Below are 144,179 nucleotides of genomic sequence, written 5' to 3'. Positions count from 1 at the left end.
AAATTAAAATCCATGGAGAGGAAATAAAAACTTCGAAGTTCGCCGATGACATTGTAATCCTGTCACAGACAGCAAAGGACTTGGAAGAGCAGTTGAACGGAATGGTTAGAGTCTTGAAAGGAGGGTATAAGATGAACATCAATAAAAGGAAAACGAGGATAATGGAATGTAGTCGAATTAAGTCGGATGATGCTGAGGGAATTAGATTAGGAAATGAGACACTGAAAGTAGTAAAGGAGTATTGCTATTTGGAGAGCAAAATAACTGATGATGGCCGAAGTAGAGAGGATACAAAATGTAGACTGACAATGGCAAGGAAAGCGTTTCTGAAGAAGAAAAATTTGTTAACATCCAGTATTGATTTAAATGTCAGGAAGTCGTTTCTGAAAGTATTTGTATGGAGTGCAGCCATGTATGGAAGACAAGAAGAGAATAGAAGCTTTCGAAATGTGCTACTACAGAAGAATGCTGAAGATTAGATGGGTAGATCACATACCTAATGAGGAGGTATTGAATAGAATTGGGGAGAAGAGGAGGTTGTGGCACAACTAGACTAGAAGAAGGGATCGGTTGGTAGAACATGTTGTAAGACATCGAGGGATCACCAATTTAGTTTTGGAGAGCAGCGTGGAGGGTACAAATCGTAGAGGGGGACCAAGAGATGAATACACTAATCAGATTCAGAAGGATGTAGGCTGCAGTAGGTACTGGGAGATGAAGAAGCTTGCGCAGGATAGAGTAGCATGGAGAGCTGCATCAAACCAGTCTCAGGACTGAAGACCACAACCAACCAACTGCTACGTCTACAGTATATTATATTAATATACACATGGATCGAATCGTCGAAGGTTCCTATCACTCGGCAATGTAACGTAGAAATTTATAAATGAAATATTGCAATTAAATAAAATCTACCAGTACTATCTCAACGACTTTAAATGATTAGTATGATAGCAGAAGTACTTTTGAGCATGTGGTATATTTCTGCAAAACAGTTATTTGTGTCGATGGTCCAGCAATTAAATAAAATATAAGTTGAATAACAGGGAAACAATACATTCCTACTTCACGTAATTAGTTATGAGCAACAACGTAGCTCGCGAGATATCACTTACAAACGCGTACTACGTCTTAACTGCAGAAGCCACGGAAATCTCACAAGTACACAAGTCGGCCCTACGAAATGTTTCTATCTCTGGCGATCACGTGCAAACTGCTCCACTCTCTCCAAGTCCATCTCGCGACTGTGGTCCCTCGCGCCGTCGCGTCCAGCATTTCCCACGTTCTGTGCTGCACTGCCCACAACTCCCTCATATCCTCTCCGGAAACGATGCCCCTCCCAAACCTCCATATGTCTCTCTTAGTAACGAGCACTGTGATTGGCTAGAGTGCTCCCTCCATGTCTCCAAGCCAACGCACATTCACAAACATATTGAAACACATATGAAATACTGGATTTACATTTAAATAACTTGAAATTAAATAAATGTACCTATGGCTGGACCATAAACAAGCTCTAACACACATTATTGAATACATAAACAAATTACGTAAACGTATATCAAAGGAATAGCAACTAAAGGTAGGCCAGTAGCCTGATGTCTCTGAGCTTTCTAAAACACAGTAAATATTTAACAAATGCCTTCATGAACAGTATACAGGGTGAGTCACCTAACATTACCGCTGGATATATTTCGTAAACCACATCAAATACTGTCGAATCGATTCCACAGACCGAACGTGAGGAGAGGGGCTAGTGTAATTGGTTACTACAAACCATGAAAAAATGCACGAAAGAATGTTTTTAACACAAACCTACGTTTTTTTTAAATGGAACCCCGTTAGTTTTGTTAGCACATCTGAACATACAAACAAATACGTAATCAGTGCCGTTTGTTGCATTGCAAAATGTTAATTACATCCGGAGATATTATAACCTAAAGTTGACGCTTGAGTACCACTCCTCCGCTGTTCGATCGTGTCTATCGGAGAGCATCGAATTACGTAGGGATCCAAAGGGAACGGTGATGGACCTTAGGTACAGAAGAGACTGGAACAGCACATTACGTCCACTTGCTAACACCTTTTTATTGGTCTTTTTCACTGACGCACATGTACATTACCATGAGGGGTGAGGTACACGTACACACGTGGTTTCCGTTTTCAATTACGGAGTGGAATAGAGTGTGTCCCGACATGTCAGGCCAATAGATGTTCAATGTGGTGGCCATCATTTGTTGCACACAATTGCAATCACTGGCGTAATGAATGTCGCACACGCCGCAGTACATCTGGTGTAATGTCGCCGCAGGCTGCCACAATACGTTGTTTCATATCCTCTGGGGTTGTAGGAACATCACGGTACATATTCTCCTTTAACGTACCCCACAGAAAGAAGTCCAGAGGTGTAAGATCAGGAGAACGGGCTGGCCAATTTATGCGTCCTCCACGTCCTATGGAACGCCCGTCGAACATCCTGTCAAGGGTCAGCCTAGTGTTAATTGCGGAATGTGCAGGTGCACCATCATGCTGATACCACATACGTCGACGCGTTTCCAGTGGGACATTTTCGAGCAACGTTGGCAGATCATTCTGTGGAAGCGCGATGTATGTTGCAGCTGTTTGGGCCCCTGCAATGAAGTGAGGACAATGTTTCAAGCGTCAACTTTAGGTTACAATATCTCCGGATGTAATAAACATTTTGCAATGCAACAAACGGCACTGATTTCGTATGTGTTTATATGTTCAGATGTGCTAACAAAACTAACGTGGTTCCATTAAAAAACATAGGTTTGTGTTAAAAAACATACTTCCGTGCATTTTTTATGGTCTGTATTAAACAATTACACTAGCCCCTCTCCTCACGTTCGGTCTGTGGAATCGGTTCGTTAGTATTTGATGTGGTTTAGGAAATACATCCAGCGGTAACGTTAGGTGACTCACCCTGTATATCGGATATAAACAAAGACATAGTCGAATAAATATATTTATAAGCATGCTGCTACTGTTTTTTGGTGTCACTGTGGAGTACTTATGGCCTGACACGATCGATAGTAATTGGCCACTCTGACCTCCAATAACTCGTTTACTGTTCAAGATACATGCCTGTAATTTATACCAATTTAGGTTTACACTAATAGCTTTCTAAAGACATGTCGATCGACGAAATGGGATGAAGGGTTTAGATTTTGGAAATTCTTTGCTGGGTGTTACTTGTATAATTTATACTAAACTTTAAACTAATAAAGATATTAAAAATCTGATTACACCATCAGAATCGTCGTGCAAATAATGGTAATGTACATGTTTCTTTTTGAGGTATCATGATTCATCTGGTTACTATTAATTTCTGTACGAACTGTGAAATGTCTGCCATTAAGTTTTCACAAAGTCCGCCACCTTTGGCATTCCCGGCGTGTCTCCTTCATCAACACAGCGTCACCATGGAATTCCAGGCCACGCGGCTGGACCAGCCATTGTGCGGCATCACACGGTTGCTGAGCTAACGTTTGGCACCACGTGGTTGCTGCTGGGCCGCGACCCGCCGAGAGGCTGCCACGACTGGCCTGTTACCTCACAAGACGAAGAGAGCAGCATATGTTGCTGTGAAGGAAAGCTCGTTACATCTCGTGATGATATTGTAACAGTTCTGACACTAAATGTAACTGGGTTTTCTCTTTTGATGCTAGTCAATTGTCAGGATGAGCATTACTGAAAAGGGCATCTGATTCTAAAGCATTATGTCAGGGTGAAAATACTAAATAAATTAATTTTTCTCTCTTAACAACATGTGGGCAGGGTGGGTTCTTCCTTGGCTCGGGTATGAGGTAGAATGAAACAGCATTTTTACATAAGATAACTTTTATTGAAAGTTTCGTACAACTGTATCTTACTGGCTGTTCTGGTTCGGAGAACGGCAGCTGTGTCGTTTGCGTAGCCTTCTGCTGCGGCAGCGGCGGCGTCTGATTACGCGTGGCAGTGTGTATCTCGTGTCGCCGTCTCGCCCAGCTGACTGGAGACGCGCAGCGCGAGGTGGCCCGTTTAATTATTGCGAGTGAAGTCGTCCATCGGATGGCGATACCTTGGATGTGGCGTCCCAGTGTTTCTCTTCTCCAAGCGGCCGCGTGTGTTGTGCGTCGGCCAGCGGAGCGGCGCGGCGGGGGAAAGCCAGTGTCCCGGACTCGAACAACGGACTCCCGCTTGCCAGTCTTCGGCTGTCAGATCTTCATCCCAGCTCACAGATGGCTGCTGACGTGAGGCCGTCTCCTTCCCGTCCTCACGAGTCACCCGGATACGTAAAAAATCAGACTTCAAATACCTTTTAACTTCTGTCTTCTGGCGGCGAGGCTGCTGCTTGCTATTCCACTACAGCGGCGGACTTGGTGCGTCTGTGCATGATGTAGTCTCTTCTTGCATGACGGTCTTCAGCACCAAAACTGACTGAAAACTACTGCTACTCTTCTCTTTTCCGTCGTCTGTCAGGCTCACTGCGTCTCGCGTATTATTCACTTCAGTTTACTGGAGGTGAACGACTTCACGGTCATTGCCTCTTGTGTCACGTTGAAAAGCTTCTCGAAGAATCTTCTTAACGTCGGTCATTGGCTCTTGGAATGTAGGCGAGGGCCTTTGATCACATGTGATGACTGAGAAACACGTGAGCCGGTCATTGCCTCTTCTGTCACGTTGAAATGCTTCTCGAAGAATCTTCTTAACGTCGGTCATTGGTTCTTGGAATGTAGGCGAGGGCCTTTGCTCACATGCGACAACTGACAAACACGTGAGCCGATCGGGCGCTGCCCTGACGGCTGAATCGACAGCGCCCGCTTATGTGGAACTTGCTGACTTCACGGTCATTGTCTCTTCTCCTCTGCTGTTCTGCCTGCTGTTTGTCAGTATGTAACTCTCTAAACTAAACCAAGTTTTTCATTTATATTCTAATTTCTACTTCACTTTGATTTCACTAATTTATTTACTTAAGTACCACTCAACAATATCGTAGACTCCAAATGTGAAATAATCTGGGTACAGATAGGCAAAGAATTTGAATCAAACATGTTATTCCTACGATTTTGTAGACCACCTGGCTCAGGAACTCTTGCCGCAGAACGCTTCAGCATTACAGAGAAAAATTCGAAATTTCTAGTAAATATCCTGATCATGCTTCAAGCAGTTAGACAACATAATTTGCGAGGGCAACATCTTACATCATCTGATACCTAACAGACCCAAACTTTATGAACCGGTTAATGGAAAGAGAAACTTCACGGCCATTGTACACTGTCGTGTGATGTATCACTGCCAAGTAACATAGCTCGGTGAAACTCAGACCATACGTAACAATAACTATTAAAGTACAGTATAGTACAGTTTAGAAGAAAACTGAAAGAAATACGCAACGAGACGAGCAAAGAAGACACTTTTATTCAAAGACTATAATTTCACTGAAGTCACCACGATTCATAATGTTTCCCCTGGACATTACGAAAGGTGAGACGTGGTTTTTTATAGAATGTGTGATCAGCACGGACGGGCAATGCATGTCGTGCAACCTGGTCCCCTGCTGGTCACGAGGCTGACATGAAATTCTTTTGGCAGAGCTTTCCATTCCTCCATGAGCGGAGTTGACAGTTGCTGGATGGTCTTTGGTGCGTGTAAACGTGCTGTGATATGTCTCCACAACGCATCCCGCACGTGCCTGGTGGGATTATGTCGAGGGGAAAGGGACGGTCAGCCCCTTCGTCGAATGTCCTCTCGTTCCAAGAGTTCATCCACCTGCGCTGTTCGATGTATCACGCATCGTCAAACATAAAAATGAAGTTATGCCCTAACGCACCCCTGAAAAGATGTACATGGGGAAGGAATAGAGTGCCACAACATTGACGAAATGTGCCATGCTCTGGAGGTCAGCACGCCAGTGCAACATTATGCCTCCCAACACCATAACGCACGGACCACCGTAACGATCATGTTCGACAGAGCTGGCTGTGTCCACATATGGAGAGAGAGCTGGGAACATGTAACGCACCCAGAAACATGTGGAACATGACCGCTTTGATGGTCCAGGTGTTATGGTGTGTGGAGGCATAAAGTTGACTTTCGTTCTTTGAACACGCTATTGTCACCATTCAGCTTTATTGTGACACTGCATTCCTACCCCACGAGCGTCTTCTCTGGGATCCATTCGGTCCTGACTTCATTTTTATGGATGAGAACGCGCAATCACATCGAACAGCACGAGTGGAAGAGGTTTTGGAACGAGAGGATATTTGGCGAATAGATTTGCTTGCTCGTCCCACCGGCTGAAATCCAATCGAGCCCTTGTGTGTTGCGATGGGGAGATGTACTGTGGCACGTCCATATGCAACCGCGCTGGTGAAGGAACTGTACGCCCTACCACAACAGTTAAAATTTCATAGAGTGGCTATGAGTCGTTCATATTTGAAACAAAGTAAATTTGTGTTCGCAATTTTTTTCAATAGTTAAAGGCATCGTCTGCTTCGTCACGCTCCTTCAAATTGCCTGTAACTGACTTCAAATAGTTCTTTAGTTGTTCTAAAAAAAAAAAGAAGAAGAAGAAGAAGAAGCAGTAACAACGGTGATTTCTATGTACACTGGCAGCAACAAGGAAATTCTTTAATCGAAATATGAATAAACTTTCCAACTCAAAACATGTGCATCCACCCACAGTAACTTATTGTTGCTCGTAAAGCGAACGTAAATCAATGCAGTTTTAGCAGGTACCACCTGAAGATTTTCGAATTAACTCCGAAACTTGTTGTGATTAGCTAATATAAACGGAGACTGGTGCAGAACTTCTGTATCTTTGTATTTTAAGCATACAGTCGCGGCCTCAAGAACCAGTCCACGATGGACGAATATATTTTCGAAAATCATGTGTCACAAGTAGTTCATGCAAGTAAATCGTTAGTAGTAGTAGCAGTCGTAATAATAATAATAATAATAATAACTTACAAAATAGCAAATTAATTTACTGACCTTTCATTTTTTTCAATTTTCGTTGACTTCCCAGTTTTTTAATGTTTTCACTATCCTTTAAATAAAATAAACTTGGTACATAGTTGTCTTACAACTTCACCTCTCTCGTCAAAAGATTATGCTTTACATAAATAATACTTGACGAACACTTTTATAAATTTCATATAATATGTTTCTTCCCCAAATTCAGTCGCCGTAAAAAAGGGTCATTGTTTATAAAAAATTGAACTTCTCAACAATTTCAGTGAAGTGCTCTTGGATGAGGTAATTTCACAAACTTATTTAAGTAGCTACATGCGTTAGTATAACAATAGTGTACGGTCAGAGCAAATTTCCTTATTTAATGAGAATCTAGATCTATATCTACGTAGATAATCCGCAAATCACATCTAAGAGCCTGGCAGAAGGTTCATCGAACCACCTTCACAATTCTCTACTATTCCAATCTCGTATAACGTGCGGAAAGAACCAACACCTATATCTTTCCGTACGAGCTCTGACTTCCCTTATTTTATCATGGTGATCGTTTCTGCCTATGTAGGTCGGTGTCAACAAAATATTTTCGCAATCGGAGGGGAAAGTTGGTGATTGGAGTTCCGTGAGATTCCATCGCAACGAAAAGTGTCTTTGTTTAATGATGTTCATACCAAATCCTATATCGATTCGGTGACACTCTCTCCCCTATTTCGCGATAATGCAAAACGTGCTGCCCTTCTTTGAACTTTTCCAATTTACTACGTGAATCCTAGCTGGCAAGGATCCGACACCGCACCGTAGTATTCTAAAAGAGGACGGACAAACGTAGTGTAGGCAGGCTCCTTAGTAGATCTGTTACATTTTCTTGAGTGTGCTGCCAATAAAACGCAGTCTTCGGTTAGCCTTCCCGACAACATTTTCTACGTTTGCCTTCCAATATAAGTTGTTCGTAATTGTAATTCCTAGGTATTTAGTAGAATTTACGGCCTTTATATTTGACTGATTTATCGTGTAACCGAAGATTAACCGATTCCTTTTAGTAATCATGTGAATGACCTCGCACTTTTCGTTATTTAGGGTCAATTGCCAATTTTCGCACCATACAGATATCTCTTCTAAATAGTTTTGCAATTTGTTTTGATCTTCTGATGAATTTACTAGTCGATAAACAACAGCGTCATCTGCAAACAACCTAAACGGCTGCTCAGATTGTCTCCCAAATCGTTTGTATAGGTAAAGAACAGCAAAGAGTCTATATACTACCTTGGGGAACAGCAGAAATCACTTCCGTTTTACTCGATGACTTTCCGTCATTTACTACGAACTGTGACCTCTCTGACAGGATATCACGAATCCAGTCACACAACTGAGACGATATCCAATAAGCACGCAATTTCACTAAGAGCCGCTTGTGTGCTACAGTGTCAAAAGCCTTCCAGAAGTACGGAATCAATTTTAAATCCCCTGTCAGTCGCTGTCAACACATCACGTGAGTAAAGAGCTAGTTGGGTTTCACAGGAACGAAGTTTTCTAAATCCGTGTTGACTGTGTGTCGGTAGACCGTTTTCTTCCAGAACACAATATATGTTCCAAAATCCTGCTGCATATCGACGTTAATGACATGGGCCTGTATTTTAGTGGATTATTCCTACTACCTTTCTCGAATATTGGTGTGACCCGTGCAACTTTCCAGTCATTGGGTACGGAACTTTCGTCGAGCGAACGGTTGTTTATAATTGTTAAGTATCGAGCTACTACATCGGCATACTCTAAAAGGAAACTGATTGGTATACATTCTGGACCAGAACACTTGCTTTTATTAAATGATTTAAGCTGTTTCACTACTCCGAGGATATCTACTTCTACGTTACTCGTGTTGGCAGCTGTTCTTGATTCGAATTCAGGAGTATACACTTCGTCTTCTTTTGTGAAGGCATTTCGGGAGCCTGTGTTTAGTAAGTCTGCTTTGGCAGCACTGTCTCCCATAGTATCTCCATTGCTATCGCGCAGAGAAGACATTGATTGTGTCTTGCCGCTAACATACCTCAAATACTACAAGAATTTCTTTGGATTTTCTGCCAGGTTTCGAGACGAGAGTTTCGCTGTGGGAACTATTAAAAGGATCTCGCATTGAAGTCCGCGCTAAATTTCGAGCTTATGTAGAAGATCGCCAATCTCGGAGAGTTTGCGTCTGTTTAAATTTATCATGTTTTTTTCATTGTTTCTGCAAAAGTGTTCTGACCCGTTTTGTGTACCAAGGTCAGCTGCGTCGTTTGTTAACTTACAATATTTGGTGTAAATCTCTCAGTTGCTGCCGATGCTATTTCTTTGAATTCAAGCCACATCTGGTCTACACTTACATTGTTGATTTGGAAGGAGTGGCGATTGTCTCTCAGGAAGGAGTCAAATGAATTTTTATCTGCTTTTTGAATCGGTATATTTTTATTTTTGTAGGACTTCGGGGTTGCAATATTCAATCTCGCTACGACAACCCTGTGTTCACTAATTCCCGTATCCATTTTGATGCTCCTTATTTGCAGGATTGTGATACCTTACCTCTAGCTTGAAGTTCTAATAGCTCCTGCAGCAGAGCCGTTACATTTTCATTATTTAACATATAAGAAACTGAATTACGTACTCTTTTTTTTCAAATCAGCAATTGTAATTTTTGACTGCACTATTCCTCTTTTGTGTTGCATACCAAGTAGCTTTATATGTTGCTTCAGTAGCACATGGTATGATTGTACTCCGTCATATTGCGTTTTCAGCTTTTTTGGATTTGGAAGACAATAATTGTGGTCTCTATAAATAGATGTACTAGGCACTGAAAGAATGAGATTCCTTCATAAGATTAGAATAATAGTTTTATTGCGTAAAAAATAGAAATTATCCGTATCAGTATCATAAGAACACGGAGTAAAATTAAATTAAAGACTTACTATGTGCTACTGATCCCTCGTCAGTAGCACAAATTGTCGGAATCTCGCTTTCCGGGTTGTCGTTGTAAGATTTTATCTTTTATTTGAAATATATTGGAAAAGTAAAGATACTTGGCATTGCCTTGCACAAAAGGCGCCTCTGGTCATTTGGTGCCTAAATTTCTCTTCAAAATTGAGTTAAGTTGACTCTAATCGGAAACCAGTTGTGCCGTTTCATATTTACAGCCCATCTTTTTGCTAGCCCCTTGTCTTTTAAAGGAAACTTTTAATTATTGAAAATCAAATTAGTTTACTGCATTTAGCTTAAGCATAATTACAGTTGCAACACAGCCATTGACTTTTTAACAATAGTTAAAAATGGATGGCGTATTTTAGTTATACTAATATCTTTTAAAGGAAACTTCTAATAATTGAAAATCAAATTAGTTTAATGCATTTAGCTTAAGCATGATTACAGTTGCAACACAGTCACTGACTTTTTAACATTCGTTAAAAACGGATGGCGTATTTTAGTTATACTTACTTGTATTATGAAATATGTGTTGTTTTATGGTTTCCGTTTGTGCAATTGAATGTTGAAGACACTGCACGCCTGTTTAATTTATATTTTGCTGCATATACCTTCCAGAAAAAGTACATTTTTTACGAATATCAGAACAGCTACCACTTCGAACAGACAGCAGATTGGCTTCTAGTAATGTTCTCATTACGAAAAACATGCTTCTGAGTTAGCGTTGGTTGCCACAAGGAGTGCTGTAACTAGTATCTCAGACATTCTATGAAATTTTAACTCATTGGCCTACCACAAGAACTCCTCACGTATCTTGTGGCCAGAATACGAGGTGAGACAATAAAGTAATGAGACTGATTTTCTTTGCAAGATGTGGCAACCCTGTAGGCTTGCGTAGGCGCAATATCTTTGACCTTGGTCTATAAGCTGCTTCTAGTCCAAGCAACTTCTCAGTCATGAGTTGTGCTGTAACAAGTTAACACGTGTTTGTGTCTCCTGTCACAAAAATGGAACCGCATAATATTGCGAAATGGTATGCCTTTTCTTTTGGCGTTAAATTGGGTGAGAACGCGATGACAACTTACAGTAAGCTTCAGAAGGCTTTTGGAGAGGAGGTTATGTCAAGAGCTCAAGTTTTTCGTTGGCATAAAATGTTTAGTGAAGGCAGAACGAATGCTGAAGATGAAGACCATAGTGGACAACCATCAACATCACAGACGGATGTCAACTTGGCCAGGGTGCGTGAACTCGTACGATCTGATCAAAGATTATCCATGAAAATGATTGCAGAAGAACTGAACATCAATCAAAAAATGGTTCGTCTAATAATAACTGAAGATCTTGGTATGAGAAAGATAAACACGGAAAAATGTGGCAACCGATCTGTTAGAGCAAACGGAAATCAATGCCGAATTGTTGAGCCGTGTTATCACTGGTGATGAAAGTTGGTTTTTTTAATACGATCCAGAGACAAAACACCAAAGTTTCGTAATGGTGCTCAAAAGGATCACCCAGACCAAAAAAAGCTCGCATGTCAAAGTCAAAAGTGAAATGTATGCTACTGTGCTTCTTTGATTACAAGGGAATTGTTCATAAAGAGTGGGTGCCTCCTGGACAAACAGTTAACCAATAATACTACAAAGAAATTTTAGAAAGACTTCATAAAAGAGTTCTTCGTGTCTGTGCCAACATTGCTGATAATTGGATACTGCATCCCAATGATGCGCCATCCCATACTGCTCTGTATTTCAGTACTACCACAGACACCTTATCCACCAGAGATCGCTCCGTGCGACTTTTTTCTATTTCGAAGAGTCAAAAAGGCGGTCAAGGGACTCCATTTTCAAACAACACAAGATGTCCAAAAAACTGTGGCGGGGATCTTGGAGGATATTACAGAAGTTGAGTTCCAGAAATGTTACCGTCAATGGCAGAAGCGCTGGAAAAAGTGTGTGCAATCAGAAGGGAACTACTTTGAAGGAGACGACACTATACTTGACTAAAACGGTAAACAAACTTTTTTTTCACATCATCTCATTACTTTATTGTCGCACCTCGTAAGAGCACATTGCAGAGCATGCATTGCCGTCCGTGGTGTTCTCACGGTGTCCGGACACTTCCGAAAGCGGACACTTGCGACCTCGGACGTTTACTGTTTTACTTGCTCCGAAGGGTTTGGTAACCTTGTCTCCTCCTTCTCCTCCTCCCCCCACCATGCGACCATTGGCATTGCCCTGCACGGTTTCCAGACACTTGCAGTTTTACCTACTCCGAAAGCATAAGGCCACGCTAGTCGAAACACAAGTCCTTATGCTCACTTTGCTTCCCAAGTTTGTTGTATGACCATCAGTATGGGACTTATTACAATGATCAAGTGATTACGCATATCGTAAAATATCGTAAAGTGGAGGAATCTGAAGAAGGTGCTGTCACGTGGGTACGCTCACGCCAAAAATCGGATCATTGCAAGTGAAGGATACATTCGAAGAAAGGGGGAGTGTTTAAAGTAACAGAACACCTCTGTGGACCACCTGGTGATGCAGCTCAGGAAGTGGAGAAGCAAGTGGACAGAGCGAAGAGGAAGGCTCGAGAAGAAACTATGCACTTATCCGAGATGATCTTCGTAATAAAAGTTATGACTTTGTTACAGTGATGTCTAAATCAGAATCTATGAAGAGGACCTGGCGACGTCAGCGGAATAATGTACGGGAACCCAACAAGAGCCCACTCTTATGAAACTGATCTTCATGAAGAGCTCTTAAAATGGGAGATGGCAGTAGTTTTCTTTTCAAAAACTCTAAATTATAGGACAAACATTTTCAGTGGAAACGAAGGAAATGAAAGCTTAAAAAGTTTTTCCATTTTTTGTGGACGGAACAAAAAGACGCAGCAAGCAGTTTGGGCAAACCTGTACCATACATACAGACTTGGGAGTATTTTCACAGCTCCCTAATAAGGAGAAAAACACATATGTTCGCCTGTTTTGTCTGGTTAAACAAGCAGTTCCTCAGTGGTGCCCTAGAGAGATGAAAGTCGCTTTTGGGTAAGCTGCGATGTCGGCCCTTCGTCAAGTTTTCCCCTCAGGTAAAATAAATGGATGTTATTTCGCTAAGAAGAAGAGTTCATAGAGAAGACTTCGAGATCTCAGTCTAACTGAGGATTACCGCCGGAACGAAGATTCAAGACTTGACGTCAGTATTTACGAAACCAGACGACTTAAGTAACGGACGGGTTGAAGTTAATGCACAAGCTTCTGATAACGAAAGGCTCTCTCAGTTTTTTGACTACTGTGTGGATAACTGGCTGCTGAATGAGGATAGTCCTCCAGTAATGTGAAATTGCTACGGAAAAGGGCACCGAACGGCGGATGCTATTGAAGATGGTACAACAAAACAAATATAATGTTACTGGAAACGCTCACCCTAGAATCACATATCTGGTGGAGTGCTTGAAGAAGGGATCAGAGAGCTCATAAACTGCAAGTACGTCAAGTTGGAGATGAATCTTGAAGGGAAAAAGAGGAAGAAGAAATACCTGTAGCTGGACAACAGGACAGGTAGAATCCTAAAAAATTATGAGGACACTAACAACATTAGGTCCTGCTTGAAAGCCATTGCCCATATTCAGAAACTAGGTTGAAATGTGTTAAAAAGTAATCTACTAAAAAGCTACGAAGACCACTTAGCCCTCGAAGATTATTTAGTTAAAATTATTAAGTATACTGAAGCAGCATTATAGGAGCCAATATTAAGTTATAGTTATAAAGTGTACTGTGGTACTTGCATAAAAATGACGGAACCTATTTGTCATTTTGACAGACCAAAGCATAATGGGAATCAGCCTTTATTAGTTGTAAAAATTAAAAACCGTTTCAGGCTTCACAACAGTATCCCTAATTAACTTAATGATGAAACTAGATAGTCGCCGCTCAGTTCACTAGCGTTTGATCCATAAGCAGTGGCATTAGATTTAACGAAGCCAACATTAAACATCACTCTAATTACACACCTGTCATCAGAAATAAGAGTTACATCTAACTCTTTTCAACTGTAATTTCCTATTTAATGACCATCTCTCCTTTGTTTTGAACGTTATCCCGCGACAATCAGTACTAATGAATTTTTGGCCGCAAGGGATAACGGATTTTAGTGGGTAAGTTAGCATGAAGTATGTCGTTCTTCTTTTCAACCGTTCACGAACTCATTTCTTCTTTCCTCATTGTTTTTTGGACTGTCAGTCATAGTTTTTTAAAATAGCCACAAGAGCAACGTTGAAAATGATTAGCGAACATTCGCATTCTTTTTACATCATTTCTTTGGTGTTTCTCCAGTGGCAATGGGTTCTTTCTTTCACAGGCAGTACGTGTGGAATGAAGCTACCGCACAGACGGCGGGAGGATGAGGCTATGTTTACGCTTATAAGAACTAATTATATATTGAAAAAATCGACGGTATTGCTTTGGATTCCCAAAAGTTTAATTACTTCGATTTCCGGATATTGAAAAGAAGCTCTGTATTTCGCTACAATGGAACGGTAGTTTGGAATATGTTGCTATTAGATGCAACTGTTGTTGTTGTTGTTGTTGTCTTCAGTCCTGAGACTGGTTTGATGCAGCTCTCCATGCTACTCTATCCTGTGCAAGCTTCTTCATCTCCCAGTACCTACTGCAACCTACATCCTTCTGAATCTGCTTAGTGTATTCATCTCTTGGTCTCCCTCTACGATTTTTACCCTCCAAGCTGCCCTCCAATGCTATATTTGTGATCCTTTGACGCGTCAGAACATGTACTACCAACCGGTCCCTTCTTTTTGTCAACTTGTGCCACAAACTCCTCTTCTCCCCAATTCTATTCAATACCTCCTCGTTAGTTATGTGATCTACCTATCTAATCTTCAGCATTCTTCTGTAGCACCACATTTCGAATGCTTCTATTCTCTTCTTGTCCAAACTATTTATCGTCCATGTTTCACTTCCATACATGGCTACACTCCATACACATACTTTCAGAAACGACTTCCTTACACATAAATCTATACTCTATGTTAACAAATTTCTCTTCTTCAGAAACGCTTTCCTTGCCATTGCCAGCCTAAATTTTATAAGCTCTCTACTTCGACCATCATCAGTTATTTAGCTCCCCAAATAGCAACACTCCTTTACTACTTTCAGTGTCTCATTTCCTAATCTAATTCCCTCAGCATCACCCGACTTAATTCGACTGCATTCCATTATCCTCGTTTTGCTTTTGTTGATGTTCATCTTATATCCTCGTTTCAAGACACTATCCATTCCGTTCAACTGCTCTTCCAAGTCCTTTGCTGTCCCTGACAGAATTACAATGTCATCGGCGAACCTCAACATTTTTATTTCTTCTCCATGGACTTTAATACCTACTCCGAATTTTTCTTTTGTTTCCTTTACTGCTTGCTCAATATACAGATTGAATAACATCGGGGACAGGCTACAACCCTGTCTCAGTCCCTTCCCAACCGCTGCTTCCCTTTCATGCCCCTCTACTCTTATAACTGCCATCTGGTTTCTGTACAAATTGTAAATAGCCTTTCGCTCCTTGTATTTTACCCCTACCATCTCTAGAATTTGAAAGAGATTATTCCAGTCAACATTGTCGAAAGCTTTCTCTAAGTCTACAAATGCTAGAAACGTAGGTTTGCCTTTCCTTAATCTTTCTTCTAAGATAAATCGTAAGGCCAGTATTGCCTCAAGTGTTCCAATATTTCTGCGGAATCCAAACTCATCTTCCCCAAGGTCGGCTTCTACCAGTTTTTCCATCCGTCTGTAGAGAATTCGTGTTAGTGTTTTGCAGCAGTGACTTATTAAACTGATAGTTCGGTACTTTTTGCACCTGCTTTCTTTGGGATTGGGTATTTCACCTGTCTCATACATCTTGCTCACCAGATGGTAGAGTTTTGTCAGGACTGGCTCTCCCAAGGCTGTCAGTAGTTCCAATGGAATTTGTCTACTCCCTGGACCTTGTTTTGACTTAGGTCTTTCAGTGCTCTGTCAAACTCTTCACGCAGTATCGTGTCTCCCATTTCATCTTCATCTACATCCTCTTCAATTTCCATAATATTGTCCTCAAGTACATCGCCCTTGTATAGACCCTCTATATACTCCTTCCTCCTTTCTGCTTTCACTTCTTTGCTTTGAACTGGGTTTCCATCTGAGCTCTTGATATTCATAGAAGTGGCTCTCTTTTCTCCAAAGGTCTCTTTAATTTTCCTGTAGGCAGTATCTATCTTACCCATAGTGAGACAAGCCTCTACATCCTTACATTTATCCTCTAGCCATCCCTGCTTAGCCATTTTGCACTTCCTGTCAATCTCATTTTTGAGACTCTTGTATTCCTTTTTGCCTGGTTCATTTACTGCGTTTTTATACTTTCTCCTTTCATGAATTAAATTCAATATTTCTTCTGTTACCCAAGGATTTCTACTAGCCTTTGTCTTTTTACGTACTTGATCCTCTGCCACCTTCACTACTTCATCCCTCAGAGCTACCCATTCTTCTTCTACTGTATTTCTTTCCCCAATTCCTGTCAATTGTGCCCTTATGCTCTCCCTGAAACTCTGTACAACCTCTGGTTTAGTTTGTTTATCCAGGTCCCATATCCTTAAATTCTCACCTTTTTGCAGTTTCTTCAGTTTTAATCTACAGTTGATACATAACAGATTGTGGTCAGAGTTCACATCTGCCCCTGGAAATGTCTCACAATTTAAAACCTGGTTCCTAAATCTCTGTCTTATCATTATATAATCTATCTGATACCTTCTAGTATCTCCAGGATTCTTCCATGTATACAACCTTCTTTTATGATCCTTGAACCAAGTGTTAGATGCAACTACTATATCTAAAAATACATCTACGTAATGGGCCACCGTCAGTAATTATATCAGCATTTTCATTTGGCAACGTGATTTCAAGTAGCGAAGACGTCATGGAGGAGGCCCCTTACGTACTGGCTGTGTCGGGTAAGATGCGGAGACGGTGGCTTGAAAGCTCCTTCCTGAGAGATGGCTGCTCAAAACTACCTGCCAGAGGGGGTGACCGCAAATGTCGGCGATCGAAATTGTCCGGCATTCGTTCATACACACCCTATTAAGAACCGTATCCCGCCTTTTGTAATGTCCTGGGGATCGTCATGAATTGTGGCGGCTTCAGCGTGATTATCGTCTTTGAATAAAAGTGCCATTTCTTTTCGTCTCCTTGCGTGTTTCTTTCAGTTACCCTCTGTACTATACTGTAACAATTCATTCTATGTATGGTCCAATTTTATCGGGTTATGTTGCTTGGCAGTGAGAAATCACGTGAAAGTTACTTTCGTCCTTAAGTTTTGCACACCAGAGTAGCACTAATGAATGCAGGTTTCAACAAGAATCTTAAGAAAGATAGGAAAATATCCACGTGTAGCAACCTAAACTCGAAGGTCCACTCACATAATATAGTAGAAAGAGGAGATGCTAGACTGAGATTCATTCGAAGAATACCAAGGAAATGTAATTCATCCGCCAAAGACGTCACTTACAAAACACTCGTTCGATTTATTCTATTCTGCGAAATAGTTGTTGGATACGGTATTCGGAGTTGATCTAGATAAACGGCTGCCAGGTATCTATTCAACGGAGGTCAAAAACCTGCTTAAATGCTCGAAACGATCTGGCAAAATGTACAGCAGAGCAGTCTTAAGGCCAAGGCTAAGCAAGCACAGCAGAGCATGAAGGCGCAGTACTGTCTTACTGACACGGTGAGTGGATTTTGTTAAGGAACTCTGCAGTCAAAAAGGGAAAGACAAAAAAAAATACTGTCTGCTCTATGAGGGACCGTACCGGATTACTCGTCTAACGTCCCCTGTCGTTGCCGAGAGACAACGAGCAGACCGCACTGTACTAAAGCTGTTTGATAGGTTAAAATCCTATCATGAGCAAGTGGCGCTGCCTCCACAGTGTGGTTCCGAGTGAGCCCCCCCAAGCGACAGGCCAAGGATTCAGCAAGTGGTTAAGCCACGTAAGAGTGTTTTCGTCCTGGTACCTCATAGGTATACATGGTGTTTAATAAAGAATGGCCGGATTTTGGACGGTAATAACTGCGAAACATGGGACGTGCCGGGGAAGGAAATGTGCCGTGTTTGAATAGGTGTGGCCTAGAGTTTCAGAAAACCGTCGTTAGATGTCAGTCAATGCGTGTTCTCGGTTTTCAGTCGGTGAGGAGCAAGATGGCGTCCACTTAACAGAAGGCGTTACTTGTGCTGCAGTTTGCAAAGAGTAAGTCAGTGATTTAGATCCTGCGTGCTTTTCGTCGGCGTTTTGCATTGATCCTCGTGCATTCATCGACATTCGCCGTTTGTGTCGCCAGTTTGAAGAGACAGGATGCTTATGCAAAGGTTTATAAACCATACAGATTACAATTAGTGTAAGTTATTCAGCTTGGTAGTAAAAAGGATATGGAAGATGATACTTTTTTACCATGGTTAATTTTCAATGTTGAAGCAAAATTTCAAGTTAACGGTACAGAAAATTGACATAACATACGCATATGGAGACTCCAGAACCCCATGACAGTATCGAGCACGAAAGAGACCCACCAGAAGTGAATTTTGTTGTGCTATTTTTCGTGAAAAAGTGTACAGACCCTTCTGTTTTGAGGAAAACACGTGACTGGATTAAGCTATTTTCAAATGCCGCAGAATTGGCGTTTTCCTCAACTTCTGAAGGACACCAATGACTTATTATCCAACAGGATGGAGCTCTACCACACTGGCACAATATTCGTCAATTTCTCAATGACATGCTGCAGCAAGCCTGGATAGGATGCACATAACCCAAGACACTATCCAGGGTTCGTGGCCTCCGAGATCGCGATACACGACCCACACGACTTTTTCTTGTGGGGATATGAGAAGGAACGTGTGTTCATCTGCACTTTACCTCGTGAGAAAAAAGAAGTGAAGAACAGAATAACAGCCACCATTACTACTGTGAAAGCAGATACGTCATGTAAAGTTTATGACTAATTTAGCTGTCGTCTAGATGTCGTTCATGCTGCTGCTGGTGGTGGTGGTGGACACACAGAGCATTTGTAATAGCATAGTTAAAAAAGATTTTGTGAGTATTTTGCAATTGATCCCATGTTTGTAGTATGTTTTATCAACAAATATGGAGTATTGAAATCAGGTCATTGTTTTTGAAACGCCCTATATCTCATGTTCCCATCATCCCTATGTCGTTTGATCAAGGGATCAAATGAAACCTTGAAACCTCCTCCCCATCTTGTTGGTCTTACTGGAGTACCAGTGCCCTTTTGTCACTAAATACAGAACATTCCTCCAGAACTTTGTAACTTGTTATGGGTGGCAGCAACCACAGAAAGTTCAGCTGATCTCAGCAATCTTCCCATTTCAGCCTCATGCTGCAATCCATACCCTCTTCTATTACCTTTTCTGGCAACGTATACTACAGTCCCACACCTTCTGACCCATGACAGGACGACGAATATTAGCAGTTTATTAGTACAATGTACCTCACCTTACGCAACATTCATGGGTAAATAGACGATATGCCACTACCCTTTGGTAATACAGCCCGAACAGCCTCCTGCCATTTTCCTCTCCAGAATGGAAAGTGTTAACACCGTCAAATGTTTTGCTTTTCCTGCCTGCCATTCAGCATTTCATGTATTTTCATATTCGACTACCTGAGCACCCAGACGTCAAAAGATGACAAAACACACGTCACCACTTGTGCAGTGAACTGAACAAGAGTAATCCCAATGCAACTTTGCCCCTTTCGCTGCTCCAACATCGTATTTTGTAAACATTGGGACCCCAATATCAGTTTTACAGGTCTACCTGGTATCGTGTTCCTGAACCTGAGCAGACTACACAGTTTCTTATTGAGAATTTGCGTTCGACTGAGAATTCGCTAGCTACACAGGCGGCTGGTGCTTTCTACACAAAACCAAAATCGGATGAGCAACACCAAAAAAAGAAGAAATTTGCAACAGAGCGGAGTAAGTCAAAGAAGAAAGAAATTCGTAGGCGTCTTTATTACAAGAAAGCTGGACATATTATCACAAACTGCCGAAAGCGCATGGCCTCAGAAGAAGCAAAAGCGACAGCTAACAACAATAATAATTCGAGTTCCAGTTTAACAAACCAAATACATTTCTTGCCACTAGCTTGTTGTCTCATGTTAATTTTGATAGTGCAGATTCTTGGATCTCGAACTCTGGCACAACTCATCATATTTCACCAAATAAATGGCATTTTGCTATATCTGAAAAGTTTCCGAGTGCACAATGTGTAAAGACAGCTGGCAAAGAAGCTATTTTTGCATATGAGACTGGCACTATTCATACCTGATGTCAGACACCAACTTTTCTCTGTCCGTCAAGCTACACGTGGACATAATGTGACTTATGATAAAAAAAAGGTGTTATCATTCGACGAGGTAGTGAAACAGTCGCAACAGTTGGTTCAGTAAACATTATGAACATGAGAGTTTGTCCTCCGGATTCACAAATAATGATTAACTTAGCAACTTCAGGACAACTACAATGCTGGCATGAGAGACTCGGTCATCAAGATAAACGTCTTGTACGAAATGTGCTCTCTCGTTTCGGTGTATCAGTTAAGTGCCCTGGTACCACACCGTTTTGTGATGGATATGTTCTTGGCAAATCTCACCGTAAACCATTTAGCCATCGCAGAGATCGTCCACAAACTGCCGGTGAGCTGATCAATGCAAACGTTAATGGACCCATGTCTGTTGACTCTGTAAATGGTTTTCGTTACTATGCGATTTTCAAAGATGATTATTCTCGTTTCGTTCGGATGCATTTCATGCGAAATAAAACTGAAGTGGCGAACAATTTGAAAACATTTTTGAAGGAGTGTGATGCTGTTTGTCATAAGGTAAAAGTAATTCGGTCTGACAGTGGAGGAGGGTTTAATTGTAATGTGGTAGCTGCTGTTCTACAAGTTGAGTTTCGTCTTATATGTCCAGACACTCCCGAGCAAAAGGTGTTGCTGAACAAGCAAATCGTCATATAGTTGAATTAGCTCGTTTAATGTAATGTCTGGCAAGTTATCTAAATCATTTTGGGCTCATGCACGTGACACAGCCGTTTTTCTGCTCAATCGTACTGGAAAGTCAAATGCTGAAGGTAAAACACCTTTCGAATTGTGGACTGGCAAAGTTTTTAACAGTTTTAGCTATCTACGAATTTTTGGATTATAATGCTATCTTTATTTCCCAAAGAAATTTCGTTCTCAATTCGATGACAAGGCTATACCTGGCCATTTCATTGGCTACGTGAATGACAAAGGTGGTGAAAAAGTGTGGATTCCATCAAAACATTGTGTGCTGAACTCACGCAATGTTGATTTTCAACCAGAAAAGCTATGTACAACTGGAAATTTTATTGAATAGGAATTTAATTCCGTACCTGAAGAAACATGAGAGAAAAGTGAATCTACTGTTGGTCAGATAAAATCTAGTGACCAAATATTGGGTTACCAAATCGACGCCCAGTTCGTGAAATACGTCCCCCAGTAAAATTTAGTGACTACGAATTAGGATACCAGCCTCACCATTCTCAAGAATCAAATGCACTACATTGCCTGACAAAAGCAATCCATGAAGAATTTGCACCAACAGACTTCAACGAAGCTGTGGAAAGTAGTAATTCCAATGAAAGGTTTAATGCGATGAAAGAAGAAATGGAGGCATTTGAAGGAAATGATACCTGGGACTTGGCGGAACTGCCAAAAAGGAAAACGTGTTATCGATAATCGATGGGTTCGTCGTATTAAATATAAAGCTGAAGGATCGATTGATCGATATCGTGCTCGCTTGGTTGTCCGCGGTATGTTTCAACGTGCCGGATTTGATTTTGATGAAACGTTCAGTCCAGTTGCTCGTTATGACGCTATTCGTGCTGTAATAGCGACTGCAACAGAAGAAAATTTGAAACTCGACGTTAAAATTGAATTTTTATGTGGTAACTTGGATACAGTAATACACAAGGCTCAGCCAGAAGGTTTCGATTGTGATTGTGATTTTTATTGGTCCCGTAAATTACCTTTTGTACAGATATGTACTTGTAACATAGGACAAGTCATTAGGCTTACAATGTATATAAAATAGCTTACCCATCAAGTATACGTAGGAGCTTTCACAGTGTATATAAATAATGACTTATGATGCGGTATATTCATAATATTACACGGTACAAAATGACTTATCATACATGATACATACAAAAAAAATAATAATTTAGTGAGATATAATTAGCTTGTATTACACATCAGTGGTTCCTAACTATAGTTAATTTCTTTCACACTGATTTTGTTTCTAGGTCTCTTTACGGTGCGTGAGATTTATCACTCTCAGGATGAACTTTTTATCATTCTTTGCTAATGTAGTCAGCTACACTACAAAATTCTCCTTGTATCAGAAACTTTTTTAGAGTTGTGGGGAACGTTTTCTCAGTTTTGAGGTCTTGTAATTCCCTTGGCATTGCTTGTATTAACTTGATGCCAGAGTATTTTCAAAACTCTTATCAATCTATGTGAAATGCACCGCAGTTGTTTTCTGTTCCTTGTGTTGCGTGTATGAACAGTCTTATTAGTCTCCAGTTTTGTGTGATCACGTAATGATGGGTCAGGTCGTGTTTGTCGCCTCAAGAAATCATTGTATGGACTTAAGCAATCACCTCGTTGCTGGAATAATGAGTTTCATTCATTCATGACAAAAAATGGCTTTATTAGTGCGACAGCAGATCCTTGCGTTTACATTCGACAAAGCAAATCAGAAAAATTTCTGATTCCTATTTACGTCGATGATGGACTTATCGTAGGAACAACTAAAAGTGCAGTGAATTTATTTTTAGGTATGTTGAAGTCTGAATTCAAAATAACAGTGGCATCCTTAGACTCATTCTTAGATATGCAAATAGAGCAACGCGAGTCTATTTTATTTCACAGTCAGCATACACAGAGAAGATTCTACATCGTTATAACAGGGCTGATTAAAAACCATTAACAACTCTGTCTGATAATGAACAATTAGACAGTGAATATAGCAATACTCTTGACAACAACGTTCCTTATTGTTCGGCTGTGGGATCATTACTGTATCTGGTGGCATGCTCTACTCGTCCATATCTCGCTTATGCTGTCTCAAAAGTTGCTCGATCTGTGGTTAAACCCACTTCTTCTAATTGGAACACTGTAAAATGTATTTTCAGATTTCGTGGTACTTCATCCGGCGGTAAACTTTGTGCCTATGCTGATGCAGACTTTGCTGGCAGCACTAAAACAAGACGATCAACAAATTGTTTTGTATCAATTACTGGTGATACGGCTGTCTCGTGGACATTTCAACTGCAGAAATCAGAAGCACTTTCCACCACTGAAGCGGAGTTCGTTGCTGCAAGTGAAGGAGCCAAGGAGTTAGTATGACTCAACAGACTGCTGTTGGAGATCAGTGGAAAAAGAAACACGCCCATATTGTTAATTGACAATGCAAGTGCCATTAAAGTAGTGAAAAACGCAGAGTTCCACAAACACTCTAAGCACATCGAAGTACGGTATTATTTTGTGCAGGAACTCTATCAAAACGTGGATATCAACCTAGAATATGTAGTGTTCTGAAAATCAACTTGGTGACATGTTTACAAAGTATTTAAAATCAAACAAATTTAAAGCAATCTGTACCAAGATAGGATTCGTAACTAATGTGTTTTTACTTATTATTTTTTTATTTAAAAGTTGTTCAGTGCACCACAGTCTGAATTGGGGGGGGGGGGGGGGGGTAAAAAATCAAAACTGTTTCCTCTCCTACGATGGTTCTTGGTTCTGTGTTGTGAATTTCTTTGCTCCAAAGAGTTTCTTTTATTTTCCATGCTTTTACTCTATGAAGTTTTCGTTGTTGCTATGAGTCATCATTTAGATATTAAAGGAAGGAGATCACTGTTCCTAAAGTGTTGTGTTCTTGCTATAAAATTATATCCTAAGTTCACCCACAACAGGATTTACTTTGGTACGAAAAGATACATTCCAGATATTAGTATGCTTTGAAATAAATCTTTGAATATTTTTCTTGTAATAGTTTAGGGATAAAGGATAAGTCAGATACTGACTTTTTCAGTTTAAATTGTCTGCCGTTAATTCGTCTACAGGTACAAGTCAGTGTTTTAGTTCATGAGTGCTGGTTCTTTATTTAAAATCCCACTAAGCGGAAATGTCAACCACTTCAGCCATTTGACTTCTGCGACCAACTAAAATTTAAAACTCAGATCACAGCACTCGACTGTCTCTTTTAGAGAGAATTAGCGTGTTCTCTAATAAATAGATCTTGATTTGTCGTTTAGAGACAAGGGGAAAATCGATCATATTCTCAATAACCTCCTTGTTCTTCAATAAATAAGTATTGCTTAGGACGACATTCACTGCATCCCGAGATTTTAGGAATTTACTATATTACGACGCTCGCGCAAAAGTAACACAATAAATCCTAACCAAATATCGCTACACCACTACTACTATGTGTACACCTATACAATCACAATAATGCACTGCAACCCTACTACCCCTTTGTGCATGCTTTAGTCCTCAGCTACAAAATAACTCAACGACTTCGCGTGAATTCATCTCTCCACGTATACCATCCAACGGAAAATCTCCCACAAATATCGAAACACTGCTTACCAACAAACGCATGGCAGCACAATGCACCATTAATAACGAATAGGAGAAACTAATCTCACACTTCAATAAATCGGAGCTTTTCCTATATATGGCGAGTCTACACACTACCAAAATCGGCAAAATAATCACTTTCTACACAAGCTGATAATTTTATCAAAATATCTTTCTAAATGACTTAGAACAGCACTGAATACACTGATGTTCTATCCCCGTCGCCAACTAATTCACGTATCATACGTGTGAGCCGATCTCACAGCACTCTTTAAATAATCTCTCTCGAGGCTCACTACTCAAACAATAGTCGGGTACTCAACTGAAATTGTAAAAGGACAAGCCAAGAACCATTCTCTGCGAACAAACATTTCACGGTAATTTTGTCTTTAACAATAAGTGGTTCTTCTTAGCAATTGTCGTCAGCGGTTTCTAGTGGCTAGTGGAACCGTGCGACCGCAACGGTCGCAGGTTCGAATCCTGCCTCGGGCATGGATGTGTGTGATGTCCTTATGTTAGTTAGGTTTAAGTAGTTCTAAGTTCTAGGGGACTGATGACCTCAGGTGTTAAGTCCCATAGTGCTCAGAGTCCTTTTTACTCCATAGTTTGTCAACTTTGTCGCACGTCGCAATTCAGAATTCGGCTGGGCATTGCAAACCCGCTGATTTGACAGGACACAACTTTTCTCGAACATTAGGTGCTACATATTTACAACGTTGTAACAAAAAAATATAAGAATACTTTACAAACCTCTTAAGAAACTCTTCATTCGCTCAAAGTATTAAAGTTTATAATAAGTTGAGGGGATATTAATACCTGATGTGCTTTTTCGAGCTGAAGGCGTGCGGCGCATTTCATGGAATGTGTGGGGACGTTCAAAGGCGAATAGGAGTAGGTGTCTCAGACTGAAAAAATAATGAAAGGCAAGAAATTAGAAGATGGAAAGCCACTGGAGGATATTAACAGAGTCCGCAGCTCGTGGTCGTGCGGTAGCGTTCTCGCTTCCCACGCCCGGGTTCGATTCCCGGCGGGGTCAGGGATTTTCTCTGCCTCGTGATGACTGGGTGTTGTGTGATGTTCTTAGGTTAGTTAGGTTTAAGTAGTTCTAAGTTCTAGGGGACTGATGACCATAGATGTTAAGTCCCATAGTGCTCAGAGCCCTTTGATATTAACAGACTGACAGACAAGGAAATACACACTTTACAAATATATTACGGAAAAACCACCAGGGATAACTTACATAGTATGAAAACAATTCAGAAAGCCACGAGGGCAATATTCTTTCACAAACTTTCCACAGAGGTTGGTCTTATACTTCCCGTTTGTGACATATCGTGGTGCAAATATTTTCAGGCAGAAGCCAGTGGAAAACCATATACTCACAAACATGGTTTGCCTCTTGCTGTTTTGGATGTTATAAAACCAACTGTCAGGTACCCAACCAATCCCGAACTGCTGAAAAAATGTGTACATGGGAAAACACAAAATAAAAATGGGAGCTTCAATCACCTTATGTGGACGTGTTGTCCAAAAACAGTATTTGTGTCCTCAATTGTTGTGAAGATAGCTGCATGTGATGCATGTCTAGTGTTCAATAATGGAAATGTAGGTAAGATTAAGTGCCTGCAGAGACTATTCTTCTCTTCACATTGAAGATACTCAGAAGCATCAATGAAGTGCACCTGGACAAAGCTCAGGCAGCAGAAGACAAAATGCAAAGGAGGCACGAGAAGAGATTACTCCAGGAATAGAATAAAGATTATTGATATGGACAGCATTAGTCACTAGAAGTACAGCAGTAATGCTAAAAATTGAAATAAAAGCTTTAAATGCAAATTATCATAAACTGACGTTTTTGGGCTATAACTCAGGAACTATAAAAGCTAACAGCCTGAAATTTGGCATAGTTCTTAAGAATTACTTACAGAATAATTACGTGCAGCACTTTTCCATTAACTTTTCTATGAGGAAAGTTCTCCTTTAAAATTTGAGAAAAACAGAGCAGTCCCAGGTAACATAAAACTGAAAAATTAATTTCAAAGCAACTATGACCTTAAATACAAATGTGTTCCACACATTTTATTAGCCTCTTATGCACATGTAAACTATGAAATTCCAGTTTTATTACTTAATTAGTTTATCAGAAAAGGTACTTTATAGAAACAATGGTAATCAAAAATTCAAATTCTTATAAAATGTGTGTCAAGGGGCATTTCAGAACAAAAATTGCACAGAATACCAAGCATTATATTGTACATTATAGTCTTAAGTTTTACTGTTTTAGCTGTAATATTTTTGGAGAGATATACTTTTATGTACAAGAATGCATTTTTCTTTACATTTGTCCGTAAGACAAGATAAAAGCCAAGCCATTCCCCAAACAGACTGAAAGCAGAGCAAATGAACCTCTGTGTTTGATACACAGTGATGTAATGAGTGCATCTGGGCCACAATCACTCGGTAGAGCAGAATATGTTGCCACATTCATTGATGATTACTCAATATACGTTGAAGTGTTTCCGCCATTCAAAGAATACAAAGCATATGCAGAAAACTATCAACAGAAAAGAATAGGAAAGCTATGTTCAGAAAATGGAGGTGAATATATAAGGAAATAATTTGAACATTATCAGCAGAAAGAAGGAATTCGGGGGCAGTTGACTATGCCTGGTGTGTCTCAACAAAACAGTGTTGCAGAATAGTTCAACCATATACTTTCAATGAATGCTTTTGCAGAGTGGAATGCCAATATTTCTGGGGTGAAGTAATAGTAATGGCAAATTATTTGTAAATCAGTGTCAGACAGCAGCAAATGATGGAGAAAGGCCCTAAAAATGATGGCATGGATGAGAACCAAATATCTGTGATTATTTGTATGTTGTCCATGGTGAAACATGAAAAACCAATGTGGCAAATTTAAAACACTGGACAACTTCATGTAATGGTTGGATATTCAGAAATCATGAAAGCCTATAGGCTGTTGGATCCTTAAAGAGCAAATATATCAATTACCAGAGACGTTGTATTTGATGAAAATATCATCCCTTCAAAACTGAACAAAGGTGTTACAAAAGCGATTGATCATCACATATGATAAAAGAGCATTACAAAATGTAGATGTTATGGAAACAGGAGAATCATCTGACATCAAAAGAACCAACTGAAGATTTGGAAACATGCGGCTTTTGAAGACATGAGTGCAGAAAAGGAGACTGAAAGGGTGGGCAAGAATGATTGCTCCACAGCAAATGATAATAACTGCAAAATATAAGAGCCTCAAATAAAGAAAAACTCCAGAACACATTCTGGGTGACAAGTCAAACCACTGCAGTGGCTACCAGATTACAAGACAAATGAAAAGAAAAAGGTATATGTAGTTAAAACGAGAATACACCAAGATCAAAAGATCCGAGAAGTGTATAGGAAGACATGTCAGCCGAAAATATAAAGAAATGGCAAGAATCAATACTTGGAGAACTGAACAATCTAAGGGAAAACCAAATCTGGACATTTGTACCTCATATTAACAACACAAAGATGATGTGAACAAAACTGGTGGTAGCTTAGTTAATGATCATTGACCAGGAATTTATTTCGACCATTGTTAAGTCCACTTTCAAAAATGAAAATTAAGTGACTACTTATGGGAATATCAATGAATGAGATTGAGAAATTCTTCACTTAGATGTCCTTGCAGCATGCTTGATGGCTGACATAAACTAGGAAATCTGTACACAACTACCAACTGATTGCACAAAGCCAATCACAAACCATGAAGAAAATTAAATAAGATTAGATTCAGCTTCCGTTCTATAGACACAAAAGTTAGATGATTCTCATGGGTGTGGAACATGTCAGGAAGTATAACATAGAAATATAACATTTGGATAAAATATTCACTTCACTGATCATTCATCATGAGATTGTTAAAATATAGGAACACATTACAGTAAACTGGAACTGCTAATATTTACAGAATTAATACACTGTCAGAATGAAACATAGTTATGCACTTATAATAAATTGATCATACACAAAATACCTAATCTTAGCCATTATGACCAAGTCCTGTCAACATTGAAATCTAACAGATACTTTTACTTCAGTTGGTCTAACAGTCCCTGTTAAGACATTCACCTATAGAGTACAAGGAGTTGTCTATCAAAAAGTCTTTCAAACTCTGTTTAAACTGTGTTTTATCTCAAGCCAAGTTTTAATGGTTGCTGGCACTCCTTGTGAAGAGGCTTAACTTTAGCAAACTTTAGGCAGTCAGGAATCATTCTGCTGATAAACCATTGAACTGTTTACTGAACTTGACAACCCCAAGGTGTCAGTAACAGAAACAAAGTACCAGTACTTGTTTAAGAGGTTTGCAACATTACATGAACTTTGTTAACAATGTCTCATTTATTTTCTGCGCCATCTGTTCCTCTTCCTTTCTGGCCTCACCTGTCTGTCTTCACTATATCCCATTCACTTTTTATTTTGTTGCCTGATGTAATTATCTTTTTCTCATAATAAAGCTGCTTAGATTTCTGGATTACTTGCTTCAATATTTTGCAGTATTCTTTGTACTGCATCACAAACTTAAAATCAGAGCTGTTCCTAGGTAGTAGAGACAATCTTATTTTTGTCCCACATCACATCTTTATTCCTTGTGTAATTGACGGCATATTTTTAGATTTCTGTTTGATATGAGTTACCATTAGTAGGAAACAATTTTCAAACAAGGAAGTAACTTTATTAGTGAATGTTTGAGTCAGAAGTATTGTAAACATCAGTACAGTTCTTGTCTTTGAGTAATCTTCTAAAATTCTCAATTTCTGACTGATTTATTGCCCTCCTCTATTCAGATTTAATAGATTTTATAGCCTATACCCTAACAAGTTTCAACATTTAGCGTAAGATGCTGTGTGTCATAATCAGATAGCCCATTTACTATTGGTTTGTGATATGACTTTTTTGCCTAGATTTGTCAGCAAATATATTATCAATAGCCATCTCAAAGCATTTACATACCCTAGTTACAAATATCATAGTAGGAATTAAATTGAATGACAGTGTTACTGATTGCAATAATTGTTCACTGACAGAGCTTTTCAGTAAATCCACATTAAAATTACCAGCAACCACTATCCACTGGCATATGAGATCAAGAAGAATTGAAAAATGGCAATGGGATCTGAAGACTTAAAAAGTGTGTCTTTGTGCTGTATCAGTTCAGCAGAAGATGGAATGAAACATTCAGCAATTTCCGGGACAAAAAGGGACACTGCTATTAGATGCTGACCCTTGTGTTTACTATGACCTAAAGTGTGAACTTATAGTAAGTGCCTGTGAGGGTGAGTGATATAGTGCTGCATCACGAAAAAAGTGAAATAAAGAAAGTGAAAAATATCTTAAGCACTGAATTTGAAAAATCCAAGCTTTGAATAGCAATACATGTAAGGGAGGGTGTGCCTGCAGTGGACACTATTTATTTTTTGTGTTTTATCCTAAAAGTATTTCAGGCTGATTTTAGAGAGAGATTTTTTCTGAAACATTATTTTCTTGATCTACATAGTTTAATCTAGGTTTTGTGTGAATTTTATCATAATAGCAGCTTTAGAAATGCCTTTAAATTGTTAAACGGATTAACTCTGCACTGGTGGCCACTCCTGCCATTTCCGACATTTGGGAAACTGCTTGCTTCAGTGGGATTTTTGTCAGTATGAAGGCTATTTTCTTTCGATCTCTTTAGCTGACATCTATATCTCTGGCTGACATCTATATCTTTTCCTGAAATCTTTCTTGCATGTGTTTTATTTAGGCTTTGACAATACTAACACATATTAGTAGGTGGAATGTTAAATTTGCAAACCTTTACATGGGAGTCAAGATTTATGCATAATGGGTGGCGGAAAAATTGTGTTTAGGAAATGGAGGTTTCATGGAAATCAGTTTGCCAACAAAAAAGAGGAAGCAGCTTGAAATGAAGAACATGAGCTCTCAGCTTCAGCCACAGAGGGATGTTAGATTGTGGTTTCAGCATTGAAACTTGGGACAGAATAATTTTACAGGTGTGTGAATGATGTTGATAAGGATTCAACTGGATTCAGACTTGTCGATTTAGAGCTTCTCTGCCAGGCTATCAGGTTCCCATGTTCATGTGTTAGCTGTAAAAATACAGTATGCATGATTGTTGTTGAAGAAAGAAGAGTGGGAATAGCTTGTGATTTAAAATTAATATGTAATTTGTGTGGCTATGAATTTTCATTTTCCTCCTTCAAAAAACTGACACTGGTACCTATGAAAGCAATTTTAGGTTAGCATATGGTCTGAGATGCCTTGGACAGGACAGGGAAGGAGATAATTTATTGTGTGGTTTACTGAACATGCCTCCACCTTGTGCAAGGTTTGAAAAAATAAATAAAGAAATGTCTGATGCTGTATGTGATACTGCCAAATTTTCTATGAAGAAATTGGTGAAAATAAACCAGAAAGAAACAGATCCTGAAGTAGATAATCATGACAGTGAATCTCCTACAAATGTTACTGACCTGTGCATGTCTGTAGATGGGACATGGATGAAAAGGGGTCACATATTTCTGTATGGAGTTGCATCTGTTACTGGTATTGACTCAGTTAAAGTTTTAGATGTAGAAATTATGTCCCAATACTGCCACCAGTGTGCAACAAGGAAAATGTCCAACAATTAAGTCAGTGAGGAACTGTGGCAAGAAAAGTATGCAGTAGAATGCTCTAAAAATTATAATGGCACGAGTGGGGGCATGGAGGCTGCTGCAGTAGTGAAGATGTTCTCCACATCTGAGGACCAGTATGGTGTTAGATATACTAAATACCTTGGTGATGGGGACTCCTCTTCGTTCAAAGGTGTAACAGCTAAAAATCCGTACAATACAACAATAGAAAAGTTGGAACGTGTTGGCCACATCCCAGAGGATTGGTGGTAGGCTTCGTTGCTTGCTGAAAGTGAAGAAAGGTGAAGTACTTGAAGATGGAAAATCACTAGGAGGAAAAGGCAGGCTTACTCTGAAAGAAATTGATTCTCTTAAGTTATTTTATGGGAGAGCTATCAGGAAAAACACACACAGTTTAGAGGCAATGAGGCGGACTGCAAGGGCAATTTTTTTCCATAAACTATCCACTGACCAAACACCAGTGCACAATCTGTGTTCGAAAGATGATTGGCGTAAGTTCAACAACAGAAATGAGACTTATTCATGTAAATACTCATTACCAGAACCTGTTATGAATGCAATTAAGCCCACATTCAGATTTCTTACAAACCCTGATTTATTGAGGAAGTGTCTTCACAGAGAGACACAAAATGCAAATGAAAGCCTCTATAACTTAATTCGGATTAGATGCTCAAAAATGACATTCTGTGGACTTGAAGTACTCAAAATAGGTGTCTATGATGCATTTTATGTTACAATAATGGAAATAATGACAGAACTGAAATGCTGAAGAGAGCTGATAAAGATCCTAATGTGTTTACAACAAAAGCATTTTACACCATCGACAAGAGCAGGGACAAGAAAGCTAACAGATCAGTGTCTGACCTGCAAATACAGGCCAGGCAGATTAGAAGAGGAGAGAAGAGAAATCTGGAGGATGAGGAGTATCAGTATGGAGTACTTTAAAATTGAGGTAAGCTTATTACATGTAGAAGTATGAGAAGAAAATCTTTGAATATAATTTTCTCTGTTTTACATTTTTTTATGTTATTAGAAGCCTTTTCTCAAAAAGTATATGTGCTAATGTTATGAAATTTTCAGGAACTGTTCTCGAAGTGTAGCTGTCTCCCTGGAACTAAAAAATACGAGATCCTGCAATTACATTCTGATTTTTAGATGATTGTATGTACAAAAGAAAATTATTTTGGATGTGCAAAATTAAAAACTCTGTTAATGATACAATTTGCACCATTTTAATAACCGTGGTTCAGTGGTCTTATAACCTTCTCAGGACACTACAATAAAATTTTTGGATTAATTGTATGATCAGAATTTTGAGTTATGGCTTCAAACTTCTGGCAAAATATTAAGCCTGCATATTTTATTATATTTTTCCAGTAAAACACGGCTTTTTTGCTTTACACATGCAAAATTTTAGATTTGTACATTAATGAATATGGCTGTAATGATTTTTTAAATAAATGTTTACATTTTCCGTTACATCACCCCTTAAGAAGTTGGCATTTCAGTTAGATCTGTACCTGAAGTGGCAGGTGAAGCATCACACAAGATTCCACAAGAGAAGGTGTATCACGACTTGATGTAGAGGCTCCTAGCTGCTCAGTTATTTCTGGTGGCCTAAAACCTTCCTCAGTGAATGCCAGACTATTAAAGGGCCACCATCCAGGCACCTTGAAGCAAAATGAGATATTTTTGAGTAAAGAAAAGTGGACATGTTATCCCACAAAACACAGCAAACTCTGAAATAGTGACTGAGTGACCTAGCTGCATTCTCATCCAGTCAGTTATTTCTGTTCTTCGATATCCCTTAAATGGTCTAAACACCATGATATCTGGAGGCTGCCTTCTGTGGAAACAATATGCTGGAAATCTCCGAAGAGTGATTCCCAGTTTCCCTAGCCATACTGATAATGCCAGTTGTGATGCAACTTGCATAGGTGCTGAGAAGTATGCGTAGGCGATTATCTATAAAACAACACATCTGCTTAGCTACATGCTTCAGAACCTTAAGGAAAAATTAAGTTGTCATATAACCAGATTTGTCAGCCAAACCAATACTTCCTCTTGGCACATGATCCAGAAATTTGTTCTCCATAAGGTTTTGTGGTCTAGTGGTAGCGTCTTTGATTCACAATCAAAATATCTTTGGTCCCAGGTTCGAATCCCACCACTGCTTAAATTTTGATAAATAATCAGCATTGGCAGCCAAAGACTTCTGGCATAACAAGTCACCTTCATTCAGCCAATGGCCTTGTCAAAGAGGGCGGAGGATCGGACAGAGGTTCAGGGCACTGTGTTGTCCTAGAGGTAGAAAACTGCCCCTAAAGGCGGAAGAATCAGCAATGATCAATGGCATGAGGATGCAGAAGGCAATGAAAACCACTGCATTAAAGACACATAACATATATCCACAGGATATGTGGTCTGTAATTGAAGAAATGTCATTATGAGCTCTCCATTGGCAAAAGATTCCAGAATAGTCCCCCATTCGCATTTCTGGGAGGAGACTGCCATGAGGGAGGTTACCATGAGAAAAAATTTGAATAATCAATGGAAGGATAACATTCTACAAGTTGGGGCATGGAAGTCAGAAGCTTGAACTTGGTAGGGAAACTAGAAAATCTGAAAAGGGAAATGCAAAGGCTCGATCTAGATACAGTAGGGCCCAGTGACGTGAAGTGGAAAGAAGACAAGGATTTCTGGTCAGATGAGTATAGGGTAATATCAACAGCAGCACAAAATGGTATAACAGGAGTAGGATTCATTATGAAGAAGAAGGTAGGGCAGAGAATGTGTTATTGTGAATAGGTCAATGACAGGGTTGTTCTTATCAGAATCGACAGCAAACCAACACCAATAAAGACAGTTCAGGTATACATGCCAACATCGCAAGCTGAAGATAAAGAGGTAGAGGAAGTGTATGAGTATACTGAAAGGGTAATACAGTATGTAAAGGGGGATGAAAATCTAATAATCACGAAAGACTGGAATGCAGTTGTAGGGGAAGGAGTGGAAGAAAAGGTTACAGGAGAAAATGGGCATGGGACAAGGAATGAGAGAGGAGGAAGACTAATTGAGTTCTGTAACAAGTTTCAGCCAGTAATAGCAAATACCCTGTTCAAAAATCACAAGAGGAGGAGGTGTACTTGGAAAAGGCCAGGAGATACGGGAAGATTTCAGTTAGATTACATCATGGTCAGACAGAGATTCCGGAATCAGATACTGGATTGTAAGGCATACCCAGGAGCAGATATAGACTCAGATCACAATATAGTAGTGATCAAGAGAAGGCTGAAGTTTAAGACATTTGTCAGGTATTAAGGAATGACGAGATACAGTTGAAGTTCTCTAAGGCTATAGTTACTGGAATAAGGAATAGCTCAGTAGGCAGTGCAGTTGAAGAGGAATGGACATCTCTAAAAAGGGCCATAACAGAAGTTGGGAAGGAAAAGATAGGTATAAGGAAGGTAACTGCGAAGAAACCATGGGTAACAGAAGAAATACTTCAGTTGACTGATGAAAGGAGGAAGTACAAAAGTGTTCCGGGAAACTCAGGAAAACAGAAATACAAGTTGCTGATGAGTGAAATAAACAGGAAGTGCAGGGAAGCAAAGATGAAATGACTGCATGAAAAATGTGAAGACATTGAAAATAAAATGATTGTCTGAAGGACAGACTCAGCATACAGGAAAGTCAAAACAACCTTCGGTGACATTAAAAGCAAGGGCGGTAACATAAAAAGTGCAACAGGAATTCCACTGTTAAATGCACAGGAGAGAGAGGATGGATGGAAAGAATACACTGAAAGCCTCTATGAGGGGGAAGATTTGTCTGATGTGATAAAAGAAGAAACAGGAGTCGATTTAGAAGAAATAGGGGATCCAGTATTAGAATCATAATTTAAAAGAGCTTTGGAGGACTTAAGGTCAAATAAGGCAGAAGGGATAGATAACATTCCATCAGAACTTCTAAAATCTTTGGGGGAAATGGCAACAAAACGACTATTCACATTGGTGTGTAGAATGTATGAGTCTGGTGACATACCACCTGACTATTGGAAAAACATCATCCACACAACTCCGAAGACGGCAAGAGCTAACACTTGTGAGAATCATCCCACAATCAGCTTAACATCTCATCTTGCTTACAAGAATAATATACAGAAGAATGGAAAAGAAAATTGAGGATGACAAATCAGTTTGGCTTTAGGAAAAGTAAAAGCATGAGAGAGGCAATTCTGACGTTGCTGTTAATAATGGAAGCAAGACTAAAGAAAAATCAAGATGCGTTCATAGGATTTGTTGACCTGGGAAATGCATTCGACAATATAAAATGGTGCAAGATGTTCGAAATTCTGAAAAAAGTAGGGGTAACCTATAGGGAGACATGAGCCATATAAAATATGTACAACAACCAAACGGGAATAACAAGAGTGGATGACCAAGAACGAAGTGCTTGTATTAAAAAGGGTGTAAGACAAGGATGTAGCCTTTCGCCCCTACTGTTCAATATGTACATCGAGGAAGCAATGGTGGAAATAAAAGAAAGGTTCAGGAATGGAATTAACATTCGAGGTGAAAGTATACCAATGATACAATTCACTGATGGCACTGCTATCCTGAGTGAAAGTGAAGAAAATTACATGATGCTGAATGGAATGAACAGTCTAATGAGTACACAGTATCGATTGAGAGTAATTAGAAGAAAGATGAAGGTAATGAGAAGTAGTAGAAATGAGAACAGCAAGAAACTTAACATGAGGATCAATGGCCACGAATTCGATGAAGTTAAGGAATTCTGCTACCTAGGCAGTAAAATAACCAATGATGAATGGAGCAAGGAGGACATCAAAAGCAGACTAGCTATGGCAAAAAAGGCATTCCTGGCCAGGAGAAGTCTGTTAATATCGAATATCTGCCAAAACAATATTGTGGGTGATACTTATCATAGAAACAACCGAAGCACAAATTTTCGCAGCACCACGCGCATTTTATGAAAGCAACTGTCTTGCAGGTGCATGGTTTCTTCATGAACGATACCAGGAAACACAATTCTTTTGCATTAAAAAAGATTTCTCTTTCATCCACTAATTTTGATGCGAACCATGCGTATATAATCACTCTTTCAAAATTAGGTACACTGAATTGATGTAGGATTAGCGAATGTAATTTTATCGAGTCTTCCCTAGAAGCAATCTCTCTATTGTCTTTCATCAAGTCGGGAGCATTCTGAATAATTTTCGTGAAGATTTTCACCTGTCGGTATAAATAAACATCGCAGGGCTGACAATAAAGAGTGCACTTTGGCGGGACCACTTTTAGGGTCCAGGCTTTCACTTTCCCTTCATCAGTGAACAGATGATCGTATAAGGTTGAATCAGTTTGCCCTCCCCACGAATCGATAATGTACAAAAAATTTTTCTGTCCCACGTACGGAAGAATTAAAGAACTCAAAAATTCTTCGTACACCAGTTTCGTGAACTTCCCAGATTTCATGCAGAACACGACTACATTTCTGTATTTTCCAGTTAATTCATCTACTCGTTTTTGACTGTTAGGACCAAATTTTCCAGAAGGTTCTTGCATACATAAAAAAACATATGGGATCACCTTTCCTGAGGCCATTATGGTATACTGGGCCATATAAGAATGAGTAGTCTTGTTTAAATCTTTTTTTAGTTTCTTTTTGCGAAAGTGATCTATTACATGTTGCCTGATACTGTCAGCCAGTTTGCTCAGAGTTGAATACAAAGTCAAGGTTGAAATTCTCTGTAAGTATTCTTGTTTGTATGCAGAATTGTTCGGCAGCTGCTAAAACTTTGTCTATCGTCGCAAATTCTTTAGAGCTGACGAACTTTGTAATTTTTCTTTGCCGAATCTTATGTTTTTTCTTGAAAAGCTCAACCCAAGCATGACCGGCATGAAATTCAAGGTTTCCGATAAGAAGGGAAGAGCAGCGTTCATCGCCCTCTGCTGTAGAGTTCTCATTATCACCTGATCTCGGAATTTTTTAAAATTATTTTCACAAGCCATTCTCTTTTTTGTGATATCTTCTTCTTGGTTGGATCTACAGTCCTTGAAGAACCTTGGCCTCCTGTATCACCTGTCTCCATTCTTCTCTATCCATCGCCTTCCTTCTCCAATTTCTTATTCCCATCATCTTTAGATCTTCTTCCATATCGTCCAGCCACCTTTTCCTGGGTCTATCTCTTCTCCTTCTCCCGTCAGGTTTTCCCATGAAAACTTTCTTGACACTATGAGTTTCTGGCATTCTCTGTACATGTCCTGTCCATCTTATTCTTCCCTGATTAATTTTAACAACAATACCCATCTGTCCAAAAAAGTTTTTGTAGTTCTACATTTGTCCTTAATCTCCAGCCACCTTCCTCTCTCACTGCTCCAAAAACCCTTCTCAGTATCTTTTTTTTCCATCTCAATAACCAGTTCTCCTCCTTTAATGTCAGTACCCAGCCTTCTGATCCATATATTACTATAGGTCTTAATATGGTTGTGTATATTTTGATATTTGTATACCTACTAACATTCATAGAATTAAGTACATTCTGCAAGGCAAAATAACGATGATTTCCACTTGCTATCCTTTCTTGAATTTCTACTGCTACTTTATTGTCCTCCGTTATTACAAAACCTAAATATTTAAATGTTTTCACTCTTTCATATTCTTTCCCATTCATTAATATTGAATTCTTTTATCCGTTTGTATTGGGCTGCCGCATCACCATATACTTTGTTTTGGTTATGTTTACTTCTAAACCTACTTCTCTTGCTGCTTCCTCCAACATATCATAGTTCCCCTTTAGTGCCCTTACATTCCTTGACATTAATGCTAAGTCATCCACATACGCTACCACTTGAACTTGCCGATTCAGTATTGTTCCTCCTGGGTTTATTGGCATTTCCCGTATCACCTTTTCTAAAACTAAATTAATCACATCTTCCTGTCATAGCCGCCTCTGTACTTGTAATTCACCAGACACTTCTTGCTCTATTCTTACTTTACACACTGTTGCTTTCATTGTCATTTCTGTTAAATTGACCAGTTTTAGTGAGATTCTAAATTCTTTCATGATCTATATAATTTTCTTCCTGCGTAGGTTGTCATATGCTTGCTCGAAATCAATGTACAACTGATGTAGTTGCTTGTCATACTCATAAAACTTCTCTAGCACTTGTCTTAACAAAAATATCTGAACCGCCGTGGATCTGTTCATCCTAAATCCATAACACAAGAAACCAAATAGATCACATACTCATAGACAAAAGGCATGCATCAGATATTATGGAAGTTAACAGCTGCAGAGGGGCAAATGGAGACACAGATCAATACTTAGTATGAATTAGATATAGGCATAAGATGGTTTTGGTAAGAAACCAAAGGAATAAGATAAGAATGAAACACAATATACAGAGACTCCAAACAAAGAAAACACAGGAAGAATATAGGAAGAAACTAGAAGAGATATTGGAAGCAGGGAGAAACACAGGGAATGAAGATAACGCGGAAATTAAATGGGAGTCATTGGAAACTGCCATTAGCATAGCTGCAGAAGAGATACTGGGGAGAGAACAAAGCAAAAGGGTGGTTAAGTGGTTAGACGAGGAATGCCTAACAGTAATACACGAGAGAAATGAAGCAAGACGGAGAATGTTGCAAAGGAATACGAGGTTAGCGGCAGAAGAATACAGAGAAAAAGAGTGGATAAGCTTTGTAAGGTAAAGAAAAGGCAGCATGAAAGGAGAAGGATAGAGCACCTGGACGAAATGGAAGACAATAAAGAGATCACACGGTTCTATGAAAGAACAAGAGATTTGAAGAAAGGTTTCCAACCTCGAGCAGTTTTCTATAAGGATAAGGGCAGAAATCTAATTGGAGATAAAAGTCATAGAAAGGTAGCAAAAGTATTTTACCAAACTGCTTGGCAGAAAAGAAGGGGATAAAGAAGAAGGAATCATGATTGAGAATGAAAGGGAACAGGACTCTGAATTGGAATCAGAATTAGATGTAGAGGATCAGGAAGAGGAAGTGGTACCAGAGCTAGAGGAAGTGAAGAATGCTATCAAGAGCCTAAAAAATAATAAAACTGCTGGAGAAGATAGCATAGAGGCCGAATTATTAAAATATGGGAGAAAGGAAACGGAGGAGGCAATCCATGAATTGATAAAGGAAATATGGATAAAGGAGGTAATGCCTAAGGATTGGAACATGGGAATTATCTGCCCATTACATAAAAAAGGCGACAAGTCAGAATGTAGCAATTATCGTGGAATCACTCTCTTGGACGTAACACATAAGATACTTAGTAAAATTTTAGCGTCTAGACTTGAAGGGATGATAGAAGGGATATTGGGGGACTTTTTATTATGTACTCGATATATTTCATGTCAATATGATTTACCTATTCCAAATTCTGCCTCGCTTTGACAAAGTTTTCATAAGTTTTGTTCTAGGGAAGATTCGATAAAATTACATTCGCTAATCCTACATCAATTCAGTGCACCTAATTTTGAAAGAATGATTAGATACGCATGGCTCGCATTGAAATTAGTGGATGAAAGAGAAATCTTTTTGAATGCAAAAGAATTGAGTTTCCCGGTGTCGCTCATGAAGAAACCGTGCACCTGCAACACAGTTGCTTACATAAAACGCGCGTGGTGCTGCAAAAATTTGTGCTTCGGTTGTTTCTATGATAAGTATCACCCACAATATTGTTCTGGCACATCAAGCAATGTGGACGACGAAAAATAAGATTTTGTAATATTGTATGACAGAAAAAATTAATAACTGAATATATGTTTATAACTACGCACATCTTGAAATAAAATTGAAAAATTCGTTTGATTTTTTTTTTTAAAAAAAAGTACACAAGCAGGATTCGAACACAGTACCTCCAGCGCATTAACCATGAACCTTTACCGTTGTACTATGCTGACTTCCTCGGAATATATGTAATGGTACGGATATATAAAGCGAGCAATAAACTTCAAAATCAATTCTCAAAAACCAAGGCCCGTCGCTAAAAAACTCAGGGTAAGTGCCTCTACAACATATTTGAAGTGCATCAAAATCCATGAATTACAGTATGGAGGGTCCCCTTGTAAGACTTCTCACAGTGTTTCTCAATAAGCTAGCGAGTTGCATGGATATCATTGGCAGTTCCACAGCCTTTCACGACGCCTTGTGTGTTCTGCTGTCTATGCTGGGCTATAAGGTCTTCATTGTATGTGATAGGAGGTGTACATGTCGGCAGTAGGAACATTCAGCCAAGCTCCCCTTCTGTTTCTGAATTGTGACTTAACTGCTCAGTGTCCACTTGGTTGATATGCGCCGCTCTTCAGTGATCTTATTGAAGAAACCTGTAAGCCACACAGCTGCCTGTCAGTGCATTGATGTCTCCAGTTCTGCGAGCAGATCATCTGGTCCAGTCATCTTCCTAAGTTTCATTTTCCCTGTGGAAATTGGTGATTGACATATGCATTAACTTATATTTTTCTAATTTAGAGCAAGCCTTCTTCATCACTGATGCCATAGGATTTCTCTTCGTCTACTATATGCCCATGGCGCTTCTTTGCTAGATGACAGATATCACACTCGTCAGCTGGTGTGTCAAGACTTTCTTAGGTCTCTCTATAATAGGCTGATCTGACTGCTGCAACTGCCTCATTTGCATCACATCTAGAATCAAGTAGGAACTCCAGTTTTCAAATGTTTTCGAAGCAAGGATTTACCAACATTACTCTTTTTCCATTTTCACTTTGTTTTTAGCATCTCCAGCCCACAATCACAACTGACTATGTCTTTCGCAGCGTCCAGTTTTGAACATTCCCATTTGTTCACAGGTAACTGCCTGAACAGATTCTTTTAATACACTACACACTGTTTCAACTTCAGTTATATGTGAGAGTGTGACATTTGAGATTATATCTTTCCCTCTTTGTAACACCACTTTTTTATCATGTTAGGCCATTTTGTTCTTCCTTCCTTCAAGTCATTATTTTCATGTTTATTTACACTACAAGTGGGCAGTGTTGAGGAGCCACTGTTTTGATCATGGTTTCACAAAAGAAAGAAACTGGTCTGGCTGATGTTGTTGTCACAATAATGTGTCCAAATGTGGAAGACTCCCTTCTTGAAAAACATTTTTGTGATAACTAGGTCATGAGCTTAAATCAAATCTAGTATTGTCTTACCATCTTCATTAATTACACCTGCAAAGTTTCATCAAGGAATCAACTTACTGTAGTGTAAACCTGCTACACACACACACACACACACACACACACACACACACAGAGAGAGAGAGAGAGAGAGAGATTTATTAGTATTCATATAAGTAAACATAAAAGTAACAATCCAAAAAGTACGTAGTATGCAGTAAACAATAAAAGGAGTAAAGGTTATCACCACTTACCATATAGTTGAGAAGTCAACTAACACACAAATACGATTGGAATCTTCACAAGCTTTTGGAAAATGTTCTTCCATGAAACTAACTTATTAAAACAACTTACAGAAATTAAATTTATCAGCATAGCGTCCATAATTTTATTTACAAAAGTTGTTAAATACATATTCTGTGCTTCTTTAAAATACATAAAGAAATCGTCAGCAATGAAAACTAACATTATTTCTCAGTTTCCACTCCTGTATTTGGTGAATTAAAACACTCTCTCTTATCAAAAAGTGGAGGAAGGAAGACAAATACTAGATATACCAGCTGATCAGGTACAATGTTATCACTTTCTTACACATCCATAACATTAATAATTTTTTGTTTTGAGAACTGCTCTCTTCAGTATGCTGTCAAAAGTATGTTTAACTTCAACACAGAGCTTATCGTTTGCTTGCGTTCTTGCTTTATCTTCTTCACATAACATTGACCACTGTCCAACACAGACGTCCCGTGGGTAGGAGAGAGATGCTTCAGAAGCACATATACGCCCCAACTGCATCAGAAGGGAGACAGTGTCATCCACAAGAGGAGGAAATGCTTCACAAATTCGAACCAATGCTGGTAAGACTGGCAGGAAGAGCTGAGTTCGTAAGACACTTGGCAGAACTATTGGAAAAAGAAAACATTATGATTAGAATATTGTCATGAAAACCTACTACTCATCAATTAGACAGATAACTGTGAACATATGAGTAACATAATAAATCTTACCTCCAAGCAAAGTTGATAATGTATTGATAGCAAGACGTGCAACACTTAAGGACTTTGGTAATGCATACTGAATAACTAGATGGGATACCAAATCAACAGCAAACACTTGCTTCTCCAGAGATGGTTGACTTAGAAACTCAGGAATAAAGTCTAGGCAGATATGCATAGATGGTATGCCGGGTACTGTAACCGGCAGCAAGTCTCGGTTGTAGCCCTGCAAAAGGATGGGAGACATTAAACACTAAATATAAATTTTGCTATCTCAATTTAGAAAGCGCAAGGGGTAAAGGAAAAAGATTTTTACAACAAAACAGTTGAGGAGTAAAATTACAAATGCGGACCAGAGATTATGCTACATTAACCTTTCTGCACATAGTTGTATTTGCAGGGAGAGGTAAGGGAGAGTTTAAAAAGAAAACAATATTGAGAAGATGTTATACAGTTACATGAAAATGCTACAGTGGAACATAACTTAGATTAAAGCTGGCTAATCCAAGAGAGTAATAAGTTAAGCACTTCTTACGAGCTGATTTGTTTTTATATAACTATGGAGGGGAAAAAAACTGAAGTTAGCAAAGCAAATTCAGTTGTTAACATTTTGATCCCAAATACTGAATCATACATAAAATATGGGAAAGGTAACCACTTACCTACAGACAATTCATGTATGGCACCAGAAACATGTAACAGAAAACAGTTAACACTAACTTACAAGCTCTTTTTTAGTGCGAGTACACACACACATTCATTAGCAGTTAGATTGATTATTTAATGTTGATCATCAAAGATAGTTGCCTGGGTAGATGGAGGTGGGCAGGGGGCAGGGAAGGAAGGACACATAGGGCAAGGAGGGGGTAGCAGGGTAGGGAATGTGAGGCAGATATTTTGGCAGATGACTTAGTGGCTGCACAACAGGACAAAAGAGGTTCAGAGGGTAGAGCATAAAAGGGATAGAGAGACACAAGGGGAGGAAGGAGAGGGAGGCAGTGGTCAAGGAGACAGGGAGTGGAGAGAGAAAGGGAGAGGGCAAAAAATAGGGGGAGAGGCACGGGAAAAAAGGTAGTAGGGAGGGAGAGAGAGAGAGAGAGAGAGAGAGAGAGAGAGAGAGAGTCCACATGAGGGGGTGGAGGAAGAGTGGTGGGAGAAGGCACAACACAGTCTGGATGGGAAAGGATGGTGTGGACAGCAGGGAGAAGGGAAAAGGTAAGGTGAAGCAGTGGGAAACAAGTTAAGCAGATGTTTAGACCAGGACTATTGTGAGAGTGCAGGATATCCTGGAGAGAGAATTCCCACCTGCAAAGTCTTTAGAAACTTGTGCTGGAAGGAAGTAGCCAAATGGTCCATGTAGTGAAGCAGCTTTTTTTAAGTCCTTAACATTGTGGTGTGCAGAGTGTTCGGCAACAGGATGTAAAGTTTGCCATTTGCCCCTATTTGGTGGTAGCCATTCTTGCGAGTGGACAGCTTGTTACTTGTCATGACCACACAGAATGAATGTTATACAGTAATTGCAACATAACTGATCTATAACACTGATATTTTCACATGTGGCCCTGCCTTCTATCAGGTAGGAGATGTCTGTGACTGGACTGAGGTAGGGGGTTGTAGGTGGATGTAGGGGACAAGTCTTGCACATGGGTCAACACCAAGGGAATGACCCATAGGGTGCAGTATTGGAGGCAGAATTGGAGTAGGGGTGGACCATGATATTCTGTAGGTTGGGTGGGTGAGTGGCAGAACACTACTTTGGGTGATATGGGTAGGATATTGGGGCTTGCATGCCTCAGCAATACAGATAGCCGTACCGTAGGTACAACCACAATAGAGGAGTATCTGTTGAGAGACCAGACAAACGTGTGGTTCCTGAAGATGGACAGCAGCCTTTTCAGTAGCTGCAGGGCAACAGTCCGGATCATTGACCGATCTGGCCTTGTAACATTAACCAAAAAGGCCTTGCTGGATTGGTACTGCAAATAATTACAAGCAAGGGGAAACTACAGCCATAATTTTTCCCAATGGCATACAGGTCTGCTGTATGGTTAAATGATGATGGTGTCCTGTTGGGTAAAATATTCTGGAGGTAAAATAGTCCTGCATTCAGGTCTCTGGGTGGTGACTACTCAGGAGGATGTCGTCATCAGGAGGAACAAAACTGGCATTCTACTGATTGGAGCATGGAATGTTAGATACCTTAAATTAGCAGGTAGGTTAGAAAATTAAAAAAGGTACGTTGAAGTTAGATATAGGGGGAATTAGTGACGTTCAGTGGCAGCAGGAACAGGACTTATGGTCAATTTAATACAGGGTATAATAAAGTCAGTTACGGGTAATGCATCAGTGGGTTTAATAATGAATAAGAAAATAGGAATGCAGATAATCTGCCAGGAACAGCACAGTGAACGTATTATCATAGGCAAGGTAGATACCAAGCCCACACCTAGCATTGCAGTAATACAAGTTTACATGCCAACTAGCTCCACACGTGTTGAAGAGATTGAAGAACTGTATGATGAGGTGACAGAAAATATTCAGATAGTTAAAGGAGACAAAAATTTAATTGTGATTGGGGACTGGAATTCGATAGCAGGAAAAGGAAGAGAAGGAAAAATAGTAGATGAATATGGACTGGGGAAATGATTGAAAGAGGAAGCCGCCCAGTATAATTTTGCACTGAGCATAATTTGTTTAAGAATCATAAAAGAAGGCTGCCTACATGGAAGATCTGGAGGCATCGGAATATTTAAGATTGATTATATAATAGTTAGACAGAGATTTAGGAACCAGATTTGAAATTATAAGACTTTCCAGGAGCAGATGTGGACTCTGGCCATAATTTATTGTTTACAAACTCTAGGTTAAAATTGAGGAAACTGGGTGGAAGGAGAATACAGAGGGTCTTTACAACTTGAAAGCAATATTATAGGAAGGTGCAAGTGGGCTTAGATGAAGATGAGATGGGAGATAAGATACTGTAAGAAGAAGTTGACAAAGCACTGAAAGACCTGAACTGAAACAAGGCCCCAGGAGTAGATGATATTCTGTCAGAACTTCTGATAGCCTTGGGAGAGTCAGCCCTGACAAAACTCTACCACCTGGTGAGCAAGGTGTATGAGACAGGCGAAAAACCCCCACACTTCACAAAGAACATAGTAATTCCAATTCAAAAGAAAGCACTTGTTGACAGTGCGAAAATTATTGAACTATCAATTTGATAAGTCATGGTTGCAAAATACTAACACAAATTCTTTACAGAAGAATGGAAAAACTGATAGAATTCAACTTTGGAGAAGATCAGTTTGGATTCCAGAGAAATGTAGGAACACGTTACACAATGGTGACCCTACAACTTACCTTAGAAGACAGGTTAAGGAAACGCAAACCTACATCTATAGCATTTGTAGATTTGGAGAAAGCTATTGACAATATTGACTGCAATACTCTCTTTGAAATTCTGATGGTAGCAGGGATAATATAAGTAAGTGAAAGGCTATTTACAACTTGTACAGAAACCAGAGGGCAGTTATAAGAGTAGAGGGGCATGAAAGGGAGGCAGTGATTGAAAAGGGAGTGAGAAACTTATGAGGTTTGCCGATGGCATTGTAATTCTTTCAGAGGCAGCAAAGGACTTGGAAGAACAGTTGAACAGAATGGACAGTGTCTTGAAAGGAGGATATAAGATGAACATCAACAAAAGCAAAACAATGATAATTGAATGTAGTCAAATTAAATCATGTGATGCTAAAAGAGAATCAGTTGAGAAAATGAGACAAAAGTCATAGACAAGTTTTGCTATTTGGGCAGCAAAATAGTTAATGATGGCCAAAGCAGAGAGATTATAAAGTGCAGACACAATGACAAGAAAAGCATTTCTGAAGAAGAGAAATTTGTTCACATTAAATATAGATATACGTGTCTGGAGTGTAGCAATATATGGAAGTGAAACATGAATGATGAACAGTTTAGATAAAAAGAGAATAGAAGCTTTCGAAATGTGGTGATACAGAAGAATTCTGAAGATTAAATGGGTCAATCACAGAACTAATGAGGAAATCCTGAACAGAATTGGGGAGACAAGAAATTTGAGCAAAAGAAGGGATCAGTTGATAGGACATGTTCCGAGACATCAAGGGGTCACCAGTTTAGTACTGGAGGGAAGTGTGTGGGGTCAAAATCGAAGAGAGAGATCAAGAGATGAATGCATTAACCAGATTCAGGAAGATGTAGGTTGCAGTAGTTATTCGGACATTAAGAGGCTTGCACAGTGTAAAGCAGCATGGAGAGCTGCATCAAACCAGTCTTTGGACTGAAGACCATGACAACAACATCCCTCATCTCAGGGTGCAGCGAGATGTAAATAAAGCCCTTGTGAAGGATGTGGATAAGCTTTTGAGGCCAGGGTGATCATGGTTGATTATAGGAGTGCTGATTGGTGGCTGGTAAACACGGCTGGCACAGGAGATCTGTTTCTAGATGAGGATCTGTTTCTGGATGAGTTGGATAGGATGTTGTCTTTTCAAGAAAGGCTCTTGTAAGGTCACATGCTGCCCACCCAACCAACCAACAGAATCCCCCTGTCCATCACCCCTACTCTAATTCTGCTCCCAATCCAGCACCCCATGGGTCATCATTCCCTTGTGGCTGGCCCAGGTGGATGCCTTGTCTCATACACTCGCCCACCACCTCCTACCGCAGTCTAGTCACAGGCGTCACCTACCCAATAAAAGGCACGGCCATCTGTGAAAGCAGCCATGTTACAGCTCCATCATGCTGCAATTATTGTACAACATTCTATGTGGGCATGAATGGCCACTAGCAAACTTGACCATCCACTTGCTGAACATCCTGCACACCATAACACTAAAAACTCCAACAGCTGCTTCACAACATGAGCCATTTGTATACTCCCTTCCAGCACTAGTTTCTCTCAACTAAGCAGACCTGTCACCCATTTTTTGCTCCACTCTCCCTTACTCTCTGCCCTCCCTGATTCCTCCATCACCACCACCTTCCTCTTCTTTCCTCCACTCCCTCCTCCCTAACCCTCTCTCTATCCCTTATATGCTCTACCTTCTGAACTTTTTTTGTCTTGTTGTGCAGCTGCTAAGTCAGCTGGTGAAAGACATGCCTCACACTACCTTGCCACTCTCTCCTTCCCTCGTGTGTCCTTCCCTACCGTCTCCACCTCCATCCACACAGACAACTATCTGCAATGAATAATATTAAGTAATTATTCTCACTGCTACCAAGTGTTTATATTACTCTGTGTGTGTGTGTGTGTGTGTGTGTGTGTGTGTGTGTGTGTGTGTGTGTGTTTGTATTGCTACTAGAAATGGAGCAAGAGCTCGAAAGCCAGTGTTAACTGCTCTGTGTTACATGTTTCTCTGTATGCTATGCATCAATCCTCCACAGATAAGTGGTTGCCTTTACCTATTTCTGTTATTGTTAAATAATAAATCAAACTGTTTTGTACAGGGGACATCTGAAAGAAAAGGGAATTCCTTTGCTGCACGTAGAGGGGCAGCAGTGATGGCTTCTCCTGCTAAGTGTCTCCACTACAGACTTTTCTGAATCAGTTGACCAATCGAATAAAAAGTTCTTGGGTTTCCAACGGTGTCAAGTAACTAAAATTGCCTGAGCCATTGTCAAGTGGTATGACTTAACAATGGCCAAGGAGTACTTAGATGAAAGCTTATGCAATTTTAATTGCTTGACACTGCTGGAAACCTGAGAACTTTTAATTCAGTGTTACTGCAGTGAGACTCTGTATACTTACAATTGACCAATTGGCCTCTACGGGTAAGCATCAGTTATAATAGAATGCTTATTTTTATAATACTGTTTATCTCTTCTCAAGTTTGGCAATTCTGCATTCGGAAAAATGTCATGGCTTTAAGTTCTGCTTCCTGTTAGAAAAATCAGCAGCATAAACTGTCACTTTGCTTCAGCTAGGGGGTAGGATGTTTCAGCCTTCATCATCATGACAAGGGGTACAACCCTTGTAAGAACTGATGTGAACAGAAATATGATATTACTCCAGTGCCTGTTATTCTGACTATGATGGAAAGTTGCCTTGAACAGCAAGTGGATAGGAGGACCATCACTGAGGAGAAACAGGCTGAGATTGGAATGAAGCTCGCCAATCAGAAGACACCTACCAGATGAAGATGAAGTGATGTGCACTGAAATCCCCAAGTAGGAGAAAATGGAAGGGTTGGAGCGGGAGGAGGGGGGGGGGGGGGGTAGTTCTTTGATTAAGGTGGTCATCTTAAGATCTGTAAGTGGCTTGTGCCTGGAGGAGGAGGAGGAGGAGGGGGGGGGGGGGGGGGGGGGGGGAAGGCAGATAAGTAAATGTTACAAATGGAGATCGCTGGGGTTATTAACACTTGCACTACTATTACTTCCAACAAGGTATGGAGGGGAATCCACTCACTGGCGACAACTGCGCAAACCAATGTCCTGACCTCTCCCAGTGTTCTCTCAAGGCCAGTAGGTTTCCAACAGAGAGCAAAGTAAGCTCAAAGAAACGGAGAATGGTCATCGGTGAGGTGTGTTTCCTGCAGAGCAACACAGATTGCACAATACTAGCAAACTAGTTGTGGCTCTGGAAGGTGACATATCCATTGCAGTCTCAGTGGATCATCATGTTGAGAGCGCTCTACATTGGCGGGAAGAGGCCAGTGCAGAACACTGTCCTACATCACTGTCTGTCACCTGTGGGGATAGAACAATCATCATGAACAATGATTCAGTCTGACAACATGGGAGGATCTGGTGCCTTCAGGGTCACGCTAGGTTTCTTCTCCTTATCTACTGTGGGTGTAGGAATAGACGAAGACTGGGTAGCCCTAGGACCAAGTCTCCTTCAGCCACTGGCTGGTGTTGGGCCTCTGATCTGTGACTTTCTGGTGAGAGGGCTACCAAGAGGGACCCCTGTCACTGGTAGAAGCAGGAAGAAGCTGCTTCTTTGGCCAGGTGCAGGAGCCCATTCCCAAAGATGGTGCAGCAGGAACTATCAGAGGGGAGAGCCTATCGCCCACATGGGAGGATTTTTTTCTTTTCACTACTAGCAGATGTCAATGATGAGGGAGTAATGACAGCAGGTACTGATGAGGACCTGGCCACAGTGACAGAAAAGGTCGATCCACTGACACTGGGCACAAAAGACATATTTTCCCTGAGCTTCAAACTATGAGAGACTGCCTAGGTTTTGTGTTTCTTGAGTAGGTTAGCACATTTTGGGGATTGGGGAAGGTGGTCATTTCCACAGTGGTACTACACATGGAGAATTTTTGTGATAGTGTCCACAAATCGGGTTGCATGTACACTGGGAAGATAAATAAACACCACATTGGGGATGGAAAATATGGCTTCACAGTGAGTGGTAACATATGAAATGGACCTTTTCTGAAAGAAAATCCAAAATCAAGGATGAAAGTGTCACTGTCTGCCTTGGCGTCTAGCAGGCCTTGACATACATGACATACAAAGAGTATCACTCGCCTCTCCCAAGTGTTTGCGTAGTTCACCTGCTGGAGCATTAGATCTTTGTGAAAAGTCAATCCCTGACAGTGTTGATGTTCTTTTGGTTTGTGATGGTACCAGGTACATCAACAAATTACTTAAAAGAGAGTATCAACTGGAATTGGGTAGGATTTGACTCCACAAAAAACTTGACACTCCATCCAATTGGGTGCAAAGAAGAAACTGAGGAGAATAACTTTCTACTAGCTGATTGGTTCTGTTTACCTTCCTACGGTCATACCGAATGGCACTAAATTGCAGTCAGTCTGAAGAGACAGTCAGGGCCTTGCAGCCACTGGCTGATAACTTTGATCATTTCATCATGCCAAATATCCCCCCTGATGTTGTCTACCCTGAACAAGTGTTCTTCCATTCGCTTTATGCCACTTTGCACAATGGCCAGTGCCTGGAGTCCCAGTTCCCCCAAATGGACAGGCATCAACAGTGCAATCCCTGCGTGGTCAGGAGGCTATCACCGTAAAAGTACCTGATGAACCCCAAATGAACTGACTACCATGGTACCTATAGGGCGACCTTCCCTGCAAGACACACACTATCTATAAATTTTTTTGAAAAATCTGGAGGTAAGCCCAGATGTCTGGACTGAACATAGATTAACTGAAAGGTGTGGTGTAACACAAGGGAACAAAGTGGGAGAAGCCAGATTTGGTTACCAATGGCAAACTAGGTTGACAGCAGGAAATCTATCCTAGAGAGGACATTGGAGAAAAGATATAGGCAGAGAGTAAAATTGCAGCACAGGAACAGAAGTACTGTAGTGAATTGGGGTCCCATGCTCGTACTCACAAAAGAGCTGTGAGCCCCCTAGGGGTCATTACATTTGAGCCCAAAATATGTTCTAAGATTCTGTAACAAATGGATGTCCAGGATATTGGTTGGTAGTTTTGATGATCACAACCGCTACCATTGTTGTGCTCACAACAAATCAACCTTACAGTTTATGATTTCTTAATTTGCTTATCTCATAATATATTATGGAATATGAAGGGAATGTAGAATGTACTTTGAAGCTTATGAAACAATTTTCTTTGGGGTATTATGCAACTCTGATGGCTGCCAATTCTTAACATAATTCTTTAATGATGTAGGCCACTATGAAGATTTTTTCGGATTCTTTGTCATAAAAACTGAATTAATATTACCTTAATTGCTAGATTATAAACTTTTATAAGTACCTGGTAATGCACAAGTTTTGCGAGAGATGGATCTGCAATGAACATCTGATGCAGAAATGAGCAGATGAGGCTCCTTACTTCCCGCAGTGCCCATAAATGTCCAGGTTTCTCCTGCAGAACATAATACAAAATTACTGATAACTGTGTACAAAAACTACTATTTGCAGACTTGAAATTGAAAATCAAAACACTACATTTTAATTACAACAGAACTATTTATTGGAGGGTTAGATGTTAAATATATTTACAAACTGACATTCACTGTTGTCATTTTTTATTCATTGATCACTGCATGTCAAAAGCAAATATTGTGTTATCTATCATTTTATTAATGTGCATAAGTTTTCTCTCTTATTTTAAACATGTTATTCACCTTTTTGTGCTCAAAACAACATGCACGCAGAGGTGCTATACTTACACAGTGTGGTCCTGAACTAAAGATACAAATGTTGTAAGGTGAGTCTATATCTATACTCCGCAAGACATCTTACAGTGTATGATGGCATGTATTTTGAATCTCAGTATCACTTCCTCCTTTTCCTCTTCCAGTTGCAAATGGTTTGTGGAAAGTATGACTGCTGGTAAGCCTCTGTGTGGGCTCAAATCTCTCTACTTTTATCTTCATGGTCTTACTGTGAGATTTATGTGGGAGGGAGCAATATATTGGTTGGCTCTTAGGAGTACATCATACTATGATGCAGAATACCTTTCTTGTAGTGTCTGCCATGGGAGTTTGCTGAGTATCTCTGTGTTTCACACTTTTTAAACGAGCCTGTAACGGAACCCGCTATCCATCGTCAGATATTCTCTATTTCCTCTGTGAATCCTATCGGACACAAATCTCAAACTGATGAGCAATTTTCAAGTACTGGTCAAATGAGTGTTTTGTAAGCTACCTCTTTTGTTGAGGGACTACATTTCCTGAGATTTCTTCCAGTGAATCTCTCTGGCATCAGCCTTCCCTGGTATTGATTTTATGTGGTTACTCCACTTCAAATTACTCTGTGCGCATCCTCCTAGATATTTCACATAAGTAACTGCTTCCACTGATTGTTCAGCAATCTATCTTTCTCTCTCTCTCTCTCTCTCTCTCTCTCTCTCTCTCTCTCTCTCTCTCTCTCTCTCTTACCCCCCCCCCCCCCCACCCCCACCCCCCACCCCTGTCCCTCCTTTCATTATAATGACAATATTATGCAAAGGACTGCTACTGGCCATATAGTGGAGATGTTGAGTTGCAGATAGGCACAACAAAAAAAACAGCTTAACAAGTGAGCTTTCGGCTAAAAGGCATCCTTCTGAAGTAGACAACACACATACACATTCACGTAAGCACAATTCACACACACAAATGATTACTGTCTCTGGATATCGATGCCAAACTGTGAGCAACTGCAGGTGATGGGAGAAGTACCCTAGGTGATGGTGGCAAGGAGGAGCCTGGGGGTAGGGAGGGTGAGGGATAGCAGGGTTGGGCTGTAGGGAGGGAGGGGGGGAGGGACGGGGGGGGGGGGGGGGGGGGAGTAAAGTGCTGCTTGTGGGAAAATACAGGGAGTTGTGGGGACAGGACAGGGCAACTAGATGCAGCAGGTTGGACAGGGGTGGGTGGATTTTGGCAGGAGGGAGGGGGGGGGGGGGGAGGGAGTGGAATAGGAAAGGAAGAGGGGGGAAAAAGGGTAGGGGGCAGCCTGTCTAGCTTCCTGTCTGCAATTAGCTGCCCTTCTCTGTCCCCACCACCTCCCTGTATGCTCCCACAAGCAGCACTTTACTGTCCCCCACGCCTACCCTGCTATCCTTCCCAATTCCTAGCCTCCTCCTTACCCCTGCCACCCAGACTGCTTCTTCCATCATGCGCCATTGTTCAGTCTGCTCTCAGCAGCCAGAGACATTGTCACTCACAGTCTGCTCTCAGCAGCCAGAGACAGTAGTCTCTGTGTGTGTGTGTGTGTGTGTGTGTGTGCGTGTGTGTGTTGTCTGCTTCAGAAGGTCTTTTGGCCGAAAGCTCACTTGTTTAGCTATCTTTTTATTGTGCCTATCTGCAACTCGACATCTCCACTATATGGCCAGTAACAATCTATCCTTTTCATAATATTGTCAATACAATGAAGACAGAGAGAGAGATATTGTAGAACAATTACTGCAAGCAGTTGCATCCATAAAATATCTAAGAGCATGCGCACAGAGAGATATGAAGTGGAATAAATACATAAAATGAATCCTGCGGATGCCGAGCCTGACAGAGATTCACTTGAAGAATCCTTGGAACATGTAGTCCCTCAACAAAAGAAGTAGCTTCCAAAACACTCATTCGAACAATACTTGAAAACTGCTCATAAGTTTGGGATATGATTGAAAGAGGAAATAGAGGCAATCCAAAGAGGGACAGTGCGTTTCATTACAGGTTCATTTACTAAATGTGAAACAGTCACAGAGATGCTAAGCCAACTCCCACAGCATAGGCTGTGAAAGAAGCTTTCTGGACCACAGTGTGGTCTACTGATCTGACTTCCAAGTAGCAATCTATCCTTTTCATAATATTATCATTATTCCATCGTCAATTTTAAACTTCATTATATTTGGTTATGTTGAGGGTCAATTGCTACTCCCTGCATCAAATGTTGATCCTCTGGAGGTCTTTCCACATTTCGCTACAATTTTCTAGTGTCACAACTTCTTGTATACAATAGCATCATGTGTGAAAAGCCTCCGGTAACTTCCGACATTATCTGGTAAGTCATTTATGTAAATTGTGAATAGCAATAGTTCTATAACACTGCCTTGGACATGCTCAAAATTACTTTTACTTCTGAAGACTTCTCTCTGTCCATAATGACATGCTATGTTCTGTTCACTAGACTCTTCAGCCCAATCACACGGTTGGTCTGATATCTCATACGCTCATATTCTTTTCATTAAACAGTGGTGCAGAACTGTGCCGAATGCCTTCTGGAACTCAACAAACATGGCATCTACCTGGATGCCTGTATCAACTAATTTCTGGGTATCACGGACAAAAAGAGCTAAATGGGATGAGATACATTAAACAAACTGTGTTGTAAAATAACTTATAAGCATAGTAACCGCCCTTTATAATACATGCCTCAAATGGCTTTATCTTTCATTTTTCATGAGATGGCAGAACAATTCTGTGAATATGTTACTCTGTTTTGAGAAATGATCTTCATATAGGCCAGAATGTAGCACATCTGGATAATTAGTAACTGATGCATCTGCAAACTGGTGTAGTGTTTGTTATGACAACAAATAACACAGTACCAAGATATTACCTTAAAACCTGCATTTCACACCACCAACCACTTACTGCTCCCTACTTATTTTTGCCTCTCTCTTTTATTTCCTTTTTTTATATATTTATTTGATGAATGGCAACTCAACAGTATAATGCTTTCCATTTCTACTATCATATTTTTGTTTTTAGTGCTTTACTAAGTTTTTTTTCAATAATTTTTATATATCCATACTTCATGTCCTACACAGTTCACGTAAAGGCTATTTTTTACATCAGCAATATGGCTACAAACAGATGATTTCATCATACAAGGAAACTGTACAGATGAAAGCATCAGAATAATTTTATGACTATCTACTTACAGTTAAGATCACTTCACTATCATACATAATATGCAACAGAAAAATTCTCATGGACGGATGACCATGATGTAAAAACAACGGATAATCAGTTCTCTACCTGCCACAAGAAATTCCCTGTCAACTAAATCAAGCAATCACAGTACATGGACAAACACTACACATCAGGTCAGAGACCGAGATCACTGAGTACCATATGACTGCCAAAGGATGTTCTAGATACTAAAAATCTAATCAACAAAGAATGAAAGAAGAAAATGAGACTTACAAATTGTGCGTGATAGAAAATAAAACAAAACATTGTGACCACATCACTTTGTTTCTGTGAATTTACTCACAAATTTTAGATAAAGAGATGCCCAGTTCAAAATTTCAAGGAATATTTTTTCCTTAATGTATTCTACATGATATGAACTATAAAGAGCATTGTTTCTTTTAACATCTTATAAGAATTTAAAAACATCACACACATACTCTGTCATCATCTGTTGGAAGACATGGCTCCAGCAACATCTGCACAGCAAGGCTATCTTGAGTTGCAATAAGCGCCTTTCGAAGCTCTTCCCGCTCATTGTCACCTAGGGCACTGGATGAGGTATTAATGGAAGGTGCCTGGTCCTGGAGGTGCCGCTGTAGGTAATTTCGAGAAGCCGCCAGTGATGCCTCAAGAACTCGTAGTATAATTACCAGCATGCTTGCACATCTGCCCATAAATAAAAACCAAAACACAAAATATGGTAGCAGTTTATAACAATAGCTTAATTTCTGTATGTAAAAGCTTAACATTAATATCATTTCAGACATCACAGAACATGCCCCACTAAAAGAAATCATTAGTCAGAGTCTTTATAGAAAGTCAATACCCTGTTCAGTGAGCCAGACACAGATTTCCCATGCCATTTTACCACATGACACTGAGAAATGCTATTACACTGGAAACCCTCTTCACTGTAACCTGGTCATTGACTAGTACTCGAAACATTATCAATATCATTCACGGCCTTGAAAAACTTGGAAAACAGCCTTTGCCAGGCTTCACCTATCTCACCAACATCCTACCCTCATAGCCCAGATTATCAGTATCCCAGCCCATGTTAGTGCCAACACTGCTCCCTTAGCAGCAGCACTTAGGACATTTCTGTGTGAACAACCCAGGTATAACATCAGTTCTGTATTCCCACAAACAACAGCATACTGTAGCCAGTTACAAAATTTCCTATTCAAAGGCAGGGCTTTGTGAGAAAGCTGTCATGTCATAAAATAACTGTATCGAAAAGATGGTTTCACTTGTCTTTCACTCTGCATCCCCTTGTCCCCACATAAGGCCATTTCATAGCTTTATTCAATGTAATCAACCATAAGATACATACAATAATTTACGGATGAAATGATCAATGGGCATACCTGAAAACTCTTCTGTCACATCTTAAAACCTGTATGGGATTAATGACAATCTTCTCCTGAGTGAGAGATACCTTCTTAACTCCAGGGTCCTCATGAAGGATGGCATTGATTGTCATAACCCAAAGACAGCGTGGCAATACTGTGTTTAGTTGTAACCATACTCTTCTATACAGTTCTGTATAAGAAAAAATCATAAAAGTATAGCAACATTACTAAATTATTAAAGTACAAAGCACATTAAATCTAAGTTATAGATCAAATATGGCTTGTTAAAAAGTTACAGATTACTGAATTGACTGACTACAGCATTTCTCCAAGTCAACCAAAATCTTGTGTTGCAATAGAAAAATACACCTAAACATTTCTGCTGGTATAGTAAACACCAACAAACAAGACTCTCAAAACAGACATACATATTCATATGTTTTTAAAACCTAAGGACACAGACTCCTTCCTCAAATTTCATGCTTCTGTCAGTTTCTAACTCAAGACAATAACGATTATTGTCTTTCTTGTTACCTATATACCAATTATTCATTCAACCTCTTCATAATAAAGTCTTCCCTTGCCACACAGCTCAAAAATGAAAGTAGAAAAGGTTCTCTTTTGCTTACCTTGTATATATCGAGGTACATTCTCATGTAGCAAAGATTTGAAATAACTTATGATGGTTTCAGCAAAAGGCCATACACTAGTTGCTGGCATATTTAACAGCTGTCTTAACAATTGAGCAGTTCTTGATGGACATGTGGAAATATGGCTGAATGCTGTTGAACAAGAAAAAAGACGATACTAGGTGCACTGCTCACTGCAAAAGGTTAATAGTAATAACACATGAAGCTGAAGCGTTTACCATCTTAAGTAATAATGAAAAGATAACAAATGAAAAATTCAATTGATAAAACTGTTAAAACTACAAGGAGAAAGAATCACTGTCCAATACTTACCTGTAGGAATTGAAATTGCTAGTATGGCTGATAGAAACATTTAAGGAATAAAAAAGTCATCACAACTTTCAGAACTCTTTCTTCAGGTTGCAAAGAAATGGGAGGAGGTGAACTGGAAGGGGGGAGGGAGGGGGGGGGGGGAGGTGGAAAGACCACTCACACCTTATACTCACACCTTATCTTAAGGACTGGGGCAGGCAAATATGAATCAGACAGCAATGGCGAGAATATGAAGTCAAAGGTAACAAAGAATCAGGTTCAGTGCACAGAAGACAGAAGGAAGTGGGAAAGTTTATGAAGTGCAAATAAATACGTAATTAAATTCTACTACTTGGGAAAGAAAGGGGATCAATGGTATCTAACAGGGGTTAAGAGTGTGAGTGTGTGTGTGTGTGTGTGTGTGTGTGTGTGTGTGTGAGTGAGTGAGTGAGTGAGTGGGGGGGGGGGGGGGGGGGGGGGGCTGTACAAGGTGGTGGTGGTGGTGGTGGTGGTGGTGGGGGGGGGGTTTATTTGATAGGAAGTTCTCATCTAAAATCTCCAGCGTTTGAAAGAGATGCTCGTTTGGATATTCAGAACACAATCTAACAGGCATCCCATCAGGTCCAGCAGCCATCCTCTATTGAGTGATCTGTGCTGATTTTCAATTATGTGCTCCCCACAGATTCCTAGACCATAGAACTCCACCGGGTTAAGGGCGCAGCCAGTATCTGCATTTTATCACAGTTCATGAAGTGGCCTGAGGAAACACATATACATCCAACGCAGATTTGTTAGGATGAAGCAGCTAGGTGTTCAATGCACTGTGGTTTGTCAAATATGACATTTTGAATCCTGGCAAAATTTTTTATAGATTTTTATACATTCTTGCCCTCTGTAAAATTTGTTCATCACATACAGTCTCCAGAAGAGATATATTTGCCCTTAGGGTGAGCAGACTGACAGTGTTGTCATGGCACCTCTCCTTAACATATATGGGAAGGAAAGATCTGACAGACTGTAAAGGATTTAGGAGTAACAGAGACAACTCACGGAATAGTGGAAGTGTGAGTCTCTCTCTCTCTCTCTCTCTCTCTCTCTCACTCTCTCACACACACACACACACACACACACACACACACACACACACACACACAAACAAATTGAAATTTTAGTTTGGTTTGGTATCAGTTCTACAGCTGTCCACCTATGCTTAGCTGAAGTACAATACAAGTACTGTAAATAATAATGTGTAAGTAAAACCACAACCCTACTCTTCAATCATTTATACATGTGGAGATAGAACCTACTTAACTGAGCTATCTCAGTTTGCTAAAACATGAATTTTGAAAGTAGCTAATGTATACTTTAAAACATCAACTGTGGCTTCTTAGAGAAAATATTAATTCAAGTTTATAAATAAATTCGTAACATGGAACTTCCACCCCTTGTTAGTGCCTAATGAAAATACCTGCCTTCTTCTATGGCAGCTACTGTGACTGGTGCCTGGTCATGGCTCTCAGTAACATGCACCCTTGGTTCTTCATCAAGCCAGTCATCAACAAGAGACAAGTGAGGAAAGTGTGTTGCAAGTAATCTCAACAAGGGAGAAAATAGGCCTGAAACAAAAAAGACAAACAATTGTGATAAACACAGTTTTATAACTAATCTAGTCATTATTAATGGGTGATAATAATTTTAGCTGAAATAAACTAGATTTTTGTAAATTCACCATCTGCAAAACATAAAATGTTTTTCCCTCTTTTGGTTGTTGAGGTACACTGCAACACCTACGTGTCATCTTCTGTGAGTCTCACTCTGTTTCCATTAAAACACAGTACAGTAATACTTTGTAACAGGCAACTTGTATCATTACACTTCACTATATGTTAATGGAAGTATGCAATAATTATTTTACAAAAATCCAATGACCAAATGGTTGTAGCACATAACATCAGTAATTGAACATGTGTGTATTACACACCACACTACAAATAAGCTGACCTTGTATTGAGTGCTCTGATTGGAGGAAATCAGTTTTGAGGTTGAAGCAGCGAATAATAACAAATTTTAATCAAAAATTAGGAATACATCTGTGTAACTCACTTTACCACAAAGAGAGCTTATCCATATGCAAACATACTCTCTTATTGCTGACCACTGCCAATACCGATGCGATGCTCCGATCGATAGCACTAACATAACTGTCAAAGGCAGTAGTTATAGCTATAAAGTAGTGAATGTTGGGACATGGTGGCAGCTGGACATGTTGGCTGCTCACATGACCTGTGTAACAAAAATCCTTCCGTGTGGTTACAATATTGCTAAACTATGTCATTTTGAAATGTTCTCTCCACCTGGAATGAGTGTGTGAACTGTTACAAAAATATTTTAGACCTTCAAGTATGTGTGTCGTGTTGTGGAGACTGGCGATCAACCATGCCGCAACATTTTCAATAAACCTCAGCATGCATCTACTCAATGCCTTCATGTGATATTTCAATATAAGATCAAGTATACCTTAACCACAAATATTTCATGAGTAGTTGATCATCCATTTCATTATCACTTTGTCGACATTACACCACCCATGTAGCAACAGTTATGCGTGCATCTGTGAACAGGAACTGTGCGTTATGCAATTATTATAAATTGCAAATATTAGGACAGAAAATCCCTATTATATACAAAATTGTATCTATCAATAATTTTTTTCTTTCTGGGAGGGCACTGCAGCCTCCATAATAAATTTGAGGAAAGACATCATTCCACTGGGCTGCACTGTACAAATGCACTTTATTCAGCATTTCTAGTTTTGAGCATGGACCATTTTCAAGTGCTTCTATAACAGCTGTGGAAACATCACCCTCTTCTTGTCATACAAAAATTGGATGCCATGTATAATTGCCCATAGTGCAGTGCATAATCGCCTCTTGCATAGCTAAAAGCACCTACACACACTTGTTTCTGTTACTGATCCATACAAACTGCCTTACGCAGATGTGTTTTGTAGCTATGCATGACAAGATCACGCACACTGATGACTATGCTGTGCACAATTATGCATGGCAAGCAAATTTTTGTACGAGAAGATAACGACAACACATCCACAGCTGTTACAGAGCACTTGAAAATGGGTGATGCCCGAATCTAGTAGTGCTGAATAAAGTACAGCTTTTAAACACAGCGTAGTGGGGATACGACTTCCATAAATCTTGCCCTGAAATGAGATCGATCCTTCATGAAATCCTACCCACTCCACCAAGAGTGTCTTTCTGCCGTCCACATAACCTTCGTATCCTCTTAGTTCATCCCTATGAAATCCCCAAACCACCTTCCCTACCCTCTGGCTCCTACCCTTGTAACTGCCCCCAGTGTAAAACCTGTCCCATGCACCCTCCAACCACCACCTACTCCAGTCCTGTAACCCAGAAGGTGTACACGATCAAAGGCAGAGCCACGTGTGAAAGCACCCACGTGATTTACCAACTGACCTGCTTACACTGTGACACATTCTATGTGGGAATGACCAGCAATAAACTGTCCATTCGCATGAATGGACACAGGCAGACAGTGTTTGTTGGTAATGAGGATCACCCTGTGGCTAAACAGACCTTGGTGCACAGCCAGCACATCTTGGCACAGTGTTACACCGTCCGGATTATCTGGATACTTCCCACTAACACCAACCTGTCAGAACTCCAGAGATGGGAACTTGCCCTTCAGTATATCCTCTCTTCTCGTAATCCGCCAGGCCTCAACCTCCGTTAATTTCAAGTTGCCGCCGCTCATACCTCACCTGTCTTTCAACAACATCTTTGCCTCTGTACTTCCGCCTCGACTGACATCTCTGCCCAAACTCTTTGCGTTTACAAATGTCTGCTTGTGACTGTGTATGTGCGGATGGATATGTGTGTGTGTGCACGAGTGTATACCTGTCCTTTTTCCCCCTAAGGTAAGTCTTTCCACTCCCGGGATTGGAATGACTCCTTACCCTCTCCCTTAAAACCCACATCCTTTCGTCTCTCCGTCTCCTTCCCTCTTTCCTGATGAAGCAACCATTTGTTGCGAAAGCCTGAATTTTGTGTGTATGCTTGTGTTTGTTTGTGTGTCTATCGACCTGCCAGCACTTTCGTTTGGTAAGTCACATCATCTTTGTTTTTTATATATATAAAGGTGATGTGACTTACCATACGAAAGCGCTGGCAGGTCGATAGAAACGCAAACAAACACATACATACACACAAAATTCTAGCTTTCGCAACCAAGGGTTGCTTCGTCAGGAAAGAGGGAAGGAGAAGGAAAGACGAAACGATGTGGGTTTTAAGGGAGAGGGTAAGGAGTCATTCCAATCCCGGGAGCGGAAAGACTTACCTTAGGGGGAAAAAAGGACAGGTATACACTCGCGCACACACACACATATCCATCCGCACATACACAGACACAAGCAGACATTTGTAAACGCAAAGAGTTTGGGCAGAGATGTCAGTCGAGGCAGAAGTACAGAGGCAAAGATGTTGTTGAAAGACAGGTGAGGTATGAGCGGCGGCAACTTGAAATTAGCGGAGGTTGAGGCCTGGCGGATTACGAGAAGAGAGGATATACTGAAAGGCAAGTTCTCATCTCTAGAGTTCTGACAGGTTGGTGTTAGTGGGAAGTATCCAGATAACCCGGACGCTGTAACACTGTGCCAAGATGTGCTGGCCGTGCACCAAGGCATGTTTAGCCACAGGGTGATCCTCATTACCAACAAACACTGTCTGCCTGTGTCCATTCATGCGAATGGACAGTTTGTTGCTGGTCATTCCCACATAGAATGTGTCACAGTGTAGGCAGGTCAGTTGGTAAATCACGTGGGTGCTTTCACACGTGGCTCTGCCTTTGATCGTGTACACCTTCCGGGTTACAGGACTGGAGTAGGTGGTGGTGAGAGGGTGCATTGGACAGGTTTTACACCGGGGGCGGCTACAAGCGTAGGAGCCAGAGGGTAAGGAAGGTGGTTTGGGGATTTCATAGGGATGAACTAAGAGGTTACGAAGGTTAGGTGGACGGCGGAAAGACACTCTTGGTGGAGTGGGGAGGATTTCATGAAGGATGGATCTCATTTCAGGGCAGGATTTGAGGAAGTTGCATCCCTGCTGGAGATCCACATTCAGAGTCTGATCCAGTCCCGGAAAGTATCCTGTCACAAGTAGGGCACTTTTGTGGTTCTTCTGTGGGAGGTTCTGGGTTTGAGGGGACGAGGAAGTGGCTCTGGTTATTTGCTTCTGTACCAGGTCGGGAGGGTAGTTGCGGGATGTGAAAGCTGTTGTCAGGTTGTTGGTGTAATGGTCTGGAATATTTTACCCAAGAGGACGCCATCATCATTTAACCATACAGTAAAGCTGCATGCCCTCAGGAAACATTATGGCTGTAGTTTCCCCTTGCTTTCAGCCGTTCGCAGTACCAGCACAGCAAGGCCGTTTTGGTTAGTGTAGCAAGGCCAGATCAGTCAATCATCCAGACTGTTGCCCCTGCAACTACTGAAAAGGCTGCTGTCCCTCTTCAGGAACCACACGTTTGTCTGGTCTCTCAACAGATACCCCTCCATTGTGGTTGCACCTACGGTACGGCCATCTGTATTGCTGAGGCACACAAGCCTCCCCACCAACGGCAAGGTCCATGGTTCATGGGGGTAGGAGTCTTTTCATTACACTTTTATAATAAAGAAATTGAGAGCTATGTTTAGTTATAATTGGCAATGGTGCCAACTATACTAGCTAAGCAGATTATGATGTGCGTATAATTGTACCCATGGACAGCCAGTCCAATTCTTTTACTTTTAAAAATATTTACGCATTTTAATAATTTTGATATATACTACAGATTTTGACCATCAGTTTTCTATAACAGCTATTTACTATTTTGCTGATGTGACTGACACATATTTTACAGATACTAAAAGTGCTTCTTTGATTTACATGTTTTCTGTCATCCCTTACTGTGGTGAAAATTTTTATTTTATTTTATTGTTATATTTTTGGAGAATTTTACTTTCACATCATTTTACAATGATTTATTTATAAGACCAGTGTACTATTTTATTATAGGAACTTTTTGTCAATACTAAGTAAAACAGAGTGATTTTGAAGACAGTATTGTCCAAGTTTATAACGAGGATCTTTGGCAGTAATGTACAGTCCATGCCTGTGATCACTTAAGCAGCTTATTCTAACTACTGGATGCCATACTGTGGCAGTCAGTCTTCACTACCACCGTCAAGCACAAATGAAGCATGAAGATCAACTTCCAAGCCACCAGATATCCACTGCTTCCTCATCTTTCCAACCTCTGCCAGCAGTACCTGTGGTGGGCCTCGCTGCAGTGCAACTATCGATACTGGCAAGCCATTGCCATAGCAGCCAAATATAGCTGTTTCTGCTGCAGCAAGTACATAGAAAAGCCCATAGGCGGCAGTCTGCACACAATACTGATAACAGCACGTCTGTCAATTCGTTTCTTTTACTTAAACTAATTATGACAGGATTATAAACTTTTTGTATTTACTTCTGTATCTATTTTTCTTACAAATTCAACTAAACCAATCAATGTAGCATTTCTCACACATGATTGGCTGTCAATGATGTTTTTTATTCAGCAGTGATATCCTTACTTCTAAGGATCTCGCTCTGTCTGCTGCGACCAGCAGAAATAACAGGTATAACTGGTACTTTACAATTATTGTAGCTAATATTTTAGATGTTGTTTAGCCATATTTTTATCCCTCCCAATACTGGATTGCAGTGCAGAAAAGCCTGAAGAAGATCTGAGGAAAGGGACAAAACGGTTGCTAATGAATAAAAATTTTAAAATGGGATTGAGACTATTTTTATTTGATTTTTAAAAACTGAGAAATTATTCCCATACCAGATGACTGTATAAAAGGCAAATTATTGGATGTCGTGGCTCAGAATAAAACATAGTTTCCTCCAAATGTTGTAGGTGAACTGGGGGTATAACATCTCAATGCTGTCGAGAACATCACACACGGAGCAAAACTTCAGATGCGGCAATGATGGGAAAAAACACAAGTCATGATCTTTTCAAAGGAACCAGTCCAGCTTTCACCTTAAATGATTTAGAGTACCCACTAAAGCAATGTGGCGTCACCTGAAATAAAACATGCAATCCAGCAGCCGAACTTCTCAGGATGGGGCCTCTCAGCCCACAACGCCAGATGATCATTTTTTTTCTTTTTTTTCTTTATTCAATTACCTCCTTCACACTCATCAGTGCAGTAATAACAGAATTAGATTGGGACAATACTCCTGCATTTTCCTTTGCACAAGAACATTTGACAGCCAAACATATTTCATTTAGTATCTCCTCATACGCACCCCCAACACTTTGTATTAAACCCATTGTGCAGTATTCACTGTTCCTTTCAGAGTTTCTTTACACACTGTCTACCATGATCTACTGGGTACCCTTGTATCCAGGGCTTGGCAAACTTTTCTTCTAGACTTCAACCACTGGTTCTCTACATACTCTTGCCCAGAACTATTGGTTAAAGTTCCTCCTTGAGATAAAACACTGCTGCCTCTTTATCTACCGTACTGGATACTTAAAATTCTCTACTTGATTAAAAATTGCACTTTGGTAACCGTTGCCATTGCAACTGCCTCATGCCAGTTTCAGTGCAGACACCCAGAAAGTCCTCGGGAAAAATTACGGCTGTAGTTTCCCCTTGCTTTCAGCCGTTCGCAGTACCAGCACAGCAAGGCCGTTTTGGTTAATGTTACAAGGCCAGATCAGTCAATCATCCAGACTGTTGCCCCTGCAACTACTGAAAAGGCTGCTGCCCCTCTTCAGGAACCACATGTTTGTCTGGCCTCTCAACAGATACCCCTCCGTTGTGGTTGTACCTACGGTATGGCCATCTGTATCGCTGAGGCACGCAAGCCTCCCCACCAACGGCAAGGTCCATGGTTCCCGAGGACATGCAGCTTTACTGTATGATTAAATGATGATGGCGTCCTCTTGGGTAAAATATTCCGGAGGTAAAATAGTCCCCCATTCGGATCTCCGGGCGGGGACTACTCAAGAGGGCGTCGTTATCAGGAGAAAGAGAACTGGCATTCTACGGATCGGAGCGTGGAATGTCAGATCCCTTAATCGGGCAGGTAGGTTAGAAAATTTAAAAAGGGAAATGGATAGGTTACAGTTAGATATAGTGGGAATTAGTGAAGTTTGGTGGCAGGAGGAACAACACTTTTGGTCAGTTGATTACAGGGTTATAAATACAAAATCAAATAGGGGTAATGCAGGAGTAGGTTTAATAATAAATAAAAAAATAGGAGTGTGGGTTAGCTACTACAAACAGCATAGTGAACGCATTATTGTGGCCAAGAAAGACACAAAGCCCATGCCTACTACAGTAGTACAAGTTTATATGCCAACTAGCTCTGCAGATGATGAAGAATTTGATGAAATGTATGACGAGATAAAAGAAATTATTCAGGTAGTGAAGGGAGACGAAAATTTAATAGTCATGGGTGACTGGAATTCGTCAGTAGGAAAAGGGAGAGAAGGAAACATAGTAGGTGAATATGGATTGGGGGGAAGAAATGAAAGAGGAAGCCGCCTTGTAGAATTTTGCACAGAGCATAAATTAATCATAGATAACACTTGGTTCAAGAATCATGAAAGAAGGTTGTATACCTGGAAGAATCCTGGAGATACTAAAAGGTATCAGATAGATTACATAATGGTAAGACAGAGATTTAGGAACCAGGTTTTAAATTGTAAGACATTTCCAGGGGCAGATGTGGATTCTGACCACAATCTATTGGTTATGAACTGCAGATTGAAACTGAAGAAACTGCAAAAAGGCGGGAATTTAAGGAGATGGGACCTGGATAAACTGAAAGAACCAGAGGTTGTACAGAGTTTCAGGGAGAGCATAAGGGAACAATTGATAGGAATGGGGCAAAGAAGTACAGTAGAAGAAGAATGGGTAGCTCTGAGGGATGAAGTAGTGAAGGCAGCAGAGGAGCAAGTAGGTAAAAAGACGAGGGCTAATGGAAATCCTTGGGTAACAGAAGAAATATTGAATTTAATTGATGAAAGGAGAAAATATAAAAATGCAGTAAATGAAGCAGGCAAAAAGGAATACAAACGTCTCAAAAATGAGATCGACAGGAAGTGCAAAATGGCTAAGCAGGGATGGCTAGAGGACAAATGTAAGGATGTAGAGGCTTATCTCACTAGGGGTAAGATAGATACTGCCTACAGGAAAATTAAAGAGACCTTTGGAGAGAAGAGAACCACTTGTATGAATATCAAGAGCTCAGATGGCAACCCAGTTCTAAGCAAAGAAGGGAAGGCAGAAAGGTGGAAGGAGTATATAGAGGGTTTATACAAGGGCGATGTACTTGAGGACAATATTATGGAAATGGAAGAGGATGTAGATGAAGATGAAACGGGAGATAAGATACTGCGTGAAGAGTTTGACAGAGCACTGAAAGACCTGAGTCGAAACAAGGCCCCGGGAGTAGACAACATTCCATTAGAACTACTGATGGCCTTGGGAGAGCCAGTCATGACAAAACTCTACCATCTGGTGAGCAAGATGTATGAGACAGGCGAAATACCCACAGACTTCAAGAAGAATATAATAATTCCAATCCCAAAGAAAGCAGGTGTTGACAGATGTGAAAATTACCGAACTATCAGTTTAATAAGTCACAGCTGCAAAATACTAACGCGAATTCTTTACAGACGAATGGAAAAACTGGTAGAAGCAGACCTCGGGGAAGATCAGTTTGGATTCCGTAGAAATGTTGGAACACGTGAGGCAATACTAACCTTACGACTTATCTTAGAAGAAAGATTAAGAAAAGGCAAACCTACGTTTCTAGCATTTGTAGACTTAGAGAAAGCTTTTGACAACGTTAACTGGAATACTCTCTTTCAAATTCTGAAGGTGGCAGGGGTAAAATACAGGGAGCGAAAGGCTATTTACAATTTGTACAGTAACCAGATGGCAGTTATAAGAGTCGAGGGGCATGAAATGGAAGCAGTGGTTGGGAAAGGAGTGAGACAGGGTTGTAGCCTCTCCCCGATGTTATTCAATCTGTATATTGAGCAAGCAGTAAAGGAAACAAAAGAAAAATTCGGAATAGGTATTAAAATCCATGGAGAAGAAATAAAAACTTTGAGGTTCGCCGATGACATTGTAATTCTGTCAGACACAGCAAAGGACTTGGAAGAGCAGTTGAACGGAATGGACAGTGTCTTGAAAGGAGGATATAAGATGAACATCAACAAAAGCAAAACGAGGATAATGGAATGTAGTCAAATTAAATCGGGTGATGCTGAGGGTATTAGATTAGGAAATGAGACACTTAAACTAGTAAAGGAGTTTTGCTATTTAGGGAGTAAAATAACTGATGATGGTCGAAGTAGAGAGGATATAAAATGTAGACTGGCAATGGCAAGGAAATCGTTTCTGAAGAAGAGAAATTTGTTAACATCGAGTATAGATTTAAGTGTCAGGAAGTCGTTTCTGAAAGTATTTGTATGGAGTGTAGCCATGTATGGAAGTGAAACATGGACGATAACCAGTTTGGACAGGAAGAGAATAGAAGCTTTCAAAATGTGGTGCTACAGAAGAATGCTGAAGATAAGGTGGGTAGATCACGTAACTAATGAGGAGGTATTGAATAGGATTGGGGAGAAGAGAAGTTTGTGGCACAACTTGACTAGAAGAAGGGATCGGTTGGTAGGACATGTTTTGAGGCATCAAGGGATCACAAATTTAGCATTGGAGGGCAGCGTGGAGGGTAAAAATCGTAGAGGGAGACCAAGAGATCAATACACTAAGCAGATTCAGAAGGATGTAGGTTGCAGTAGGTACTGGGAGATGAAGAAGCTTGCACAGGATAGAGTAGCATGGAGAGCTGCATCAAACCAGTCTCAGGACTGAAGACCACAACAACAACAACACCCAGAAAGTGGCCACCTCTATTTGTTGTCATTAGATATATTTCCATCATGAGTGGGCTTTCAAACTACCTGTTCTACATAGTTTCCGGAGGAGGTATGGCTTGACAGTAATCAGTATAATTTCCACTTGTTATGGAAAGTAACTAACTGACCATGCTCGAGAACAGTTTTTACAGTGGCATTTCACTCTGGCTGGCGTAATGTTTTTCTGAACCACAAACAAGTAACTTTAAATTGATCTCACTGATTCTTTTTAATTTCAGCATCTGTTACATCACAACACTTACTGCAAATTTTGCATGTAAGACACCGCTGCCAAAAATTGTATAATAGACAACTGTAGCTCACAAAGACCAATTACAAATGACACTTATAAGCATCTGAAATTCCCAAAAATATACGAGGTGCATTCAAGTTCTAAGGCCTCCGATTTTTTTTTCTCCGGACTGGAAAGAGATAGAAACATGCGCATTGTTTTAAAATGAGGCCGCGTTCATTGTCAATACGTCCCAGAGATGGCAGCACCGTACGACAGATGGAATTTTACCGCCAGCGGCGAGAATGAGAACTGTTTTAAATACTTAAAATGGCGATGTTTTCCTTACTTGAACAGCGTGCAATCATTCGTTTTCTGAATTTGCGTGGTGTGAAACCAATTGAAATTCATCGACAGTTGAAGGAGACATGTGGTGATGGGGTTATGGATGTATCGAAAGTGCGTTCGTGGGTGCGACAGTTTAATGAAGGCAGAACATCGTGTGACAACAAACCGAAACAACCTCGGGCTCGCACAAGCCGGACTGACGACATGGTCGAGAAAGTGGAGAGAATTGTTTTGGGGGATCGCCGAATGACTGTTGAACAGATTGCCTCCAGAGTTGGCATTTCTGTGGGTTCTGTGCACACAATCCTGCATGACGACCTGAAAATGCGAAAAGTGTCATCCAGTTGGGTGCCACGAATGCTGACGGACGACCACATGGCTGCCCGTGTGGCATGTTGCCAAGCAATGTTGACACGCAACGACAGCATGAATCGGACTTTCTTTTCGTCAGTTGTGACAATGGATGAGACATGGATGCCATTTTTCAATCCAGAAACAAAGCACCAGTGAGCTCAATGGAAGCACAGATTCACCGCCACCAAAAAAATTTCGGGTAACTGCCAGTGCTGAAAAAATGATGGTGTCCATGTTCTGGGACAGCGAGGGCGTAATCCTTACCCATTGCATTTCAAAGGGCACTACGGTAACAGGTGCATCCCACGAAAATGTTTTGAAGAACAAATTCCTTCCTGCACTGCAACAAGAACGTCCGGGAAGGGCTGCGCGTGTGCTGTTTCACCAAGACAACGCACCCGCACATCGAGCTAACGTTACGCAACAGTTTCTTCGTGATAACAACTTTGAAGTGATTCCTCATGCTTCCTACTCACCTGACCTGGCTCCTAGTGACTTTTGGCTTTTTCCAAAAATGAAAGACACTCTCCGTGGCCGAACATTCACCAGCTGTGCTGCTATTGCCTCAGCGATTTTCCAGTGGTCAAAACAGACTCCTAAAGAAGCCTTCGCCGCTGCCATGGAATCATGGCGTCAGCGTTGTGAAAAATGTATACGTCTGCAGGGCGATTACATCGAGAAGTAACGCCAGTTTCATCGATTTCGGGTGAGTAGTTAATTAGAAAAAAAATCGGAGGCCTTAGAACTTGAATGCACCTCGTACCATCAGTCATGTAGATAAACACTGAAACTTAAGGAATGGTTGTCTGAATCAGGATACTACAGCAACAATTTGTAGAAAGCATAAAATGTAGTTTGCAACAGAAGATAGAGTACGAATTTTGCATGGAAGTAACAAACATTTGAAATACACAATTCAGTATGACACAGGATTTTATACTATCAATAAAAGATAATAGGGAAAAGACACAAAAATATCTGAATCTAGAGTATCAAGATCAATGTGTTCCTGCTTGTACACAAATGGAAAAGCAGGAAGTTGGCTTCTATGGGTAAACAGATTATCAAAATCCACAAATGTTGCACTTTGATTATTTAGTGACATCTACACTAGTGTGTAAAAAATGAACATTCTAGCGTCAGTTTATCCCAAACAAAAGAGCAAAAATCATGGTGCACTAACACAACACATCTTCCGCTTGAGGCAGATAACAATGCGGTGGATATGACAACCAACCAGCTTTCTATTTGTACGATTGGCCATGGCCAATTATGCCTAACTACAAGGTTGACAACACATTCACTGAACACACTGCACGCTGCAACAACAATAACCATGTGTCTTGAACTCCCCACCCCTCACCCCACCTTCTCTGAACTGAACAGGTGGAAACTCTCCTCCAATATATCCTCCATTACTGCAATCCACCTGGCCTAAATCACTGCTGGACCCCTTTCTACAACTTACTCTCATTCTTCTCGTTAATTCCCCCAACCCACTCCCTCACACTTGCACATTTTACTGCTGACACTAAGATCCATATAGCTCCACCCTCTTCTTCCAATTACCATTCCACCCACTCCTTGCCTGCACATCTTACCCTTTCCTAACTGTGAATCTACTCATCTCAGTTTATCTCCTTTTCTCCTCCCCCCTCCTGCAATGTCGCCTCGGGCCACCACTTGTACCTGTGCTGCTACAACTGCGAATGGGTGCATTTGGGTGGTCGTACGAGGGGCATTCAATAAGTAATGCAACACAGTCTTTTTTCTTGGCCTATTTCAATTGAAAAAATGTGGAATTTGCCATGGGATATTGTGGAATATTCCACCTTAAGCCCCTATAGTTTCATAAAGTTCTGATAGGATGGTGCTGCTGTACACAGCCTTCAAAATGGCCTCTGTAACAGAGGGGGAGAGCTGTCATTAACTTTCTTTTGGTGAAAAACCACAGCATTGCAGATATTCATAGGTACTTGAAGAATGCCAACGGCATCCTAATGGTGAACAAAAGCATGGGAACTCATTGGGTGAGACGTCTGTCGCCATCTCAACCAGGTCATGCAAACCTGTCCAATTTCCCGCATGCCGGCCGGCTGCGCACAGCTGTGGCTCCTGCAATGATGCAACGTGTGGACACTTGTCTGAGATGACCACTGGACCACAATCAAACACCTCACTGCACAACTGGATGTCTCTGTTGGTATTGCTGACACACTCATTCACCAGTTGGGTTACTCAAAGATGTGTGCCCATCAGGTTCCTCCAAGCCTAACAGAAGACCATAAAGAGCAACAAGTTTGGCCCAGTGAAGGATGCACTCCATGGGAACCAGTATTAGGATGATGGGGAAGTTACTGATGCAGCCGGATATTAGCTCCTACATCAAATAGTAGAGTGGTACCACGTGGGCATACAGGCTCTCCCAGTAAGGTGCCATAAGGCAATCACTTTGGACGGAGATTATGTTGCAAAACTGGATTTTGTAGCCAAAAGAGTGAGGGATGAAATTTGTATAGGAATTCTGAATAAAACTATTCCGCTTTCAGTAAGAAAAATGTGTTGCATTACTTACTAAATGACCTTCGTATATGTGAGAATGTGTTTTGAAACTGGAACCAGGTTAAGAGACAATGGATTTGCATTAGGGTGGATGGTGGTTCAAATTTCCAATTGGTCACACAAAACTGCCCCCCCCCCCCCCCCCTCCCAAGATCACTTAAGATAAATGTCAGGATGATGTCTTTGGGAAAGGCATGGTGGATTTCATTTCCCATCCTTGTCCAATCTGATTTTAGACTTAATCTATAACAATCTCATCATTAATGGGCCGTGAAAGCCTAGTCTTCCTCTCTTCTTACAACTGAAAAAAAAGAAGCCTGGAAGCTAGTGAAATCTCTAGATTACTATGTATGTCTATGTGTGACACATCAGCTAGCTATAGCTGAGTGGTTTCCTGTCCTCATACTTCTTTCTTGATAAAATACAATTGGATGCTGGCCCCTATTTTGACGGAAAATGAGGTTGGAATCTTCCTACATGTCGCTCAGGAGACCTGAAGACAATGTAGTAAAGCACCGAAACTGGCATCCAAATAAAATAACTGGAAACTGGACAGCTGTAAAGTGTTTGGTTTGACATTCTGTACTGAACAGCCGTGTCCCGCAACCATCTCTGAAAAGATGGACATACAGGGAAATACAATAGTCTTGTTCTTCTTCTTCTTCTTCATAAGGTGCATTCTCCTGATGGAGGTTGGCGATCCATGAGGACAAGGACATTGCAGCAGGGAAGGCATTTTCTAACAAGCAATTGTAGCATCTATAAATATCCTTCAGCCATAAGTTCCTTCATCTTCTAACACACATTTTCCCTTGTATTTTCCCTTCAATAATGAGTTGTAAAAACTGGTATCTTTCACCTCTTACAATGTGTCTTAGAAATTTAGTTTTCCTTTGTTTTCTAGTGAGAAACAGTTTTTTTTTTTTGTTCCCCCCCCCCCCCCCCCCCCACCGCCGCCCCATCAAATGAAGGACTTTTTTGTTTGAAATTTTCAGTATCCAAGGAACAGGTAAGAATATACTTATATTAAATGCATCAATTCTTTTCTCCAGACATTGATCAAGGGTCCAGATTTCAACCCATAGCAATAAATCATTCATATTCTCAGTTGCCGACTAACATCACATCTTATGAAAAAATTTTCCTTGCTAATAAATTGTCTGCTGGCCTGTTCTGTTCTAGATCTGATCTCCTTCTTACAGTCACACTGCTCAGCCATCACACTGCCTAAATACTTTGAGGAGGATACTTGTTCAATCTTATTTCCTTTTACTGACAAGATTTTATGGATTCTTCTCTTAGAGAAGACTAAAACTTCAGTCTTGGAACTGTTAACAAACAAGTCAAACTAAATTGTTTATCATGTGCTGGAGGGCAGGTAGATCATTTGCTATGACAACAGTGTCATTTCTGTACCTAATACTGCTAATTACCTTTCTACTTATAATGATCCCTTTCCTTTCTTCCATCAACACTTCTTTGAAAATTGCTTTGGAGTAAATGTTAAACAAAAGAGGTGATCTTTACATTCCTGATGAATGCCTTTACTAATTGTAGTCATTTCTGATGTTCCTTGATGTTTTTACATCTGCAGACTGGTTCCAATACAATGCACTGATGATGAGTAAATCGTTTCAGTCAGTACAAGTTGATCTCAAAAACTCCACAATCTTTTTATATGTCACGCAGTCAAAGGGTTTTTTTTTTATAGTCAATGAAACAAGTGTCCACATTGACATTTCTATCTCTACACTAGTATGTTTAAGGAGAAGAGTGCCTCACGAGTTCCAACACCATTTCGGAAGCCAAATTGGGTTGCATCCATTTGGGATTTACATTTCTTGTAAATCTGTGTGTCTATGATTCATAAAATAGTTTGAGTATGTGAGACATCAAACTAATCGTACGATAGTCATCATATGGTGAGGAACTGGTCTACTTCATCAGTGGTAAAAAAGTTGATCTCAGCCAGTTATAAGGTATCTTTCCTGACGCACAGATAACACTGAGCAACGATTTTAGAAAGCTGAGGCCAATCAACTGCTGTTCAGCTAGAACTTTAATAACCTTAGCATAGACTCCATCTGGAATGGTGGCTTTACCATTCTTCTGCAGTTTACAGTAACAAATTAAAATGTAAAAACAAAAAGATAAATAGTCACATAGGATTACACCCCAGACAATGAGTGTTATTCCTGATACAATTTTGAGATTACCATAAAATGTCCAAAATGGTGAATAGAATGTTCCAAAACTGATCACCATTTATCACACACTCAATATGGAAAAGATTGATACAGGTAAGTATGCAAGGAAAAATAGATAAAACTAATTTTTGTTAATGTGAAACATCTTAGGACTAGACACTAAGTTCTATATTATATCATGTGGAATACTTGTAAAATACAGGATTTGAAGCCCCTCAGCTTTTCATAACAATATTATAACTATAAGTAAAACAACGGGAAGTCCAGGTCGGAATGTCAATAATATTATGAAAAGGGTAGATTTCTACTCACCACAAAAATGACGCTTTGTGTTACAGGCAGACACAATGAAAAGAATGTTACAAATAGGCTTTCAGCTGATGTCTTCTACAGAAAAGAGAAACGCACACACATTCACAAAAGCAAGCACATTTCACACACACATGACCGCTACCTCCCAATGCTCCAGTGAGGTGTGCTTGCTTGTGTGAATGTGTGTGCGTTTCTCTTTTTTGAAGACGACTTTGGCAGAAAGCTTATTTGTAATGGTTTTTTCATCGTGCCTGTCTGCAAATCAATGTGTCATCTTTATGGTGAGTAGCAATATATCCTTTTCACAATATTGATACTTGTAAATAAAACATTATAGGCCTAATTGGATATTTAATATGAACATGTTATATTACAGAGGTAGGCTCTGAATAAATGTCAAATTACCTGCATAGCTTTGTTGATCTTTCTGTGCCTGCTGCAGTAAATATTTGATAGGCAGCTCAGCGAGAAATTCAGCAGAGTAACTCTTCACTTTGCGACCGGCAGCTGCATGGTTATGAATGTTGGCCAGTCTGACATCTTCATACAGCAGCAGGTAGTACAGCAGCAACAACTGTGATGTTAGGGATGGTGCTGCTTCGGCATTTTGGCTGCCAGCACTCTTGCCGACAACAGACTGTGTATTCGGAACTGAATTCTGAAAGACCCTCTGGATTTCTTCTTCATCAAGGGGTTGGTTTGTATGTTCCAAGTTGTGTGCTTTAGAGCTTGGTACCAATATAGAATTGACATAAACCTCCACTAAAGCTGGTAATAGGGGATGAAGGGGCGAGACACTGCTGCATATCTGCCTGAAAATTTTGAAAGGGATGTAGAGATAAATCGTGCCACTATATAATTTCATTAATAATTTTTTGCTAAACTAATTATTATTTAGAGCACAAAGAATCTTAAAAGCAGCCTCATTTTCAAATTTTATTACAATTTTTCTATCTGTAAGTTTAGTCCATTGCGATGCAAGATAACTGAAGGATTTCCCTGACTTCCACTAATTCCAGGAATTGGCTGTAATACAAACCAAAACACTACATAGTCAAGCAGTTATCATCATCATCATCATCTTGAACAATTTCCAGTCCCAAGCTGGGTCTGTTTGGAACATAAGCCTCACTATCTAGTCCCTTTTCCCACCACCTTCTTTGTGTTCACTCTGGTCCAGTCCTCACCTCTTTTTTTCAACATGCTCCTTCACACATTTCAACCATCTAGCCCTTAGTCTTCCTCTTGGTTGTTTGCTTTGCATCTGCATTTCATTGATCTTCTTGGAAATCCTCTTGTTTTCCATTCCCTTTAAGTGCCCACACCATCTTAACCTTGATGTTTCAATTCTGCTGAACAAGTGTTCCTATTTCACTACTTCCCTTACCCTTTCATTTCTCATCCTATTTTTCCTTGTTACTCTTATCCTACTTCTTAGGAATTTCATTTCACATGCCTGTAATCTGCTTACACCTCTTTTTCCATTACTCATGTTTCAGACACTTGGGTCTGTCCTGGGAAGTAGTAACTTCTATATATTACTTCTTTGCTTTTTTGTGGGACGTCTTTGTTCTAAACCAGGAATGCTTCTGCCTGTCTGCCATGTTCACTGATCTCTTTTTCATTTCTTCCCTTTTCCTCTGTTACACTTCCCAAGGACTTGACGCTTTTCAATTAATCACATGCAGTTCTTATTCTACTAGCAGGTCTTTTTCCTTTCTAATAGTGACCAGGAGCTCACATTTGTTTACACTGAATTTCATTCCACATTGTCCCACAATTTCCTTACAAGCACCCAGCTGTTCCTGAATCTGCACCTCCCCGTTTTTCCAGATCATCAAGTCATCCATGAACACCATTGCTCAGTTGGTAGAGCACTTGTCCGCGAAAGGCAAAGGTCCCGAGTTCGAGTCTCGGTCCGGCACACAGTTTTAATCTGTCAGAAAGTTTCATATCAGCACACACTCCGCTGCAGAGTGAAAATCTCATTCTGGACCATTGCTTTTATCTTGTCTTCTCCAGTTTTTTCTGCCATCACAGTCATTCTCTCATCCAAGACCACAATGAAGAGGAGAGGTGACAATGTACAGCCCTGTTCGCACCACTTATTTGCTGGAACAGAGTCAAGCAGTTAAACTGTGGTTATTTTGAAAATCATGTTTAAAAAGCAGTAAACTGATTTGCAAAGATTCCACTGCTCAAAGACCTAAACCAATAGGTTTTAATGCCAGAGAACTGCGCAGTCAAACAGAAATTTTAAATGAAATTATGAAAAATTTCTGCTAAGCTTCCACTGGCACCAGTTGAAAGTAGCCAGTCCCCATGATGCAACAGAGACATACAGCAGTATAGATGGACTCGACATCATCAGCAACCCAGGTTCACTGAATGCAATGGAAGAGCAGGCTAATGACACTATGCTGAGCTATTCTGCAGTGATCCACATCACAGTACTTTTGCATCTCAGAGTTGTTGCGTTACTAAGTGTTTACTGTTGTATGTAATGGAAAGTTCACAATGGAACAGCAATTATAAGAAACGGTTAGATAGTTACTCACCTGACAGACGAAGCATTAAGTGGTAGATAGGGACATTAATGAATGACTACTAGGTATTATTTAGATATCGAATTAAGTCCTTTATTGATAATATAATGTTAATGGATAGACAAAAAAAATCTACTCATCAAGTGGTGGCAGGGGAACACACTAACAAAAGAATTTAACTTTTACAAGCTTTTGGAGCCAGTGGCTCCTTCTTCTGGTGGGAGAGTTGAAGGAGAAGGAAGAGGTGTGAAGGAAAAGAGCTCGAGAGGTTTAGAGGAAACGGGTATGGTTTAGAAAACTCAACCACAACCCCAAGTCAGGGGAGATTTCCAATTCAACTCTTCCGCCAGAAGGAGGAGCCACTGGCTCCGAAAGCTTGTAAAAGTTAAATCCTTTTCTGTGTGTGTTTCCCTGCCACTGTTTGGTGAATAGATTTGTTTTTATCTGTCCATTTACTTTGGATTAAGTCCTTTGTCACACACACACACACACACACACACACACACACACACACACACACACACACACGGCCACTGTCATCCTAGGTTCTGAGGCCTGACTGCAATAGCACACACTGTGTGTGTGTGTGTGTGTGTGTGTGTGCGCGTGCGTGCGTGTGTGGGCGCACGCACACTTGAGTGTGTGTGGGCATGCGTGAGTGTGTGTGTTTTGCCTATGTCCGATGAAAGACTTAGTATGACAGCGAAATAATATCTAACAGTCTTATATCAATGTGTCTGTATATATATATATATATATATATATATATATATATATATATATATATATATATATATATATATATATATATATATATATATGAGTGTTTGTTTTAACTTGGAACAATTAAATATCTTGAAAAATAGGCTCATATGACAAAAATGTTCCAGATGAAAAGTTAACATATTCCAAGTGGACCACTGTCTATGCTAAAATTGGCTGACAAGCAACACACAATTGTTTTAGGAATTCCAGTGAGCTCCTCAATTAACCTGGTAGGGTACCACAATCATTTCGAAGGATTTCAGCCCCTTTTTGAACATTTTGTACAACTTGAATTGTCGATGATGCTCCTGGATGTGGATTACTTTCAGTGCTCTGTCTACCATCATGAAATCTAGCATGCCACTTTAAACATTTTTATAACTCATCGCTTGACCGTCACAAACAGTTTGTATCATTTCAAAAGTGTGTCTATAGCACTTCTACTCTTTAATACAAAACTTAATGTTCACACTTTGTTCCATTGCTCCTTTTAAGACCGAAGTTGAAAACATTCTGTTAAAATTTTCTGTCATCACAAGCAGCCTGTAATGCTAGTGCTCTTAAATTTAAACCAGAAGGTAGTCAAAATAGCACAATAGTTAATTCGTGCATTCACAGATGGCATCAGTAACTAGGCAAATATAAAATCAGCCCCTTTTCTCCCCTTTCTTTTTGGTGGGGGGGGGGGGGGGGGGTGCAATGAAAAATGTTGCTTCCTCAGCCATAAGAACGAGTCCTTTTGCCAGTTCCCATTATTTGTTATTATTAAGTCACAGAGAGCCTCATCCCTCAGTGCTGTCAATAGCATGCACACAATATTTTAATCTGAGCTATCCTGTTTTCCCCTTCTTTTCACCTGATTTGTTACTAAGGAAGCATCATTTTCCCCATTAAATTCAAGACATGTTGTCAGATGTATGACCTGTTACTCCAGTTCCACATATACACTAATAAATCCTTGTGGGAAAATAATAGTGCCTGAATCATTTCTAAGTACATACTTTGATTATGTTATGCACAGATATTTATGTTAACTTTAAAAAACCATGTCTTTTTTTTATATTTTGCTGACATCCTTAACAATATATAGGATGATTACAATTAAAGTTCCAGTTTCAAAATGCTGTAACAGTGAACCATTGCATGATGTCAAATTTGAACATAATATTACCAATGAAAGGGGAGACTTGACGGTGACAAAAAATTAACAAAAAATTTAAACAATGGAAACTTCAGGTTTGTGGCACTGTAAGTGACAGAATCTGAAAAATAACAGAGCCAGGGTACACAGCTGTTCCTCAGTTTGCAACTGAGATGTTCAACATGACTCTCAATGCAGGGCCGTGTGCTGCTGGTACAGCATTTTTACAAGAACGGTGACTGTGTGTCATCAGCTCTGCAGAAGTTCCAGACACTCAGGGTGTAAAGAAAGGCATTGGTCCAATGTCTGCCAAGGGTCTGGAGAAAATGATTACGAAATTCGAAAAAGACAGGTTATTTAGGTTATTTTGAAGTGCAGTGTGGCAGAGGGTCAAAAACAATTGATCTGACTTAATTGTAGATGGGCAACAGCATTGCAGGAGGGGTCAAGTGGTAGTGTACAAACATGCAGATCGTGGGGAACTTATGGACACACTTGTAAGCACGGTGCATAAAATTCTACAAAACATCTTGCATTGCTAGCCATACAAAATTACCAATGTTCAGGAACTGCTTCATCCTGACCTGTCAGAAAGGCACGTGTTTGCTCTACAATTTCTTGCTCACATGGAGGTAGAAAATGAATGGCCATGGAATGTTCTGTGGACAGACAAAGACCACTTCCATCTCCAAGAACGACAGTACACCGAACTGCAGAAGTTGAGCAATGGAAAATCCACTCACACATCAACCAGTACAGTTTCATTCTGCAAAGGTAACTGTGTCATACAGGATTGCAGCATCATTTATCTTTGGGCCATATTTTTTGAAGGCGATGGTTATGGATCCTGTTACCTGTACAGTCACTGGTAAACACTATGAGTGTCTTTTGTGCACTGACATCATTCCAATCCTTAAACAGCTTGGATATGCAGGAAGCATGATTTTTGTGGAAGATGGCGCTCCACCGCACATTGCAGAATCAGTCAAGCAGCTGCTGCAGGGACATTCTGGAAATGCTAGAATTACCGGCCATCATTTTTTACAGCCTGGCCATCCAAATAATCTGATTTTTATCCGTGTGACTTCTGGCTTGTGGCATTATCTGAAAGATATTGTGCTCAGTGCTCTGATTACAAAATAGCTGAACTGAAGGCATGCACTGCGAAACACATTCTGTACATGAGCCCTGAGATACTGTGATATGTTGTGGAACTCACAGTTTCTCGATTTCAACTTGTGGCATGAAACAGCGGACAGCATATCGAACATGTCTCATGCTAGTCTTACAACAATTAAAAACCAATTTAATTGTTACTTCTGACATAGTTTTTGGATTAAATACAGTTAAAAACTGATTTCATCATTGCTTTTTATGCAGTTTTTGGCCTTAGGAGAATTAAAAGCAAATTTTCCCATATGATGTGGTACGACCTTGCTGTGGTGGACGGGCTTGCCTAAGTAACAGTTCCACAACTGTTGAAAGCCAAACTTGTGTGATCATACACATTGCTTAATACAGTTGGTTTAATGGGCACCATAGCCATTGTATTGCAATTCATCTGCCATTTGTAGCTGAATCTATTTACATTACGACACTTACAGTGGCCATCTAGTGAGAAAATTGTCATTAAATTCTTTTTGTTTCCATAGCATATCCCTCCTACTTTGATAACATTCCATTCAAATTTGATGTCATTCTGAGCAGTGGTTCTTCTTTTACAGCATTTTGAAACTTGAACTTCAATTATAATCAACCCATACTCTCAAGTTAAATACGGATAAAACATTGATATTTATACTTGTAAATCCAGTCCTTGATGGGCACCCTGTGTTTTGTGAATGCTCTGCTCTTCAGCAGCTGGTGAATGCAATGGATTGGCAGGAATCCTGGAATGTCAGCATTGAGATTGGCTGTAACTGGCACTTTCACAGCATGTGATGTCACAACCTAGAATTTAGATAATCATACGAGCACAATCAATTTCACAAAAAAGCTATAAAATGTTAGCAGTTTTCTGTATTACTCTTCGTTGCCACATATAATACACAACTGCAACAATAAGTACTTTCACGAATTATATAACTCAATTGTTACAAATTTGAATAACACAAAATACAATTCCATGCTCATCTGAGATCAACACCAGCAATTCACTTGTATCTCCGTCAAATATCAACAAAAGTAAATTCAGAGTCATAGAGCTATTTCCTTTCCTAGAAAGATCTTTAGTTACACTGAGACATAATTATAGAAATAAACTGGTAACAAATGCTACACCATAACATAATCTGTAAACCAATAAAATCAGTGGTATCTGTCAATTGTCTAGGAGAAATGGTGGAAGAAATGGTTTGGGTTTAACATCTTACCAACATTGTATTAGGGAGCATACCAGCTCAGTTGGAGAGCTGTGATCTGTTTTAAGCAGTGATAAGGCATAAATACAAAATCAAATAGGGGTAATGCAGGAGTAGGTTTAATAATGAATAAAAAATAGGCGGGTAAGCGACTACAAACAGCATAGTGAACGCATTATTGTGGCCAAGGTAGACATGAAGCCCATGCCTACTACAGTAGTACAAGTTTATATGCTAACTAGCTCTGCAGATGATGAAGAAATTGATGAAATGTATGATGAGATAAAAGAAATTATTCATGTAGTGAAGGGAGACGAAAATTTAATAGTCATGGGTGACTGGAATTCGAGAGTAGGAAAAGGGAGAGAAGGAAACATAGTAGGTGTATATGGATTGGGGATAAGAAATGAAAGAGGAAGCCATCTGGTAGTATTTTTAATCAGAGCTAACACTTGGTTCAAGAATCATAACAGAAGGTTGTATACATGGAAGAATCCTGGAGATACTAGAAGGTATCAGATAGATTATATAATAGTAAGACAGAGATTTAGGAACCAGATTTTAAATTGTAAGACATTTCCAGGGGCAGATGTGGACTCTGACCACAATCTATTGGTTATGAACTGTAGATTAAAACTGAAGAAACTGCAAAAAGGTGGGAATTTAAGGAGATGGGACCTGGATAAACTGAAAGAACCAGAGGTTGTACAGAGTTTCAGGGAGAGCATAAGGGAACAATTGAGAGGAATGGGGGAAAGAAATACAGTAGAAGAAGAATGGGTAGCTTTGAGGAATGAAATAGTGAAGGCAGCAGAGGATCAAGTAGCTAAAAAGACAAGGGCTAGTAGAAATCCTTGGGTAACAGAAGAGAGACTGACTTTAATTGATGAAAGGAGAAAATACAAAAATGCAGCAAGTGAAGCAGGCAAAAAGGAATACAAACGTCTCAAAAATGAGATCGACAGGAAGTGCAAAATGGCTAAGCAGGGATGGCTAGAGGACAAATGTAAGGATGTAGAGGCTTATCTCATGAGGGGTAAGATAGATACTGCCTACAGGAAAATTAAAGAGGCCTTTGGAGAAAAGAGAACCACTTGCATGAATGTAAAGAGCTCAGATGGAAACCCACTTCTAAGCAAAGAAGGGAAAACAGAAAGGTGGAAGGAGTATATAGAGGGTCTATACAGGGGTGATGTGGTTGAGGACAATATTATGGAAATGGAAGAGGAGGTAGATGAAGATGAAATGGGAGATCTGATACTGTGTGAAGAGTTTGACAGAGCACTGAAAGACCTAAGTTGAAACAAGGCCCCGGGAGTATACAACATTCCATTAGAACTACTGACAGCCTTGGGAGAGCCAGTCCTGACAAAACTCTACCATCTGGTGAGCAAGATGTATGAGACAGGCGAAAATCCCTCAGACTTCAAGAAGAATATAATAATTCCAATCCCAAAGAAAGCAGGTGTTGACAGATGTGAAAATTACCGAACTATCAGTTTAATAAGTCACGAATGGAAAAACTGGTAGAAGCCGACCTCGAGAAAGATCAGTTTGGATTCCGTAGAAATGTTGGAACACGTGAGGCAGAACTGACCCTATGACTTATCGTAGAAGAAAGATTAAGGAAAGGCAAACCTACGTTTCTAGTATTTGTAGACTTAGAGAAAGCTTTTGACAATGCTGACTGGAATACTCTCTTTCAAATTCTGAAGGTGGCAGAGGTAAAATACAAGGAGCAAAAGGCTATTTACAATTTGTACAGAAACCAGATGGCCGTTATAAGAGTCGAGGGACCTGAAAGGGAAGCAGCGGTTGGGAAGGGAGTGAGACAGGGTTGTAGTCTCTCCCCGATGCTATTCAATCTATATATTGAGCAAGCAGTAAAGGAAACAAAAGAAAAGTTCGGAGTAGGTATTAAAATCCATGGAGAAGAAATAAAAACTTTGAGCTTCGCCAGTGACATTGTAATTCTGTCAGAGACAGCAAAGGACTTGGAAGAGCAGTTGAACAGAATGGACAGTGTCTTAAAATGATACGGAGCAGCGAACTGTAGTCTAGCATGCTTTGTTGGCACAATCTCTGAATGGTGTGTCTCATGTAAGTGTGCTATTTTCTGATAAATGTGAGATATATCACAGTTAAGACAGGAAGCATGTGGCTTTATGGTTCAAGAAAAATCTCTAGTATGCACAAGAGAGGGAAAGGAACTCATCTCATGTTACGATAAGCACTGGAAAATCATCAGATACCTGTTTGGGCCGCATTTCTTTGAATGGTAACTGAAGGAAATCATTATTTCTACAAGTTCTGAATGGATTAATACCTCAGCTCAAAGGCAAGGGAATAAAGGATGACGTGTTGTTACAAGAAAATGCGGCTCCAGCACACTGTGCTATTCAGATCTGACTGGAATGGCAACCATACCTGCCAGCTCGTTATGGGGAATAATCGAGTCCCACATGGTTCAAGAGCGTTACACCAATAAAAATTGTGCTAAAGTGTTTAGGCAACCCTTTGAAGCATAACTCGGGATATGCTCCACAGACGACAAGGAGGACTTGTAGATGCTTAGACCTCTGCTGTGGGCATGATGATGCACATACATATCTGCTGGATAAAAAGCTTTTGTATGTAAGTGCCCCAATATAAAATACACTGTTTTTGCCTAGGGGTAAAAGGACTTCTTGGATGTACTGAATAAGCCAATCTGTAAAGTGTTTCAGTCACTAATAAACAATAAACAGTCCATTACCTGCTCTGTAAAAATCTCCTGTGTGAAAATTTGTTTCATTCGTGTCATGTTGTTTGAACGTATCTGTACTTTCATTCCAAGGGTGGAACATACTAGTTCACAGATAGCACTTAGCTGATTGCTGTGGAAATGGATTGCCATAAGCAACAGCATTTCTCCAAATGATGCTGTCACTCCACTTGAGCTGTTGATAAGATTAAGAACAATAAATATTATTTACAATCATGTTCAACAAAAAATTTTACATTCCTCCTATACAAGATGATAACTCAATAAGTATCTGCACTAAATTTTCATAATTTGTTACAAATGAACAAAACTTAAAACAAAATAATTTTTAAACATAGTTTTCAATAGTTTCAATAGTTTTCACTAGTTTTCAATGCACTTAGTCCATTGTTACACAAGTTTTATTATACCATGACAAAAAACTTTTCAGGTGAGCAGCAGACAAGAGTATGCATCGCTTCCTTCACCCATGTTTGGGAATGAAAAGATGCCCCTTAATGCATCGCTGAGTGGACCAGATGGATGTTAATGTAACAAGGTTAAGATGGGACTGTATAGCAATTCTGAAGAGTTTGAATCGTGCAGGCAACAATATGTGGAAGCACATGGTCATGATGGTGAGGAGGTAGGGAAGGGGGCGGGGGGGAGGGGGTGGGGAGCTACTTCAATTAATTAATCTTGGCATTTGGTCTCAATTACAAACTTTCAATTGTTTCAAAATGATTGCCACAGGGAACAAATCAAGTGTCATAGTGATTTAGTGGGTAAGGTTTGAGTTTTGATCCATAGTTGGTTATGTATTGTTTCTTTCCACCTCTAGCAATGCTATGTTAATGCAAAAAATGCCAAGGTCTACCACGATCTGGAATCCACCTTAAACCTACATTTGGCTGAGTGAGTCCCCTCCAACAGGACCATGCAAAGTGAAATACCTTGGTGTTCTAGTTAACTTTCTGGTCAAGTGCAATTTAATCCACTTTCTTTAACATCATTTACAAAATTAATGCACATACTGTCATAATTTGGGCAGTAGTAAGCTTAAAGAAATAAATTATATATTTTGGTTGAGAGAAGAATAAAAAAGGCATATTTTTGCACTGTTGCTCACCTTTCAAAATATGCTTCTTCCCTAACAAGCCACTGAACCCACTCTATGCTTCGCTTTTCATGTTCTTGTTGACTGATGAGAGAGGGACAAGCAATGAGCATGCAAAGACCCAGTGACACAAATCGGACTCCAGCAGGAGATGGTGGGGGATGAGATGTCAAAAGCTGTACAATTAGTGACACTTCCTCTTCCTGAAACCTGGAACAACAAGGAAGGAAAATACCACTATTATTTGTTATACAATATTTCACATAAGGTTATTAAAAGATAGAATATCAATGTTGCTAAAACCATTAATAAAAATGTTTATTTCATTAATCACATATTTAAGTACTGTAATCAATGAATTTATTACACCTCTCCAGGGGACATTGCCTTTTTGTAGCACTTACCACGTCGGCAGAGGTTTGTGTGTTCACATGAAGCTGAGGGCTATACCAGCTGTAGCACAGCTACTGGCCGCCTCCCTTGCTAGGCAGATCTCAGTGGACGAATCAGACAAAGCATGTCCCACAACTCCCCATCTCTCCCACAATCATTCCAATAGTCCTTCCCAAACTCCCTACATACCCACAACAAGGTTTGATGGGATCTGTACTGAGGGGTCCATGGCACATGGGAAGATGTGTTGTCAATGTAGCCTCAGGGATACCGAGCAGCCTCTCTGAGCAATTAGCCTCGCACCATGTGGGGCTCCTCTCGTGTTGACCTGATATATCCCAGTTCTAATGGGATCAAAATAAAGAACACAGAAAACAATACAAAACTTTGAGGGACGTGATGAGACCTCAAACACCCAAGCAACATGGTTGGAACTGATGGAAGATGTTTCTGCAACTGGATTGGGTGACAGACTTGTCCAAGAAGTGGAAAATGTAACTGAGAAGTTGGACCACATAAAAATCAAATTCTTGTCTGGGGCTAAGAGGAGAAAACTTCTCACAGAACAAAAGGGAAAAGAAGGCAATGGATGGCTTACTAAACATAAGACTTCCAAAAAAGAGACTGCCTCAGAATGATGGGCAGGCCCCTTCCACCTACCCGAGACAGGGAACAAAAGAACAAGGGAGGGATCTAACACTCCCACTTCTCAGGAAATTGGATCCAGTAAAAGGTGACACAAGAAATAGGAAAACAATCTATAGCACTGTAGTCTTGGTTTTTAGGATGGCAGTTATCCAACAGTGATCTCCACTGGTCATCACCACCTCACAGCAGAATACAAAGCCAATTCATTCATAGTAATTCTTGGCAAATTTGCAAGTACCATTAGAAAAGTAACACCTTGCGCCCTCAACCTTCTGAAAAACTGATGCAGGAAACAGGTTATAAAAGTCAGCTCCAGGAAAACTGTTGTAGTACTGTTCACAAGGAAGCATACCCAGGACACATACTGCAGCCTCAAGCTTCTTGATGAGATTCTACCACTAGAGGGGGGCAGTGAAGTGTCTACAGGTAACTGATGATGCAAAACTATCACGGACCCTTCACGAAACAAATACATGCTCCAAGGCAAATGGTGCTCTTATGTCCAATAGACAGGCCTGTGGTAAGAGCTGGAGTCTACTTTCCAGGAGTATGTACTGGATATACATCTAGCTGTAATAAGACCTATGATAATTTATGCAGCTACAGTACAGTGAAATAAAGTAGAACACAAGGTGGCTACTACAGAGCTCGGCTAGGTGCATAGACTGGCTTTCTTTACCGTAACAGGCAGAGTTAGCAGACCACCAACTACTGCGATGAAGACCACGCTAGACAGATTAAGACCTGGTAATAACGGGAAACCTTAGGAATATACAGTATCCCACCCCAATATAATGAATGTGGCAAATTAGGAATGGCCAATGAAATGCCAGCTGACTATACAATAATTTCAAGTCGCTTCAATAAACCTTTCAAGGCAGCAGTTGGAAGTAGGCAGCAGTGGAAGAAGGAACCAAATACCATTCAGGGGACATAGTCTGGTTTACTGGTGGGTAGGAAACAGAAAAATGTGCTGGGGCCGTAGTATACAGGATATGGCCTAGAATAGAAAGAGGGAAGCTGGCCACAGTATTCCAGGCATAAATACTTGCTATCAGAGAGTGTGTGGAAGAGAATCTGTGTTGGTGCTACATGGATCACAATATCTGCATTCATTCATACAGCCTAGCAACACTGAAATCTCTCTCGAAGTACCCACAACAAGATCAAAGATCATTGTGGAATGCCACATTTCTCTTATGAGACTAGAGAAGCAACAAGGTAAACCTTTTGTGGGCACCTAGTCACTCAGGAGTTAATGGCAATGAACAATCTGATTGGCTGGGTAGGAAAAGAGCGGTGGCTTCATTTGCTGTACCGAAACCTGCCCTAACTATCACTAACGCAATTAAGAATCAAAAATATGTAACTGGATCAATAGGCAGCCTGCAGATCCAAAAACAAAAACATGGCAAGCTAATGATGCTTCAAGAGGAGTTCTGCAATCCAGGGCTTGAACAGGAGACAGGTTACACTCATGGTAGAGCTATGACAGGCCCTGGGAACTACTGGAATAGATGGCATCCCAGGCAGCCTTATTAAAAAATGTGGAGATCTCACCTGCACACAATGGGTGTTAACAAAGAAGCACTTTAGCATGGACTATGGTGCGAGGAAGATGAAACTGTATCACATTTAATTTTCCAAAGTGAAGCACTGGAGGCCAAAAGGTATAGAACATTCATGTCATTAATTCCTCAAGAAATTGTGGCCAATACAGAACTGGTACCTACTACTCTTTATGGGTAATGGCTGGCTTTACTGAAATGACATGGACAGTAAACTCAGTTTCGGTGTGTGTAACAGTGTCTCAATGCGTAAATGAGCACCCAGGGTGTGGTATAGGGCCAGTATTATTCACAATTTACATAAACAATCTTGCACATAGCACTGAAGTCCTACGAGGTAAATTTCCAGAAAATGCTTTGGTATAGAGAAACGTCACAACACCTTGCAATACAAAGTGCCCAGTATCATATGTAAATACCAACATAAATCCTACTTCACTGTTTCACTTTCCAACTACCCAGAAAGATGTCCTGTCAGTTATCAGAACTTTAAAAGTGAATCATTCTACTGGAATAGATGGCATCCCAGGCAGCCTTATTAAAAAATGTGGAGATCTCATTAGGGAACCATTAGTTCACCTTTATAATAGTTCCTTTCAAACTGGAATTTTCCCATTGTGCCTAAAAACAGCTAAGCTCAAACCACTATTCAAAAATGTTGAGAAGGATGTAGTGGCTAACTACACGCTCATTGTGCTCTACTATCTGTATTCTCAAAAATCATAGAAAAAATTGTTCAAAGAAGAGTAGTAGATTTTCTGGAGGAGCACAAAATACCACCCACAGCACAACATGGTTTCAGGAAAGGTCGATCAACTGACACAGCAATTTTTGCACTATTAAGTGAAGTACTTCAGAGACTAGATAACAGCAAAAATGGCATTGGAATGTGTCTAGATCTCTCTAAGGCATTTGATATCAGATCACAAACAACTATGCCTAAGCTTGACAACATGGGGATTAGAGGAACATCTAACAACTGGATAATGTCATAGCTAAGCAGTTGAAAACAAGTGGTTGAAGTGCAACATCAAAATTTCATCAAACTCACTCAACACTATTCAAACTATGAAACCATTAAATATGGAGTGCCACAAGGTCCTCTTACATTTCTGTTATATGTGAATGACCTAAGCAAATTCTGCAGGAATGTCATCCAGTTTGCTGACAATACAAGTGTGGTAGTGAATGGGAAAGAAATGGAAATGCTTCAGAAGTCTACAACAGAGACACTGAGAAATATTGAAAACTGGTTCAGTCACAACAAATTGGTAATAAATGCAAGTAAGACATTGGCACTAAATTTATATAATGTGAAAAGAGGTGAGCAAACTGCTCAGCTTCAGATATTTGACAAAGAGCTTCAGAATGTAGACAACATTAAGTTCTTAGGAAATGGAATTATTTTCTGGGGTAACTCTTCTCTTAGCCAAAAGCTCTTTAGGCTACAAAAAAGAATTACACAAATAATGTAAGGTGTAAAATGGAATAAGACCTGTAGACCACTCTTTTTAAAAGCTAGCAGTCCTCCCACTTCCATGTGTTTGCGAAAAATGTTCGATTGAAAATCCCACTAGCTTCCAGAAAAATGAAAATATCCACTCCTATAACACCAGGCAAAAAGGAGACTTTCATCTAGAGTCCACCAACACCACCCTAAATAAAAAAGGAACCCTGTATTATGGGAAAGTTATTTATAATAAACTTCCCCCACAAATTAAATCAATAAATGACATGGCAAATTTTAAGTCAACTACTAAGGCATATTTGACTCATCACTGCTTCTACAGCCTCCACGAGTTCCTTGAAAGTTCACTAATGATTTGTGTCTTTGCATTAGTGATGTATCGTATAAATGTTACTAGAACTTTATGATTTACCATGTAAATGTAACTGTAATACAAATATTAATCTGCCAGTACAGTACATGCTCTTTCTGCTTTAAAATATCTACTCTTTATTTTTGTACAATATTTGCTCTGTATATTGTAACTCAGTGATCACTGAATGTAGAAACAATGACATTAATGCAAATTTAATATTATATTTTGTTATACATTGACTTGTCCTACATCAGAATATACTATTTGTGTACTATATGATTACCAGGACCAATAAAACTCTACTATACTCCAGTAAACTGTAGTAAAATGCAGGAATACCTGCAGAGGGTTAATACCTGATACGGGTTGTTCATCCTAAACATAAACAAAAGTAATGTATTGCATATAAATAGGTAGAAAGTCCTGTTAAACAATTACATGACTGGAAATAACTAAAATGAGAAGTAATATGTTGCACATCTCTTCTTGGAATAATAGAAAAATATCTAAGAGTATGAAAGGCCTAAAGTGTAATGAACATATAAAACCAGTTGTGCGAGACCAGATTGAAATTGTGTTGGAAGAACCCTAACGAAATGAAACTCACTCATGAAAGAGGTAGCTTAAAAATCCTCAAGCCCAATTAGTTTTTGACAACTGCTACAGACAGGAACATTTTACATAAATAGAACAAGAAAAATTATGTGAAATGAGATGATTTTATCAACATAATTTGAAATTCGTGGTTTTGAAGAAGAGTTGTGAGATTTGGCATTTTACAATTCCCATGTAAAAATGTAGTAAACCTGAAGGTATCAGAGTACTAATATTGGTAACTAATTAGCTACTGAATTTTCACACTGGATTTTAACCTATTATTCCAACTCTAGCAGTCATGTATAAACTTAGAATAACAGTTCATTTCCCATGTAAATAATGTAGCTCTAGATGTGTCATTAAGCTAAAATAGACATACTCCCAATAAATTCCATTCCAGTAACAGTTTGAAGTTACATTTCCCACACTTCTGCACAATAAATTGTACCAAAAGAAGACACAGTTCTGACAGATTTTTAGCATTTTAGTGATCAACCCTGAGCGTAACTCACACCATAATTCCATGTCCAAAAGATTGTGCCCAAGCCACCATGTCTACAGAACCACACCTGACAATATCTTTGGCAACAGTTTTCTTGAAGTGTGAGCTACCTATTGCTAAAAACTGGACTCATTTTGTATGGGAACCATATACAGACATCTTGCAACCTGTACATCATGACTTGATGCCTTCTGTTGTCAATTTCTAAAATTATTTCAAAAGAAACAGTAGTGAGCACAAGAGCTGTTATCCTGATTGAGTGAGCCAATGCGTGTGCACCGTCATGAGGTTCGTGCATGTACTTGTTAGATTTTGCAATCTGCTATATTCTGTTACAAATATATCACATCTGTTGAGCGATCATAACATTTTGGAACCTCTACAGGAAGAATTCAATGATTCCGGATCACAGGGAGAAATATCTGAATGGGAAAGTCTGAAGAAGATCCATATTTAGGTAAGCTGAAGTATAGTACAATTTTTCCTTGCTAATATTGTTGCTACTGACACTGCAGCTGCAATTATAATTTATTTCTGCTTTATTTGCCTTAATCTGGCTTTTTTCATAGATAAATCTGAAGGTGAAGTAGCATCCAACATGTATTTCCAAGTGTTGTCTTGAGAAAATGAAACAATCTACTGGAAAGCCAGGAAAGAAACAACCTGGTATTGCCACAATTGCAAAATACCTGTCTGCATGCCAGAATATGTTAGACGTTTCCATACAGAAGCCAATTACATGTGAAAGTGATGTAAATATGGCTCATTAATTAACGAGAATATTTTCTTAGTAGATGAGTACAGATATGAAAACCATGAAATACGGCCTTTAGTTTTGCAAATATGTAAACCAACATGGTGTCTGCCACTCTGCTTCTATTAGCCACCTACAGCACAGGACAAGTGATGTACGCAAACATCACAACCCTCCCATATGATAAGCAGAAGAATTTTAATTGTGCTCCATGAAATTATGTTAACGGGCTTCAAAAATTCATAACCAAAATACAATCTTCCAACCTAACCTAGATCTCAGTCTATGCAACAGAGCAGGCTGTTGCCACAGTCTTCATTCATGAAATAGTAAAAATAATATTGACTAAACACTGAAATAAACATTTTCAGTGTTCTGCTTTACTGCCAGAAAAATGTTTACATGACATCTCATGTCCTGTGCCTGGATGATGGACGCAAACTGAGAAGGTGCGTGTTATTTGTATGTTTGTGAAGCTGAAGTGCTGTATTTGGTGGTGTTTGTATTTATACTTGTGCACTACAAAACCACACAGATTAATTGATACACTGCACCAAAGATTTCTCCAAACTGTGCCATCTTTAATATGATTTGTTGTGTAAAAATACTGGGAAATGTGAAGTCACCGGATAAAACTATTACCTATTTTCCAGGTTAAAGCTTTTGAAGATTCCTTCATTATTGTGCCAAAATGAATTTTTGGTGATGAAATCAGCACACTTTTGATAAACGTAATGGGACAAATACTTCAAGCAAAGGTGGAAGGAACACTGCAACACACAGAGTTGCCCCTTCAAACTAGACTAATAACTCATATGGTCATAGATCAACAATAGTAGGTTCTTCTTTTAACCATAAGACGATAATGATGAAGTCTGTTAATGCTGACTTCCAAAGAGCCCATCCTAGTTTACTTGTAATGACAGTATTCAGTTGCATAAATATTCTGAAGGAAATAGGGACACTTTCAAATGTTTAGTGTTGTGCAATATTCTGAAGGAAATGGGGACACTTCGTAATGTCTAGTGTTGTGCTGAAGGCACTTTATATTCCATTTTCAAATATAGACTCCAGGCTGCTGCTTTGTGTTGATGGGTCAGTGGCATAATGTCTCAAGTGACATGTCAATGCTTTCTTTTAAATAACTTTGAACATTTTATGGTAGCAGAGCTATTTTTTCTTTAGTTGATTAGATGTAATGGGTTTAATGCAACTATTTTTTCCAATGTTGTAAATAATGTGATCTGTGATGCAAATAAATATAATACGGTATAACTGATGGCTAGATTTTAATTTTCATTATAACACTGGAAAGCAATGAAATAACACAAAAGTAACAAAGATTGGGTACTTCAAAAATATGCTGTCAGGAACTTAAAAAGACTTCTATAAAAGACTTCTTCCTGTACCAAAGAACTGCTCATCTATCTGGGTCGCTTACCAGGTATTATTAATATAAGGGATACAAATGAACTTATTCAGCAAGTGAAAGAGCATCAGAGATACGCTCGTCAAACTTCAGTGTCAGAAAATAACAGAAATGAGCAATTGTTAAGTCTTCTCCCTCCCAGATGTCAAAGGACAATAAAATACAGACTTTTCTGTTAGGTATGCTACGCCTACGTCACAACTTCGGCAAATCTTATTTCCAGGTTACTAGTACAGAAATATACCTAAAAACTAATTTTTAAACTACCAGAAGCTAGAGATTCTACTGATTTTTATCTTCAGTTGTTTAAATATTAGAAACATAACAATGTGTGATGTATAACTGAATATAGTAAGTCTTTTGCTGTTAATGCAGTTGTGACTGTCATATAGTGTGTGTTTAAAATCAGCATGTTACAACAAGGTAAGATTAAATTTATAAAAGTGTGTAAATACAGATATAGGAGATATTTCCAGTTAAAATACGAAACACAGTACTTGTACTCAACTACAACAAACACACATCAAATTACAGTATATTTTCAGTTACAATGAACTTTTTTACGTAACAAGAGGAATGTGCCAGTTTCAGAAATCCAGCTCTACTAAAGTGCGCGTCATTTATGTTGGCGGCCGAGTTTAGGTTCGTTCTGCGCATCTGACGTCACAAAACACAGTCAGCCAATGAACAGAGAACGACGTTGCCAGATCTCTGACTGCAGTGCATAGCAGGACGAGTGTCTTCAGTTTTAGAAACGTTCAGTCATAAATAAAGTAATTGAACAGAAGCAATGTCTTGATAGCAGACTTTCTTTTATAGAAAGTTTGGAAAAAGCATTCTTTATACCAGTTGCTTCATATTCTATTAATTAATTAAACCAAACAAGCAATAAGACTCCTAATTCAGGCGATAGCAAGGAAAGGTGTTTGTACCAATCTCACGAACCGCTTTTTCGCAATAAAGAACAGCGGTAATTGTTTATTTCCTATTGTACTTCGACGAAGCGTGAGTAATTCATAGTCATACCAACAGTGTTTGTCAGTATTTTGCGTGACGTGTTAGAGTCCTCATGGCGTTCTGAGCTCAGACGAGCTGCGTTAGCATAACGGATAAGGTGTTGGGCTTCTAGGCGAAAGGTTATGAGTTCAAACCTTGTGCGCTGCTTAATATTTTCATTATTTAAAAACAATATCGAAGTGCCTTACTTCACGAATTGTATTTGTTTGAATGCAATTTTTTGAAATTTCTAGTGCTTTGTCTCTTCATTAACCCTTTCGCTGCTGCAGACACGTGCTCCCTGCATTCCGCGCTGTGCGCGATTTTGTCATCACTGTACTGCTCGCCTGGGCAGACACATGGTGTTCCTACTGCTTTGACACACTTATCATTCGATTTCACAAAACCTATTTGGCCCAAAAATTTGATTTTTACACGTCTTCTTAACTGATACCTTCCCCCCATAAATGACTTAATTTTGTTTCGATGTTCAACGCAGTTATTATGCAGCATTACAAGTAGTAATTTTATATGAAATTTAGGTATCTTGTCCACATTTCATTCTCAACATTGTGGCAACTAAAATCGACCATACGGAAAGTATACTCAATGGACTTTTACCTCTGCAAACTCTTCAAAATTTCGTGCAATGGTTTACTATATTTAACGCTGCATAATAGCTGCGTTGAACATCGAAACAAAATTAAGTCATTTATGGGGGGAAGGTATCAGTCAAGAAGACACATACAAATCTAATTTTTGGGCCAAATAGTTTTTGTGGAATCGAATGATAAGTGTGTCAAAGCAGTCGGAACACGATGTGTCTGCACAGGCGAGCAGTGCAGTGACAAAATCGCGCACAGCGCAGAATGCAGGGAGCACGTCTCTGTAGCAGCGAAAGGGTTAATGCGGCCTTGGTGGCTTTACTTCATGAACTGCGCGCTCCCCCCTAAACGCAAGCTTGCGAACTATGCTATACTATGGCGCTGCTTCTTTTGGCGCCTGCGTCGTGTGCAACTGGCAACGCAGCAATCTCCCGCGTCTGGGCGGGCAAGCGCGAGCCGCCAAGATAAAAGAATTGAACTTTAGATTCCAATTCAAGTCTCTCTCTTTTAAATTTTCTTACAGAGGTTGATGAGCATCTTTGGAGAAACAACTTTAAAACATTCACAACAAGCAGTTATGAGTAAAACAATAATGTGTATTGTGAACCGAAACACGTTTATCCTTGCACATTCTGAGTTCATCTAGCAATGTGGTAATTGTGATTGGTCTTGCAATAAAGCTGCCCCCATGCACACCTCTAACGGTTCAACTGCAATAATACTTACTTTATAGCAGCAATGCCACGCAATGCACAGTATAATCTTAGTAGAGCTGACGCCTGTACAACACAGGAATCTGGCAGCTGGCTGTCTAAAGAAAACAGCACAATGGTCTGAAGACGACGAAGCAATTCATCACGAAGCAACTGCAATGCTGTATGCGATTCCCATTTACGCTGTGGAAACAAACATTTTGAAGCTACAACTTATGATAAAAAGTGAAATACATAATTTTTAAGCAAACATGTTGGACAAACATAAAGGTTCCACTCACTGACCCATTTCATACACAATGGTAATGTAAACAACCATTCAAACAAATAGAATTAGGTTGTTACTTGCAAAAAAGCAAATTACTCATGACAATTGCATTTCACAGATGAATTCGGTTGTTCCATTAAAATGTATCTAAGATCACATTAACATTCAACTGCAGACTAAAGATTATACACAAAAAACATATGCTCATTTTTGCCATGTGTTTGTAGGTTTTCCTTTGCACTGAGGTCTGTGATCTATGATGTGAATGTAAGTTTGTGTTCCTTAATACTGTATTTTTCTCCGTGTAGAGTCTGTTCTGAATAAATATGCATTATAAAGCCTTCTTCGTTACATGTAGAGCTCAAGCTCACTTTTCATAAAGACAGAAAACAAGACTGACAACAGCTTTGTTGATCAGAAGAAGATTCAATTGTCTTCTGTGTTGCAGAGATCCAGGTTATGGATTCAATGAGATTAGTTATTTTAGTTAATTTGCATGTTCCTTTTATCACAATTGCAACACCTCATTTTTTCTGTATCGAGGATATCAAATGGCTTGCAAATATTCTTAGTGAAACTATGGCTATCATTTATATGGCTGGGCTTCACATTAATCTTAATCCACATTTAAATTTATAAACTGGTTTGGATTGACCACAGGTCCATCTATAATTGCCTTCATAAGCAAGCTCAAAGTTTACTGGAAGGCAATGGTATACCACTTTCAATATGACCACACCAAATGAATCATCACAGTATTCAAATCAACCTTCAGGTTTAGCATGTTTTTAAACTGACTATGTACTTAAATTCATGTTTGGAGTAGAAACACTTTTGAGGTAAAAGTGATTTCAATTTGTTTTAAAACTGTTTTCATTATGTATCAGTAACTTTAATTGACAAAGGAGATGACCACATGTTACGGCTCTTACATTCTTAACTGTTGCACATGAATAAGTTTTACTTGTGGGTAAAGGAGGCCATTTTGTTTACAGTATTATATTAATGAATGCTACTATTATTTTTAAATTGTGACCTGTTCTTGACAACAATTTTCATGGGAGTAATCATACCGTGTGGTTTCTGTTGCCTGAGACTGCAGTCATGTGTGTGAGAGTAGCGTTTGCGTGAATATGTGTGTGTGTGTGTGTGTGTGTGTGCAAACACGCTCACATGCACACATATGTCTGTCTATTGTTGACAAAGGCCTTAACAGCCGAAAGCTATAATTGTGAGAGTCTTTTCGTTGTGCCTATCTGCAACTCGGCATCTCCTCTATCTGGCGAGTAACAACTTTCCTTCTCATAATAGTGTTACATTCCATCCTGGATTTTCCACTGTTTATTCATATTGTGCGGCAGCTGTTCACCTGTATAGTTTTTAAATAGTTGGCTATATGGGGTTAACAGTTGTACATAAAATATTATCCTTCTAGCATGTTTTTGTATAATAAATACACTGTACTGAATTGCTTCCAGATATTACCCTATAAAATTATTTAATGAAAATGTGTAAATAAGCTAACAAAGCAGAACAAATGTTGGTGCACTTAAAGTTTCTGAGAGTTTTATAATAGAGGGGTTATACAATTAAAGTTCTCATCAATAGGTACATCTGGGAATTTGAATGTTCGAATGTTCAACTTCACAGAAGTAAAACCTTCGGAAAATCATTAAAAGCATATTTACAGCATCACTGCTTTCATTCCATGGAAAAAATATTAAAATGTAACATTATTATAAGACAAGAATGGAAGCAATTCATAATTTAAATATGTATGTATGTAAATGTAAGTTATGTAACATATTAGCACATCACACACACACACACACACACACACACACACACACACACACACACACACACCACTGCATAGGACTACGCTGCCTCTGTAGACGGGAGGACCAATAAAGTACAGTGAGTGAAAAAAATTGCAACACCAAAAAGGAGTTGTGCAACATAAATGAAAGTTAGTAGGCATGTTTCTACATCTGAAAGATGGTGTCTGTTCAAATTTCATACCAGTTGCTAAAGAATGGTGCTAGTAGTGCCACTATGAGGACGCAAATCACGATTGCTTTAAATAAACACTGTAACTGTTGTAGGCCTTATTTACCTTTGAGACTGGACATGGTGAGTTGATTCGAGTCAAGAATGCCTTTCAGGTGACAAAGACAACATTATCAACACCTCACTGAATTTGAATGAGCTCATGTAAAAGGGCTACAACAAGTTCGATGATCCTTCTATGATACTGCAGAAAACTTGGCAGCAATGTAGCCACTGTACAAGATTTCCGACAGCAGTGGTCACGAGAATGTACAGTTGCAGGAAGACCAGGCACTGGACTACCACATGACACTACCAAGGGGGAAGACCATCTTGTTTGACTTATGACTCTTGCGCATCATACTGCATTTGCAGCACTAATTTGACCAGCAGTTGGCACCAAAGTGACACAACAAACTGTTACAAATCAGTTACTTCGAGGGCAGCTCCAAGCCAGTTGTCCTGCAGCAAGCATTCCACTGACCCCAAAGCACCACCATTTGTGACTTCAGTGGTGTCAAGTTAGAAGCAACCTGTCTGTGTGCTAGACACACTGGACCAACACGTAGACTTATTGTATGCATATGACAGCAGGAGCACTCTCATGGTTATCCCACACACTCTGACTGCTGATCTGTATGTCAATTTGATGACTTGACCTGTCATGCTGTCAGTCACGAACAGCATTCCAGGGAGTGTTTTCCAACAGGATACCACTTGTCCACATACCACTGTTGTAACCCAACATGCTCTACAGGGTGTCGTTACATCACCTTGGCCTGCTCGATCACCAGATCTACCTCAGATCGAACGCATATGGGACAAAATCTGACAATAACTCCAGCATCATCCACAAAGAGCATTAACATCCCCGTATTGACTGACCAAATGCAACAGGCTTGGAACTGACATCTAGCACCCGGACAAGACAATTATTGCATGTTTGCATTCCACATCCTGACGTTTACACTGGTTGTTAATGTACCAGAATTTCATGTTAACCTTCAATCTTGCAACATTAATCACTTGTAACAGACCTCCCATCACCATCACCTACTCCAATCCAGTCCCAAACATCAACTATCCCATCAAAGGCACGGCTACCTGTAAAACCAGTTGTGTGATCTACAATCTAAGCTGCAACCACTGTGCTGCATTCTATGTAGGCATGACAACCAACAAGCATTCTGTCTGCATGAACGGCAACCGACGATCTGTGGCCGAGAAACACCTGGAGCTCCCTGTTGCTGAGCACACTGTCCAACACAACATTCATTAATTACTTCAATGACTGCTTCACAGCCTGTGTCATGTGGATCCTTCTCACCAACAACGGCTTTTCTGAATTTCACAGGTGGAAATTATCTGTGCAATACATCCTATGTTCCTGTAACCCTCTTGGCCTCAACCTTCTTTACTCATTGTCCACATCCATCCAGCCCCTTCCCTGTTCCCATTATACAGCCCTCTATTCCACCAACACAACCAGTCTTTTTACTTCTCTCCTTTTCTGCAACCTTCCCCCCCCCTCCCCCACTCATCTCCCCTACCCCCCATGTAACCTCCCGATTGCATCTAGCTGCCCTAACCTCTCTCCAACTCGTCCCTACATAGTCCCCACTATCCACCATTGCTATTCCTCCTCCACCCCACCCCAGCCACCTCCTTATTCCCACCCAGTTGCCTCCCCTATCATGCACTGCTGCTGCTCACAATGTTGGCTTCAGCTGCCACAGACTGTAGTCATCTGTGTGTGTGTGTGTGTGTGTGTGTGTGTGTGTGTGTGGTCTATTTCTGACAAAGGCCTTGTTGGCCAAAAGCAGCTTATTTTGTGACAGTCTTTTTTTGTGCCAGCCTGCAACTCAGCATCTATGCTATACAGTGTGTAGCAACTATTCTTTTCATAATATTGTTACATTCCATCCTGGAGCCTTGAAACTTCCTGGCAGTTTAAAACTGTGTGCCAGCCTGGAACTTACTTCCAGAACCTTACCAGTCACAAACAATGCTCTTATCGATTGAGCTGTTCATGTACAACTCATAACCTGCTCTTGCAACCATACCGTATTTACTCGAATCTAAGCCGCACTTTTTTTCCGGTTTTTGTAATCCAAAAAACCGCCTGCGGCTTAGAATCGAGTGCAAAGTAAGCGCAAGTTCTGAAAAATGTTGGTAGGTGCGCCACAACTAACTTCTGCCGTCGAATATATGTAGCGCTACACAGGCACATTTTGCAGGCACAAAGATAAATACTGGCGCCAAAACCTCTGAGTCAGGAAATAAGTTTAAACAAGGTGGAAGACGAGGTTTTTTCCCCCGAGTTTCGACCAGTGCATTTTCATACTTTATCCAACGAAGTAAATACAAATTCCGTGTTGTTTATCTTCGAATGTAGCAGCATTTCAATGTACTATGAAAATCCGACTGACAAGACTGGTTGGGATGTTTGTCAATATGGCCAACTCTACGTTCTCAATTTTTTCCTACCTGTGAGAAGAGATGGTTGCTAATAGGAACTTTTATGAATTGAGAATCACGTGCAATATTCTCTTCACCATAAGAATAATATGAATATAAACATTTTGCCATGCATTCTTTCGTGTTTGCTGCTATCTCATTTAAATCCTGTCTGCCTAATAAACTTCGAAACTAGTGTGAGACAACAGCAAACGCGGAAGAATATACATATCATGTCATGTTTATATTCGTATTATTCTTATGCCTAATAGTGATACAGTCAGAAATGAAGCACAGCAATTGACTAGTTTTTTAAATCTAAGATGACTCTAATTTCTGTGCAGAATGTAATGTACAAAAGAGGGTTCTGCAAAGATTTTCAAATGGCGAAAAATTTTAGCTAAACTCTCGTTCACAACATCTATCATACGTAGTCTATTATTTGGTTCTTGTTGATCATTATCAAAGAAAGCAGCAGTGTAAGTAACAACAAATAGCAGTCTCATGCCATTGTTTCGCTAATGAGACAATTCCTCTCTCTCTCTCTCTCTCTCTCTCTCTCTCTCTCTCTCTCTCTCTCTGGTTCCCCCCGCCCGTAAGCGGCGGTAGCGCGCACAAAAGCAAGCCATGCCCCGAGTGGTGACAGGTCGTAAACACACATTATCAGAATGCGACACAGTACAACAACGCATTTTCAGCTTAGAGTGACGTAAACACCTATAACAAAGAGAACAGCACTTATCAGATCAAAGAAAAATAAGCAATCGATTCAAAACAGACGAAGCACATGAGAAAGGAAGGGCACCCGTATAAATACGGGCCTGACGCATAGCAATGGCTACCTGGTAAAGCTTAACTGCTAAGCTTACGACTCGAACCAAACTACTGTAGCTGTATTGTCATTCATTCGACCTAAATTGTGTCTCATATTACAATGGACCAACTTTGTTTCGATTTGGAGGTGCGGCCTAAAACTTTTCTCTCCCTTGAATTTCGAGTCTCAAATTTCAGGTGCGGCTTAGATCCGGGAAAATTTTTTTCCTTGATTTTCAGTCTAATTTTTCATGAGTGGCTTAGATTCGAGTGCGGCTTAGATTCGAGTAAATACGGTACTTGAGTCTTACTCAGAATGTCATATCTGTAGATATTTTCAAACCATTTATGGGTATAAAACCTCTTTCTAAAGTTCTGAGGCTATTATAGTGAAAGAAGTCAATATTTGTTAACACATTTCTTAAAAAGGGTTATTCCATCATGGACTTTCCACTGTTTAACAGTGCAAGTTAAATTTAATGTCACCTACAAAGTCACTGATAACATCAATCACACAATGTATTACCCATATACTGGTGTATATCAAAACTTTTATTTAATTGCAGAAATGCAATATTGTTGAAAGTAAAAAAGAAAATCAAATGATCTATGGAAACAGAAAGGATTATTTACTTATTTACTCCAGTAATGGCCGCAGGCAAAATGATTGCATTGTGACAGTATTTCTTTCTCTATCTTCGTCCTGCATTCCCCTTATACTTCTATAAGCTTATCTTTGCCTGAGAGACCAATTCTTATGTATTTACATTTCCTGCCTCTCAACTTACACTCCTGCTTCAACTCCTTATTCTTCCTTTCCTTGTCTTTCACGTCCATCTGCAGCCTATCATTTGTTTCACATTTTAGTTTTCCTGTTTGAACTATTATTACTACTATTATTAGCATTATCATTAACTAGCATTATTATTATTATTATTATTATTATCCCCCCATAAACCATGGACCTTGCCATTGGTGGGGAGGCTTGCGTGCCTCAATGATACAGATAGCCGTACCATAGGTGCAACCACAACGGAGGGGTATATGTTGAGAGGCCAGACAAACATGTGGTTCCTGAAGAGTGGTAACATCCTTTTCAGTAGTTGCAGGGGCAACAGTCTGGATGATTGACTGATCTGGCACTGTAACACTAACCAAAACAGCCTTGCTGTTTTGATACTGCGAACGGCTGAAAGCAAGGGGAAACTACAGCCATAATTTCTCCTGAGGAAATGCAGCTTTACTGTATGATTAAATGATGATGGCGTCCTCTTGGGTAAAATATTTCGGGGATAAAAGAGTCCCCCATTCAGATCTCCGGGCGGGGACTACTCAAAGAGGACATCGTTATCAGGAGAAAGAAAACTGGCATTCTACGGATGGGAGCGTGTAATGTCCGATCCCTTAATCGGGCAGGTAGGTTAGAAAATTTAAAAAGGGAAATGGATAGGTTAAAGTTAGATATAGTGGGAGTTAGTGAAGTTCGATGGCAGGAGGAACAAGACTTTTGGTCAGTTGACTACAGGGTTATAAATACAAAATCAAATAGGGGTAATGCAGGAGTAGGTTTAATAATGAATAAAAAAATTGGAATGCGGGTAAGCTTCTACAAACAGCATAGTGAACGCATTATTCTGGCCAAGATAGACACGAAGCCCACGCCTACTACAGTAGTATAGGTTTATATGCCAACTAGCTCTGCAAATGATGAAGAACTTGATGAAATGTATGATGAGATAAAAGAAATTATTCAGGTAGTGAAGGGAGATGAAAATTTAATAGTCATGGGTGACTGGAATTCGACAGTAGGAAAAGGAAGAGAAGGAAATGTAGTAGGTGAATATGGATTGGAGTTCAGAAATGAAAGAGGAAGCCGCCTGGTAGAATTTTGCACAGAGCATAACTTAATCATAGCTAACACTTGGTTCAAGAATCACAACAGAAGATTGTATACATGGAAGAACCCTGGAGATACTAAAAGGTTTCAGATAGATTATATAATGGTAAGACAGAGATTTAGGAACCAGATTTTAAATTGTAAGACATTTCCAGGGGCAGATGTGGACTCTGACCACAATCTATTGGTTATGAACTGTAGATTAAAACTGAAGAAACTGCAAAAAGGTGGGAATTTAAGGAGATGGGACCTGGATAAACTGAAAGAACCAGAGGTTGTACAGAGTTTCAGGGAGAGCATAAAGGAACAATTGAGAGGAATGGGGGAAAGAAAAACAATAGAAGAAGAATGGGTAGCTTTGAGGAATGAAATAGTGAAGGCAGCAGAGGATCAAGTAGCTAAAAAGACAAGGGCTAGTAGAAATCCTTGGGTAACAGAAGAGATACTGAATGTAATTGATGAAAGGAGAAAATACAAAAATGCAGCAAGTGAAGCAGGCAAAAAGGAATACAAACGTCTCAAAAATGAGATCGACAGGAAGTGCAAAACGGCTAAGCAGGGATGGCTAGAGGACAAATGTAAGGATGTAGAGGCTTATCTCATGAGGGGTAAAATAGATACTGCCTACAGGAAAATTAAAGAGACCTTTGGAGAAAAGAGAACCACTTGCATGAATATCAAGAGCTCAGATGGAAACCCAGTTCTAAGCAAAGAAGGGAAAGCAGAAAGGTGGAAGGAGTATATAGAGGGTCTATACAGGGGCAATGTTCTTGAGGACAATATTATGGAAAAGGAAGAGCAGGTAGGTGAAGATGAAATGGGAGATACGATACTGTGCGAAGAGTTTGACAGAGCACTGAAAGACCTAAGTCGAAACAAGGCCAGTCCTGACAAAAAACTACCATCTGGTGACCAAGATGTATGAGACAGGCGAAATACCCTCAGACTTCAAGAAGAATATAATAATTCCAATCCCAAAGAAAGCAGGTGTTGACAGATGTGAAAATTACCGAACTGTCAGTTTAATAAGTCACAGCTGCAAAATACTAACGTGAATTCTTTACAGATGAATGGAAAAACTGGTAGAAGCCGACCTTGGGGAAGATCAGTTTGGATTCTGTAGAAATGTTGGAACAACTGAGGCAATACTGACCTTACAACTTATGTTAGAAGAAAGATTAAGGAAAGGAAAACCTACGTTTCAAGCATTTGTAGACTTAGACAAAGCTTTTGACATTGTTGACTGGAATACTCTCTTTCAAACTCTGAAGGTGGCAGGGGTAAAATACAGGGAGCGAAAGGCTATTTACAATTTGTACGGAAACCAGATGGCAGTTATAAGAGTCAAGGGACATGAAAGGGAAGCAGTGGTTGGGAAGGGAGTGAGACAGGGTTGTAGCCTCTCCCCGATGCTATTCAATCTGTATATTGAGCAAGCAGTAAAGGAAATGAAAGAAGAGTTTGGAGTAGGTATTAAAATCCATGGAGAATAACTAAAAACTTTGAGGTTCGCCGATGACATTGTAATTCTGTCAGAGGCTGGACCTGATGGGATACCAATTCGATTCTACACAGAGTACGCGAAAGAACTTGCCCACCTTCTAACAGCCGTGTACCGCAAGTCTCTAGAGGAACGTAAGGTTCTAAATGATTGGAAAAGAGCACAGGTAGTCCCAGTCTTCAAGAAGTGCCGTCGAGCAGATGCGTAAAACTATAGACCTATATCTCTGACGTCGATCTGTTGTAGAATTTTAGAACATGTTTTTTGCTCACGTATCAAGTCGTTTTTGGAAACCCTGAATCTACTCTGTAACAATCAACATGGATTCTGGAAACAGCGATCGTGTGAGACCCAACTCGCTTTATTTGTTCATGAGACCCAGAAAATATTAGATACAGGCTCCCAGGTAGATGCTATTTTCCTTGACTTTCGGAAGGCGTTCGATACAGTTCCGCACTGTCGCCTGATACAGTAAGAGCCTACGGAATATCAGACCAGCTGTGTGGCTGGATTGAAGAGTTTTTAGCAAACAGAACACAGCATGTTGTTATCAATGGAGAGACGTCTACAGGCGTTAAAGTAACCTCTGGCGTGCCACAGGGGAGTGTTATGGGACCATTGCCTTTCACAATATATATAAATGACCTAGTAGATAGTGTCGGAAGTTCCATGCGGCTTTTCGCGGATGATGCTGTAGTATACAGAGAAGTTGCAGCATTAGAAAATTGTAGCGAAATGCAGGAAGATCTGCAGTGGATAGGCACTTGGTGCAGGGAGTGGCAACTGACCCTTAACATAGACAAATGTAATGTATTGTGAATACATAGAAAGAAGGATCCTTTATTGTATGATTATATGATAGTGGAACAAACACTGGTAGCAGTTACTTCTGTAAAATATCTGGGAGTATGCGTGCGGAACGATTTGAAGTGGAATGATCATATAAAATTAATTGTTAGTAAGGCGGGTACCAGGTTGAGATTCATTGGGAGAGCCCTTAGAAAATGTAGTCCATCAACAAAGGAGGTGGCTTACAAAACACTCGTTCGACCTATAATTGAGTATTGCTCATCAGTGTGGGATCCGTACCAGATTGGGTTGACGGAGGAGATAGAGAAGATCCAAAGAAGAGCGGCGCGTTTCGTCACAGGGTTATTTGGTAACCGTGATAGCGTTACGGAGATGTTTAGCAAACTCAAGCAGCAGACTCTGCAAGAGAGGCGCTCTGCATCGCGGTGTAGCTTGCTTGCCAGGTTTCGAGAGGGTGCGTTTCTGGATGAGGTATTCAATATATTGCTTCCCCCTACTTATACCTCCCGAGGAGATCACGAATGTAAAATTAAGAGAGATTCGAGTGAGCCGGAGGCTTTCAGACAGTCGTTCTTCCCGCGAACCATACGCGACTGGAACAGAAAAGGGAGGTAATGACAGTGGCACGTAAAGTGCCCTCCGCTACACACCGTTGGGTGGCTTGCAGAGCATAAATGTAAATGTAAATGTAAAGGACTTGGAAGAGCAGTTGAACGGAATGGACAGTGTCTTGAAAGGAGGGTATAAGATGAACATCAACAAAAGCAAAACGAGGATAATGGAATGTAGTCGAATTAAGTCAGGTGATGCTGTGGGAATTAGATTAGGAAATGAGACACTTAAAGTAGTAAAGGAGTTTTGCTATTTGGGGAGCAAAATAACTGATGATGGTCGAAGTAGAGAGAATATAAAATGTAGACTGGCAATGGCAAGGAAAGCGTTTCTGAAGAAGAGAAATCTGTTAACATCGAGTATTGATTTAAGTGTCAGGAAGTCTTTTCTGAAAGTATTTTTATGGAGTGTAGCCATGTATGAAAGTGAAACATGGATGATAAATAGTTTGGACAAGAAGAGAATAGAAGCTTTCGAAATGTGTTGCTACAGAAGAATGCTGAAGATTAGATGGGTAGATCACATAACTAATGAGGAGGCATTGAATAGAATTGGGGAGAAGAGGAGTTTGTGGCGGAGAAGAGCAGTTTGTGGCACAACTTGACTAGAAGAAGGGACTGGTTGGTAGGACATTTTCTGAGGCATCAAGGGATCACCAATTTAGTACTGGAGGGCAGCGTGGAGGGTAAAAATCGTAGAGGGAGACCAAGAGATGAATACACTAAGCAGATTCAGAAGGATGTAGGCTGCAGTAGGTACTGGGAGATGAAGAGGCTTGCACAGGATAGAGTAGCATGGAAAGCTGCATCAAACCAGTCTCAGGACTGAAGACCACAACAACAACAACAACAATTTGATCTACCTCCCGATTCAGTGGTCAGAAATACTTCTCCTACCCCCCACATCTTATTCATCATCCTTTTAACTGTTTGGACCTACTATGAATTTCTCTTTCTCCCAATAGAATAAGAGCAAAACATTTTAAACACTATTGCCTCCCCCTCCCCCCCCCCCCTCTCTCACTCTCTCTCTACCAGCCCAATTCCAGTTGTCCATGTGTCAACTATCAAAAGCTAAGTACTTTCTTCTGCTTTCTGTAATGTGACCATTTAATTTCATTCAGCATACAGTACAAAAATATATTTCTGGTACTTTTTTTTAATCATCATTTTATGATTGGTTGATGCAGCCAGCCACAAATTCCTCTCCGGTGTCAACCTTTTGATCTTACAGAAGCATTTACTTAGATCTTCTAAGTATAAAATTTAAATGCAAAGAAAACTGAAATACAGTCTGCAAAGGAACCAATAAAAATCATAAAATAACACACACTATAATAAATGTAGAAGATATACACGAAAAGTTAATCCCCATTGTGACAACTCGACAACCTTTCTTTGAGGTCCAGCAACGTTTTAAAGATAATAAAACCATATATTCATTCTGAAAACATGATGATTTCACGAGATAGATGATTAACTTACACTTCATGAGAACAATATATGTAATTCAAAATGACAGTACAGCACAAGACGAACAACAAACCTTTTGTCCATTGCGAACAAACAGCGCAAACCAGCTGCGAGTTTGCTGATCATTACCCAGAAGTAATCCTGATACAAAGGCAACCATGTCTCCCTCAGCATCAGCTCCTACCGTACGACCAGCATGTTCTAGACTTAGTGTGATGGCGAGGCCTGGAAGTCGACACAGCTCCACCTACAAAAGCAAGAACAAAATAACGCACCACTGGCAACCAGTATATGAATACAACAACTGAAAAGACATCACTTGTGTAAGAAGCATGCATAGAAATACCTGTGGAATGCACATAACATGCCTAGGGTATATATCACAATCATCCTCATTAATTTATAACAACAACAATAATCAATTATTGATAATATAATGTAAATGGACAGATAAAAAAAATCTGCTCACCAAGCAGTGGCGAACAGAAGAGTTGAAGGGGAAGAAAGAGCGGTGAAGGAAAAGGACTGGAGAGGTTTACAGAAAGGGGTACAGAATAGAAAAGTCACCCAGAACCCTGGGTCAGGGGAGACTTTTGTGTGTGTGTTCTCCTGCCACCGCTTGGTGAGTAGTTTTTTTATCTGTCTATTTACATTGTATCATTAATTTATAAACTGAACATATCTTAACTCAACTATATAATACTGCTGTGTGTGATCAGATACTAATAGGTAACTGGCTTTGTGGAACTGTTGTGGTATTAGTCGGGTGCTGATCACCCTCCATTGCTTTTATAGCCCATAGTATTCTAGGTAGCCTTTCCATTAAATTGCTGTGGATATTTAAAGTATTTCTTCCACATTCCTCTTATGAAAGGATGAAGTAATCTTTATATACATTTGGAGTTTTCTGAGTCTGTGAGTCATTCCAGATGCAGTATTCTCTTACAGGTTTCAGCATTCACTGTTTGAGGGACTGAGCTATTCTGAGCCGTTGAAAATATGACAATACAATAAATGCTTCCTTCTTCACAGCAAAGTATGCATTTCTGTAAGTATCACTTTCCTGCCATTCACCTGCCCCATAAATATTCACTGTGTGACCTCAAGAATTAATTCATGACTTCACACCATGCATTTTGTACTAGTATAATTAACATTATTCATTTAATCTTTTTCTCCTTCATTTTGGAAATGGAAGAGGACATAGATGAAGGTGAGATGGGAAGAATTTGGCAGAGCACTGAAAAACATAAGTCGAAACAAGACCCTGGGAGTAGGCAACATTCCGTTAGAACTACTGATAGTCTTGGGAGAGCCAGCTATAACAAAACTCTTCCATCTGCTGAGCAAGATGTCTAAGACAGGTGAAATACCCTCAACCTTCAAAAAGAATATAATAATTCTAATTCCAAAGAAATCAGGTGCTGGCAGATGTGAAAATTACTGAACTATCAGTTTAATAAGTAATGGTTTCAAAATACTTACATGAAATCTTTACAGAAGAATGGAAAAACTTGTAGAAGCGGACCTCAGGGAAGATCAGTTTGGATTCCAGAATAATGTAGAAACACGCGAGAAATATTGATCCTATGACTTCTCATAGAAGATAGCTTAAGAAAAGGCAAACGTATGTTTATAGCATTTGTAAACTTATAGAAAGTTTTTGACAATGTTGTCTGGAATAATCTCTTTGAAATTCTAAAGATGACAGGGGTAAAATACAGGGAGCGAAAAGCTATTTACAATTCAAACAGAAACCAGATGGCAGTTATAAGAGTCGAGATGCATGAAAGGGAAGCAGTGGTTAAGAAGGGAGAGCGTACGCCCGATGTTATTCAATCTGTATATTGAGCAATCAGTAAGGGAAACAAAAGAAAAAATTGGTTTAGGAATTAAGAGTCTAGGAAGAAGAAATAAAAACTTTGAGGCTGTCGGGGCAGTAAAGGGCTCAGAAGAGTAGCTCAACGAATTGAGCAGTTTCTGGAAAGAAGCATGTAAGATGAACATCAAGAAAAGCAAAACGAGGCTAATGGAATGTAGTTGCATTAAATCAGATGATGCTGAGGGAATTAGACACTTAAAGTAGTAGATGGGTTTTGCTGTTTGGCCAGCAAAATGACTGATGATGGTCATGGTAGGGAGGATATAAAATGTAAACTGACAATGGCAAAAGAAGAATTTCTGAAGAATATATATATATATATATATATATATATATATATATATATATATATATATATATGTGTGTGTATGGATATGTGTGTGTGTGCGAGTGTATACCCATCCTTTTATCCCCCTAAGGTAAGTCTTTCCGCTCCCGGGATTGGAATGACTCCTTACCCTCTCCCTTAAAACCCACTTCCTTCCCTCTTTCCTGACGAAGCAACCATTTGCTGCGAAAGCTAGAATTTTGTGTGCATGTTTGTGTTTGTTTGTGTGTCTATCGACCTGCCAGCGCTTTCATTCGGTAAGTCACATCATCTTTGTTTTTAGATATATTTTTCCCACGTGGAATGTTTCCCTCTATTGTATTGATATAAAGTTATTCACTTCTATCCCATGTAATTTTCTATGTAATTTGGGAAGATGTATGTAAAAACTTTAATTTCAGTATATCCATCGTGGATGACGAACTGAGACTGTGATTTAAATTGGCATTTATCTGGTAATAAATATGCAACCAGTCGCTTTTTTATGATTTACTCAACCACGAACATGATTTAGAGCCACTGCAGGCTCATCTTCAGATGGAGGTGTTACAAGAACGTTATGTTGTGGACCAAGTGTAGCTATTATTTGTGTACATAGCTTAGTAATGCACATTATAAGAAGCAGTCTGATGTGAATACCACAAGGCAGTGCACTGTAAGTACTTATAACATAAAAAACTTTCGCGTTCATAAATGTTTCATCACTGATTACGAAATTTCTGTCATTTCCACCAGCGGCACTGGCCCTGCATCTAACTACACTTGGTCCACAACATAATGTTCTTGTAACACCTCCATCTGAAGATGAGCCTACAGTGGCTCGAAAACATGTTCATGGTTGAATAAATTGTAAAAAGCGACTGGTTGCATATTTATTACCAGATAAACGCCAACACTTTAATTGTATAAATCCAAAATTCAATATGTAACAATGATAGTGATTGTTTAAAATCATATAAATAGAGGTGAATTGCATGCCACCAGAGGGAAGTCTTAGACTGAATATTATATCAACAGCATGTAGTCGGAGTGTAAGTTTCATGTTTGCCGCCAAACACCTAGACTGCGAAACAAAATCTATTGTGAACATGAAGCACTGAATCTTACTGAAACTATTGCATAAATCCCATGTGGTGCTGCAATAACATCAAAACAAACCTGTGGCAGCATCAAGCAGCAGCACCCCGGACTACACAAGATACATCATTATTTGGTGGAGAATATCCATAATAAGACAGGGTATATTGAACATTGTTTTTCTTGTGTTAAGCAATGATACACATCCCAAACTTTACCACAAAAACATTTTCACCACATATTATTACATACTGTATTTTGTCAGCTTTGTGGTCAGAAGCAAGCGAAAGGGAGTTGCATTTTACTTTGCTTCATATTTCCACCTTATTCAACTACAGTCAATAGTTTTTGTTCAAAAAAAGGCTTGGCAACACCACTGAGTTACAATTTCTGTACTTCAGGCAGGCAATTGTAGTCACAAAAGTAATAAACAGATATGTAATCCTGGCCAGCCATTACTAATATTGGCACCAGTTCTGATGTGGAATGTCTGTCATTATCAGTAACTTGTAGGGCACCATGCAACATTATTTTTGCAAATTTGGCTCTTCGCGATATGACTTTCAGTATACAGGGTGTTTGAAAAAGAACTCCCTAGTTTTAAGTATAAATTTAATGGGAAAATGAATGAAAAATTACATCAGTGAGTACATACCATAAAAGAGAATTTTGTTTAATGTTAGTAGACTTCAGCATGGGATCTATTTGTTGCCCTGCACACGTCGAGATGATATTCCATTTCTCCTCACATATTCACCAACATTTCAGGTGTAACTGTCCCAACCACTGTGACAATTCTTTCCTGTAAATGATTGATGTCTCTCATCTTTTCACTGTACACAATGTTTTTTATGTGGCCCCAAAAGAAAAAGTCCAGTGGGGTTAAGTCTGGGCTTCGTGGTGGCCAAGAGATTGGGCCAGCCCTGCCTATCCACCTTCCTGGAAAGCGAGTGTCAAGAGCCACATGCACATAGTTACTGTAATGAGGTGGGGTGCCATCTTGTTGGAAAAACAAAGGCCCCTTTTTTGCCTCAGTATTGTCCATTTGGGGAAAGACGTACACTGTCAACATGTCACAGTAAATGTTCCCGTTTATTGTTTTTTTCTACAAAAATGAAAGGACCAACCACACGATCTTCCATCGAACCACACCAGACATTAACTTTGGGAGAATCATGTTGATGCCGAATAGCTTCATGTGGATACTCTGCCAGCCAAATTCTGCACTTGTGGCGATTAACTGTTCCACTGACATGAAATGTAGCCTCATTTCTGAGTTGCTTTGCACTGCACGCACACCTGGACTGAACTGAAGGAACAGAGGAAAAAAGAGCACTGGTGCCATATCAAGGTCAAGCAGACCTGCCAACTGCAGGGGAGCCAAACTTGAAGAGTTGATGAATCAAACACCGCAAACTAGAATGGTGCATTTCACTTTTGTATAGATTCTAGGACATTAAAACTAGGGAGTTCTTTTTCAAACACCCTGTACTTGAGGACAATCCTGTACTGCAGTCAGCCTGGAATAATGGGTTTGCACATTATGTTACTTGCAAGAAACAGAGAGCCACTGTGTGGAACTGACTCTGAAGATGCTATGAACAATGGCCTACTTTTTCATGAAATTGTCACCTACTCCATGCCACAAGAAGGTGCCTGAAGCTGCTATTATTTTTGGAACACCAGGTAACTTTTTTCTCACTGGGCTTGAAGTCACCCACAACTGCATACCAATACAGTGTTAAAGAAATAATGAATTGAACGAACACAGCGTTACGACAGAACCACTGCTTTTCAAGTTCTGTGGGAGCAATCAACATATGACTGCAAACAATTTTAACAGGACTTAATGGAACTAATCCTACAAGAAAAACCAGTCACATAAAACATTATCCTACATACTGCTGTTATCCAGACCACACAAAACAATAGTATAAATAATACTAGAACTTCATAAGTGAAACAAAAATAATGGAAAGAGCAGTTGATCTATGTACAAGGGCCTGCTCATTTAGTGTATTAGGAAGCACACTGGCTTACATGACAATGAGATGGGACAAATCCAGATTGAATCCACACGGCAGATTAACAGCTGTGGGCTGGTACACCAGCTAACCTGAATGAGATTTTTAGGTGGTTTCTGATGCTCGTTTAAGCAAATGATGTGCTCGTCCCTAAATTCCACCTCAGAGGATATGATACAGAAGCATTTAAAATATGATAACATACAGAATCAAGTTCACACCATTCAAAGACTGATGGGGCACACGACCTCCCTCCCTCATGTTTCCTTGACAACTGTGGTGCCAGGAAGGGTGTGCATCAAAGGGCTCTGAGCACTATGCGACTTAACTTCTGAGGTCATCAGTCATCTAGAACTTAGAATTAATTAAACCTAACTAACCTAAGGACATCACAAACATCCATGCCCGAGGCAGGATTCGAACCTGCGACCGTAGCGGTCGCTCGGCTCCAGACTGTAGCGCCTAGAACCGCATGGCCACTTCGCCCGGCCGAAGGGTGTGCATCCACATAGTTCATAATAAAATATAAAACTCTTGAGTCCTGGACAGGAGTTCCCTGTCCTGTATGAGGTAAATGCTAACGAAAAGAATGAGAAGAAGAAGGAGAACAAGAAGTCAGCAGGCACATAAAATGCCACAAACATACACACATACTTATACACATCGGCCCAACTCCAGAGGAGGACACTGTCTGAAAGCTCAACATTTTAAGTCTTTCCTCTTCTTCTTCTTACTCTTTTTCATAGTGTTTGTCTCATCCAGGGCAGAGGACTCCTTTCCAGGATCTGGCAGTTTTTAATTTTATTATTTAACTTTGTGGCTGGATGACCTTCCTGCCAACATAGTCATCAAAGTAACTTAAGGAAGGGAGGTTGTGTGCCCCATCTGTCTGTGAATTGTGTGAACTTGGTTTTGTACATTATCATACTTTAACTGCTTGTGTACCATATTCTCTGAGGCTGGAATTTTGGGACCGGCAGAGCATTTGCCTAAACGAGCATGGGAAACAGCCTACAAACCATGCTCACATTAGCCGGTGAACCAGCCCACATCATTACTCCATTGCGTGGATTCGATCCGCGTCTTGCAGGCAAGTAAGCTGCCCGTTACGCCAGATGAGCAGGTCCCTGTAGGTAGCTCCACGTCTCAGTTGTATGACGAGTTATTATCTTTACTCATTACATTATTTTTATTTCACCATTGACTTTCTAGTATAATATTAACTAAGCCATACATTGTACATGAGGTATTTGTGAACACTAACTATTAACCTCTTCCTGTGGTATGCATTCAATATTTTGTGTGATCTGATCTGGTAAATTGCTGTATGTAGGATGATGTTTTATGTGACTGGTTTTTCTTGAGGGGTTAATTCATTTAACTCGTGTTAAAACTGTTTGCAGCCACATGTTGGCTGCTCTCACAAAGTTTGTACAGAAGTGGTTCTGTCATAACAATGTGTTCGTTCAAGTGATTCTTTCTTTAATACCATATTGTGATCTGATGGTTTGTGGCTTTAAGCTCAGTGGGGAAAAAGTTTCCTGGTGTTCCGAAAATAACAGCAACTTCAGGCACCTATACATGGTGTGGACTAGTTGGCAACTGCGAGTCAGTACTAAGCAATGGCTGTCTATTTGCTGTGAGTAACATTGTATGTAGCCCATTATTACACGCTGACTGCAAGACATGATAGTCTTCAGCTATATGAAAAGTCATATTGTGAAGTGCCAAATTTGCAAATAGAATGATGTTCACTGTCCTACAACTTTACTGATAACAGTTGACAATCCACACCAGAATTGCTACCAAACTGTGATTGCAGCTGGCCAGGATTACAGATCTGTGTACTACTTTCTGACTTAAATTGTAACTCAATGCTGTTGTTAATCCTTTTTTGAACAAAAAATCTTGACTGCGGTTGAATTAAGTGGAAATCTGAAGCAAAGCATAATGCAACAGCCCTTTGCACACTCCGGACTACAAAGTCAACAAAATACAGGATACAACAGAACATCAACAGTGAGAAAAAAAGGATTGAATGCCTATCATCTAATCTGTTTAATCGTATTACTGCATATATGTGAGCGATGAAAAGTTTTGTATTATATCAGGGAGGGTTGTGTACATGGACTGTTACAAGTTTCAGAAAGCCATCTGACACACTGGAATGTTTCTAGTGATGATTATAAATGGCTTTTTGTTTTCAGTTACAACATATAACTGCCTAACAACCAGTATTTGCAGTTATCTGTCACTGTGACCAGTACCATTGCCTTAACAATTCTCTGTTTCAGTACTTAACTTTTGCATCCACTAGATAAACCTGTGAACAGATGCTGTATAGTGCCTTTTATGGGAAACAAACATTTTCATTGGCTTGGAAACACTCTAATTTTGTTCCTCATGGAAAATATTTTTGTATCCCAATCCACAAGTAGCATGGAGTTGATAGTTGAACATTTTTATCTTCGACATCACAGTCTCATCCAGTGAAAGCAAATTTATTTGGTGGAAATGCATTTTCCATCTTGTTTATGTGCCTGTTGACCGCTCAACAACTCAGTTATACAGTAATTGCTTACCTTTACTCTGTCTAATGTTAGTAAACAGCTTTGAATATCAACAAATTTTCCATTGTTTAGTACAGTAGAGTGTCGATCTGAACATCGGTCAACCGAACGACCGCTTAACCGAACTGTGTACTCGCTTGCACCTGTTACTCTCCCGCCCTACTGTCCATCATCCCCCTCACTCCCAAACCAAGTTTCCCACAGTAGTCGCCGCACTGGGCTACCGCTGGCGGAACATTGCTTCTAATAGGGCCTTCACAAAGCGCTGCTGACCGGCCAAGTTGCCAGTCGCTGTGTTTCAACAATCAGCACATTTCTGTCGGCTTGGCACTGGCAGTAGAAGTAGCGGCAGTATCAAAGCTGGTCACAGCGACAGCTTAGAGTTGAGGCGTGCCGCTCCGCATAGTTTGAAGGATTGCACGCCCCCAAGAAGAGCTTCTCACAGTGCAAACAGTCACCTTCTGTTCTCTGTTACGACCACTTGTGTGCTGCTGCGTGAAGAAGTGAACTTGACAATACAAAATGCTTCAACGTAAACATGTTGTCCTTTCTATAAGGGACAAGTACGAAATTATTACTATATATTCCTACTGAAGTTGCCTTTGTATGTTACTTTGTAATACTAAAAGAGATGCCTGTTTTTATGAATAAATTTACTGTACAGTACTTTTTTTGGCAAATAAACATGTACAGCTCGATTATCCGAACAAACCAGTTTTCTGAACACCCACGTCCCCCAATTACTTCGGATAATCGAGGCTCTACTGTACTTCTATTTATATGATTTTTTTTTTTTTTAATTAAAAGGTGGATAACAGGAAAAAGGGAAGCTGACAGAGACAATAACAGGTCAAAAATCTTGGTCCTCAAACAGTTAACAAATATGCAAACTTGAGAATTGCACGATTCTGTCAGCTTCATTAGTTTTTGATAGTATTAAGTCAACACTTTAAATTGTCAATATATTTTACAGACTACATTCCGGAATTAGTTTTTAAATTCTACTATAAGCAATAATACAAGAATTTTTCCATATTAAAGCACTTAATTTACTTAAAGCTTACACATTTAGCTCTGATGGCAAGGGCTTGGGAGGGATTCATCTGACAAAGCATGCTAAGTGCTTGTATTCTTGTTCTGCTCCCAACATTGTCTTCTTCTTGACGTTCACCATTTGCTATGAGACTTGTGCAAACTGAAAACAGAGTGATAAATTTCAGAGTTGCCAAACAGCAACAGAAAAATAATTATTTGCATTCTTACAACTAAAAAAAAAACACATAACTGCCATCAAATCCTCTATATACATCCATCAAAAATTAAATTAAAACCATCTTCACTGCAGGGAACATCATGGAAATCCCTCACAGCTGCCCTTGATTGACACTCTCCTACTGTATGTGTAGGAGCTTCCTCTGACCTGTTATGAAGAGCCAAGTGCATATCTGTTTTGTGTGTATAACTGTGATGAGTGCTTACACAAATAGTGCTTTAACTGTGGTCTTATGGATGGGTAAAGAATGAAGGGAAGGGAAGGAAAAAGGTAAAATCTGGTGCCAACAAAGAGCTTATCCCTCTTAGAAAGGGCCGAAATATAGACTGCAGATAATGGTTGCGTTTCATGATTCCCAGAAGGTACTCAATCACATTCTGCATGTTGCTTCATCAATTAACAATGAAATTACAGAATATCAGACCATAATAGTGCCTAGAGTCTGTGCTTCCAGGTGGATAAATTAAACACACTGTCATTAACAGGGTGAAATCGTCGGACTTTTGGGGTACCCAAAGGAAAGGACAGTTCTTACTGCTTTGCTAGGCTACTCAGAATAGTACTGTTATTAGAGGAAAGTCACAATGCAATTAAAACTGTAGCAAAATGCCGCAAGGCCTGCAGAATATAAACATTTGGTACAGGGGCTGGCAGTTGAGTCTTGATGCACGAAGTATGTTTTTAAGTAAGTACCATGTTGAAACAAAAATAAAACAAGTAGAATTTTCTTAGTAATTTTATTTCTACGTGCCTGTACTGTAATACTTTACTACATCATTTTCAACGATATTCAGTTGTTTACATTTGTTTGTGAATATTTGAAATTCCTTCTCCGATTCAGAATCCCGACAACTGTGAAACATGCTGTGATTCGTCTTCTTCGTGCTAAAGGCATGAAGGTTGCTGAAATTCATCATCCGGTCAGCGAAATGTATCGAGGAAAGATTATGAGTGATTGGATGGTAGGGAAATGGGTTAGAAATTTTAAAAATGGTCATACAAACTTGCAAGTTGGAGAACGAAGTGAGCGGCCTTCAGTCATTACTGATGATTTGTAGCAGAAGCTCACGAAAAACTGAGAGAGAACAGACACTTTATGATTTCGATATTATGTAACGAGTTTTTTCAAGTAGCAATAAATGTGTGCTTCATACAACTGTTGCATAATCAGGCAGCAGATTTCTGTACGGATGATATTCAAAAACTGATTGTATGATATGATAAGTGCCTTAATATGGTGGGAATTTCATAGAAAAGTAGATTAAAATACAGGTTTTCAAGTAAAAATAAAACTGCTAAGAAAAGTCTACATATTTTATTTTTATTTCAAAACAGTTCATACTTAAAAAACACACCTCATTTCTAAGTGCAATATATTGCATATAAGTTGATGGAAAACACATTTTTGTTTACAATCTCGATGACAAATCACTGGGAACAGCAGCACCCAAAAAACCCTTGACATACCCATGCAGATCAATCTAAAGGGAACAACTGTATAAAACAACACAGAACAGACATACTGTCTTAGGAAAACATAGTGACTGCCTGGTAAGTTATTTTTAATTATATACTTCTGCCTTAGATCATGATATTATTACCTGTTTTAAGTTCTTAGATGATTTGTAGGTTGCATAGTGACTCGTCAACTGACCAGGCCCGGAGGAGCACTCACAATTTCATCATCACATGATTTGAACTGTTGACAAGTTATTACATAACATATTCAAATCATTAGCTGGTGACTTGGTAGTAAGTCAAAACTGGTACTGATATCTTGAACCAACAGTAAAATATGTGATATTAAAGATCACATTAAACTTGTTACAAGAAAAGCAGGTGCCAAGCTGAGGTTCACTGGACAAATCCTAAGGAAATGCAATATATCCAAGAATGAAGTGGCTTACAAATCAATGGTTCAAGTGAAGCTTCCTAGCAGATTAAAACTGCATGCCTGACTGGGACTCGAAGCTGATACCTTTGCTAGGCTGTGGCTACGCCATGTCTACAATATCCTTCCTTCCAGGAGTGACAATCCCTCAAAGTATGCAAGAAATCTTGTGTGAAGTTTGCAAGGTAGGAGATGAGGTACTGGCAGAAGTAAACCTATGAGGGAAGGTCATGAGTCTCGGATAGCTAAGTCGATACAACACTTGCCCATAAAAGGCGAAGATCCCAGATTAATAAGAGCCCCAGTCCAGCACACAGTTTTAAGCTGCAAGCAAGCTTCAAATCGACGCACACTCCACTGCAGAGTAAAAATTCATTCTGGAAATTGTTTAAGTATAGCCACTTAGTCTTAATTCCTTATGAGGCAGGATTAACAGAGGTGATAACAGTTGATCCTAAGAAGAATGGGATGTGTGATCATGAATTCATTTAGCAAGTATTAGAGCATTGCAGGATGCTCATCATTTTCCAGCGGCCCATGTCACAAGATGGGCACTGCACATCTTGGAGAGGTTTAGTGTTAAAATTCCAAGAGAGTACATTCAAAGACAAGTTAGATGATGTACGATTTCCTACCAGATACATACATTGGGTAAACTAAATAAGTTAGATGAATATGTATTGGCAACTGAAAATTTGTGCCAGACCAGGACTCAAATCCGGATTTCCTACTTTTTCTGAGCAGTTGCCACAACTACTGGGTTAAATGAGTATGTCTCCAGGCTGGTGTCAAACCATGATTGTCACTGATGTTTTCACTATCAATTTCGAAACACTGCTAATAGAGATCCTCCCACATGGTATGTGGGAATACCACAACTGGTGAGAACAGAGACAGTGAAGGACCATGGTAATCTGAGGTAGGTTCTTTGAACATACAGGAAACTCCCTGTGATAAGCGAAAATTTGGAGTTCTAGCCCAAATCAGCAACAAATTTTCAACTGACATTACATATTCATTATACTACACGTTCAGCACATCTAAAAAGTTTGTACTGATATTATTTTATGCCATTGCAGCTTCAATGATGGCATCCCCTATGATACATTCTTTTCATTTCATTGCATTTAATTCACTTGATATTTATCCTTTCCAGTGGGGAAGTAACAGTCTGCCACTGGCTCCACTTCCCGGTATTTCTGTATTCACATACCTTGTACTGTTCAGTAACCATAAGTGAAAAAATCAGTGTTCGAGCTGGTTCTGAAGTCATGCTAACACCTAATGGTTAAGGCAACTGCCTGCAATTAGAAGAAAATCTGGGTTCGAATCCCAATCTAGCAGTAATTTTTGATTTTTGCTAACAATCACAACAGTGTAGACTCGGTATATCTCAGCAGTCTGCGATGGTATCAATCCAAGCCAGTGCATCTTCGGGAGACCTAATCTCTATCAATTCATTCAATTCCTTTCACAACATTTAATTTGTTCAGATAAATAATAGGGTATGCTGAAAAGTAATGCCTCTGAATTTTTTCTGCAAAAACTATTAATGCTTTTTAAATAAAAGAAACTTCATTAACATTCCACATCTTTATTCTCCATATCCACATATTTAATCATGAACATTGTCATCCTGATGATGAACACATTTCTCCCAAAAAGAGACTAGTTTGTTGATACAGCCACCGTAGAAAGTTTGAGTTTGTTGATGGAGCAACAATTTCACCTCTGCTTGCAATGATTCATCACTATCAAAGTGAAGTTCTCGAAGGTGTTCTGGAAACAGTTTTGGAAACAGATGAAAACAGGATGAGGCCGAGTCGGGAGAGTATGGAGGCTGATCGATGACAGTTTAACTGTGAACAAAAGGCATTGGATTGTTGCAGATGTCGCTGCACTATAGTTCAATTCTTTTATCTTGGCGGTTCGCGCATGCCTGTCCAGACACGGGAGATGGCTGCGTTGCCAGTTGTACGCGCCAAGAGAAGCAGCGCCATAGTATAGTTCGCAAACTTACGTTTAGGGGGGAGCACGCAGTTTATGAAGTAAAGCCACCACGGCCGAATTAACCCTTTCGCTGCTACAGAGACGTGCTCCCCGTATTCCGCAATGTGCGCGATTTTGTCATCATTGCATTGCTTGCCTGTGCGGACACATGGTGTTTCGACTGCTTTGACAGACTTTATCATTCGATTTCATAAAAACTATTTGGCCCAAAAATTTGATTTTTACACATCTTCTTGACTGATACCTTCCCCCCATAAATGACTTAATTTTGTTTCGATGTTCAATGCAATTACTGTGCAGCATTAGATGTATTAAATCATTGCACGAAATTTTGAAGAGTTTGTAGAGGTAAAAGTCCATAGCATATACTTTCCGTATGGTCGATTTTAGTTGCCACTAGAAATTTCAAAAAATTACATTCAAATGAATAAAATTCATGAAATAAGACACTTCAATACTGTTTTTAAAAAAAGAAAATATTAAGCACCGAACAAGGTTTGAACTCAGAACCCGTCACTTAGCAGCCATACACTTTAACCATTAAGCTAACGCAGCTCGTCACTCAATGCATCTCCCGGAGGACTCTAAAATATCATGAAAAATACCAACAAACACGTTTTGTCGAAGTACAATAGGAAATAACAATTACCGCTGTTCTTTATTGCGAAAAAGCGGTTAGTGAGAATGATACAAACACCTTTCCTTGCTATCACCTGAATTAGGAGGCTTATTGCTTGTTTGGTTTAATTAATTAATAGGATATGAAGCAGTTGGTATAAAGAATGCTTTTTCCAAACTTTCTATAAAAGGAAGTCTGCTATTAAGACATTGCTTTTGTTCAATTACTTTATTTATGACTGAACATTTCTAAAACTGAAGACACTCGTCCGTGCTCTGCACTGCAGTTGAGCTCTGGCAACATCGTTCTCTGTTCATTGGCTGACTGTGTTTTGTGACGTCAGATGCGCAGAACGAACCTAAACTTGGCCACCGTCATAAATGAAGCGCACTTTAGTGTGCGATCTGGTATTGTCATGCTGAAGGAGAGGGTGTGCCATGTGTGGACAAACTCTTTAAATTTGTGAAACTCAATTACAGTAATCTGTTTCTCAAGCACTGAGATAGTTATGGGCTACAATTCAGAGCCCCCTTGTAACAGAGGGTTGCAACTTGCATCATCGAGGCAGGAAAGCATGAATATGTATGACACGTAATACCTCCACCAATATTGAGAACAGATCAAAAAATTCATTGGCATTACTTTTCAGCTCGCCCTCATATAACTCTGGACAATAGCAAAGAGTTTAGCATCCAGAAACTTTGCACCACCTTCTCCCCGCTCCTCGCCAGTCAAATATTGGTGCCAAATATCTGTTCTACCACAAATGGATTTACTAGCAATCACTTATAATTAAAACTGTTGTTACCCAGACTAAAGCAAACAACATGCAAACATTTGCATGTCACAGTAAGTGATAAATAACTCACCACTTACTTTTAATTCAGACTTTGTGTTTGATCAAATAGTTGCCTCTATGTATAGGCTATACATAAGCACTGCAAACATAAACATAAAGACTTCGTGAGCATTTTATGTAAAGAAACACTGAATGTTTTCATTATATAAAAATCCAATATTAATAGTAATTTCTCAGCAGCTATATACATGGGAATCAAACTGTTACCACAGCTTTCTGAACACAGCCCTCTCAACAGCACAAACCAGTTTCTTTCCTCTCTTTTGAAATGCACAGCACTAGTTGAAAAGACAATAGATACACTGACTCGAATAAAATAACTTTCTGTCTGGCAGATTGCAGGGACAGGAGGCAGTGTTGTCATGTGTAACCAATCACATTTCGCAAGTCTCTGCATTTACAAAACAGGCAACACAACAAACAGGTGTCACTTTAAAAAGAAGTATGATTCTACATCTATATCTATAATCTGCAAACCACCGTGAGGTGCATGGCAGAGGGTATGTCTCATTGTACCAGTTATTAGGGTTTCTCCCTGTCCATTCACATAAGAAGCACGGGAATGTTTGAATGCCTCAGTGCATGCAATAACTATTCTAATCTCATCCTCACAATCCCTATGTGAGCAATACCTAGGGGATTGTAGTACATTCCTAGAATCACCATTTAGAGCCATTTCTTGAAACTTTATTAACAGTCTTTCCTGGGATAGATTATGTCTATCTTCAAGAGTTTTCCAGTTCAGTTCCTTCAGTATCTCTGTGACACTCTCCCATGGATTAAACAAACCTGTGACCAACTGTGCCGCCCTTCTATGTATACATGCAATATCCCCTGTTAGTCCTGCTTGGTGTGGGTCCCATACAATTTAACAATATTCTAGGATGGGTCACATGAGTGATTTGTAATCAGTCTCCTTTGCAGACTGATTGCACATCCCCAATATTCTACCAACAAACTGAAGTCTACAACCTGATTTACCTATGACTGAACCTATATGATCATTTCATTTCATATCCCTAGAAAGTGTTACACACAGGTATTTCTATGAGTTGGCCAATTCCAACAGTAACTCAATGACATTACAGTCATAGATACTACATATTTTCGTTCTGTGAAGTGCAAAATTTTACATTTCTGAACATTTAGAGCAAGTTGACACACTGAAATCTTATCAAGATCTGAATGAATATTTATGCAGCTTCTTTCAGATAGCACTTCATTACAGATAACTGCATCACCTTGAAAAAGCCTGATCTTACCGTTTTTGGAAAACTGTGCTACTGTTCCCAGAGTCTGAGATTTACAACTATTAATAATCCTACAGGTTTGAAATATCATCTCACCAAAAAAGTTTTTAAACTCACGACTATCTTCACTAGTCAGGACTATCTTCACTAGTCACGTGTTGCAACTGACAACAAAAGTTAAAGTACTCGCAAGTGTCAATGTCAGCTGCTCTAATTTGTGTCTACATCTATATCTCTATTCATATTGTGCGAACCACTGTGAAGCACATGGCAGAGCATATTTCCCACTGTACCATGTATTGAGGTTTCTACCCATACCACTTGCATAAGAAGTGCTAGAAGAATAACTGCTTAAATGCCTCTGTACACACTGGAATTAGTTGAATATTGTCCTTGTGTTCCCTACAGGAATTATATGTAGGAGGCCAAAGTACACTTCTAGATTCCTCACTTAATTTTGTTCTTAAAGCTTTGTAAGTAGTGTTGAAACAGTTGGCAGCCACAGTTTTGGCACATGCACAACTCGCACACATGACCCGTCTCTGGCCGCTGCAGCTCTCTTCTTTCCTGTGTTTTATCTTCTGCATTTAAAAAAAAATTATTTATGTCTGGGCACAGCTGCCAGAGACAGTGGTCATGTGCATGTGAGTTGTGCTTCTGCAAATGTGTATGTGTTTTCTACTTCAGAAGGAAGCCTTTTGGCCGAAAGTGGAAACGTATAGCAGTCTTTTCATTATGCCAGTATGCATCTCCGAGTCTTCTGTAAATGGTGAGCAATAATCTATCCTTTTATTTAACAAACACTGGTTTAGTATTAGGTCAAATGCTTTTTGGAAGCTCATCTCAAACCATGGTTTTCAATATGTAGCATGAGAAGAGCAAGAATTGGAAACTGCATAACCAATGTTTTCAGAATCCATGATGATTGAAATGCAGTAGGTCATTTTGTTCAAGATACCACATTATGTTTAATCTACATAAATGAGATCACGAGTCCTACCATCCTTGTAGGCATGTATGATCTGTGCTTTCCTCCAATCAATGTTACAGGTTTTTGACAAATATTATCTCCTGTGTCCATTGCTCGTGGTCTTGCGGTAGCATTCTCACTTCCCGAGCATGGGGTCCTGGTTTGATACCCAGAGGAGTCAGGGATTTTCACCTGCCCTGAGATGACTGGGTGTTGTTGTGTTGTCTTCATTATCATCATCATCATTCACCCCCATTATGATCCGAGGAAGGCAACAGCAAATCATCTCCACTAGGGCCTTGCCTAGTATGGCAGTGTGGGTCTCCCGCATCGTTCCCCTATGCTCTGTCAAGAAGCATGGGACTTCATTTCCATTGTCTGCTATAAGAAAACGGGACAGTTTCTTTTATAATCCTGAAAATGATGTCCCATTTTACATAGATATAGTGGAAATGAATGTCTCTGCTTATTACGCTAATCAGTTAGATGTGTATCAAAAGAAGTTGACAAAAACATGAACTGAAAATCAAACACTATGGACTGTCTACCACATATAACTTCTGCTTTGTGAAAAATGCTGATACTGATCAAAATAATTTTTACTTTATATACTGTAGTTTCATTCATCAATACCATACATAATATTTTGGGGCACAACAACAATTATAAATGAAGCGTGGCTTCTTCTTCTTCTTCTTCTTTTTTTTTTTTTTTTTTTTACAAGAGTTATTGAATGAGACACAAGAAGAAGAATTAGGGCAGAGGGAGGCATGATGAGGGGGAGAGACGGAGGATGGGAGAGCATATATGAATTTGGGATCGACCGAAAGACACGAAAAATCACAGAACAGACACTTACAGGAACAACGGCCAAAGTGAAATTCATGGGCGAAGTATCAGAACCCTTCGAAATCAAATCTGGAGTCTGACAGGGGGACGGACTATCCCCAATCCTTTTCAATATTGTTCTAGAAAAGATAATCAGGGAATGGGAACCTCACGTAAAGGGTATCCAAATTGGTATTGGTATCAAGAAAGAGAACCAAATTAAAGTCAAGTGCCTTGCTTTCGCTGATGATATTGCAATTATCACCAATAACAGAACAGAAGCGATTCACGCAGTGGAAAAACTACATGAAATTTCACAAAAAACCGGACTACAGATATCCTATGAAAAAACCCAATATATAGAAAGGCAGCCAGAAAATAAATCCCCTTTAATAACAAAATAAGGTAAAATTGCACAAGTCTGCCATTTTAAATACCTCGGTGAAACTATACAGTCCTCAGGATTAAACCGAATTGCCAATGAACAAAAAAATCACCAAGCTCCAGAAGGCCTACAAGCTAACATGGACGCATTACAACAAGAACTGCGTTTCGACAGACGCGAAATTAAGGCACTATACAACAGTGATTCTTCCAGAAGCAATCTATGCAGCTGAAACATTGGTGATTCATGGTCATTCAAAAATTAAGGAAATAGAAAAGCAGGAAAGAAAAATTCTCAGGAAGATTTACGGTCCAATCAACAAAAATGGCATTTGGATGAAGAGACCACAAAACAAACTCTATAGAAAGATCAACATAGTAACAGGTGAAATCAGAAAGAACCGAGCCAAATTTTATACACACATCTACAGGATGGAAGACTCCAGAACAGCAAAGAAATTATTCAATACTATAACAAGGAGTAAATGTGGCACAGAATGGCTGAAAAAAGTCCAGAGGGATCTACAGCAGATCAACATAAAAAATCTCGAAGATCAAACCGAGTGCCGGCATAAAATCACAAGTGTGAAGTTTGGGGAAAGAACATCGCGTCAGCCTGGTAAAAAATGGACAGAGGAACGGAAGAAGGAGCATTCTGAGAGGATGAGGAGTTTTTGGGAAGCAAAGAAGAAAAACATCCGAAGATGAAATTATGAATTCAAGTTCAATCACTCTCCTACAGGGGAACAATTGTTGTTATAATAATAATAATAATAATATATGTTGTTGTGTGTAAAAAAAAAAGCGGATGTTCCTTCGTCAATGATTTAGCATAAACATGTTAGGCAGGTGAAAAAGATCACAAAGTGTCACCATGTTAGCTATATTTCCATCAAGAAAATGTACGAGTTTAGTAAACTGTTTACCACATTCTACATCACTGAAGGATATATGAAAAATGTAAGAGTAACATGAAAATAACTTACTGTAACTTGTTTTCACATTAGCAACTGCATGGAATAAAGAGGAATATTCTATGCAAGTCATCAGCTTTGATTAGTGACACAGGAAACATGTGACAAATAATATAATGACTAATGTGATATTAGTAGTGATTTTTCAAATGGGCTAAGCTGCAGATCAGTCTGACCCAACAACCACAATTTTTTTGCTTTCACATTCATTGGCATCACCAACTAACAACAAAGCTGCAATTAAATGTATCATAAGGTGAGATGACAGCAGCCATTAATATTCCTTTGCTGGCCAAAGCCAGCAACTCATATCAAATGTTCTTCTTGGCCCACTGCATGCACTTCAGACCACTGCCACCCCAACAGCATATACTGCTACCATACTTTAAATGTAGTAAAAAGCTCCACTACCAAAAAGCTTGCAGTACACTGTGCAGGATTGAAAGATGAGGAGTAACTCTAATACACACCTTCTCTGAAGCAGTCTGGTGAATTTGCAACTATCCAACAAATGATTTCAGGGCCATTCTTAATATGTAAAAGTGTTTCCACAATATCCAAAGTATTTAAGACTGCTGGAAGTTCTGCAAGTGCAATGCAAATTACATCACAGACTTCCTCAATGTATACAGCATTGTCAAATAAATCAGAATGTTTTACATAAAAGTCTGGTCCCCGTTGTTGCTCATGAATCTGTCAAGAATATGAGAATAAGATGTACAAATCATTCTTGGAGTCAAGTAATAACAGTCAAAAGAAAATTTTTGCACTGATTCAAAAACAAAAGTTAAAACATTTTAAACCCTATCAGTGAATGGAAATGTTATTTTAATGTGGTAATAGTGGAGGAGGAAACTACCTGTGACGATATGAACAACAATTCACTCAGTACAAGCCGGAGTCTTCGAGTTGAGTCGCTGCGCTCGAATTCCAGTGCCAGCCCATTTTGTAGTGACTGAATAAGTATGCTATCCGATTGAGAACTTCCCAACTTCTGCCTGAGGATATTATTTCATGTCAGTTATGTCTCATCAACGAACATTAATGCAAGCATGTTATCAACTACTTACCTCAATTGTTGCTCTTTTTTTACGTCACTCTCCAATGCATGAAAATCAATGGATAAGAGTGCAACGATGGAGTTGACATGTTCAATCCCCGATAGAAGCGTCAAAATTTCCTTTCTGCCTTCCGCGCAGTCTCTCGTGATGTCATGGGGGGAGATTAAGCTCATTCGTACCAGGCATGGCAGAATAGGTCGGATTTCTTTCGAGGTACATTTTGAAAGTTCAGCTACATCAACGTTCTGAATAGCTTTAAATACTCGTGGAGACACTACAGAGGTGTAATTCATTTTTCAAAAACCTGATCATCAATTACGATAACTTCTCACACAAAAACACACAACCATCAACACAACACACTTCCTTCCCTGTTTGTTTACATACACGAAATACAGTAGTGATTTGCTGCACGCCTCAGCATCTCTGGACACTTGTATCGCGACCAAAGATTTTAATTATAGACATTACTGAAGGTTTTGCCCGCCCCACAGTCTGTAGTTTTGCCGGAATGCGCAGTGACAATGAAAATAATCGCTGCTTAAAACCCCACTATGAAACGTCAGACAGCTTCATACATCATATAGAATTGTTGAAATGTGGGCCTAAGAAGGAAGTGTCAATTAAAAATATGAAAAATGCAGACCCAAAAGTTTCGAAATCATTGCAGAATGAGTTACAGACGATTTGTGAATTCAAGTCTAATCCTAACTAGAAAATAATGTATTTTTCAGTGTTTACAGAGAAATAGGGTTATAGATAGTTAAAACTTCACACCTCTCTCTTGATTGTTTCAAAATAGTTAAAGGCTGGAAAAGGGCTGACAGCTCGTAAAAGATTTCGACACTTTTAATTTGCACGAGAACGAATGAAATGCATTTGAAATTTCCGCGTTACTATAAATTCATGCGGATCATTTTATGGGACTTCCGAAAAATGGCTCCAAGCACTATGGGACTTAACATCTGAGGTCATCAGTCCACTAGACGTAGAACTACTTAAACCTAACTAACCTAAGGACACCACACACATCCATGCCCGAGGTAGGATTCGACCCTGCGATCGTAGCAACCGCGTGGTTCCGGACTGAAGCGCCTAGAACCGCTCGACCACCGCGGGCGGCTGGGCATTCCGACTGTAATCTATGGAGTCACTGTACATGGGGTTAGTATCACTTTACTGATGCGATGTTTACCATGTCTTGCACATTTCAAAACCTTTTTTTCAGGATGTAATTGAGGAGCGTGGACATTTACAACTGTGTCAACAAACACTATGATTTTATAGCTCCAGTATACTAATATTTGCAAATAAATAAAAAGTAATATGATCTAGTATTGCTAGATTTTTTTGTTTTCCAATTGTCAGTATTCAAGGCTCAGAGACCAACAAGGGTTTAGGACTTAGGTTATTGAATACACCGCAATGAAAACTTTTGGGCAGTACCGAAGTATTTCAAACATACTGCATACTGCTTTAATGAAACATGCAAGTTACCTCAAGTACTATTCTCTCCTGCGGGCACTGTCTCTTCTACAGGAACTACAAGGTTGGTTGGTTTGTTTTGTTTTAGAGCGCAAAAACAACTATGGTCATACGCACCCATGTCAAACTGTAGAACACAAATACAAAGCGAGGAGTTAAAGACGACTATCGTTAGTCCCAATCGACGGAAGAGATGGCTGCTAAAAGCAATGATGTGGAGAAAAGTCTATAAAATACGCCATAGAGAACCGGAGGTCCTGAGCTAAAAATTAAATGACCTTCGCCATATCGCTACGTCGGATAAAAAGTAAAATGTGATCGACAGCTTGCACGTCGTTTGCTATAACGGCTGATGACTCAAACGGCAAACATAAACGAGAACCGAAGTCGCTAAAAAAAATAAAAATGGCATTCCGTCAGGAAATGTTGGAGCGTCAAAAGTTGAGCGCAATGAGCACAAACTGGTAGGGGAGCACCACTTAACAAATGGCGATAGCTAGAAAGACAGTACCCAATATGCAACCTAGCTAAAATGATCTCACGGCGAGATGGTTGAGAGGAGGTCGTCCAAGCCGCTGGGAGAGGCGTAATAACGTGTAGCTTGTCCCCTTGAAGGGAGCATCAGTGGCGATGCCAAAGTAACACCAACTGCTGACAGACGCAATACAAATATCATTGGAGGGAATGTAAGAACTAGTGGGCTGAAGTGTGAGGACTGCAGCTTTCACAGTACCATCAGCGGCCTCGTTTCCTGTCAGACTGATGTGACCAAGAATCCACATAAATATCACAGTGGCTCCTTTAAGAGTGCGCAAGTGACAGTTTTCTTGGACCCATTGCACTAAGGGATGGACAGTGTACAGCACACAGGGGCTTTCAGGGACACTGAGAGAGTTGGAGCAGATGACAAAATTGAAAAGCCTGTGTTGCCAGATGTATTGCGTGGCCTGATATAGAGCGAAGAGCTCAGCTGTAAATACTGGGCAGTATTCCAGAAGCTGATACCGAAAAACATCGGTGCCAATGACAAAGGCACAACCCAACATCACAGTCAATCTGAGCGCCATCAGTATCAAGGTATTATTGCGGAGTTCCATGCAAAGATCATGAACCTGAAGGTGTTGGACCTAGGCTGGAGTAGTGTCCTCGGGAAGTGAATGAGGCCAAAGTGAACAAGAGCCACCACATGAAGCCAAAGTGGTTCACACCCACTGGAAAAGTTGCAGGTAGCGTGAAGTTAACTTGCTGGAGCAAGAGCCGAAAGCGAACTCCAGGAGATAACAGAGAAGAGGGACGTGCCCCATAGTGGTGTTCAAAGGAGTCATCGAAGAAGGAGCCATATGATGGAAGGCCACACATGGTAGACAAACAGCATGCATATCCGCTGAGGAGAAAGTCATGGTGGTAGGACAGCGGTAGTTTGGCAGCTTCTGCATACAGACTTGCAAGTGGGCTAGTGTAAAAGGCGCCAGTGGCCAAATGGATGCCACAGTGGTGGATAGTATTGAGACGGCATAAGAGGGACAGATGGTCAGATGCATAAATAAAACACCCATAGTCTAATTTCGAACGGACCAGTGCAAACGGAGCAGTGTAGTTTGAGCTGCTGCCCAGGAAATACCACTGAGGGCACATAGGACATTGATGGATCACTTACAGCAGGCTGCCTGGTAAGACATGTGGGAGGATCAAGAAAGTTTCCCATCGAGAATGGAAGAGCAATAGGCCCAAGATGTGAAGATGGTGGAAGAAACCAGCTGCGCTGCCAGAAATTCATACAAACGGTTTTGTCAGTGGAAAAATGAAAGCAATTGTTGATGCTCCATGAGTGATGACAATGGAGACATCACTGAAGATGGAAGGAGACAAGTCCATGGAGAACTGTAATAGATGGCAAAATTGTCAACGAAAAGGGAGTTGGAGATGCCTCATGGGAGACAAGGTTAATGGTGATAGCAAAACGGACGACTCTCAGGACGGAACACTGAGGCACACCGTTTTCGTGGATAAAGGTGTCTGGCAAGGCAGAACCCACACTTACCTTGGAAACTCGGTCTTTAAGTCCTGAAGGAAATGGGACATGCGGCCATGGAAGCCCCAGGAGTAGAGAGTATGGAGGATTCCATTCCTCTAGCAGGTGTCATAGGCTATCTCTAAATCGAAAAACACCGCCAGTCTGGGATTTCCGCAGAAAACCATTCAAGACATGGGTGGACAAAGTGACGTGATGGTCAACTGCAACTGTGCTCGAAATCCACATTGTGCAGTGATTAGTAAACTGCGAGACTCGATCCACCATACCAGCTGGACATGAATCATGCATTCTGTCAACTTGTAAACACAGCTTATGAGAGAAATGGGGTGGTAGCTAGAAGGAAGATGTTTGTGATTACCAGGCTTTGGTATGGGTATGACAGTGGCTTCATATCAGTGTCTGGTAAATGTGCCATCCGCCCAGATGCGGTTGTATGTATGAAGCAGATAGTGCTTATCCGCAAGAGTAAGGTGGTGCAACATCTAAATATGAACATCGTCTGGCCCTGGAGTGGAGGATTGGGATTAAGTGAGAGCATGATCTAGCTCCCTCATAGTAAAGGCGGCATTGTGACACTCACAATTCTGAGAAGAGAAGGGTATCACCTGAGCCTCCTCCACTCGTTTCTGATGGAGGAAGGCAGTGTGATAATGGGAGGAGCTCAAAATCTCTGCAAAATGGGTGGCCAAGGTGTTGAAGCAATAGGGTCCACTATGACATTGTCTGCTACTGTCAGGCCAGAAATTAGGGAATGGATCTTGGTCCCAAAGAGCCATTGGAGGTTGCCCCACATGACGGAAGTGGGACTGGAACTGTTAAAAGAACTAGTGAAGGAAATCCAGCTAGCTTTTTTGCTATCCCAAAGAACGCGATGACACTGTGCACACAACTGTTTATAATGAATGCAGTTTTTCATTGTAGAATGATGGTTAAAAATGTGGAGAGCACGTCTTCACATGTGAATTACATCACAGCATGCCTTAGTCTACAAAGTGACTGGGACATGGGGTGGTATAGAGGAAGTGCAAGGGATGGAACTTTCTGCAGCAATAAGGATAACGTTTGCAAGATATTCTACCTGGTCATCACAAATGGGGAAATGTTTGTCGAAGGTCATCAGGGAGAAGTAAAGCCTCCTGTCAGCCTTAGTAAGCTGCCGTTTGGGTGAGCTCGTACGTGGGGTAGGAATCAGCAAATGGATAGCACCAGGGAAATGGTCACTCGAGTATGTGTCAGAAAGAATGGATCACTCAAGACGATGGGCAAACTGGGCTGTGCAGAAGGATAGGTCCAGATTGGAATAGGTGTGCGTGGATTCTGAAAGGAACATGGATGCTCCCATCCTGTGCTGTTTCTTCGAACACTTGCATAAAAATGTCTGCTGTGGCAGGTAAAAGAGGGGAACTCATAGCTATACCATCTGTCTGCTTTGGGAGCTAATGGCTACAACATGAGGATGATACGCAAAACTATGTAGCCGAAGGAGGAGGGCAACAGGGAAATCCAGAACGAAGCTCAAAACACCGTCTTGCTACCATATGTACAAGATGTTACTGAATGTCTGTGCAAAATTCTCCATCGGGCAGGTATTAAGCCGATTTTGTGTAGCAACAACAAAATAAAAGACATTCTCGGCTCAACGAAAGATACAATTGACAAATTTCATGCCGCTGGAGTTAATGAAATTGAGTGCGAATGTGGACTGGTGTATGTAGGTGAGACTGGGCATCCATTAAGCACAAGGCATGCGGTAGGCCACAGCGGCGGGGGGTACACAGAGTGCTGATGCGCCCTAGTCGATACTAGGCAGTTAGTAAACAATGCTTTGCTGCAGTTGCTGCTCAGTTTCCTATTCACCAATTTCCACCAATGGCAAGCAATAAAGGAAACTCCAATGGAAAATGCCGGTTTCCACCAATGACAACACACAATGCAAAGACCAATAAATTGAACTCCTAATATCCTTCCTCCTCACCTTCACATCCAATGACAGCACTCCTCCATAGTATATAAGTAACCAAACTAGTGCTCATTCAGCAGTTAGCAATACACCCTGAGGTGTAGGTCTCTTGAAGAGCGTAGCATTCCAAAGGATTGGAAAAGGGCACAGGTCATCCCCGTTTTCAAAAAGGGACGTCGAACAGATGTGCAGAGCTATAGACCTATATCTCTAACGTCGAGCAGTTGTAGAATTTTGGAACACATATTATGTTCGAGTATAATGACTTTTCTGGAGACTAGAAATCTACTCTGTAGGAATCAGCATGGGTTTCGAAAAAGACGGTCGTGTGAAGCCCAGCTCGCGCTATTCGTCCATGAGACTCAGAGGGCCATAAACACGGGTTCACAGGTAGATGCCGTGTTTCTTGACTTCCGCAAGGCGTTCGATACAGTTCCCCACAGTCATTTAATGAACAAAGTAAGGGCATATGGACTATCAGACCAACTGTGTGATTGGATTGAAGAGTTCCTAGATAACAGAACGCAGCATGTCATTCTCAATAGAGAGAAGTCTTCCGAAGTAAGAGTGATTTCAGGTGTGCCGCAGGGGAGTGTCATAGGACCGTTGCTGTTCACAATATACATAAATGACCTTGTGGATGACATCGGAAGTTCACTGAGGCTTTTTGCAGATGATGCTGTGGTGTATCGAGAGGTCGTAACAATGGAAAATTGTGCTGAAATGCAGGAGGATCTGCAGCGAATTGACGCATGGTGCAGGGAATGGCAATTGAATCTCAATGTTGACAAGTGTAAAGTGCTGTGAATACACAGAAAGATAGATCCCTTATCATTTAGCTACAAAATAGCAGGGCAGCATGTGGAAGCAGTTAATTCCATAAATTATCTGGGAGTACACATTAGGAGTGATTTAAAATGGAATGATCATATAAAGTTGATCGTTGGTAAAGTAGATGCCAGACTGAGATTCATTGGAAGAATCCTAAGGAAATGCAATCCGAAAACAAAGGAAGTAGGTTACAGTACGCTTGTTCGCCCACTGCTTGAATACTGCTCAGCAGTGTGGGATCTGTACCAGATAGGGTTGATAGAAGAGATAGAGAAGATCCAACGGAGAGCAGCGCGCCTCGTTACAGGATCATTTAGTAATCGCGAAAGCATTACGGAGATGATAGGTAAACTCCAGTGGAAGACTCTGCAGGAGAGACGCTCAGTAGCTCGGTATGGGCTTTTGTTAAAGTTTCAAGAACATACCTTCACCGAAGAGTCAAGCAGTATATTGCTCCCTCCTACGTATATCTCGCAAAGAGACCATGAGGATAAAATCAGAGAGATAAGAGCCCACACAGAAGCATACCGACAATCCTTCTTTCCACGAACAATACGAGACTTGAATAGAAGGGAAAACCGATAGAGGTACTCAGGGTACCCTCCGCCACACACCGTCAGGTGGCTTGTGGAGTATGGATGTAGATGTAGATGTAGGAAGGTGCCTTGCAACAGTCACCGAAAAGTCAGAATTATATAGTTGACAATTTGGTCTCAAACCCAGAATTATACTGACTGTGACCATGGCAGTGGTAGCCTACGTTTACAGAAAATTGGAAACTTAATTATTTCCTAAAAATATTCTTACAGCATTATGAAGCCAGCTTTGCTTTACAAAGGTTAGGGGCATTTACAATGGAAACAGAAAAAAAGGTCGGCTAACATCTGGGATCAAAATATCTTGTACGAGGAAGAGAGAGTGGTTTGTATAATGCAAAGGACTAGTCCTAACCAAGACTTAAAAAGGAACAATGCACAATATTGGAAAATTTGTCAATGTGTTATCAAAAAAAGTAAAAATCATATAGGTACTACGGACAAAAATTCAAAATTCCAAGAAGAAGTCATGACTATTTTGGATATTATTAAACATGAAACAAAAAAAAAAGTCAAGGCAAATGATATTCATCTTCCAGATGAGCATAACAGCAAGTTAGATTATATGAAACTCAAATGATTTCTTCCTAACAGTGGCTGTGAACATGGGAACAAAAAATGGTCTATTTACAGCCAATCCAATAAACTTACTTAGACAGGCATTTGCATAGTCCACCACTAGACATCAGTTTTGCCATCTCATCTATTAGTAAGATCACAAAAATCATAAAGTCACCAAAAAATAGTAATGCTTCTGGCTATACTGGTATCCCAGCCAAAGTAATTATATCTTGTCCTGCCTTTGTGCCCGCCTCCCCTTGTGTTACCTCCATAACCAATGAATGAGACATGACATGTTGCCTGAAACACTCACATATGCTGTAGTAACACCAATATGCAGCCGGCCGGAGTGGCCGAGCAGTTCTGGGTGCTACAATCTGGAACCGCATGACCGCTACGGTTGCAGGTTCGAATCCTGCCTTGAGCATGGATGTGTGTGATGTTCTTAGGTTAGTTAGGTTTAAGTAGTTCTAAGTTCTAGGGGACTAATGACCTCAGAAGTTAAGTCCCATAGTGCTCAGAGCCATTTGAACCAATCTGCAAAATTGGAAATAAGCAACTGACTTCTAATTACAGACCATATTCCCTCTGCCCTGTGTTCTCAAAATTGACATGGTAGCTTACAACAGAATACTGAACCATATTTCTGAGAAAATAGTTTAACAACAGCTCAGTTCAGCTTCCATAATAATTTTTCCACCGAGAAGACAATATATGATTTCACAAACTCCATTCTAGTATAATCAAACAATAAAAATTTAACCTGTTAGCATTGTCTGTTATCTTGCCAAGTTGTTGATTGTGCAAGGAAACTAAAACTATGTAGCAATAAAGGTCTTCCCCTTGCTTGGATAGGGTCTGTTTGAACAATAGGAAATACAGTATCACATTAGCAAATGATACATTGGGAATAAGATTAAATTCAGAATCGGAAGCATTAAATATGGTGTGGCACAAGGTTCGGTTCTTGTTGAATCAAGTATATTGATAAAGGGTCCAAACATATCTCTACCAGAAACAACCTGGAGAATAATGGAACTGGCTTATAACTGGTCAACAGCGAACAATTTAACCTTTTATTTCAAAACACTCATATTATACAGTTGCACACAAATAAAGACGACCTATACACAAGATCAAACTACATAGGTGATGTTTCTGGGCATCCAGATGTATAATAAATTGAAGTGACACTAGTTAACCAAAAAGCTAAATTCTCACTGCTTTACACTGAGAAATCTCTCTCAGTGTGTTGATTAGCAGAAAAGATTGCTAGCATGGTTTGCTTACTTTCACTCAGTTCTGTTATATGGCTTGATATTCTGGTGGATTGCAGTGAAGGTGAAATGGGTATTTATTCTACAGTAGCATGCAGTTAGAACACTGTAAGGTTGATAACCAAACATCTTGCAGAAACCTCTTCAGGGATCTAGGGAGTCCTACATTTACATGCCAATCCACATACTTCTTAATGATATTTTTAGTTAACAACAAGAGAGAACTGAAGATCGATCTGACAATTCACAACCTCTATATTAGAAGTAGCAATAATTTCCATATGGACTATACATCCATCTCATTGTTTCAGAATGGTGTTTTATATTCTGGTGCAAAAGTCTATAACATAACAGGTTGCCTTTGGGCATGTGGCAGGAAACTTAAAATCCCCAAATATTTAAAGAAAAAGTAAAAGAATACCTTATTAGATTCAATGCAATGCAGAAAGGAATTATGGATGAACACAAAATTTTTAAAGTTTTTTTTTTTTTCCTGGCAAGTGCAGAGCTGAGCCAAGACAGGACTGAGTGCTACCAGGAAGGAAAGCCAATGTAGCAAATAGTGAGGCACACAACGGGGGCATTTCTACACCACACTTAGGCAGAGAGTACAGAATGTGACTGCAGCAGAATCATAGCATTACAACGTTATTCTGGTGGTACTACAAAGTACTGTACTATGTCAGTCATATGCAAGAATGGCTTCCACCCCATTGGCATGGCAAAAGTGCCATGCTGAAGAGCTGAATGTCACAGTTGGGACACCACAGTATGGTGTAAAGTGCTGACAAACTTAGCAAATGGGGCCAAATTTGCTCATTGCTACAGCTTGATAACAAAGCCAACCAGTTTAAATACTGGGACTTCTGAAGAACACATTCTATTCTATCCAGTTGCCAGCAATCAGTCATAAGGAGTGTGAAATGAAAGTCTTGTAAGTTCCATGATGTGCTGCCTAATATTTGTCTAATGACTTCAACTACAAGACACCAGCCAGCCTGATGCACTCCACAGTTGTGGAATGCTGTGACTGCCACTGATTTGAAGATGTGAGTGTCTTCGACCAGCATCCACTGGGGGTCAATCGAGGGTGACCTGCTAACTGGGAGAGGCATATTCCTGCTGCTCCCCTGACTGTACATGTGAGCAGCTACTGGACTCTTGGCTGTCTTTTGTTGGGAGGCCAGGGCATAATTCTGCATGGCTATTGCCATTCTGTGCAAAACGGTTGGCTGCTGAACTGGGCACGAACTCTGATATCTATGAGAGCATGTTGGCAAAGCAGTGCACCATGCCGCTGGAATCCTGGCTGGGTTGGCAGCACCTGCAGACCTCCAGATCTGCATCCTGCATGACACTGACCCTTCTGAGGGGGCTGTTTCTGACCTCCAACGTACAACACAGATGCTGCTGAACTGGAAGCAACTTGTGTCCACATGAGCCACTCTGCCCCCTTCAGTCAGTGCCACAGAGAAGCTATTTGCATGATATAAAGCCTGAAAATAAATGTATTTACAACTAACACTGTATCACTTGTATCACTCAGTATCACTCATGCCCTCAGGTGTGTCACTGAACCTCAGTCCCACACTCTGAGCTCAGCATCTTGCACCTGTAGAGATTGGTTTCCTGGGTCTCCACAGCTGCCACTCCTACAATTTATCAGAATACTGGGACTCTGGAATACAAATTCTGTCTAACTAATATTTTTCTTTTAGGAAGAGCCTAACATTGTCAGTATATGGACAGCTGACAGTGGTCTGCATCAAGTTACATAAATGCTTTGTTTAAAGCAAAGCATTAAACAAGAACAGAAGCTGAGCAGTATAGCAGGGGCAGCTGCTTTTTTCTGAGTAGCTATTTTTCTTCTAATGGATACTTGTAGTGGTGCTAAAATTAAAGTACAGAGAGAAATAAATTTACAATAAATAAATATTTCAGATTCATTTCTTTACAATAAATAACAATGTAGGATTATAATATACAACTATTCATCTTTTTATTGTATTTTGTCAACAGAAAAAATATGGACATTCTTCAGGGCAAATGACTTTATTCAATTTCAGACAAGGTTGAAAGGTCATTCTTTGGAGAATAAATTGCTTATCTACAAGAGTTAAATGTTGTTGAGTTCACATGAATATCATGTGTCCATAGTTCCACTTTCTTGTATGTGTGTTAGCTTGTATATTTCATGTGGTCAAATATGTGCATTGCACAGAAGTCTAGTGACAAATTTAGCTGCAGGCGCACCACAGCTGAGTCCAGTTGCAACTGTTGGACGCAGCACACTGTGTTTATGTGATGTGGAATGTTTTCAGTGAGGATTGTTGTTGCAGATGCATTTTGAGTTCCTGTGCATGGGAATCCACTGACACTCTTTTGGTAGTACACCTTCTAGCATAGGTGGAAGTGGCTTCATTTTATTCCTGAGATAAGGGTACACTTTATATCTGACAGGAATACTGTTTACTAGTCCTAATGTTTATTTAACACCCCACCAGGGAACGAGATTACCTGTGATGCACTCACTCTCTACTCCAACACATGATTGGTCACTGTTTATCAGTCACACAACTCTAGTACATTTTTCACAATGAACAAAATAATTTCATATTTACTGTGGGATTTTATATTTACAGTTTTCATGTCCACATAATTTTTATATTATATTATTATTTTAACAATTAGTCACACATTTTTACAAAGTTGTAACATATTTTCAGCCTTTTAAAGTATGCTTTAGAATCTGAGTTTAGTATTCAAATATCATGAAATTAGTAATTCAAGTAATTATAGCCACATAAAAGGCAGGTAAGAAAAAAGTCATTGCCGCACACCAGCACCCGAAGCACGTGAGTGCAAAATAGCACAGTACCTGCTATGAAAAACAATTCAATTACAAGACAAATAAAGCTCATAAAGAAAGGAGCTGATGAAGGAATAAGTTTTGCACCAGCAGTGCTCAGCTGTGTTTTGTGTTAGATTAGATTAGATTAGATTAATACTAGTTCCATGGATCATGAATACGATATTTCGTAATGATGTGGAACGAGTCGAATTTTCCAATACATGACATAATTAGGTTAATTTAACAACATACTTAAGTTAATATAACAACTTTATTTTTTTGTGTTTTTTTTATTTTTATTTTTTTATTTTTTTATTTTTTTTATTTTTTTAATATTTTTTTTCTTAATTTATATCTAAAAATTCCTCTATGGAGTAGAAGGAGTTGTCATTCAGAAATTCTTTTAATTTCTTCTTAAATACTTGTTGGTTATCTGTCAGGCTTTTGATACTATTTGGTAAGTGACCAAAGACTTTAGTGCCAGTATAATTCACCCCTTTCTGTGCCAAAGTTAGATTTAATCTTGAATAGTGAAGATCGTCCTTTCTCCTAGTATTGTAGTTATGCACACTGCTATTACTTTTGAATTGGGTTTGGTTGTTAATAACAAATTTCATAAGAGAGTATATATACTGAGAAGCTACTGTGAATATCCCTAGATCCTTAAATAAATGTCTGCAGGATGATCTTGGGTGGACTCCAGCTATTATTCTGATTACACGCTTCTGTGCAATGAATACTTTATTCCTCAGTGATGAATTACCCCAAAATATGATGCCATATGAAAGCAATGAGTGAAAATAGGCGTAGTAAGCTAATTTACTAAGATGTTTATCACCAAAATTTGCAATGACCCTTATTGCATAAGTAGCTGAACTCAAACGTTTCAGCAGATCATCAATGTGTTTCTTCCAATTTAATCTCTCATCAATGGACATACCTAAAAATTTGGAATATTCTACCTTAGCTATATGCTTCTGATTAAGGTCTATATTTATTAATGGCGTCATACCATTCACTGTACGGAACTGTATGTACTGTGTCTTATCAAAATTCAGTGAGAGTCCTTTTACAAGGAACCACTTAGTAATTTTCTGAAAGACAGTATTGACAATTTCATCAGTTAATTCTTGTTTCTCAGGTGTGATTACTATACTTGTATCATCAGCAAAGAGAACTAACTTTGCCTCTTCATGAATATAGAATGGCAAGTCATTAATATATAATAAGAACAACAAAGTACCCAAGACTGACCCTTGTGGAACCCCATTCTTGATAGTTCCCCAGTTTGAGGAATGTGCAGATCTTTGCATGTTACGAGAACTACTTATTTCAACTTTCTGCACTCTTCCAGTTAGGTACGAATTAAACCATTTGTGCACTGTCCCACTCATGCCACAATACTTGAGCTTGTCTAGCAGAATTTCATGATTTACACAATCAAAAGCCTTTGAGAGATCACAAAAAATCCCAATGGGAGGTGTTCGGTTATTCAGATCATTCAAAATTTGACTGGTGAAAGCATATATGGCATTTTCTGTTGAAAAACCTTTCTGGAAACCAAACTGACATTTTGTTAGTACTTCATTTTTACAGATATGTGAAGCTACTCTTGAGTACATTACTTTCTCAAAAATTTTGGATAAAGCTGTTAGAAGGGAGATTGGACGGTAATTGTTGACATCAGATCTATCCCCCTTTTTATGCAAAGGTATAACAATAGCATATTTCAGTCTACAGGGAAAATGCCCTGTTCCAGAGAGCTATTTCACAGGTGGCTGAGAATCTTACTTATCTGTTGAGAACAAGCTTTTAGTATTTTGCTGGAAATGCCATCAATTCCATGTGAGTTTTTGCTTTTAAGCAAGTTTATCATTTTCCTAATTTCAGAGGGAGAAGTGGGTGAGATTTCAATTGTATCAAATTGCATAGGTATGGCCTCTTCCAGTAACAGCCTAGCATCTTCTAATGAACACCTGGATCCTACTATATCCACAACATTTAGAAAATGATTATTAAAAATATTTTCAACTTCTGACTTTTTGTTCGTAAAGTTTTCATTCAATTTGATGGTAATACTGTCTTCCTCTGCTCTTGGTTGACCTGTTTCTCTTTTAATAATATTCCAAATTGTTTTAATTTTACTATCAGAGTTGCTGATTTCAGACATGATACACATACTCCTGGATTTTTTAATAACTTTTCTTAATATAACACAGTAGTTTTTATAATTTTTGATAGTTTCTGGGTCACTACTCTTTCTTGCTGTCAGATACATTTCCCTTTTCCGGTTACAAGATATTTTTATACCCTTAGTAAGCCATGGTTTGTTACAAGGTTTCTTACGAGTATATTTAACTATTTTCTTGGGGAAGCAGTTTTCAAATGCATTTACAAAAATGTCATGAAATAAATTATATTTTAAATTGGCATCAGGTTCACGGTACACCTCATCCCAGTCTAACTGCTGTAGGCTTTCCCTGAAATTTGCAATTGTTAAATCGTTGACTGAACGTACTACTTTGGAGGACTGTTTAGTATTGCTGAATGGAGCTATGTCATATATTGTAACTAGCTGTGCACCATGATCAGAAAGACCATTCTCAACAGGCTGAGCATTTATCTGGTTAAACTTATCTTGGTCTATAAAGAAGTTATCTATCAGTGAGCTGCTATCCTTTACCACCCGAGTAGGAAAATCAATAACGGGTGTCAAATTGAAAGAACCGAGTAATACTTCAAGGTCATTTTTCCTATTACCCTCTTTCAGAGAATCTACATTGAAGTCCCCACAAATAATAATTTGCTTCCACCTGTCTGACAGATAGCACAACAAGGAGTCCACATTTTTCAGAAATAGATGAAAATTTCCTGATGGGGACCTATATACAGTTACAATTATAAATGTGCCTTTATTTAATTTAAGCTCACAGGCACATGCTTCTATATGTTTCTCTACACAAAACTTTTTGGTTTCTATACTTTTTGCACAATGATAACTTTTGACATATATGGCAACTCCTCCTTTCTCCATATTTTCTCTCATTACATGTGCACAGAGCTTATAACCACTTACATTTACCTTATTCATATCAGTAACAATGTGATGCTCAGACAGGCATAGTATATCTATTTCATTCTCGGCTTCTAAATCTTCTAAACAAACCAGAAGCTCATCTACTTTATTCTTTAAACTCCCAATATTTTGATGAAATATACTTACATTATTTTTAATTATACTTTTATGAGAACCTTTCCTTATTCTAACATTTGCAGCACTCTCCTGTCTGAGTTTCTCATTGTGCTTAGGCCTAGTTCCTATACCAGTGGTCACATGGTGTTCAGAGAGGCAGATTATGTCAACTGGGTTGGGTGACTTTAATTCATCAATGGAATTACCTAGGACTGAGATACAACTTGGTGGAGATAAAATTTCTGGTAATTGGTGAAAATTTATAATTGATAGCTGTGATTGGTGATCCAATGTGCTAGAATTGTGCTGTTTAATTTCTTTTCTAAACTGAAGATTTGTTTCAATCCTGACCTCTCGTAGAGCTTGACATCTTTCTGTCTTACCTATCCTAAGAAAGGTGCTGCTCCAACACCTGTAACCACTGGTATTTTACCATTCATGGCAGTGCCTCCCCCCCTTAAATTTCCTGCTATTACCCCAGCCAGTTTCCCCTTCCCTTTCCTGTTGAGATGTAGGCCGTGCCTGGTATAGTCCCACCTACTGAGATAATCAACAGGAACCACACCAATGTAAGTGTACTACCAACATTTACTTTGTGTATAGTCCAATACATTATGTATGCATGTGTGATTGTGTTGTGTTTAGATGATTCATGTCACGGTGCAGTGTCTCTGCATAAAGGTTTTCATTTATTGACAGGACGACATTCTCAGGCTTTTTTCTGTTTGCGCAGTTTTATATCAGTTCATGACCATTCTTTACGCTCTCCACAAAATGACTGTTTGAGCATTAAAAGGGGGTGCATTAAGCATATGAAGTATGCAGCAATTTGTAAGTCTGAGGTGCACTTTTGCTCACAGAGAGAACAATCTTACACCTATACAGGTGAAAAATACTTAACATGACAACAAACATAGGAAATCATAGATAAATGTGAGTTGGTGCTACAGCATATCTTTTTCAAGTCACTATATGCATCACGAACAGATAAATACACTACCAGCTAATGTAGCTTTCGCATTACTGATACGTAAGCGTTGCAAATTTAGTGCAAGTCAGGATATGTGTCATTTCATGCTTTTCAGTTTATTCAACATTCAGCACAATGAATATTATTATAGCTAGTATTTATCTTTTATATTGTTTGTTTACTGGATTTGTTTACATTGAAATTTCTTCAAATCTTTGTGTGTAGATCTCTCCAGTCTTTTCCTTCATCCCTCTTCTTTCCCCTTCAGCCCTTCTGTTTGAAGGAGCCACTGGCTCCAAAAGCTTGCCAATTACAACCATCTTTTATGTGCGTGTTCTGCCGCCGTAGCTTTTTATACATCCAATTAAATTATTTTGTCAGTAATTGATTCTTTTCATAATATTGTCAGTATTTCATTCTAGATTTTTCCAATGTAGCACATTACTTATTCTCTTGGGCTCAATTTTTCTATGTATATTTTGTATAATTATTGGCATGAGATTGTTGTTTTATATATTCCTTTATTTTTTGACACCAGATGTCTGTAACAGATTTCTTTATTATTCAATTAACATCTGTAACAACAGAGAGATACAGAGAGTAGACACCTTACCAGTTTCACACCCAGTTACATTATATCAGATGGCTTAGTATAAGCCTTGTTGACAGTCCCGTCACACATAATTTTTTTATTCCCCTACTAAAATATAAATTCAAAATTAAAAGATAAGATAGTGAATCTTAAACTGTTGCCAAATGATGGTAGGAGGGTAACAACTGGAACAAAATCATTTTAATAATTATTTTGTAAATAAACCATTGCCTGAACACCGCAAAGAACATGTCCAAATCTCCACACAGTGCTTGTTGGGGGAATGAAGTATCTAGGTGACTGATGTGAATGTGGTGGAGGCATGGAACAATGATATGAGAACAAAGGGAACTACATAAACCACCTGTAGATGTTTCTGAGAGGCAGCTACTAATACTGAACCATAATGTAGACAGTTTTTGTATTGTATTCATTCTGGACTAACCTGTTTACAATTTCAACAGGCAGAGTGATTTAACTATCACTGACTATTATTCAAGTCATTGGGACAGTAAGTTCTATGTGGCCCAGTGCTTGTAGTGTTATTGCAAGAATGTATTGCATTTCAAATTAGTGATGGATGGCTTAATTTACCAGGTGAATTAATATGAAAGTGTGCCCTTTTATTTTTGGTAGTTCTGTGTAGTGTGCAGTTTCTAAACCACTGTTTTAAGCTTTTAACTTTTTAGAAAGTGTATTGGGCCAGAGTGTATATGCATACAGGGAAAAAACTCCTGAGTTTCTGGTTAAAAATACACTTTTTCCTTGATTAAAATACAGTGAACCCCAAGTGAAAGCACATTTTTCCATGTTAAGCAACAATATACTTTCCCTCTGAGCTGTAAAACTTATCAACCCTTTGAATGCTAAAGGTTTTATACACTGTCTTAGAATTTCCCAACACACTGTGAAACAAAAACCAGCAAAAAACAATGCATTTTGGAAAGATCTTTGATATGCAGTAACACATTCTTCGTGTATTTTCGTATTATGAAAGTATAAATATGAATTCAACCAAATATTACATGGTAGCTCCTGAAGCACTGAAATCAAGAT

At 39.7% G+C, this 144,179-nt stretch overlaps 1 protein-coding gene across 1 annotated transcript; it reads right to left on the bottom strand.

The window, feature by feature from the left end:
- Positions 1–41,889: 41,889 nt before the first annotated feature.
- On the bottom strand, positions 41,890–127,186 carry LOC124711295 (integrator complex subunit 2-like). Its single transcript, XM_047241299.1, has 17 exons — positions 126,782–127,186; positions 126,571–126,709; positions 126,182–126,404; positions 115,718–115,848; positions 106,846–107,019; positions 94,907–95,076; positions 84,878–85,075; positions 83,761–83,944; positions 80,447–80,595; positions 74,599–75,005; positions 58,644–58,787; positions 56,860–57,012; positions 56,246–56,420; positions 55,316–55,544; positions 51,236–51,346; positions 42,522–42,735; positions 41,890–42,416 (listed from the first exon to the last, which is right to left on the bottom strand). The coding sequence occupies exons 1-17, from the start codon at positions 127,063–127,065 to the stop codon at positions 42,118–42,120; spliced, it is 3,384 nt and encodes a 1,127-aa protein (XP_047097255.1). The 5' UTR covers positions 127,066–127,186; the 3' UTR covers positions 41,890–42,117.
- Between the last annotated feature and the right edge of the window lie 16,993 nt (positions 127,187–144,179).

Source organism: Schistocerca piceifrons, chromosome 8 (genome assembly GCF_021461385.2).
Source record: "Schistocerca piceifrons isolate TAMUIC-IGC-003096 chromosome 8, iqSchPice1.1, whole genome shotgun sequence".
Taxonomy (NCBI): Eukaryota; Metazoa; Arthropoda; class Insecta; order Orthoptera; family Acrididae; genus Schistocerca; species Schistocerca piceifrons.
This window is presented reverse-complemented; position numbering and strand designations above follow the sequence as displayed.

Coding starts and splice junctions, on each gene's coding strand:
- LOC124711295 (XM_047241299.1), bottom strand. CDS start 127,065: ATGAATTACACCTCTGTAGTGTCTCCACGAGTATTTAAAGCTATTCAG. Junction 126,710..126,781: donor AAAAAAGAGCAACAATTGAG/GTAAGTAGTTGA, acceptor TAATATCCTCAG/GCAGAAGTTGGGAAGTTCTC. Junction 42,736..51,235: donor CAAAACTTGTGCATTACCAG/GTACTTATAAAA, acceptor ATCCTTTTGCAG/GGCTACAACCGAGACTTGCT.